The sequence below is a fragment of the Oncorhynchus clarkii genome, chromosome 2 (genome assembly GCF_045791955.1).
Source record: "Oncorhynchus clarkii lewisi isolate Uvic-CL-2024 chromosome 2, UVic_Ocla_1.0, whole genome shotgun sequence".
Taxonomy (NCBI): Eukaryota; Metazoa; Chordata; class Actinopteri; order Salmoniformes; family Salmonidae; genus Oncorhynchus; species Oncorhynchus clarkii.
Window position 1 is genome coordinate 85857717 of NC_092148.1, and position 144179 is coordinate 86001895.

Here is a 144179-nt window from a genome sequence, read left to right on the forward strand (position 1 = left end):
CCTCAACATTTCCCTCACCTCTTTCTTAGCGATGACTCGGCGAGCCTCAGGAATCCTGTAAGGGCGGATATGCACCTTCTTGCCGGGTTCAGTGTGGATATGGTGGAACAGGACATCTGTTTGTCCTGGGAATGGAGAGAATATTCGACCGAAGTTCATAATCAGCTTGTCTAGCTGTCTTGACTGCACCGGTAGGAGAGTTTGGCCACGGCGCACCTGTGGTAGAGCCTCCTCTTTTCCTTTGCCCTCCAGGGCCATCAAAGCCACCTCCTCCTCTCGTCCATGGTACGTCTTCAACAGGTTTATGTGATAGAGTTGGACCTTCTTCCTCCTGTCAGGTTGCTTGATGAGGTAATTGACCGGTGAGACCCTTTTCATTCCCTCATAGGGCCCCCTCCACTGCGCCAGCAAGCGATGTTCGGCCGTGGGCACAAGCACCATCACTTTCTCTCCCACGGTGAACTCACGGGGGGTCGCGGACTTATCATAGGCCCGGCCTTGGGTCCTTTGGGCCTTCTCCATATGCTCCTTGACTATGGGCCACACTGCTGACAGGCGGTCTCTCATCAGGGTAACGTGCTCTATTGTGGATCGAAAGGGGCATGGTTGGGTCTCCCAGGTCTCCTTGGCTAAGTCGAGGATTCCTCGACAGGGTCTGCCATAGAGCAATTCAAACGGAGAGAATCCAGTGGATGCCTCGGGTACTTCTCGCAGGGCAAACATTAAGTGTGGGAGAAGCATGTCCCAGTTTTTCCCGTCTCGGGACACCACTCTTCTCAACATGCTTTTAATTGTTTTGTTCAAGCGTTCACACAACCCGTCTGTTTGAGGGTGGAATATGCTTGTACGTATCTGTTGAACCTGATATAACCGACACAAGTCCTTCATCAACCGGGACATGAACGGGGTTCCTTGATCGGTTAAGATAGTCTTGGGGAGGCCCACACGAGAGAACATCAGGAATAACTCCTTGGCAATTCCCTTTGACGACATGTTACGCAGGGGTATGGCCTCCGGGAACTTGGTAGCGTAATCTATAACCACTAGGATGTACTCGTGTCCTCTGGCGGATTTTGGGAGGGGTCCTACGAGGTCCATAGCTATGCGTTCAAAGGGAGTCTCTATGATGGGGAGAGGAATCAAAGGGTTACGTAGGTGTGGCCGTGGGGCTGTACGTTGACATTGATCACACGTCCTACAATACCTGGCCACATTCCGGGTGACCCGGGGCCAATAGAATCTCTGCATGATTCTGTCAATAGTCTTGTCTCGTGCCAGGTGTCCTCCTAGGACGTGGGAATGGGCTAACTGTAGAACTGTATCCCTGTATGGCCTAGGCACCATTAGTAATTCCTGGTTTTCCCCCCTTCGTCGTACGACCCAGTATAAGAGACCCCGCCTGATTGCATAGTAAGGAAGAGGGGGCTCACCTGATCCGTCGACGTTCCTCCCGTCGATCACCTTCACCTTCCTCATGGCCTCCCTTAGGTCTGGGTCTCTATGCTGCGAGGTGCCGAACTGTCCCTTTAATTCCTGGGGCAGTTCGACCTCGGTAGAGGGATGTGGAGGATGTTCCACATCCCCATCAGGGGTGACCGAGGAGAATCCCTTCCAGGTTCCCTCCTCGGATGGAGCTTCAAATATATCCCTTAGCGCCTGGTTGCTCCTTTCTTCCTGCGTTGTGTATAACCCTTCACATGTGTCTTCATCGGTGGTTTCCTGGAATATCTGCCGTAAACGTTGGGTCGCTATTTCTTCCTCTGCTGCAGAGGACGAGGACGCGGCTATGTCTCCTTGTAGGACTACTACCTCGGGCTTGGATTTTCTCTTCCTTCCTGTCCCCCTTCTTCCCGTGCATAACGTCATCTGCCGAAGCTCCTTATATAGGGGACAGTCTCTCCCGATCAATAATGGCACCTTCAGCTGGGGCACTTTCCCTGCCCTGACTGTACACCTTCCTTTTGGAGTGAGAATAGGCAGATTCACAGTGGGGTAATAGTGGGTGTCTCCATGGATACAGGATACGGCTACTTTGTCTGGTAGCAGTGCTGCGGAGGTCACCATCCGCTCCTCTACTAACGTAACCATACTTCCCGAGTCGAGAATAGCTACCACATCTTGTCCTTCGACTCGCACTGGAATCTCTGAGGCTGGGGCTATCTCTGCTAACCAACAGTGTTGATCCTGCCCCCTCAAAACGGGATGTGTGGGGATAGGCAGTGATGACTCTGTGACCATGGGCTCATCCTTGCTAGGACATTGTGGGGCATAATGGTTGGGAGACTGACATTTATAACACCGACCCTGCTGTGTGGTGGCTGACTTCTCCCACCTCCGGGGGGGGTTTGGACGTTTCGGTGGCGGGCGCGCCGGGGTGAGTCGTGGTACGGGATTGGAAGACTCCTTCCGTTCCTCCTTGTCACTTTTTAACAACTCCCCTGTAGACCGATATGTTTCTACCGCCTGGGCTATGTCGTCGGCTGACAACGGGTTGGCTTGCCCCACAACCCTTTTTAAGTCACTGGGTAATTCTCTCAATATCTTGTCCACTACGAGAGTCTCTATCACATGTCCTACTCCCTTTCCAGGTTCTAGCCACTGTTTCGTCAGTCGTATTAATGCGAAGATCTGGGCACGGACGGGTTGATCAGCTGTATAGGTCCATTGATGGAATTTTACAGCCCTATCTCTGGCAGTCAGCTGGTACCGGGACAGGATCTCGGTTTTTAGTCGCCCATAGTCCGCAGCTTCGCAGGAATCCAGGTCAAAATATGCTTCCTGAGCCACCCCGGTCAAAAGAGGGGCTAATGCGCTCGCCCATTCTGTGGGCGGCCACTCTTCCAAGGTGGCCGTCCTTTCGAAGGTCATGAGAAAGGCCTCAATATCATCCTCCTTGGAGAGACGAGGTAAGATGGCGTGAGCAGCCGCTCTTGGCTTAACTCTAGGTTCTTCTCGTCGGCTCAGCTGTTGTTGCAGGAGTTCTATGGTTGTCTGCTGTGCCGTGATCAATTGTTGTAGTAGGGCGTTATCCATCGTTCTTGAATGGTTCCTCCGAGTCTACTGGAAGAATCTTGATTCACTCACTTATCCTTGTGTCACTCGTCCACCTAATACCTGCATTCTCCACCAATGTGAGCGGACCAACTAATTGGGCGTCACTCTAAAGCGGGAAGGTGGAATAAACGAGTCAGGAGGAAGTTTTCTTGATTGAACACAGTTCTCTATTGAGGGCATTGGGTCAACACAAACACTCCAACATAATCAATGAAAATCTTCCAAGGAAAAACATACATCTTCTTCTCCAGATGAAACAAGAACATAATAGGATTATCTTTAAACTACAACAAAAGTCACGGAATTGTCACCGTCTTAGTGGTTCTTCCTGGATAGCTCCTCTCTCTCGGTGGCCATCTTCCAGAGTTTCCCCCTCTCTGCTGGTTTCATTCTCTCTATTATAGGGGAAGGAGAGTATGTCATTAGTACCGTCAGCTGTGCTTAATTGCCTCTGGTTACCTTGTCTCCCATGCCTTGTTGGGCTACTATCCATGAGCCCAGCCTGCCCTCTGGTGGTCCTTCCACATAACACATATGAAATCATGTAGTAACCAAAAAGTTTGAAACAATCAAAATATATTTTATAATTGAGATTCTTCAAAGTAGCCTCCCTTTGCCTTGATGACAGCTTTGCACACTCTTGGCATTCTCTCAACCAGCTTCATGAGGAATGCTTTACCAACAGTCTTGAAGGTGTTCCCACACATGCTAAGCACTTGTTGGCTGCTTTTCCTTCACTCTGCGGTCCAACTCATCCCAAACCATCTCAAATGCATTGAGGTCGGGTGATTGTGGAGGCCAGGTCATCTGATGCAGCACTCTCCTTCTTGGTCAAATAGCCCTTACACAGACTGGAGGTGTGTTGAGTCATTGTCTTGGTGAAAAACAATTAAGCGCAAACCACTAAGCGCAAACCAGATGGGATGGCAAATCCCTGCAGAATGTGGGATGAGCAAAGCACCCCCATACCATCACACCACCTCCTCCATGCTTCATGACGGGGACCACACATGCAGAGGTCATCCATTCGCCTACTCCGTGTCTCACAAATTTGAAGGTGTTGTTGATTATTGTGATTTGTTTAAAACTTTTTGGATTACTACATGATTCCATATGTGTTATTTCATAGTTTGATGCCTTCACTATTATTTTAAAATGTAGAAAATAGTAAAAATAAAGAAAAACCCTGGAATGAGTAGGTGTCCAAACTTTTGACTGGTACTATACGTCGTCATGTCCACTACCCTTACCGCTTGATCAAAGGTGCAATATACAGCACTGACCCAAAGTCCTGTGACAAAGATATTCAGAGCTCAGACTGGTATAGCGAGGTCAAGCACCTCCTGGTATGTCACAGGGTGGACATTTTACCAGAGGCAACAACCCTAGCAACGAATTAAAAATTGAATGATTTATAGCAAAGGTTCTGCCAGACAAGACTTTCTCTTTTTGAATTATCTCTGGATTACACTATGATGCAATATTGAGCTAGAGTTTGGCAGCAGGTGTGTGTGTGTTTTCTGATATTGCTCAGCTCTATTAGACATGATGGTATATTTGTTGATTTATAGTCATTTTCATTGAACAATAATTACTGTGTGAACACCTAGACAACCATCTGAAAACAGGATTTTAGAAATGTTTGCAAAACAGAAATACCTTATTCATATAAATATTCAGACCCTTTGCTATGAGACTCAATTGAGCTCAGGTGCATCATTTTTTCATTTATCATCCTTGAGATGTTTCGACAACTTGATTGGAGTCCACCTGTGGTAAATTCCATTGTTTGGACATGAGTTGGAAAGGCACACACCTGTCTATATAAGGTCACACAGTAGACAGTGCATGTCAGAGCTAGAAACAAAGCCATGAGGTCAAAGGAATTGTCCATAGAGCTCCAAGACAGGTGTGTGTCAGGGCACAGATTTGGGGAAGGGTACCAAATTATTTCTGCAGCATTGAAGGTACCCAATAACACAATGGCCTCCATTATTCTTTAATGGAATAAGTTTGGAATCACCAAGACACTTCCCAAAGCCAAACTGAGCAATTGGGGAAGAAGCTTATGAGGTGACCAAGGACCCGATGGTCCCTCTGACAGCGCTCTAGAGTTCCTCTGTGGAGATGGGAGAACCTTCTGGAAGGACAACCATCTCTGCAGCACTCTACCAATCAGGCCTTTATGGTAGAATGGCAATTTGGAAGCCACACCTCAGTAAATCGCACATGACAGCCCACTTGGAGTTTGTCAAAAGGCACCTAAAGGTCTCTCAACCATGAGAAACAAGATTCTCTGGTCTGATTAAACTCTTTGACCTGAATGCCAAGCGTCACATCTGGGGGAAACATGGCACCATCCTTACCGTGAAACATGGTGGTGGCAGCATCATGCTGTGGTGATATTTTTCATTGGCAGGAACGGGGAGACTAGTCAGGATCGAGGGAAAGATGAACGGTGCAAAATACAGAGAGATCCTGCTCCAGTGCGCTCAGGACCTCAGACTGGGAGAAAGGTTCACCTTCCAACAGGAAAATCACCCTAAGCACACAGCCAAGACAACGCAGGAGTGGCTTTGGGAAAAGTCTTTGAATGTCCTTGAGTGGCCCAGCTGAGACTGGACTTGAGCATGATCAAACATCTCTGGAGAGACCTGAAAATACCTGTGCAGCGATGCTCCCCATCCAACCTGACAGAGCTTGAGTGGATCTGCAGAGAAAAATGAGAGAATCTCCTCAAATTCAGGTGTACTGAAGAATCTTGTAGCATCATACCCAAGAAGACTCGAGGCTGTAATTGCTGCCAAAGGTGCTTCAACAAAGTACTGAGTAACGGGTCTGAATACTTATGTAAATGTGATATTTCCAATTTTTATTTGTAAGAAATTTGCCAACATTTCTAAAAACCTGTAGATTGATGAGGGGAAAAAACTATTTAATACATTTTAGATTAAGGTTGTAAGGAACAACATTTGGAGAAAGTCAAGGGGTCTGAATACTTTCTGAATGCACTGTATTTGGGGAATGCTGACCTCTACTGGTTATCATGTTTCTGAGCAATGGCTCTAAATGTCCTTTTTACATCATTCAATCTTTGCTCAAAATAGGAGCGATGGACTCACTCCTACCAGAAGATGTCGCCAGTACTGAAGAACTGAAGAATTGGATAATGTATTTATTTAGAAAGGTATTTATTTAGAAAGTACAATCTAGTAAAATAGTAATTACACTGTTATAACCTACAGTATGAATGTATTTGCTTTAGAACATCTTTGGTCATTGGAAGGTTCCGAGAAGGGTTCCGGGCAGGTTCCGGAGTGTCCTTGGTCAGTGGCACTGCCGGCTGCAGGCTCCCGCCCTGTATGCGATGCACACTCACACACATACACACTCTACAGGCCAGGCGTCCCTCAGTGGTCCTCATGCCTCTAAGGACTGCTGCTGCACATCCAGCTGGGGATAATTAAACTGGATGCTCATTGTGAAATGGTGAGAAAGTGCCTTTATATACACGATGGGGTGCACACACACCCACACAAACACACTGCAGATGAGGAAAGGAAACCTATTAGCAAGGCTAATCTGTAATGTGTTTGTACACAAGAGGAGGAAAAACCAATTTGAACCTGCATTACACAGCAGTGGTCCAATTTGTGATTTAAAAGAAGCTACTGATGCAGCCTCCACCTTAAAGCAATGGGTTTAAATTCAGTTAAGACTGTTTTATTGGCATGTTGTACTCCATGAAAGCAAAGTCTGTTTGACTGTAGGATCCAAAGACAGGATAAAAATAGCAAAAAGCATTTAGTTTGTTTTGGTGAGAGAGCTGTAGCCTATCATGTTCTTTGTCCCAAATGTCACCCTGTTCCCTACATATGGGACTCTACATGGCACACTATTCCCTACATATGGCACCCTACATGGCACCCTGTTCCCTACATATGGGACCCTACATGGCACCCTATTCCCTACATATGGGACCCTACATGGCACCCTATTCCCTACATATGGCACCCTACATGGCACCCTGTTCCCTACATATGGCACCCTACATGGTACCCTGTTCCCTACATATGGGACCCTACATGGCACACTATTCCCTACATATGGGACCCTACATGGCACCCTATTCCGCCCATAGAGCCCTGGTCAAAACACAGCCCATGATGTGCGTGAGGACGTGGTCGCAGAGTCATGCTAGCATTGGTCATTCTCAGTGACCTTTGACCAGGCTGGGCCGGCGGTCTCTGGAGGCTGGCTGAACTCTGCCAGATCACTCTGTGTGTTCTTGCATCCACATCCAGCTGCTTCACAGGTCTATCTTAATCACTAACTCATCCTCCCCAGAGGTCCCCTGGGGACAAGGACAGGAACATAGAAGCCTTTAAAAGGCTGTCGGCTGTAAACAGGGAGTTCATTGAGATGTACACTACTTGAGGACTAACATGGCTATATTGATCTATAAGTTAAAAAAAAAGAATATTATCAGGAAAAGTAATGTGACCAGAGCAACTTCCTTATGATTCCATTTCCTGTTTCTTATACCAGCCCCCAAAACTCCCCCATCCCCTCCCTTTGCACAATCCCACCCACCAACCATAAAGTGTGGTGTCCTGTGTGAATTTAAGTATGCTCTCTTTAATTCTCTCTCTTTTTCTCTCTATCTCTCTTTCTTTCTTTCTCTCTCTCGGAGCACCTGAGCCATGCCTCAGGACTACCTGGCCTGATGACACCTTGCTGTCCCCAGTCCACCTGGACGTGCTGCTGCTCCAGTTTCAACTGTTCTGCTTGCGGCTATGGAACACTGACCTGTTCACTGGATGTGCTATCTGTCCCAGATCTGCTGTTTTCAACTCTCTAGAGACAGCAGGAGCAGTAGAGATACTCTGAATGATCGGCTATGAAAAGACATCTGACATTTACTCCTGAGGTGCTGACCTGTTGCACCCTCGACAACCACTGCGATTGTTATTATTTGGCCCTGCTGGTCATCTATGAACATTTTAACATCTTGGCCATGTTCTGTTATAATCTCCACCCGGCACAGCCAGAAGAGGACTGGCCACCCCTCATAGCCTGGTTCCTCTGTAGGTTTCTTCATAGGTTCTGGCCTTTCTAGGGAGTTTTTCCTAGCCACTGTGCTTCTACACCTGCATTGCTTGCTGTTTGGGGTTTTAGGCTGGGTTTCTGTACAGCACTTTGTGACATCAGCTGATGTAAGAAGGGCTTAATAAATAAATGTGATTGATTGATTGTAGATATAAGTTTGGAACAATCAACATTCGGTCTGTATAATTTAAGATCCACAGATTAGGGCCTAATTTATTTATTTTAATTGACTGATTTCTTTATAGGAACTGTAACTCAGTAAAATATTTTAAATTTGTGTATTTTTCGCAGCGCTAGCTATGCCACCAGAGACTCTGGGTTCGCGCCCAGGCTCTGTCGCAGCCGGCCACGACCGGGAGGTCCGTGGGGCGACGCACAATTGGCCTAGCGTCATCCGGGTTAGGGAGGGTTTGGCCGGTAGGAATATCCTTGTCTCATCGCGTACCAGCGACTCAGGTGGAGGGCCGGGCGCAGTGCACGCTAACCAAGGTCGCCAGGTGCACGGTGTTTCCTCCGACACATTGGTGCGGCTGGCTTCCAGGTTGGATGCGGGACTGTGTTAAGAAGCAGTGCGGCTTGGTTGGGTTGTGTTTCAGAGGACGCATGGCGTTCGACCTTCGTCTCTCCCGAGCCAGTATGGGAGTTGTAGCGATGAGACAAGATAGTAGCTACTAAAAAACAATTGGACACCATGAAATTGGGGAGAAAAGGGGGTAAAAAAAAAGTGTTGTATGTTGCATTTATATTTTTGTTCAGTATACTGTACATTGAAATATATGGGTCATATTCACCTATCTCTAAAACAAATAGCTGAACCAAACATACTCTACCAGGGGTAAACGTGATCCCACGCCACAAGTTCAGACAACAGATGTTTTTTATTATCTGTAAAAAAGAAAACGGGTAATTAGTCATTTATGTATAGCATCCTGTGTTTCTATTCCCATGCAGTGAAATAAGGACTGGTGGTAAACAATCAGACAGGATAAATACTCAGTCATGATGCTCCCCTGATTCAGATGACTCATTCAGCCCTTTTCAGTCTATGTTTTACATTTCCCAGGAAACAACATGTATTACAATATCGTGAAGAGAATTGAGGAGAATAATGTGTTGGGTAGTATTTTGGTAAGGTGGAATATTTGATTAATTAAGAAACAATTCCAAAATATACTGCATGAAAGAGCAATGTGTGGTTCTTATACTGTTTTTCCTCAACTAAAATATGAAGGATGATTATGATTAAAGAGAATATCTTCACACACAAGTGCCTGCCTGTTCATCCTAGCTGGTCTAATTTCACATTTTCTTTAAACTTCAAAGACGAACGCAGCATATTTATTATAAGCCTATAGTCTTATTCATAAATCATGTATCTAACTTTGACTACAATGATTGCCTTATTGTCTAATTTCCTTTACACTACCAACATGGATGCAGTGTATCTATCATGTAATTAAGTGCCTTTCTTTTCCATATATCATGTATCTAGCTTCCTTGCGGCCTTGACTAAAATGATCCAATGAGGTGTTGTTGATTAGAAGCAGGAAATGGTCTACAGGCCTACAGGGTCCTTCTGGGAGCTGTTGCTGCTCTGTTGCATGGGGAGCTGTGGTTCTGAACTGCCACAGATATGGATGGGAAACCATCGCCCCGACACCACTTCCCACGATGTCATTCTTCCCTCAGCCTCTGGCCTAGCAGATGCTGCTGTGTGTCTCTTTCTCTCTGTGTGTCAGTGGCGGTCGGTGCCGTTTAAGATGAGGGAGGATGATGATATTTTTAATGAGCATGGCCTTATTTATATTACAGCATATTGGATGACTGTCATTTATATTCCATTCACCCAGCTCAATGTAACATCGATATTAGGCTACTACATGATACAAACATTTCTCTATACCCATTGCTACAGCCTAGCTTACAAATTCAAGTTTATAACGTAGGGGCACATGTTCGTCGAAAGACAAATTGGAGTAATCAAGGTGACAGACAGTGACACATTCAATACCACCTTGCACACTCCCTCTAAGCCAAACCTTCATACCATAACTGCCAACCCCGGGCGCCGATGACGTGGATGTCGATTAAGGCAGGCCCCCGCACCTTTCTTATTCAGAGGGGTTGGGCTAAATGCGGAAGTCATATTTCAGTTGAATGCATTCAGTTGTACAACTGACTAGGTATCCCCTTTACCTTTCCCTTACCGCTACATACAGCCTACATCATTGTCACCATATTAGCTAATGTAATAGTCAACATAGATACTAGAACTACTGTGTTAGTAAACCCGACCCAATCATGCAGTACAGTGTACAGCAAGCAGTTTAGCAGTTACTCCGGTGGGCCCCCGTGGCAATAAATTCATCAAACCCGAAAGCTTACCTTGACTTGGAAGATTTCCAGTGTTGGATTTTCAGTGTTGGATAGATTTCCAGTGTTGGATAGCCAGATAGATAACATAAATACCATTCCTCTGTGTTTGTGCTGGGTGTTTGAGTAGGCTAAATTAGCTAACAGCACTAGCTAGCTAAGTAAGTGAAAGTGAAAAAAATTAAGAAAAATACAGTTAGATCTCTCTCGCTGCTGCTTCTAATTGATTTTGGAAGAAATTAATTTGTCCAACTATTGGCTTTCTCTCTCTGTGAGTCAACTACTCGCCACATGTAATGCACTGCAGTGCTAGCTAGCTGTATCTTGTGATTTCAGTACTCGATTAATTCTCTGATCCATTGATTGGGTGGACAACATGTCAGTTCATGCTGCAAGAGCTCTGATAGTTTGGAGGATGTCTACCGGAAGTTGTCATAGTTGGGGCTGTGGCGGTCACGAAATTCTGTCAGCCGGTGATTGTCAGCCAGTGATTGTCAGTTCATGCTGAGTTCTGGTAGGTTGGAGGACGTCCTCCAGAAGTCGTCCTAATTAATATGTAAGTCTATGGAAGGGGCCTCCTAGGTTTTGTATTGAAGTCAATGTACCCAGAGGAGGATGGAAAATAGCTGTCCTCCGGCTAAACCACGGTGCTACCCCAGAAAGTGTTGTTGTTTGAATATATTTAGTATAGTTTTATCTAAAAAGGATAACTAAGTGTTTCACTATTTTTATTTTTATGAAATTCACTGAGTAGGATGGTCCTCCGAGGAGCTTCCACTGGTGTATGTGTGTGTCTGTCATAACTCACTCATTGGGTTAAAAGAAGAATGAATGTCAGATAGAATGCTGGATGTGGATGAATTGATAGCATTGCTCTTACTTTCAACTGCTGTGAAACAATTTGCAACTGTGCCACTCAGTGTGACGTTTGAGCCTTGCTGTGTGACGTTTAATTGTGCCTTTTGGACCAATGTCAGTTTTTTCAGTGAGTTTGTGAAATTGTATGACAGAGATGTGTGGCATCTCAAAGCTGTATGAGTTCCTATAATATTGCAAGACCATAAATCACGCATCCTTAACAATTACTGAAGAGATCTGCCCTCATAGTTGACTGCTGCTGGTTGTAGAATGTGTGCCATGAAATATTAACCATTTCTGAAAGCCTCTGATATCTGTTTGTATCCAGAACAGACTTGGGTTTAAATGCTATTTGAAATAATTTCAAATACTTTAGCTGTTCCTAACTGAGCTTACCTTCTCTATGGGACCAATAGAGAAGTCCCAAAAGATCCCCAAAATGCAAACCCCACCCACCTGCCATTCCAGGTATGCTAAAGAAAACACTCAAATTTGAAAGATTCTAAATAGTATTTGAACCCAGGTCTGCTCCAGGTTATGTTATCTACAGTAGCACAGCAGACTATTGTGTTGGCTGTCTGTCTGGCTGGCTTCTCTATCTTGCTGGCTGGCTTCTCTATCTGGAAATCAACTCACAAGAAGCTAGATGGTTACATAAAACAACCAACACAAAACGTTTTCTGTAATGGAATGAAATGCTTAAAATTCAAAGTCTTTCTTAGGCTCTTGATTTGATTACCACTTATTTAATATTGCACCAAAGAACAAAAAACAATGGGTTTGTTTCACTCTCAAGAATGAAAGATCCAGGATGGTCTTTAATAATATTGAAGTGGCATGGCCACTGAGTTCTTGTTCTAATGGCTCACTTGGAATATGTTCTGGGATTCAGCTGATAACATTGAGGAGTTTACAACATCAGCCACCAACTTAATTAATAAGTTCATCGACAAAGTTGTCCCCACAGTGACCGTACGTACATACTCCAACCAGAAGCCATGTTGCCGTAGGCAACATCTGTACTGAGCTAAAGGGTAGAGCAACCACTTTCAAGGAACCCTACACCCATCTGGACGCTTATAAGAAATCCCACTATGACCTCCGATGAGACATCAAACAGGCAAAGCGTCAATACCGGACTAAGATGGAATCCTACCACGCCGGCTCTGACGCTAGTTGGATGTGGCATGGCTTGCAAACTATCACGGATTACAAAGGGAAACCCAACCGCAAGCTGCCCAGCCTACCAGATAAGGTAAATGCCTTCTATGCTCGCTTTGAGGCAAGCAACACTGAACCATGCATGAGAGCACCAGCTGTTCCGGATGACTGTGTGATCTCGCTCTCCATAGCCAATGTGAGTAACACCTTTAAACAGGTTAACATTTGCAAAGCCGCGGGGTCAGACAGAATACTAGGACACGTACTGAGAGCTTGCGCTGACTAGCTGGCAAGTTTCATCACTAACATTTTCAAGCTATCCCTGAACCTATCTTTAATACCAACTTGTCTTAGCAGACCACCATAGTCCCCGTGCCCAAGAACGCCAAGGTAGCCTGCCTGCCTAAATGACTATCACCCCGTAGCACTTACATCGGTAGCCATGAAGGGCTTTGAAAGGCTGGTCATGGCTCACATCAACACCATCATCCCAGACACCCTGGACCTACTCCAATTTGCCTACCGCCCCTAACAGATACACAGATGACACAATCTCTATTGCACTCCACACTGCCCTCACCCACCTGGATAAAAGGAATAGCTACAGTACATAGCTACCTCAATTACCTCGTAACCTTGCACATTGACTCGATACTGGTGGTCCCTGCATATAGCCATGTTATTTTTTACTTGATTTTGTTATTCATTATTTAATGTGTATTTATTTCTTATGTCACTATTTCTATTTGAATTATAATTTGTTTTATATTCATCTTCAATTCTGCATTGTTTGAAAAGGACCTGTAAGGAAGCATTTCACTGTTAGTCTACACCTGTTGTTTACTAAGCATGTGACAAATAAAATGTGATTTGATTTGATTTTACTTGTGACTTGAGTTTGTTTGTCTGCTTGAACTGCGTATGTGATGGCAAATCTGATTATTCAATTGGCATTTAATTGTAAGAATGTTGGCCAAATCTTAAGCCTATAATGTCTTGTGCTTCATTCACATTTGGATTACAATTTTGGGAGGAAATCTCCCTTATTTTTCAGCTTGAAGTCATACGAGTTCAACAACAACTCAAATACTCAGGTAGAGTTTTACCTGGTCAGGTAAAGAAAAGCTCTGGCTTAGCATTTGATGTGATCTCGCATAGTAACTAATGTCAAGCAGTAAACAAGCGAGATTCTCTCCAAACAGGACAACCTTAAAGCCATAGCATATGATGATTAGGCTACCATCTGATTGTTATCATTATGCATAACTAAAAGTGTTATTGCAAGTAGTTGATCCCATCACAACAACGGTTGAGGTATCAAAGCCAAATGTGAGGGTTGTAGTATGTCTTGTAGGTTGCACAATGTCTACTACAGATTAAGATATATTTTTACATCTAAAAACCACAGGCACTGCTCATATTTGCTTGCAGTGCACCTTTTTACATTTTACATGGTGTAGTACCTAGCTATTAAGTGGATTGGTTAGGCTATCATTGTTAGTTGCGTTATTTGTAGAACAGAGAATAATTCCCGCCTACACAATCAAAGTGAAGTAGGATGTCTCTTGCATATGGATCAAAACCCAGATGGCCTGCGTAAATATGTAATTATTGAGTTGGGCTTGTTTGGTACCTTAATTAAATTGAATCTACACCATTAGAAATAGGACTGAGACGTCAACCGCGCAGGGACTGCCTCAGACATAGATGTTCATGCATACCTCTGCCTGAAAACTTTCTGCGCGACTCGAGGAAGGAGGGCTCGTGCGCTTGTGCAATTGGTTGACAAGAGCGCAGCGCGCTGACTGTCCTCCGAACAACGAGAGGCTGACTGCTTAGTCGTTATGGATTTAAATTACCTGTAAACAGTATCAGCAGGTTTGACAGGACATCCTTACACTATTTCATCAATTGCAGGTAAAAAAGTGGCTGATACATATCTATATGATGTTGTTCAGTGGACGTGTCTGTGGTTCGGTGGGGATGTTGAAACAATGACTAGCCTTTTCACAGTAAACTATTATTTTGTATGTTTAAATGAATATTTAAAAATGATACATGCCATCTCAATTCCTATCGCAGGACAATAACACCCTTTAATATGCATGCTTAATAACGATGTAAAACATTAAACGAGATGTGTATCTCTTTCTCGAAGGTTTTGTGAATAAATATACGTTTTAAATTAGGATTCTGATATAAAATGCTGTGAACTAGTTCTTCACTTTGTTTCTTGCTTCTTTAACCTAAACTGTAAAGAGAGCATGTTTACATGCTGCAGTGATGTAGACTGGTTGGACTCGGCAAGGTGAGAGGCAATTCAAACAGAGAGAGCTGCTGATAAGGTTATAGTTTTGAGTCTGAGCGAGCGTCAACAAAGTTTTGTTGTACTGTACAGACATGAAACGAGGCTAGACAAATTGTTAAAGTGAATTAGACAGTAGTTTAAGTTTTCAGGCAGCTCGGTGGCAATTATAATTCTGTATTTCATATTACAGTACACCTACTGTAATATAAATACGATATCGAAGCAAGTACTTATGTAATGACACACAGTACAATACCGTTAAATGGACTATTATACTGTAATTACAAGGTATTGGTGCAAGCAGGTTGGCTGCTAGGTAAACTGTTTACTCATTACAGTATATTAATGAATAGTTGGTGTTTTATATCACTTGCACGTCTAGAGGCCATAAGAAAGGCTTCCAAACTGGCAGCGATTACAGGGAAATGCAGACAAAAAGGACATGGCAAGATGCTCAACCAATTAAGGTTTAAGACTTGTAGCCTTGTCCCTATACACTTTAAATCGACGGGGACATAGGAAAATCATTGGTACAGCCTTCTCACTCACAGGTGTAACAAATAAAGCATCTTACGAGGCACACCTCAAAAAAATGGTAATAAGCCAGAAACAACAATAACATGCACACATTAGGGGTCAAAAGGTTTTCGGTGTTCCAAAGATAGGTACTGTATTCTATGGGATGGAATTACAGTCCCATTTGAGAGACAGGATTCTTTCCCTGGCCTCACCATTTTCCCACAAATGCACCATAAATGACAGTATTCTGCAGTAAAACGTTTCAGAGTATTTTACTGTTATTAATACTCCCAAATTACCGTATAATATACAGTTTTCCGTTACAGTGCAACTGTACAAAATGTGAGTATATTATTTGGTAGACAAACATTAAGCTATCCGTTGACAGTTTAAAATAGGGAGCTACAAAGGTCAGTCCTAAATTACACTGACTGACTCCAAGCGCATTGTTTCTGTCCGAAGCTATGCCTGATAGCAGAGTGACCACAACGTCCAGTTTACCTTTCCTATTGTCGGATATGATTTAGTGATGAATGCCGAGCTTGAGGAGGGGAACCCATTCTGATTCTAGGGTGTCATGTATACTAATCCAGGACCGAGTGAAGAGTTTTCCCTGTGGTGGAACCCTCGCCTGTCTTTGTCAGTCAGGTCTGTGTGCACTTTGCAAGGCTGTCAGAAGGTAATTTTGTCAATGCTGCATGCGTTGTGTGTTCGGAGGGTGACGGCAGGGTATTATTATTCCAGTTGAGTCAGGAACCAAAGCCCCTCGGTAGTGACCAGTGAATGCATTCTGTCACATGACGGCTCGCTCAGCTGTTCGATTTCACTTACAGGCATATCGATTTAACCAGGGGCACAGTCAAACGGATTGGGAAGTCGTTCCCAATGTGCTCTTCCAAGTCTTGAAGGTTATCAGTCATCACTCGTATGGGACACTTACAGATGCTGTTTTCTGTTAGAAACATATATTTTTTTCATCACACAGAAAGTCAACCAAGTCTAATTTTTACATCCATTGTGAATGACAGCAGTTCCTCTCTCAATGTGAAAAATATTTCCAACACTCCTCAATAATCACCAATCCTCCGTGTGAAATAGAACATTGTCATTCTCTAATCCCGTGCCTTCACATAGTTTTCCGAACAGGCGGGCGCGCAGTGGATGTGGTTTTATGTAGTTTACAATCAAAGTTACCTGGTGCAGCATATCTCTGACTTCTGTGCTCAGCTCTTTTGAGGACATTTGCTCTCGGTGTAACATAGAATGCGTCTATATGAGAGAGGGAGACATTCATAACTAGAGTGCATATGCCCGCGCTCCGTCCCGCCATAGATGGAGCCCCATCTGTGCAAAACCCCACCATTCAATCCCATGGAAACTGTTTTTGGCCAATATGGCCACGCAGCACACTGAACAGCCCCATGTGCAGTTGCATGCTCGGGAATCGTGAGACAGAAAAATGTCGTGAATAGCATCCCCCGACATGTATAGAGAACAAAATTCAATGCATGGGCATCTCTGTCCTCACATTAATGTCAATTTAGAGAGCATACACTGGGGAGTTTTTGAATCGTTCAGCAGTTAAGAGTTTCGTTATGATTGCTAGCAATAGCATAAATTATTCGTTTAACAGTGTTATCTGACAAAGCTATTGATCTGTGTTTCTGTGCCTCTGCCTCCCCACACATTATTTTCACCACATCAATTGCGTCCGGTAATATCAAAGTCTCTGCAATAGTCTGTGTGGTTTCAAGGCGTAGCGGACCGAACCATTCACGGTGGGGATGATTCAAGTGTAATGGTCAAGTGCAGACTTTTTCCATGATCTAAGGGGCTCTGGTTGAATTGTAAATTTTAGATTGAAATCATTTGAATTTAGAATTTTCAGGTTAACCACATTACAATGATTTTGATACAACGACTATATTATAATATATCTATATATTTTTTTTGTTTGTAGATTTATATTTTTTCCAGATTTTGGTAATTATCCGGCAACCCCATTTTCATATAAGACGACCCCACATGGGGTTGTGACCCTTGGTTTGGGAACGTTGTCTTAATGTAACTGTCCATAGAAAAGATAAATTTTAAAAGTTAATATTCTGTTAACTCATACCTAAATAATGTTGCTGACTCATCCTACGGTATACCCGTATTTGTGGATAAAGCATAAATTGGCAAAAAACATTTAAAAAAAACACCAAAAAGTTGTACCTTAAACACACAGTTTCCACAATTCTTGCTATTTCCTCATAGGTGATGATGTCATACTCCTGCAGAGGATGAGCTGGCAAATCATCAATTTACTCACATTCATGTGTTGTTGGGGCATGCCCACACCATTCCAACACAGAAAAAAACTGCTTTTTAACACTTAATTAAAAAATATGTAAATGAAAACTATTTCACCCATATTGTAAGTAATTATAGGTCATATTTCATAGAAATATTGAAACACTGGACAGTTACTTTAATAATCACTGTGCAGTTCGGCTAATAATGTATTTGCTCACACATTAGACATTTTCTAAAGCTCAAGGGCCCCCTGAAATCTGAAGTGTCATTAGGTCTGGGTCCTACATGCATGTGCTGTCAACGTGCATTTGAAACAATTTGATATGGTTACACTGTGTAAGTTCAGTCAGATTCCTTAAGTCAATATCTGCTATGGAATTACTAGGTGTTTACGCACATCACATACTACTTTACCTGTAGGGCCCCTGAAATCTGCAATGTCATTTGATCTGGGTTCCTAGAAGGACTCACTGCTACACCACTCTTCCCATCTCTGCCCTGGGGGCCATCATGTGATAGATGCTTTTTGGGATGTATAAAGTCAACACAGTGTCAACACATTGGGGTCACATTCACTTGCAAGGTTGTCCTATGACCTATATGCAGTCCCATCGAGTCAATGAATCAAATTTATAATACCCTTTTTCCATCAGCAGTTGTCACAAAGTGCTTTTACAAGTAACCTAGACCCCAAATATTGTGCTTCCTAGAAGGAAGAAACCTAGAGAGGAACCAGGCTCAGAATCACTTTATTCACCAAGTACATTTTCACTTACCTGGAATTATACTTGGTGAATAAGTGCTGCCAGCAATAGTCAATGTACAGACAGAATAATGACACAAGGTCAACATAGTCAGCATACAGCATATACTATATAAATACAGAAAACGTAAAACTCTGAAGTAAAGCTGATTTACAGTGATGATGTCCAATTTACAGAGGGGAAATATTGATACATGAAGAGGAAGGGATGCTGCCATGACAAATACAGCATATACAGATACAGTGATGTCCATAGTGTAAATGCAGTATAGTGCCGTTATTAGAATAAAAGGGAGTTGATGGCAAAGTGCAGAGATATGACAAGGTTCAGTGATAGGACAAGGTTCAGTGATAGGACAAGGTGCAGTGATAGGACAAGGTTCAGTGTCAGGACAAGTTGCAGAGATAGGACAAGGTTCCGTGATAGGACAAGTTGCAGAGATAGGACAAGGTTCAGTGATAGGACAAAGTTCAGTGTCAGGACAAGTTGCAAAGATATGACAAGGTTCAGTGATAGGACAAGGTTCAGTGATAGGACAAGTTGCAGAGATAGGACAAGGTTCAGTGATCGGACAAGGTGTGGAGATAGGACAAGGTGCAGTGATAGGACAATGTGTAGTGATAGGACAAGTGACAGGGCAAGGTGTAGAGATAGGACAAGGTGCAGTGACAGGACAAGGTGCAGTGATAGGACAAGGTGCAGTGATCGGACAAGATGCAGAGACAGGACAAGGTGCAGTGATCGGACAAGGTGCAGTGATCGGACAAGGTGCAGTGATCGGACAAGGTGCAGTGATTGGACAAGGTGCAGAGACAGGACAAGGTGCAGAGACAGGACAAGGTGCAGTGATCGGACAAGGTGCAGTGATCGGACAAGGTGCAGTGATAGGACAAGATGCAGTGATCGGACAAGCTGCAGAGACAGGACAAGGTGCAGTGATCGGACAAGCTGCAGAGACAGGACAAGGTGCAGTGATCGGACAAGGTGCAGTGATCAGACAAGGTGCAGTGATCAGACAAGGTGCAGTGATCAGACAAGGTGCAGTGATAGGACAAGGCGCAGCAATCGGACAAGGTGCAGAGATAGGACAAGGTGCAGTGATAGGACAAGGCGCAGCAATCGGACAAGGTGCAGAGATAGGACAAGGTGCAGTGATAGGACAAGGCGCAGCAATCGGACAAGGTGCAGAGATAGGACAAGGTGCAGTGATAGGACAAGGTGCAGCGATCGGACAAGGTGCAGAGATAGGACAAGGTGCAGTGATAGGACAAGGTGCAGTGATCAGACAAGGTGCAGTGATAGGACAAGGTGCAGTGATAGGACAAGGCGCAGCAATCGGACAAGGTGCAGAGATAGGACAATGTGCAGTGATAGGACAAGGTGCAGAAATAGGACAAGGTGCAGTGATAGGACAAGGCGCAGCGATCGGACAAGGTGCAGAGATAGGACAAGGTGCAGTGATAGGACAAGGTGCAGTGATAGGACAAGGCGCAGCAATCGGACAAGGTGCAGAGATAGGACAAGGCGCAGCGATCGGACAAGGTGCAGAGATAGGACAAGGTGCAGTGATAGGACAAGGTGCAGTGATCAGACAAGGTGCAGTGATAGGACAAGGTGCAGTGATAGGACAAGGTGCAGTGATAGGACAAGGAGCGGTGATATGACACGGTGTTGTGTGGTGGTCTATCAGATTCAGACTGTACTGGATAGAGGTTAACAGTACACTATATCTGACCATCACACATATTTGATGACCCTAAGGGCCACTGAAACATCATCTCTAGTCCGATGTAACTGTTCCTATATCGCCTCCCCTTGTCTTATAGAGACTTATGTAGCCAGTAGCTACTATGAGTAGGACTGAGTTTGTTGTGGGATTACAATTTGGGTTGTGGGAGGAAAGACCTGACTCTGTCCACAAAAATTGTTGTGGTCTGTTGACTTTGCAAGGTAGTTCTAATTTGAGTACCATCGGGTCTGGTCTGGAAGATCTAACAGTGCACCTCTTTTGAGTGTAATACTGATTTCTGCTGAATAAGCATGTTTTGGGTTTAAAGCATTTTTTTTTTTACCTTGTTTTATTTATTTCCATCCTTTTTTCTCTCCCTCTGAGTAAGATTAGTGTCAAACTTTTTCAAAACAGGTAAAACAAAAAAACTGGTGTGGTTTTAGGACTGTGTGAGTTTTAGAACTTTACTTTGGTTTCTCTTATATGCAACAGTTTAGTGGTGTCCTGTATAGATATATTGACCTATAGACAGTTTTGTAGTATCCTGTGTTGATATACTGACCTATAGACAGTTTAGTGGTACCTGTGTATATGTTGACCTATGGACAGTTTTGTAGTATCCTCTGTAGATATATCAAATCTAATTGTATTAGTCACATGCGCCGAATACAACAGTAGACCTTACAGTGAAATGTTTACTTACGAGCCCCTAACCAACAATGCAGTTTTAAAAAATACAAGTAATTAAAATAACAATAAAGAGACTATATACATGGGGGTACCGGTACAGAGTCAATGGCAGGAGCACCAGTTAGATGAGGTAATATGTACATGAAGGTGGGGGGGGGGGGGGGGGGAAATACAAATAGTCTGGGTAGCCATTTGGTTAGGTGTTCAGGAGTCTTAAGGCTTAAGTCTCTTGGACCTAGACTTGGCGCTCCAGTACCGCTTGCCATGCGGGAACAGAGAGAACAGTCTATGACTAGGGTGGCTGGAGTCTTTGACAATATTTAGGGCCTTCCTCTGACACCGCCTGGTATAGAGGTCCTGCATGGCAAGAAGCTTGGCACCTGTGAAGTACTGGGCCGTTCGCACTATCCTCTGTGCCTTGGAGTCGGAGGCCAAGCAGTTGCCATACCAGGCAGTGATGCAACCAGTCAGGATTCTCTCGATATCAGGAATCAAGGTAAGACCCAGATGCAGACTGTCGAAGTAACAGTGTTTATTGTAGCACAGGGGCAGGCAAAGACAGATCAAGGCAGGCAGGGGTCGAAAATCCAGGGTAAGGCAAAGGTACAGGACGGCAGGCGGACTCTGGGTCAGGGACAGGCAGAGTTCAGTAATCCAGAGGTGGAGCAAAGGTACAGGACGGCAAGCAGGCTCAGGGTCAGGCAGAGAGATCAGGCGGGTACAGGGTCAGGACAGGCAAAGGTTGAAAACCAGGAGGACAAGGAAAGAGAGGCTAGGAAACGACAGGAGCTAACAGGAAAAATGCTGGCTAGCTTGAAAGAATAAGATGAACTGGCAGCAAACAGACAGAGAACACAGGTATAAATACACGGGATGATAGGGAAGATGGGTGACACCTGTAGGGGGTGTAGACACACAAGGACAGGTGAAACAGATCAGAGCGTGACACTCGATGATGCAGCTGTAGAACCTTTTCAGGATCTGAGGACCCATGCCAAATCTTTTCAGTCCCCTGAGGGTGGAATAGGTTTTTTCCGTGCGTGCTCAGTCCTCCTTTTCCTGTAGTCCACAATCATCTCCTTTGTCTTGATCCCGTTGAGGGAGAGCTTGTTGTCCTGGCACCACACGGCCAGGTCTCTGACCTCCTCCATATAGGCTGTCTCATCGTTGTCGGTGATCAGGGCTACCATTGTTGTGTCATCGGCAAACTTAATGATGATGTTGGAGTCGTGCCTGGCCGTGCAGTCATGAGTGAACAGGGAGTACAGGAGGTGACTGAGCACTCACCCCTGAGGGGCCCCTGTGTTGAGGATCAGCTTGGCAGATGTGTTGTTACCTACCCTTACCACTTGGGGGTGGCCCGTCAGGAAGTCTGGGAACCAGTTGCAGAGGGAGGTGTTTAGTCCCAGTGTCCTTAGCATATTGATGAGCTTTGAGGGCACTATGGTGTTGAACGCTGTGCTGTAGTCAATGAATTGCATTCTCACATAGGTGTTCCTTTTTACCAGGTGGGAAAGGGCAGTGTGGAGTGGGAAAGGGCAGTGTGGAGTGCAATAGAGATTGCATCATCTGTGGATCTGTTGGGGCGGTATGCAAATTGCAGTGGGTCCAGGGCTTCTGGGATAATGGTGTTGATGTGAGCCATGACCAGCCTTTCAAAGCACTTCATGGCTACGGACGTGAGTGCTACGGGTCGGTAGTAATTTAGGCAGGTTACCTTAGTGTTCTTGGGCACAGACACTATGGTGGTCTGCTTGAACCATGTTGGTATTACAGACTCAGACAGGGAGAGGTTGAAAATGTCAGTAAAGACACTTGCCAGTTGGTCAGCGCAAGCTCGCAGTACACGTCCTGGTAATCCGTCTGACCCTGTGGCCTTGTGAATGTTGACCTGCTTAAAGGTCTTACTCACATCGGCTGTGGAGAGCGTGTTCACACAATCTTCCGGAACAGCTGGTGCTCTCATGCATGTTTCAGTGTTATTTGCCTCGAAGCGAGCATAGATGTAGTTTATCTCGTCTGGTAGGCTCGTGTCACTGGGCAGCTCTCGGCTTTGCTTCCCTTTGTAGTCTGTAATGGTTTAGAAACCCTGCCACATCCGACGAACATCAGAGATGGTGTAGTACGATTCAAACTTAGTCGATTCGATCTTAGTCGATCTTAGATCTTAGTCATGTACGCTTTGCCTGTTTGATGGTTCATCGGAGGGCATAGCGGGATTTTTTTACAAGCTTCTGGGTTAGAGTTCCGCTCCTTGAAAGTGGCAGCTCTAGCCTTTAGCCCAGTGCGGACGTTGCCTGTAATCCATGGCTTTTGGTTGGGCTATGTATGTACGGTCACTGTGGGGACGACGTCATCGATGCACTTATTGATGAAGCCAATGACCGATGTGGTGTACTCCAATGCCATCGGAGGAATCCCGGAACATATTCAGTCTGTGCTAGCAAAACAGTCCTGTAGCTTAGCATCTGTTTCATCTGACCGCTTTTTATTGATCACTGGTCACTGGTGCTTCCTGCTTAAATTTTTTCTTGTAAGCAGGAATGAGGAGGATAGAATTATGGTCAGACTTGCCAAATGGAGGATGAGGGAGATCTTTGTATACTTCTCTGTGTGTGGAGTAGTCCAGAGTTTTTTCCCTCTGGTTGCACATTTAACATGCTTATAGAAATTTGGTTAAGAGGATTTATAGTTTCCCTGCATTAAAGTCTCCGGCTACTAGGAGTGCCACCTCTGGTTGAGTCTTTTCTTGTTTGCTTATGGCGAAATACAGCTCATTCAATGCTGTCTTAGTGCCAGCCTTTGACTGTGGTGGTACGTAAACAGCTACGAAAAATACAGATGAAAACTCTCTAGGTAGATAGTGTGGTCTACAGCTTATCATGAGATACTCTACTTCAGGCGAGCAATAGCTCAAGACTTCCTTAGATATCGTGCACCAGCTGTTATTTACAAAAATACATAGTCTGCAGCCCCTTGTCTTACCAGACGCTGCTGTTCTATCCTGCCGGTGCAGCGTAAAACCAGCCAGCTGTCTGTTGATAGTGTCGTATAGTGTCGTAGTTCAGCCACGACTCCGTGAAGCATAAGATATTACAGTTTTGAATATCCCGTTGGTAGTTTAATCTTCCGCGTAGGTCATCTATTTTATTGTCCAAAGATTGCACATTTTCTTGCAAAATCGAAGGAAGTGGTGGTTTATTCGATTGCCTACAAATTCTCAGAAGGAGGCCCCCTTTTTCTCTTCACGCAAATCATGTAGATCTGGGCCTGCTCCCGAGAAAGCATCGGGCTCGTCAGACTCGTTAGATGAAAAAAAGGATTCTGCCAGTCTGTGGTGAGTAATCGCAGTCATGTGGTCCAGAAGTTATTTTCAGTCATAAGAAACGGTAGCTGCAACATTATGTACAAAATAAGTAAAAAATAAGTTACAAACAATGAAAATAAATGAACAAAAAAGCACAATCGGTTGGGGTCAGGTAAAATGTCTGCCTTCTTCTCCAGCGCCATTTTAGTTTATATTGATATATTGACCCATAGACAGTTTTGTAGTATCCTGTGTAGATACATTGACTGGCAACTTGATATTAATTGAAGTGTAGTGTGTCCAAATTGTGTCCAAATTACACAGACACCATTCTAATATTAGAACAAGAGGAAGTCCATGTTTTTCTTTTTTCTTCTCTTCACTTATCTTCTTTTTTTTTTTACCAATGATTCCCACGGAGACTCCTAATACTTGGGTCTGCTTATTTAAACTGCCAAACACACAACTGGATGGAAGCCCGATGTTTTAAAGCTAACAGGGAATTCAAGTTGCACAGAAGTGAGCCCAGAGTCAGAGATAGTCAGGGACTAGATGGAGACCAGCTGGCCAGTAGCTTATGTTAGTGAAGATGCACGCACATTTTTCCTTTGAGTGGAGGACAAGCACCATCCGGGTTAGGTTCAACAGAGTCCAAGGAGCAATTCACATGCAGTATGTCTAAAAAATAAACAACGCTCAGTTGCAAACTCTCAGATGTCATCTCCCTCAGACCCAGGCATGCCTGGGCAGCTAGCAGGAAGATGAAGAGTGATGATTTCACAGATATAAATATTGCTTTTAGAAGCTTTAGTTGGATGACCATGGAAAACAAACGCAACACTTTTAAACATTCTGTTATTAGATGTGGATTACACAAGTGTAAAGGGGGATCAAATACCTTTCTTGAAGATGAAGATGGTTTTCCAAAATGTGCTCATTTATATTATTTTGCCACTATATCATTATTTGATATTCATGCACATTAATGTACTAAATTATTTATGTGATATGTTGAATAAAGGTATTCTCTAACTCCCTCACACAGTAATAAATTAGGTCACCCTTAACAAAATCCTCAAGATGTACATTTCTGTGATTGTAAATTGTAAATATTAATTATTTAATATTTTCATATACAGTGGCTTGCAAAGTATTCACCCCCCTTGGCATTTGACCTCTTTTGTAGCCTTACAACCTGGATCTTTTGGAGGGTTTGTATAGTTTGATTAACACAACATGCCTACCACTTTGAAGATGCAAAATATGTTTTATTGTGAAACAAACAAGAAATTAGACAAAAAACAGAAAACTTGAGCGTGCATAACTTTTCACCCCCACCAAAGTCAATACTTTGAAGAGCCACCTTTTGCAGCAATTACAGCTGCAAGTCTCTTGGGGTATGTCTCTATAAGCTTGGCACATCTAGCCACTGTGATTTTTACCCATTCTTCAAGGCAAAACTGCTCCAACTCCTTCAAGTCGGATGGGTTCCGCTGGTGTACAGCAATCTTTAAGTCATACCACAGATTCTCAATTGGATTGAGGTCTGGGCTTTGACTAGGCCACTCCAAGACATTTAAATGTTTCCCCTTAAACCACTCAAGTGTTGCTTTAGCAGTATGCTTAGTGTCATTGTCCTGCTGGAAGGTGAACCTCCGTCCCAGTCTCAAATCTCTGGAATACTGAAACAGGTTTCCCTCAAGAAATTCCCTCTATTTAGCACCATCATTCCTTCAATTCTGACCAGTTTCCCAGTCCCTGCCGATGAAAAACATCCTGATGCTGCCACCACCATGCTTCACTGTGTTCTCGGGGTGATGAGAGGTGTTGGGTTTGCACCAGACATAACATTTTCCTTGATGGCCAAAAAGCTAAATTTTATCTCATCTGACCAGAGTACCTTCTTCCATGTATTTGGTGCATCCCCCACATGCCTTTTGGTGAACACAAAATGTGTTTGTTTATTTTTTTCTTTAAGCAATGGCTTTTTTCTGGCCACTCTTCTGTAAAGCCCAGCTCTGTGTAGTGTATGGATTAAAGTGGTCCTATGGACAGATACTCCAATCTCTGCTGTGGAGCTTTGCAGCTACTTCAGGGTTATCTTTTGTCTCTTTGTTGCCTCTCTGATTAATGCCCTCCTTGCCTGGTCTGTGAGTTTTGGTGGGCGGCCCTCTCTTGGCAGGTTTATTGTTGTACCATATTCTTTCCATTTATTTAATAATGGATTTAATGATGCTCTGTGGGATGTTCAAAGTTTCTGATATTTTTTTATAACCCAAACCTGATCTATACTTCTCCACAACTTTGTCCCTGACCTGTTTGTAGAGCTCCTTGGTCTTCATGGTGTCCCTTGCTTGGTGGTGCCTGTTGCTTATTGTTGTTAAAGACTCTGGGGCCTATCAGAACAGGTACTGTATACTGAGACCATGTGACAGATCATGTGACACTTAGATTGCACACAGGTGGACTTTATTTAACTCATTATGTGACTTCTGAAGGTAATTGGTTGCACCAGATCTTATTTAGGGGCTTCATAGCAAAAGGGGTGAATGCATATGCACGCATCACTTTTCCATTTTTATTTTGTTGAATTTTTTGAAACAAGTTATTTTTTCATTTCACTTAAGCATCAGCATCAGTCAGAGCAGCTTACCGATCATTGCACCTGTACATAGCCCATCTGTAAATAGCCCACCCAACTACCTCATCCCCATAGTGTTATTTATTTATTTGCTCCTTTGCACCCCAGTATCTATACTTGCACATTCATCTTCTGCACATCTATCACTCCAGTGTTCAATTGTTAAATTGTAATTATTTTGCCACTATGGCCTATTTATTGCCTTACCTCTCTAATCTTACTACATTTGCACACACTGGATATAGGCTTTTCTATGGTGTTATTGACTGTACATTTGTTTATCCCATGTTTACCTCTGTGTTGTTGTTTGTGTCGCACTGCTTTGCTTTATCTTGGCCATGTTGCAGTTGTAAATGAGAACTGGTTCTCAACTAGCCTACCTGGTTAAATAAAGGTGAAATAAAATGTTGTATGTTTTAAATTAGGGGCTTCATAGCAAATACATATTCACGCACCACTTTTCATTTTGGGGAATTTTTTGAAACAAGTAATTTTTCACTTCACCAATTTGGACTATTTTGTTTATGTCCGTTACATGAAATAAAAATAAAAATCAATTTAAATGACTGGTTGTAATGCAACAAAATAGGAAAAACGTCAAGGGGGATGAATACTTTTGCAAGGCACTGTATTTTATGGGACAATATACAAACGTTTTTGAGAAAAATATTTAGAAAATGACACTTTCATTAAGTAAATGTATTTATTAGTTATCTTATTTTTGTTAAGAGAGATGAAAATGTAATAAATTGAAGGTTATTGGTTGATGTGGAAATTCAAAATGTATAAATTTTTAAGGTTGTGTGTGGGGGGGAGGGGTCGCCAACATTTCTGGAGAATACAATTAGGTCCCCAGAAGTTCTGGTGAAATAAACGGGGTCCCCGCTGAAATAGTTTGATTAGCATTGGTTTACCACAGTCAAGGCAAGTTTAAGATATACAATATATAAAAGATATGCACCGGAAACATTTAATGGACACATACTCTATATTATATGTGCCTATATATTTGAACTCATATAGGCCTATTTCATAGCCTACGGAATAGCTTTTTCATCATCTACGGTACTTTTCAACCAACCCAGAATGGATGTGTTGAGACTTGAGAGGTGTACCTTACTGTTTGTCTTCCCAGGTAGAGCCCACCTGACCCACGACCCAGATCCATCAGAAGACCCTCTCAGAGAGCCTGGTCAGCAGTCTGGAGAAGCCATGGAGAGGAATGAGAGGTCCACCCCCGTCCCTGGCAAAGAGAAAGAGGTGGATATCATCAATATCAAGGGCATCGAGGACATAGGCTATGTTCAGCCGGATTCCATAGTAAGTCGGTCACCTTTAGTTTTCAGCAACTGACAATTCAAAGTCCATAGCACATATCAAACTGTAGCAGCATGCAAAGCATGTGATTTTTGGAATGAACGTAGCAGCACAGTTAAACCAGTGTTGACAGTGGTAAATACCCTCGGTGGTCCTCTGTAGCTCAGTTGGTAGAGCATGGTGCTGGCAGTGGCAATGTCAGCATAGTGGGTTTGATTCCTAGGACAACCATACGTAAAAATTGTATGCATGGTTGGCCTCCTGAGTGGCGCAGCGGTCTAATGCACTGCATTGCAGTGTTGCGGTGTCACTATAGCCTGTGGTTCGATCCCAAGCTGTGTCATTACCTGCTGGGACTGGGAGTACCATAGGGCGGCGCACAATTGGCCCAGCATCGTCTGGGTTAGGGAAGGGTTTCGCCAGTGGGGTTGTACTTGGCTCATCGTGCTCTAGCGTCTCCTTGTGGTGGCCTGGGTGCCTAGGTCGTCAGTTGAACGGTGTTTCCTCCGACACATTGGTGCAGCTGGCTTCTGGGTTAAGCCAGTGAGTGTTAAGTTAGGATTGAGGTCAGGGCTTTGTGATAGCCACTCCAATACCTTGACTTTGCTGTCCTTAAGCCATTTTGCCACAACTTTGGAAGTATGCTTGGGGTCATTGTCCATTTGGAAGACCCATTTCCGTCCAATATTTAACTTTCTGACTGATTTTTTATTTATTTTGTCTTGAGATGTTGCTTATATATCTACGTAATTTTCCTTTCCTCATGATGCCATCTATTTTGTGAAGTGCACCAGTCCATCCTGCAGCAAAGCACCCCCACAACATGATGCTGCCACCCCCGTGCTTCACGATTGGGATGGTGTTCTTCGGCTTGCAAGCCTCCCCCTTTTTCCTCCAAACATAACGATGGTCATTATGGCCAAACAGTTTTATTTTTGTTTCATCAGACCAGAGAACATTTCTCCAAAAAGTACAATCTTCGTCCCCATGTGCAGTTGCAAACTGTATTCTGGCTTTTTTATGGCGGTTTTGGAGCAGTGGCTTCATCCTTGCTGAGCGGCCTTTCAGGTTATGTCCATATAGGACCTGTTTTACTGTGGATATAGATACTTTTGTACCTGTTTCCTCCAGCATCTTCACAAGGTCCTTTGCTGTTGTTCTGGGATTGATTTGCACTTTTCGCACCAAAGTACGTTCATCTCTAGGAGACAGAAGGCATCTCCTTCCTGAGTGATATGACGGCTGCGTGGTCCCATGGTGTATATACATGCATACTATTGCTTGTATAGATGAACGTGGTACCTTCAGGCATTTGGGAAATTGCTCCCAAGGATGAACAAGACTTGTTGAGGTCTACAATTTATTTTCTGAGGTCTTGGCTGATTTCGTTTGATTTTCCCATGATGTCAAGCAAAGAGGCACTGAGTTTGAAGGTAGGCCTTGAAATACATCCGCAGGTACACCTCCAATTGACTCAAATGATGTTAATTAGCCTTCTAAAGCCATTACATAATTTTCTGTAATTCTCCAAGCTGTTTATAGGCACAGTCAACTTCATGTATGTAAACTTCTGACCCACTGGAATTGTGATGAAGTGAATTATAAGTTAAATAATCTGTCTTTAAACAATTGTTGGAAAAATCACTTGTGTCATGCACAAAGTAGATGTCCTAACTGACTTGCCAAAACTATAGTTTGTTAACAAGACATTTGTGGAGTGGTTGAAAAACAAGTTTTAATGACTGACCTAAGTGTATGTAAACTTCCGACTTCAACTGTATATTATAATTGATTAGTGTGCCCGTTCACAAGTTTACATCACAGTGGAGATACCTCATTGTTTGTTTCCTTTTGCTCTGGGGCCGTATGTATCAAGCGTCAGAGTAGGAGTACTGATCTAGGAAATAAATTCTGTCTCAGCTGTCTTAGCTAAAGAACTGTTCCCGTGATCTACATACAGTACCAGTCAAAAGTTTGGACACACCTACTCATTCAAGGGTTTTTCTTTCTTTTTACTATTAAATACATTGTAGAATAATAGTGAAGACATCACAATTCTGTAATAACACATATGGAATCATGTTGTAACCTAAAAGTGTTAAACAAATTTACATTTTTTAAATATTTTATATTCTTTAAAGTAGCCACCCTTTGCCTTGATGACAGCTTTCCACACTCTTGGCATTCTCTCAACCAGCTTCACCTGAAATGCTTTCCCAACAATCTTGACGGAGATCCCACATATGCTGAGTACTTGTTGTCAGCTTTTCCTTCACTCTACGTCCAACTCATCCCAAACCATCTCCATAATGGGTTGTGGTCAGGTGATTGTGGAGGCCAGGTCTTCTGATGCAGCACTCCATCACTCTTCTTCTTGCTTGGTCAAATGCCCCTTACATAGCCTGGAGGTGTGTTGAGTCATTGTCCTGTTGAAAAACAAATGATAGTTCCACTAAGAGTAAACTAGATGGGTTGGCGTATCGCTGCAGAATGCTTTGGTAACCATGCTGGTTCAGTGTGCCTTGAATTCTAAATAAATTACTGACAGTGTCACCAGCAAAGCACCCCCACACCATCACACCTCCTCCTCCATGCTTCACGGTGGGAACCACACATGCATGGATAATCTCAAATCAAATCAAAGTTTATTTGTCTGCAAACTTAATGATGGTGTTGGACTCGTGCCTGGCCATGCAGTCGTGGGTAAACAGGGAGAACAGGAGGGGACTGAGCACGCACCCCTGGGGAGCTCCAGTGTTGAGGATCAGCGTGGCAGATGTGTTGCTACCTACCCTCACCACCTGCGGGCAACCCGTCAGGAAGTCCAGGATCCAATTGAAGAGAGAGGTGTTTAGTCCCAGGTTCCTTAGCTTAGTGATGAGCTTTGAGGGTACTATGGTGTTGAACGCTGAGCTGTAGTCAATGAATAGCATTTTCACATAGGTGTTCCTTTTGTCCAGGTGGGAAAGGGCAGTGTGGAGTGCAATAGAGATTGCATCATCTGTGGATCTGTTTGGGGCGGTAATGAAATTGGAGTGGATCCAGGGTTTCTGGGATAATGGTGTTGATGTGAGCCATTACCAGCCTTTCAAAGCACTTCATGGCTACAAACATGAGTGCTACAGGTCTTTAGTCATTTAGGCAGTTTGCCTTTGTGTTCTTGGGCACAGGGACTATGGTGGTTCGTCGCAGGTCATAGAGGGATTTATTGTAAGCTTCCAGGTTAGAGTCCAGCACCCTGAAAGCGGCAGCTCTACCCTTTAGCTCAGTGCGAATGTTGCCTGTAATCCATGGGTTCTGGTTGGGGTATGTGCGGTCACTGTGGGAACGATGTCCTCAATGCACTTATTGATAAAGACAGTGACTGATGTGGTGTATTCCTCAATGCCATCGGAAGAATCACGGAACATGTTCCAGTCTGTGATAACAAAACTGTCCTGTAGTTTAGCATCTGCTTCATCTGACCATATTTTTTATAGACCAAGTCACTGGTGCTTCCTGCTTTAATTTTTGCTTGTAAGCAGGAATCAGGAAGATAGAGTTGTGGTTGTATTTAACAAATTGAAGGCGAGGGAGAGCTTTGTATGCGTCTCTGTGTTTGGAGTACAGTTGATCTAGAATTTGTTTCCCTCTGGTTGCACATTTAACATGTTGATAGAACTGGTTTAAGTTTCCCTGCATTAAAGTCTCCGGCTACTAGGAGCGCCGCCTCTGGGTGAGTGGTTTCCTGTTTGCTTATGTCCTTATACAGCTGACTGAGTGCGGTCTTAGTGCCCGCATCTGATTGTGGTGGTAAATAAACAGCCACAAAAAGTATAGCTGAGAACTCTCTGGGCAAGTAGTGTGGCCTGCAATTTATCACAATATACTCTACTTCAAGCGAGGAAAATCTAGAGACTTACTTAGATTTCGTGCACCAGCTGTTGTTTACAAATATGCACAGACCGCCCCTTCTCGTCTTACCAGAGTGTGCTGTTCTATCCTACCGGTTTAGCGTGTATCCCGCTAGCTGAATATCCATGTCGTCATTCAGCCACGATTCCGTGAAACATAGGATATTACAGTTTTGGATGTCCCTTTGGTAGGATATTTGTGATCGTACCCCTTCTAATTTATTGTCGAATGATTGCACATTGGCGAGTAATATTGACGGCAATGGCAGCTTTCTACTCGCCTTCTGCAGATCCGGACGAGGCATCCGGCTCTTCTTCCTCTGCATCGCTTCCTTATGTGAATAATTGACATGTCTACCCTGCGGGGTGTTTGGAGAATATCGTGTGGGTCCTGTTTGTTGTTGTTGTTGTTGAAAAAATCTTAGTCTAATCCGAGGTGAGTGATCGGTGTCGTGATATCCAGAAGCTCTTTGTCTAATCCGAGGTGAGTGATCGCTGTCGTGATATCCAGAAGCTCTTAGTCTAATCCGAGGTGAGTGATCGCTGTCGTGATATCCAGAAGCTCTTAGTCTAATCCGAGGTGAGTGATCGCTGTCGTGATATCCAGAAACTCTTAGTCTAATCCGAGGTGAGTGATCGCTGTCGTGATATCCAGAAGCTCTTAGTCTAATCCGAGGTGAGTGATCGCTGTCGTGATATCCAGAAGCTCTCAGTCTAATCCGAGGTGAGGGATTGCTGTCCTGATATCCAGAAGCTCTTCGTCTAATCTGAGGTGAGTGATCGCTGTCCTGATATCCAGAAGCTCTTTGTCTAATCCGAGGTGAGTGATCGCTGTCCTGATATCCAGAAGCTCTTTGTCTAATCCATGGTGTGTGATCGCTGTCCTGATATCCAGAAGCTCTTTGTCTAATCCGAGGTGAGGTATCGCTGTCCTGATATCCAGAAGCCCTTTGTCTAATCCGAGGTGAGTGATCGCTGTCCTGATATCCAGAAGCTCTTTGTCTAATCCGAGGTGAGTGATCGCTGTCGTGATATCCAGAAGCTCTTTGTCTAATCCGAGGTGAGTGATCGCTGTCGTGATATCCAGAAGCTCTTTGTCTAATCCGAGGTGAGTGATCGCTGTCGTGATATCCAGAAGCTCTTTGTCTAATCCGAGGTGAGTGATCGCTGTCGTGATATCCAGAAGCTCTTTGTCTTATCCGAGGTGAGTGATCGCTGTCGTGATATCCAGAAGCTCTTTGTCTTATCCGAGGTGAGTGATCGCTGTCCTGATATCCAGAAGCTCTTAGTCTAATCCGAGGTGAGTGATCTCTGTCCTGATATCCAGAAGCTCTTCGTCCAATCTGAGGTGAGTGATCGCTGTCGTGATATCCAGAAGCTCTTTGTCTAATCTGAGGTGAGTGATCGCTGTCGTGATATCCAGAAGCTCTTAGTCTAATCTGAGGTGAGTGATCGCTGTCCTGATATCCAGAAGCTCTTTGTCTAATCCAAGGTGAGTGATTGCTGTCCTGATATCCAGAAGCTCTTTGTCTAATCCGAGGTGTGTGATCGCTGTCCTGATATCCAGAAACTCTTTGTCTAATCCGAGGTGAGGTATCGCTGTCCTGATATCCAGAAGCCCTTTGTCTAATCCGAGGTGAGTGATCGCTGTCCTGATATCCAGAAGCTCTTTGTTTAATCCGAGGTGAGTGATCGCTGTCCTGATATCCAGAAGCTCTTTGTCTAATCCGAGGTGAGTGATCGCTGTCGTGATATCCAGAAGCTGGGTATCACGAAAATAAAGAAAAACCATTGAATGAGTAGTTGTGTCCAAACTTTTGACTGGTATTTTAAATGTCTAGTGACATGTGATATGGCATGTGCTGGCATATGCCTGTTCGCACATATTAAGGACAGGCAAGAAAAATAGCTGAAGGCCTATATGTTGTTCTGAAGGATTATATGCATCACTACATACAGTATGTCTTCCAATCACAAACTTTTGACTGGTACTCTATTTCTCTACTCTGTCTGCATTCGTAACACACCGCACTGTGACAAGTGTATAACTCTTGACTGACTGATAACATGAAACAATGTCTACTAGGTGTTGGATATTTTGTGTTGATGTAGACATGGGACAGTTCTGTGACAAGCCTATTGGGAAATGCTGGCTAAGTTAATTAGTTGTTTGGCCTACAGGTGGTTTGCTAGACATTTTACGGTCATTATTGAGAAAATGTATTAGCAGGATTGGGGAGTAACTGATTACATGCTACATGTAATCTGATTACAAAAAACGGTCATCAGTTACGTCCTATGATAGCTGTATACAGTAATGTCATAGGCTAGCTGTATACAGTAATGTCCTAGGCTAGCTGTAAGGACTTTCCTAGCTGTATACAGCACTTGGGTCATTGCCAGCAGCATAACACCCTGCCTCCCACTGCTGGCTCGCTTCTGACGCAAAGTAGGGTTGGTCCTGGCCAGTCCATGGATGGGTGACCAGATGCTGTGATGTTGGAGGGCCAGTAGGAGGCACCCTTTCCTCTGGTCTAAAAAAATATCCCAATGCCCCAGGGAAGTGATTGGGGACATTGCCCTGTGTAGGGTGCTGTCTTTTGGATGAGACATTAAACGGGTGTCCTGACTCTCTGTGGTCACTAAAGATCCCATGGCACTTTTCGTAAGAATAGGTGTGTTAACCCTGATGTCCTGGTTAAATTCCTAATCTGGCCTTCATACCATCATGGCCACCGAATCATCCCCAGTTTACAATTGGCTCATTCATCCCCCCCTCCTCTCCACTGTAACTATTCTCCAGGTCGTTGCTGTAAATGAGAATGTGTTCTCAGTCAACGTACCTGGGAAAATAAATAGGAGTGTCCTAGGCTAGCTGTATACAGTAACACTAAGCATTGGGGTGATCTGACCACATCCTTATGTTCCCTAGACCTGTGAGAAGTGAACTTTGCCTCAGCTTCCTGTGTGGAGCAGACTGAGACATGTTTTCCTCTGGGACCACTCGCTGGTTTACAAGGCTGCTCTTGTTATGTTTATTAGTTAGTTGTGTATTTGTTTTACTTTTTTAGTAGCTAAAAATAAACTGTCCCTGGAGACTATTTTTCAGAGTTATGCAATGTCACAACATTTTAAGATTCTGTCCAAGATTTTTTTGTTGTTGTGGCTATTAACTAGTAGTTCACAAATATAGTTTTACATTTGTTGACTATCTTCTATTACTAACCTTAATTGGTTTTTGTAATAACAGGGCTCACCTGTAAAATATTATCGGTCTCAGCATGACTCCCTGTCAAAATAAAGGTTAAATTAGAAACAAACAAAAACATGTTTTGAGTGAGAGGTGGGCATTGGTCTGAAACTGAAAAAGTAAGGACATTCACAAGCATCACATTGACTACTTTACCCATGCTCTACCAAAGATTTCCACCACACAGCTTTGACCTGTTACAGTAGCTGTCTTCATCTATTGTACTTCAAACATTGTGTAGGCAAGTTGCTTAGGATTCAAACCTTCTCAAAAAGCCCAATTCATATTCTTCAGAGCAGTGTCGGTCGGTGCAATTTAAGATGAGGGAGGATTTAAAAAAATTATGAGCATGGCCTATTTTTTCTATATAAAACAAATTCAAAAGACAAAAATAATACAATTCAGCAGCGGGGAAAAGAGCTGGGGAACTGACAAATACTGTATAGGGGAGGAAATAACAGGTGATGAGTGAGTTCAGGTGAGTCCAATAACGCTGAAACGAGTGACAAGGGAGGGCAGGTGTTAGTGATGATTGCAGGAGCTTGTGATGCAGGGTAATCTGGCACCCTCAAGCGCCAGGGGAAGGGAAGAGTGGGAGCAGACATGACAGTACCCTTCCGTCTTGGGACGCCACCCGAAACCGGGGCGAACCGGCCGAGACATGAGCGCTGGGCAAGCCGGTTGGGGCGTGAAAACCCATCGAACCAAATCGGGCGAGCCTGGCGAGCCGGCCAAGGCATGAGAGCCTGACGATCCGGCTGAGGCAATGAGAGCCTGTTGATCCCACAGCAGAAGGGGAGCCCGATGATCCAGTGGAGTGTGACGTGGGATGGGAAAGCGCCGAGCCAGGAAAACCTCTCGAGCCAGCCAGGGTGTGAAAGCCCGATGGGCTGGCTTAGGCAACCCCGGTTCCATCGGCGCAGGATCCACCCCGACGTCACCAACAAAACAAAAAAACAAAACTCCTGGACTGGCTGGGCGTACCTGCTGGAACGTGTGCTACGGCTGAGTGTTGTTATCGTGATCAGTGAATTGAGATAAGGCGGAGCTTTACCTAGCATAGACGTATAAATGACCTAGAGCCAGTGGGTCTGGCGAAGAGTACGTAGCGAGGGCCAACCGACTAGAGCATACAGGTCGCAGTGGTGGGTGGTATAAGGTGATTTGGTGATAAAACGGATGGCACTGTGGTAGACTGCATCCAGTTTGCTGAGTAGAGTATTGGAAGCTATTTTGTAGATGACATGCCCGAAGTCGAGGATCGGTAGGACAGTCAGTTTTACTAGGGTAAGTTTGGCGGGGTGAGTGAAGGAGGCTTTGTTGTGAAATAGAAAGCCGATTCTAGATTTGATTTTGGAGATGTTTAATATGAATCTGGAAGGAGAGTTTACAGTCTAACCAGACACCTAGGTATTTATAGTTGTCCATATATTCTAGGTCGGAACCGTCCAGGGTGGTGATGCTAGCCGGGCGGGCGGGTGCGGGCAGCGAACAGTTGAAAAGCATGCATTTGGTTTTACTAGCGTTTAAGAGCAGTTGAAGGCCACAGAAAGAGTGTTGTATGGCATTGAAGCTCGTTTGGAGGTTAGTTAGCACAGTGTCTAAGGAAGGGCCAGAAGTATACAGAACGGTGTCGTCTGCGTAGAGGTGGATCAGGGAATCGCCCGCAGCAAGAGTGACATCAGTGATATATACAGAGAAAAGAGTCGGCCCGAGAATTTAACCCTGTGGTACCCCCATAGAGACTGCCAGAGGTCCGGACAACATGCCCCCCGATTTGACACACTGAACTCTATCTGTAAAGTAGTTGGTGAACCAGGCGAGGAGTCATTAGAAAAACCAAGGCAATTGAGTCTGCCGATAAGAATACATACGGTGATTGACAGAGTCGAAAGCCTTGGCCAGGTCGATGAAGACGGCTGCACAGTACTGTCTTTTTTCAATGGTGGTTATGATATCGTTTCGTACCTTGAGCTTGGCTGAGGTGCCCCGTGACCGGCTCGGAAGCTGGATTGCACAGTGGTGAAAGTACGATGTGATTCTAAATGGTCAGTGATCTGTTTATTAACTTGGCTTTCGAAGACTTTAGATAGACATGGCAGGATGGATATAGGTCTGCAACAGTTTGGGTCTAGGGTGTCACCCCCTTTGAAGAGGGGGATGACCGCGGCAGCTTTCCAATCTTTAGGGATCTCGGACGATACGAAAGAGAGGTTGAACAGGCTGGTAATAGGGGTTGCAACAATGGCGGTGGATAGTTTTAGAAAGAGAGGGTTCAGATTGTCTAGCCCAGCTGATTTGTACGGGTCCAGGTTTGCAGCTCTTTCAGAACATCTGCTATCTGGATTTGGGTTAAGGAGAAGGTGGAGAGGCTTGGGCGAGTAGCTGCGGGGGGGGGGGGGGGGGGGGGGGGGGGGGGGGGGGGGGGGAGCTGATGGCCGGGGTTGGAGTAGCCAGGATGCTTATTGATAATTTTGATTATCATGGATTTATCGGTGGTGACCGTGTTACGTAGCCTCAGTGCAGTGGGCAGCTGGGAGGAGGTGCTCTTATTCTCCATGGACTTTACAGTGTCCCAAAACCTTTTGGAGTTAGAACTACAGTATGCAAATTTCTGCTTGAAAAAGCTAGCCTTTTCTGACTGCGTGTATTGGTTCCTGACTTCCCTGAACAGTTGCATATCGCAGGGACTATTCGATGCTATTGCAGACCACCACAGGATGTTTTTGTGCTGGTCAAGGGCAGTCACGTCTGGATTGAACCAAGGGCTATATCTGTTCTTAGTTCTGCATTTTTTGAACGGGGCATGCTTATCTAAGATGGTGAGGAAATTACTTTTAAAGAATGACCAGGCATCCTCGACTGATGGGATGATGTCAGTATCCTTCCAGGATACCCGGGCCAGGTCGATTAGAAAAGCCTGCATGCAGAAGTGTTTTAGGGAGCTTTTGACAGTGATGAGGGGTGGTCGTTTGACCGCGGACCCATAGCGGATACAGGCAATGAGGCAGTGATCGCTGAGATCCTGATTGAAAACAGCGGAGGTGTATTTGGAGGGCAAGTTGGTCAGGATAATGTATATGAGGGTGCCCATGTTTACGGATTTAGGGTTGTACCTGTTGGGTTCCTTGATGATTTGTGTGAGATTGAGGGCATCTAGCTTAGAATGTAGAACTGCCGGGTGTTAAGCATTTCCCAGTTTAGGTCACCTAACAGAACGAACTCTGAAGCTAGATGGGGGGCGAACAATTCACAAATGGTGTCCAGGGCACAGCTGGGAGCGGAGGAGGGTCGATAGCAGGCGGCAACAGTGAGAGACTTATTTCTGGAGAGATTAATTTTTAAAATTAGAAGTTTGAACTGTTTGGGTATAGACCTGGAAAGTATGACAGAACTTTGCAGGCTATCGCTGCATTAGATCGCAACTGTTGTTGGGTATGGAAAATGTTGTTGTTGGGTATGGAAATCTCAGAATTTTTGGTGGCCAAGATTCTTGGTGGCCAGGATTTTTCCTAAGCCAGGATTCAGACACGGCAAGGACATTAGGGTTGGCGGAGTGTGCTAAAGCAGTGAGTAAAACAAACTTAGGGAGGAGGCTTCTGATGTTGACATGCATGAAACCAAGGCTTTTTCGGTCACAGAAGTCAACAAATGAGGGTGCGTGGGGACACGCAGGGCCTGGGTTTACCTCCACATCACCCGAGGAACAGAGGAGGAGTTGGATGAGGGTACGGCTAAAGGCTATCAAAACTGGTCGCCTAGAGCGTTGGGGACAAATAATAAAAGGTGCAGATTTCTGGGCGTGGTAGAATAGATTCAGGGCATAATGTGCAGACAGGTGTATGGTGGGGTGCGGGTACAGCGGAGGTGGTTCTTGCTATGAGGTCTAAAAATGTAAAATAATAGCGGTTCCGTATCACATTGGGTGAGGCAGATTACTGGAAGGTATAATTGAATTAATATTGAAATATATACAAGAAAATACAAAAGTACATGAGAGGACGAACAAAACACGTTTGCACTGATACGCCATCTTGGATTGCAAGTGGTTAACAAAGAAATAGCTACTCCTATTTGCTTAATTTAGAGTTATTAATGTAACTTTAGGTGTTCTACAAACATTGGGCTTTCTGTTTTGATTTTTAAAACACTGTAAGGCTGCATGATGCGACTAATGATGATTTGAAAAAGGTTGCTTGACATGAGACATGAGCTCTGCTTTGACACTCCAATAGTCTCTCATTCACAATTTGACAAGCACTTGATAATGCCTCAAATTTCACGATGGCATCCCTTTGTGACCTTAATGCACCCTAAAAAAATCCATGCCTTTTGCGGCCCGAAGTTCTGCATTGTGCCCTTCTTCCTGAGTGTGCTGTGCAATCCGAAGCTTCTCTGACTCACATGGCTCTTTGTCACGTGGCTATAAGTGAAGACAGACACATCGGGGACGCAACTGCTCGCGTCCTTATCCAATTCCGATTCCAATTGCATATTGAAGATAACAAACAGCAACAGCACTAGCCTATGTCAATCTACTATCTCCCATAGTACAAAAGTTCACCTACTCTATTCTGTGTGAGAAATAAATATTCCAGACATAGTCTGGGACAGTTGTGGGATGCAATTGATCCTAAATGAATACAACCACTAGCATCAAAAAACATTTTTTCCCAATGTGGCTGACGCAACAGATCAGAACGTTTAGCTTGAAATATGTTGATAAACTATTAGGCTATTTATTCACATTATAAGCGCAGCAATGCACTCATGGTAGTAGGCTATAAGCCCGAATGTTCCATTAGTGGAAAACACCATTATCAAAAGTGACCGCAAGTGCGATTATGCATGTAATGCTTTTATTATAAAGGTGCACTTGAAACTCATGCGCTGCTTATATGCGCCAGTTAGGCTCTACACCCCTTGTAAAGTTCATCAGCAAGTGTATAGGAGATGTTGTACCCACTGTGACTTGTAAAACCTACCCAAACCAGAAACCGTGGATAGATGGCAGCATTCACGCAAAACTGAAAGCGCAAACCACCTCATTTAACCATGGCAACGTAATTGGGAATATGGCCAAATAGAAACAGTGTAGTTATTCCCTCCGTAAACCAATCAAACAGGCAAAACATCAGTACAGAGACAAAGTGCAATGCAATGGCTCAGACACAAGACATGTGGCAGGGTCTACAGACAAACACAGATTACAAAGGGAAAACCAGACACGTCGCGGACACCAACGTCTTGCTTCCGGACAAGCTAAACAACTTCTTCGCCCACTTTGAGGATAACACAGTGCCACCGACAGGGCCTGCTACCAAGGACTGTGGGTGGCATGCCGGCCCAGACGGCATCCCTAACCATACTCTAAAATATATATATTTTTGTTGGTTGCTTCATGATTCCATATGTGTTATTTCATAGTGTTGATGTCTTCATTATTATTCTACAATGTATTTAATAGTAAAAAATAAAGAAAAACCCTTGAATGAGTAGGTGTGTGCAAACTGTCACATATATTTGTTATTTTCTTTGTTTTTGGGGACATGGGGAGGGTTTTCGGTGTGGCGGGAGGGGGGGGGGGGTAACTGACAATGAGCCCTGGTTGCTAGGGGGGTGGGAAGTGGTGAAAGACGTGGTGGGGCGGGAGTTGGGTGGTTGGATGGAGACATGTTGGATGGGTGGGGTTAGGGGAATGAGGTGGAGGGTTGGGGGTGGAGGCTCACTACTTTTTGTTTATTTTCCTTTGCGTACTATGTTTATTGTTACAGTACGTTTTGATTCTTTAATATGATTAAAATGATCAATAATTTATGTTTACAGTGCATTCAGAAAGTGTTCTTATCCCTTTTGACTTATTCCATATTTTGTTGTGTTACAGCCTGAAATCAAAATAGATTAAATCTATTTTTACCCTCACCCATCTACACACAATAGCCCATAATGACAAAGTGAAAACATGTTTTTAGAATGTTTGCAAATGTATTGAAAATGGAATACAGATATATCTTGTTAACATAAGTATTCACACCCCTGAGTAAATACATGTTATAATCACCTTTGACAGCTGTGAGTCTTTCTGGATACTCTCTAAGAGCTTTGCAGAGCTGGATTGTACAATATTTGCACATTATTATTTTTTAACTTCTTCAAGCTTTGTGAAATTGGTTGTTGATCATTGCTAGACAACCATTTTCAAGTGTTGCCATAGATTTTCAAGCTGATTTGAATCTAAACTGTAACTATGCCACTCAGGAACATTCAATGTCATCTTGGTAAGCAACTCCAGTGTATATTTGGCTTTGTGTTTTAGATTATTGTCCTGCTGAAAGGTGAATTTGTCTCCCGGGGGTCTGTTGGAAAGCAGACTGAAGCAGGTTTTCCTCTAGGATTTTGCCTGTGCTTAGCTCTGTTCCATTTCTTTTTATCCTAAAAAAAACTCCCTTGTCCTTGCCGATGACAATCATACCCATAACATACCCATAACATGATGCAGTATTGTGGAGTAACTACGATGTTGTTGATCCATCCTCAGTTTTCTCCTATCACAGCCATTAAACTGTGTAACTTTTAAAGTCACCATTGGCCTCATGGTGAATTCCCTGTGTGGTTTCCTTCGTCTCCGGCAACTTAGTTAGGAAAGATGCCTGCATCTTTGTAGTGACTGGGTGTATTAATACACCATCCAAAGTGTAATTAATGACTTAACCATGTTCAAAGGAATGTTTAATGTCTGCTTTAAAAAAAAATGAATCTACCAGTACGTGCCCTTCTCTGTGTGGCATTAGAAAACCTCCCTGGTCTTGTGGTTGAATCTGTGTTTGAAATTCATTGCTCGACTGAGGGACCTTATAGATATTTGGTCTGTAAGTGTGGGGTATAGAGATGAGGTAGTCATACAAAAATCATGTTGAACACTATTATTGCACACAGAGTCAGTCCATGAAACTTATTATTTGACTTGTTAGGCAGAGTTTTACTCCTGAACTTATTTAGGCTTGCCATAACAAAGGGGTCGAATACTTTTTGACTCAAGATATTTCAGCTTTTCATGTTTTGTTAATTTATACAAGTTTTTAAAAACATTGTAGTTCACATGGCTGAAAACCTTGGGATAAGACAAAATGCCTTTGGTTGCCTTGGGTTCTTGAGAGTAAGCCTTCTACTAGCTAGCTACCAGATGCGCAGCAACTTAAGTACTTTGGACTGGGTTTAAGAACTCTGAGATTAGGCTGAAAAATATGTTAGCATTGACAGAAATGCTACAAAAAGTTAGCGCAACGCTGATTCTCTATGGGCACATGAGAGCGATAAATTATACATTTAATCAAAACTGTTCTACCTACAAACGTATTCAGTCCGACAAATGGTAAGTCCAATGGTCACCGTATGGATGCTATAATCTCGTTTTAATCATACGCCAAGAATTTGAGCTAGGTGGTTGCAAGACATTGAATTTTTTCCTAACGAAAAATCCTGTATATGGTTCTTGGTACCAGCTGAACGTATCATGACCAGATGCAGGGAGTGTGTTGTGTTACTCCAATAAAGGAGTTATTGGAGTTAAACAATATGACACCATTGACATTGGTGTCATATTGGCTTAGATGTGATGGTAGGAAGATTTGAATTTATCATTGAGCATCAATCAACTCCTACTTATTGTGGGGGCCGTCCCCCCCACCTGTTGGAATTTACTTAAAATGTCACTTGATAACACAAGTGTAAGGATCTGGGTGTAGTGGGTGCGAAGTCAGGCACAGGAAGCAGAGAGTTCAGGGTAGTGCTATTTAATGCACAAAAGGCGAACATAAGCCACCCCACGAAAACACAGGGCGCACACAAAAACAAATGCCCCAAACACGGGGACTAAAACAGTCCAGCAAAAAGATTTTTCCACAAACACGAAAACACGTTAACTTCTAACGTGCACACTAGTCACACAAACAATCCTGCACAAAGAGCAGGCGGGCCGGCTGGCTAATAAAGCCCAACTAATCACCAAATAAACAACAGGTGTAACCAATAAACAGACAAGGAGGGGGAGGAAAGAATCAGTGGCAGCTAGTAGGCCGGTGACGACGACCGCCGAGTGCCACCTGAACGGGAAGGGGAGCCACCTTCGGTAGGAGTCGTGACAACAAGTACCAATTGACATTGTTAATCACTGTAATATTTTGTGTAGATGGTTCTATTACTCTAACTAATCTTGTGAATATACACAGCATTAGAAGTGTTTAATCCCCCTTGTTCAACAGCGCGTATCCAGTGCCACATCTGAAGTGGTACACCTTCGCTGTGTTGCGATGACACAATCTCTCACTGAGGGCCCTCTCAGGGGAATGTTTGTATTGGTTGGGCCAATGTTTACATTCTAATGAAATGTAACGCAGCTTAACCTTGACCTCGGAATGACTAGCAGACCCAGAAGAAGATGGGAATATCTCTTATACCTATGATATGTAATGAGAGATTGGGAAATGAGAGGGCACCTTGTCGCATTCAGATCAAGTCTAATATTAGCTACTTGGCATCTCAGACTCTCAGACTCTTCTCAAGTAACAAGTACTAGGTCTTGTAGCAGGGAGACTTTGGGCTTGTTTCAACGCTGTGGACGGTGACAGAGAGAGCGAGAGAGAGAAAGAGAGAAAGAGCTGTGTTTGATAGCAGTAGTATGTGGCAGCACTCGCCTAGTGATGGGAAGATGGCTGGAGAAACACCAGAGAGCTCAGGGACTTCACTGCTTCATGACGCAGAGGCTACACCTAGGAAGCCCAGGCACTTCTTAAAGGATGTAATTTTTCATGGCAAATTTCAAGTGAGTAGAATGACAAAGATACAGTATGTATGAATTTACATAATGTGTTTACATACTAGGAGACTGAGACTAACTATCTCAGGGGGAAATCTTCATCACATAACAGTTTGCTATATGTTTTTATAGTAAAGATAGGTTTGGCAGTTATTTCACTTGCTTAGCCTTTTGATTTGATTGATTTGTTGGAAAATAACAGGTGAAAGTCAGAATTGTGTTTGTTCAGTGTAAATGTAGTTGAAAAACCTACTTACTCATCAAGTGGGTTGAGTAATAGCCTGAATATGTTTTTCAACTGCATTTACACTATTTTGCCTATTGTTAATCCATTCTTTATAACTTTTTTGTAAGGTTTTTATCTCAAAATAGTTGAGAAATGGCTTGACCTGGTTTGGCAGTTTGTAGAGAGATAATTATCATGTAGGCTAATTACAGAACAAGTATCTACTGTAGACATCTGACACGTTGTACTGTCTTGTTCCCAGGCATGGAGTTAGACTCAGCACAGAGGGGGCGGGGCGTTCTCGAGGGGCCCGTCTGACCAAATGAATTGCTGATCGGGCCTATCATAAATGCAAATTGCAAATTAGGATGTTAGGCATTCAGCCGCTAAAAATAAATGTGACCAGTCATGCTCATCAGTCTATAGGGAATCAAATCGGCTTGTGTGTATTTTCATACAGAGCCCAGTTTGAGCGGAATATCACGTGTTGCGCAGTGACAGATCACTCTCACAGCACATCAAATCAAATCAAATTTTATTTGTGACATGCGCCGAAAACAACAGGTGTAGACTTTACCATGAAATGCTTACTTACAAACACAACACCAACAATGCAGTTCAAGAAAGAGGGTTATAAAATAAACTAAAGTAAAAAAAAATATATAAAAAGTAGAACATTAAAATAACAGTACCGAGGTTATATACAGGGGGTACCGGTACCGAGTTAATATGCGGGGGTACAGGTTAGTCGAGGTAATTTGTACATGTAGGTAGGGGTAAAGTGACTATGCATAGATAATAAACAGCAAGTAGCAGCAGTGTAAAAACAAATGTCAATGTAAATAGTCCAGGTGGCCATTTTGATTAATTTTTCAGCAGTATTATTGCTTGGGGGTAGAAGCTGACTTTTTATGGCTAGGGGTTCCGCTTGCGGAACGTTTCGATAACATCCGGTGAAATGGCATAGCGCAAAATTCAAAAATAATATTTGAAAAATGTAACTTTCATACATTCACAAGTGCAAAACACCAAATTAAAGCTTAACTTCTTGCTAATCTAGCCACTGTGTCAGTTTTCAAAAAGGCTTTACGGCGAAAGCAAACCATGCTATTATCTGAGGACAGCACCCGATCAAACAAACACATGACAATCATAATTCAACCTGCCAGGAGCGACACAAAACTCAGAAATAACGATATAATTCATGCCTTACCTTTGAAGATCTTCTTCTGTTGGCACTCCAATATGTCCCATAAACATCATAAATGGTCCTTTTGTTCGATAAATTCCGCCGTTATAGCTCCAAAATGTATTTGGTGCGTTTGACTCAGTTCCAAACACCAGTTCCAACTCAAGCAACATGACTACAAAATATCTAATAAGTTACCTGTAATCTTGATCCAAACATTTCATACAACTTTCCTAATACAACTTTCGGTATTTTTTAGCGTAAATAATAGATACAATTTAAGATGGGATAAACTGCCTTCAATAGCGGATAAAAACAAAGTGGAGCGAGCTTTCAGGTCATGCGCCCCAACCACAACAGTATACTAGACTCGACCCTCGTTCTGAACAGCCCTACTTCTTCATTTCTCAAAGGAAAAACATCAACCAATTTCTAAAGACTGTTGACATCCAGTGGAAGCGATAGGAACTGCAAGCAAGTGCCTTAGAAATCTAGATCCAAATAGAAACCTCATTGAAAACACTGTCACCTCAAAAAAAAAATCCTGGATGGTTTGCCCTCTGGGTTTTCCCTGCCAAATAAGTTCTGTTATTATCACAGACATCGTTTTAACAGTTTTAGAAACTTTAGAGGGTTTTCTATCGAAATCTACCAATTATATGCATGTCCTATCTTCTGGGCCTGAGTAGCAGGCAGTTTACTTTGGGCGTGCTTTTCATCCGGACGTGAAAATACCACCCCCTATCCCTAAGAGGTTTTAAGGAGCTTTTTGGACCTAGACTTGGCGCTCCGGTACCGCTTTCCATGCGATAGCAGAGAGAACAGTTTATGACTTGGGTGACTGGAGTCTTTGACCATTTTTGGGGCCTTCCTCTGACACCGCCTAGTTTATAGGCTCTGGATAGCAGGAAGCTTGATCCCAGTGATGTACTGGGCGATACACACTATCTTCGGTAGCACCTTACAGTCAGATGCCGAGCAGTTGTCATGGTTGCCATGGTTGCCATGGTGAGGCTGTAAAACCTTTTGAAGATCTGGGGACCCATGACAAATATTTTCAGTCTCCTGAGGGGGAAAGAGTCAGGTCTCTGACCTCCTCCCTATAGGCTCTCATCATTGCCGGTGATCAGGCCTACCACTGTTGTGTTGTCAGCAAACTTCACAATGGTGTTGGAGTCGTGCTTGGCCACGCAGTCGTGGATGAACAGGAAGTACAGGAGGGGACTAAGAACGCACCCTTGAGGGGTCCCCGTGTTGAGGGTCAAACATGTGTTCTGATAAGCCCACTCATTGCGCAACATTTCTACATGCAACATATATCCACTGTTAAAAAGAGGCTATTTATTTCTCAACTCCTCTTAATATTAAGCAACTGCCATTTGAGTGCAGGCATATGGTAGGCTATCATCAGCTACCTTGCAGTCTGAGCAGGAGGCAGTCTGCATGTTGAAAACATATACTGTAGGCCTACTTAATAGTTTGAAACCTGGAAGTTTTACTTCATAGCCTATTACAAGGAAAAAGGGTACATTAAGCCCCCTTGTTTTTAGGAAACCATACACAAAATCTATTATTTTACCAAATATTTAGGCAGAGGTCATCATTTCATGGCAAATGTGAAGGAAGAAACCACATGGAAAAAGTGGTAAGCAGGTTAGGTCCCCAAAAATAATTTTCACCAAGTCAAGAACATTTATTGTGTTAGAGGTTTCGTGATGCTTGTATCTAAACCAAAGTAGAACATTTTAATATTGTTCTATACTTCCGTTGGAGTATCTATAACCTTCAATATGAGGTCCTAAACCTAACATGAAAGTGCATCCTTGTAGCTGTGTGGGCTAATATAGTCAGAATGTTTGCCTTGGGGTAAGTTGAGCCAATGACCACGGAGTAAGTTGAGCCAATGGTTGAGCCAATGTCAAGTTGTACATATTGAAGTGTTTTCTTCCCATGCGTAATGCAAGCCATTATCACTGGGATATTAGGTAACAACAGGGCCTGGCCTATGTTAAAAGTGTTTGTTAGGTGTTTAGCATATGTTAAAATATGCTTAAAATTATTAAAAAACAAAACTGTAATATTTACATGAATTCTGATTATTTCCAGGGACACACAACATCCTGAAATATACACTGGGTGGACAAAACATTAGGAACACCTGCTCATTCAATGACATAGACTGACCAGGTGAAAGCTTTAATCCCTTATTGATGTCACTTGTTTAAATCCACTTCAATCTGTGTAGATGAAGGAGAGGATAGATGTTAATTAAAGAAGGATTTTTAAGCCTTAAGACAATTGAGGCATGGATTGTGTATTTGTACCATTCAGAGAGTGAATGGGCAAGACAAAATATTTAAGTGCCTTTGAATGGGGTATGGCAGTAGGTGCCAAGCACAGCCGTTTGAGTGTGTTAAGAACTGCAACCCTGCTGGGTTTTTCATGCCCAACAGTTTCCGTGTGTATCAAGAATCGTCCACCACCCAAAGGACATCCAGCCAACTTGAAACAGTGGGAAGCATTGGCGTCAACATGGGCCAGCATCCCTGTGGAATGCTTTCAACACCTTGTAGAGTCCATGCCCTGACGACTTGAGGCTGTTCTGAGGGCAAATGGGGGTGCAACGCAATTTGAGGAAGGTGTTCCTAATATTTTCTACTCTCAGTGTATCAAATAAACAACATTTGGTCACATCCATGTGTTTATCAGATGTTATTGCGGGTGTAGCGAAATGCTTGTGAAAAAAATAAGTTTCCTAAGAGCTAGAAGCGAGGCAGCCCTCTCTGTCGCTGCCATTTTTTATTTTTTGTGTAATGTCTTTGTTGAAAGAATACTATATTTCCCTTGACGGATTGATACTGAATATCTCAACTTACTCCACTCTCCCCATAACCTTACATAACCCACATCAGTAGTGAGTGCCTCCTAAAATCTTCCCAGTCAGTGTTACAAATGGAACAGTGTCTTAGATTTTCATCATTTATTTGACCTTTATTTAACGAGGCAAGTCTGTTAAGAACACATTCTTATTTACAATGACGGCCTACCCCGGCCAAACCGCCCTATGGGACTCCCAATCACGGCCGGTTGTGATACAGTCTGGAATCAAACCAAGGTCTGTAGTGATGCCTCTAACACTGAGATGCCATAGACCGCTGCGCAACTCGGGAGCATGTGAGGTAGAGTATGGAATTGGGTGGAATTGTCAAATTAGGTCATTGAATTAAGTGATTGTATTAATGTGGGGCGGGCCACAATGATTAAAAATAGAAAATCAGTTGGGTCAGTCAGTGCTATCAAAATAGTCTGCAGGATTATTGGACAATATTATTACAGCTGATAAGTCATCAAACCAATCCAGATCGCTAAAGATCACAGTCAGTCAGCTTTGCTCACCCAAACACAAGAAACACCCACATGTCTGCACACACACAGGCAATCATCAATCGTTTTGGCACTCTGACCTGAAATAAGCTACTGTAGTTCAGGAAGGCCTTAACAATGCTCCATGTAACTGCCAGTTAGGTAAATAATACTGTATGTTGATAGCATTTATATGCAGTTCTTCATCAGCCTATAACACATCAAATCAAATATTTGTTTCTATAACTTCATAGGTGATGTTCCAGAGATAACCCTGTTAGATGTATCTAATGATAATCGTGACTATTGGACCACCAGGTCAGGAATAAGCAAAGAGTTTTGGTCACACAAACATTAATGGTCAAACAAGCTTGGATTTCAGCATTTGTTATATCCCTCTGAAAACCTGCCATATACTGTACATATCCAAGTGAAACCGGATCAACCATGAGTATGTCATGCATGTTGTTATAATCATGACACAAATATCCAAGTGGATATATAGGAATTTTGATTATTTGTGTAAAAAAATGTAAATGTTATAATGGCCATATAAGACGCCTTCTTTTAAACAAGCCACAGTATAAGATTGCAATTCTATGTGAAGAAGAACTTTCTCTCAATAGTTGAATATTTTCTGGTTTGTAGGGAAACAGTAGATGAGAAATCTGGCATATTACACTATTGTCAAAATCCTACATTTATTTTTTCAATATTTTATTCTCCATTTGTTCTCTGATTGTTATGATTATAAAATATATTTCGACCTTCTCTGCTGTGATATATGTTCAGGAAAATCCTATTGAATTTTGTTGACTAATAGATTTTAACACTATAACTATAGACACCTTTCATATAAATGAATGATATATCATAAAACATAGCAGCAGGAATATTTGTTTAATTGATTGTACACACACAGAGTAGCAACACAAGCCTTTTTTTGGATATAAAAATGTTAAATACATGTTTTTAAGTAAATAGTTAACCAAATAATTATCAATATTGCTTGCCTTGCAAATCAGCATTCGGGTTCTAAGTCACTGAGAGTGATCACTTCAACTCAATTCCTTATCAGCCCTATTGGGACTAGCTTGACCCCACCTTGACCCCTGTAGTCTAACTGGCTCATTAACCATGCTGTGCCTCTCACGACAAATGGCAAAAGCTGCACAGCACACACACATACGCACGTGCACATGATCCAGCTAGGCATCTAGCCCAAGCAGCCCTCTAATGCACAGCCCTCCCCTCTCTCACCAGCTCCTAAACTGCCTGACACCTGAGGAGAACACAGGATGTCAGCATGGCCTGTACTTTCAGGACGGAGAGAGGCGGGTGGACTACATCCTCACCTACCACATCAAAAAGCCCAGCAGCTCGCGCTCCAACCGACAGTCCTCCCGCTTCACTGACAACGCCTTTACACGGAGCCTCCGCCGTGGGACAGCCAGGCTGGGACGAGCGCCACCCCCTCAGCCCAGAGGTGACCCGGAGGTGGCCTCCCAAGACCACAGCATGGACTACCACGTGGACGACAAGCGCCTCCACCGGGAGGAGTTTGAGGGCAACCTGAGGGATATGGGCATTGAGCTGGAGAAGGATGAGGATGTGAGTTGCTTCTCTACGACTTCTCTGTTCTGTTCTTTTTGACCAAACACACGATATTATCAGCAATGTCCAGGTCTAGCGTTAGCTTAGGGCAGAGAGGGGAGTGTATTCCACACAACACAACACCGCTGCACCTCTACAGTCTTTGTTTTCCAGCTGGCTGGTGGATCAGGGGTATTTTTGTCTTTGGGCTTAGGTCAGCCAGTTTGCCTTGAGCCCCCACCATGTAACAGTATACAAAAGATACATTGTACTTTGGTACAGCACCAGCTGAAACCGGCCTATAGAGGGCTAGCAGGACTTGCAGCAGTAACCAGGGTAACTGGGGTAACCCGGGGTAACCTTTTAACCTGCCTGGCTACTGTCATTGGTTTGTTTGTTTGTTGGATTTACAGTGCCTTGCAATAGTTTTCAACCCCCTTGACGTTTTTCATATTTTGTTGCATTACAACCTGTGATTAAAATATATTTTTATTTGGATTTCATGTAATTGACATACACAAAATAGTCCAAATTGGTGAAGTGAAATAAAAAAAAAATTACTTGTTTCAATTTTTAATTTTTTATCAATCAATGGAAAAGTGGTGTGTGCATATGTATTCACCCCCTTTGCTATGAAGCCCCTAACTAAGATCTAATAGGAAAAATGCCAAGGGGGTGAGTACTTTCGCAAGCCACTGTAATTTGGTCCAATTTGGGTCCTGAGGAAAAACCATTTGTGAACCATTGGTTTAGACTCTAGAGACGACCCTTCAAAGTAGGAGGATACATATGCAAATAAAAACTGACTGGTCCTTGGTTACAATAATCAAATCAGATTGTGATGTCATGATCTAGGCCAAAATCTCCATCCCACCTGAACAGGCTGGGAATTCCAGGATTTTTTTTCAAACAGCTCTTACACAAAATGGGCATTATCCAAATGTTCACAGTTTTAGTGTCATTTTGACCTCATAGTGGGAAAATATCATAAAAAAATTGTAAAATCTCGTTTTTAACTGCACTGCCCCTTTAAACATTACATAATTAGTATCAGTGTTATGCTTTATTTTTCATGTTCAAAGCCAATGCATTTTGAATTCAAAATCACTGATCAGGATCAAAAGAAAATATATTTTTTAAGTATGGCAGCCGTTGAATCAACTTGTTGGATTAGATGTCATGAGAGTGAATGAATAAAGGAAACCCCTGTGTAGTTCTAGTAGTAGTCTTGTGGTGCGTTGACCAACAGTAACCTGCCATGGACAGGACCTGAGGATGTCATGAGGGTGAAGTCCAGTAATATGAGACTAAGTCGGTCCAAGTGCTGAGGATGGCAAGATGACAGCTGCCATGGTAGATCTCTTTACCAAGTCAGGGACAGACAGGGCAGGGCTCTGTGGAAGGATCACACCATGCACAGACACACATAAACACACATCCACACACAAGCACAATCATACACACAGCGCCAGGCAACTAATGTGTGGCAATGCCAGCTGGAAGATCACTCAGAATACCTTGACTGTACTCTTTAAGAGCAGTACAAACTCTGAGAAAGAGAGATATAAATTACGTCATATGTCTAGTATTTTTGTGGACTTTTGTTACAAGGCAGTGCGAGATTTGGTTCTGGGTGCCATTCACTCACTGTGTTATAAATCATCTTGGTATAATTTTCCATTTTGTCCCGAAATTGCATTCAAGCCATCATTCTATTACCAAAGTGTTTCCCATGTGGTTATCGTGTCAGACTGTTCACCGTGGAGGAAGACATACAGAATAATCTCTGTCTTATGATCTTAGCGGAGAGAGTGGAGTAATGTTTAGGTATTTTATCATTTCCTCTCATCGTCTGTCCATTGTGGAGTTAGTTGATTAAAATAGGCGCCCTAAGTATTATAGATCATTAAAGTGCTGTTGACTATACTAATCTGTCTATAGAGGACATTTAAGTGGGAGTAATTCACATCTGTATCTAATAGAGGGAGGGACACTGGGACGGGACTGAAGTGGGAAGGAAGGAAGCAGAGGTGGTGATGGGATGTGGATGAGTGTCAATGTTTGGGATTCAAACAGTGATGTGATTAATACAAAATTCTGCTAGGAAACCCATATGAACTAACCTTGACCCTCTATGTTTCTAGAACATTCTAGTTGTCTCTGATTCTCAAACCAGAATGCAATGTGATGTCTGACAGTGCGAGACTACATTATAGTTGTCTCTGATTCTCAAACCAGAATGCAATGTGATGTCTGACAGTGCGAGACTACATTAAAGTTGTCTCTGATTCTCAAACCAGAATGCAATGTGATGTCTGACAGTGCGAGACTACATTAAAGTTGTCTCTGATTCTCAAACCAGAATGCAATGTGATGTCTGACAGTGCGAGACTACATTATAGTTGACTGGATGTCTTTTAGATCTGCACACCTAAATGTAATACTTGTTGCAGCATCACTTGTTATTAAGGTTCGTTGGGCCAAAGAAAACTAGTATAAATGAAGTAGGACCTGCACACACGGTTGCTCCACTGCGTACCTTTAGTTAGGCTAGTTACACAACCACATTTTGATCCAAGACTGCCTCTATCAAAACCTCTAACTGAGGGCTCTGTGTGTTTTACAATGTGATGGTGGGAACAGGATACATGATACAGTCTCACAAACGAGCTGCTGCATTCCTAAATCACTTCTGATTAAATGCTGCTCTGAGTACTCAAACTGATTCAGCCTATAGATAGCGCTGACACCACCGCGTCCTGAGTTGTTGAAAATGTCACTCCTAATGTTTCAGACATGGTGACATTTGTCGCTTGAAATACAGTACACAGCACAGAGGCATGTCAAGTCCAAGGTACTTTTATAAGATGTTATGCAAAGACTGATGATCTGTATCAACAACAAACATGATGCTGGCTGATAGATGATAGAAAGTGACAAAGGCTGTTAAGACAGTCGGTTGTTCAAGGGATTGAGATCAAAGTTAGAGACTGTGTTTTGTTTAAGATTCTGCGTCCCTTGTTACTAATGATGCTTGTCTTAGCTCTATTGAAGACAATACAAACTGAGATAGCCTGTAACAGGTGGTTGTTTAGAATTTGAGATCAAGTTAGAGGCCATCCCCTGCTAGCCATGCTTGTCTTCTCACAGGAGGAGCTGCAGATTGGAACAGATGCTCTGTGCTGTACCATGTCAGTGGGTGAATGAGCATCTCAGTAACCACTGATTCCATGTAAATGATATCATGGGGGTCATATCTGGGTAACTGGGTGACAGCAGCATCAAAGCCTTCACAGTGAATCCCTCCTGTGTTGATGTTGTTCAACATACAGTACTGTGGAATACTATTTGTGTCGGTACTAGTTTGAACTTTTTTGTCATTGTCCTGGGTTCAAATGCTTACGTTATCATTGTAATGATGATGACGTGTTTCTATAGAAGGGTAGCTGATTCTTCTCACGATTTCCCATGGTGTCTCTTTGTCTCTGTGCCATACAGTAAGTAGCCTTCAGTTCCCAGACATTGTTTTGATTGAACTGACTATAGAAGAGGGATTTGTTTGGAGACCGTTGTTTAACCAACTGTCATCCAGATGAATGTATTGCTTTCCTTAAAGACAAGAGATAAACACATGCATTTCTTTCATTCATTTAGTTTGTTGCCTTTATACATACCTATAATGTTGATGCTGTCATGTCATATACTGTTGTTTGTCTAGCATAAAAAGGGACATTATAGCCAAAGGGTTGGGCATTCAGTACTTGCCAACCAAACCTTAAACTTCCATTTTATTGTTAAAAAAATGAAGTTTATTTCATGAAATGAATTGTTTTTTTGTTTATTTCAGACTAAAACTCCAGGTGTGGGCTTTGTGAAGATTCATGCTCCATGGCATGTGCTCTGTCGAGAGGCAGAGTTTATGAAGCTCAAGATGCCCACGAAAAAAGTAAGTTAACTGTTGAATGATATGTAACGGTTACAAGCTTCTCCAATGAGCTTTGAGAGGGAGGTGAGAACCAGAGGAAACAAGGACAAAGAAAGAAAGGACAGAGGAAGCAAGGACAGAGGAAACAAGGACAGAGGAAGCAAGGACAGAGGAATCAAGGTTTTGACAGCTAGTGACGTTTTCAGACACAGACCTGATGCTGGCCATTCTCATTCTCTCTGACCTGTTTGTGCCCTGGTTAACCTCCTGGGCACAAACATGTATGTATAACATGTATGGAATCATGTAGTAGACCTGAATGTATATATTGTAGGTACACTATATATACAAAAGGTTTTGGACACCCCTTCAAATGAGTGAATTCAAATCAAATCAAAGTTTATTTGTCACGTGCGCCGAACACAAGTAGACCTTCCAGTGAAATGCTTACTTACAGGCTCTAACCAATAGTGCAAAAAAAGGTATTAGGTGAACAATAGGTAAGTAAAGAAATCAAAACAACAGTAAAATAACTGTGAAAAATAACAGTAGCGAGGCTATAAAAGTAGTGAGGCTACATACAGACACCGGTTAGTCGGGCTGATTGAGGTGGTATGTACATGCAGATATGGTTAAAGTGACTATGCATATATGATGAACAGAGAGTAGCAGTAGCGTAAAAGAGGGGTTGGCGGTGGTGGGTGGCGGGATACAATGCAGATAGCCTGGTTAGCCAATGTGCGGAAGCACTGATTGGTCGGGCCAATTGAGGTAGTATGTACATATGTACATGAATGTATAGTTAAAGTGACTGCGCATATATGATGAACAGAGAATAGCAGCAGCGTAAAAGAGGGGGGGGGGGGGCACACAGTGAAAATAGTCCAGGTAGCCATTTGATTACCTGTTCAGGAGTCTTATGGATTGGGGGTAAAAACTGTTGAGAAGCCTTCCGGTACCGCTTGCCATGCGGTAGTAGAGAGAACAGCCTATGACTGGGGTGGCTGTGGTCTTTGACGATTTTTAGGGCCTTCCTCTGACACCGCCTGGTGTAGAGATCCTGGATGGCAGGCAGCTTAGCCATAGTGATGTACTGGGTCTTACGCACTACCCTCTGTAGTGCATTACGGAGGCCGAGAAATTGCCGTACCAGGCAGTGATGCAACCGGTCAGGATGATATTGTAGTTCTATAAACTGAAGGTATATCTAGATATTGTAGTTCTATAAACTGAAGGTATATCTAGATATTGTAGTTCTATAAACTGAAGGTATATCTTTATATTGTAGTTATATAAACTGAAGGTATATCTAGATATTGTAGTTCTATAAACTGAAGGTATATCTAGATATTGTAGTTATATAAACTGAAGGTATATCTTTATATTGTAGTTATATAAACTGAAGGTATATCTAGATATTGTAGTTCTATAAACTGAAGGTATATCTTTATATTGTAGGTATATAAACTGAAGGTATATCTAGATATTGTAGTTCTATAAACTGAAGGTATATCTAGATATTGTAGTTCTATAAACTGAAGGTATATCTAGATATTGTAGTTCTATAAACTGAAGGTATATCTAGATATTGTAGTTCTATAAACTGAAGGTATATCTTTATATTGTAGTTATATAAACTGAAGGTATATCTTTATATTGTAGTTATATAAACTGAAGGTAAATCTAGATATTGTAGTTCTATAAACTGAAGGTATATCTTTATATTGTAGTTCTATAAACTGAAGGTATATCTAGATATTGTAGTTCTATAAACTGAAGGTATATCTTTATATTGTAGTTATATAAACTGAAGGTATATCTAGATATTGTAGTTCTATAAACTGAAGGTATATCTTTATATTGTAGGTCTATAAACTGAAGGTATATCTAGATATTGTAGTTCTATAAACTGAAGGTATATCTTTATATTGTAGTTCTATAAACTGAAGGTATATCTTTATATTGTAGTTATATAAACTGAAGGTAAATCTAGATATTGTAGTTCTATAGACTGAAGGTATATCTAGATATTGTAGTTCTATAAACTGAAGGTATATCTAGATATTGTAGTTCTATAAACTGAAGGTATATCTTTATATTGTAGTTCTATAAACTGAAGGTATATCTAGATATTGTAGTTCTATAAACTGAAGGTATATCTAGATATTGTAGTTCTATAAACTGAAGGTATATCTAGATATTGTAGTTCTATAAACTGAAGGTATATCTTTATATTGTAGGTATATGAAATGAAGCAGAGTACGGGTGTTGGGGCGAAGATCAACACATTGGTAAACAAAGTGACAGAACCTCTCTATCCCAACGTGGAGGATAACAGGACACACAATGTTAAGCATCTCTCCTACATGTTCTCCAGGGAAAAACAACACTTGTGAGTATATACTTTATGTCTTATGATAATATAGGGTATACAGGACTGTATAGACTGTATAAATGTACCTTAACATATTGACTTCAATTCCTTCTCCAAACCATCTTGGTTTCAAGGACATTTAATGCACTTTTATTGTACAATACCAGTAAAACATTTGGACACACCTACTCATTCAAGGCTTTTTCTTTATTTTTACTATATTCTACATTGTAGAATAATAGTGAAGACATCAAAACTATGAATTAACATATATAGAATCATGTAGTAACCAAAAAAGTGTTAAACAAATCAAAATAGATTTTAGATTTTAGATTCTTCAAAATAGCCACCCTTTGCCTTGATGACAGCTTTGCAAACTCTTGACATTCTCTCAAACAGCTTCACCTGGAATGCTTTTCCAGCAGTGTTGATGGAGTTCCCACATATGCTGAGGACTTGTTGGCTGCTTTTCCTTCACTCTGCGGTCCAAGTCATCCCAAACCATCTCAATTGGGTTGAGGTTGGGTGATTATGGTGGCCAGGTCATCCGATGCAGCACTCCATAACTCTCTTTCTTGGTCAAATAGCGCTTACGGGTGTGTTGGGTCATTGTCCTGTTGATAAACAATTGATAGACCCACTAAGGGCATCGCTGCATAATGCTGTCGTAGCCATGCTGGTCAAGTGTGCCTTGGATTCTAAATAAATCACAGACAGTATCATCAGCAAAGCACCCCCACACCATCACACCTCCTCCTCCATGCTCACGGTGGCAACCACACATGCAGAGATCATCTGTTCACCTACTCCGCGTCTCACAAAGACACGGCGGTTTGAACCAATAATCTCAAATTTGGACTCATCAGACCAAAGTTCAGATTTCTGCTGGTCTAATGTCCATTGCTCGTGTTTCTTGGCCCACGCAAGTATTTTCTTCTTATTGGTGTCCTTTTAGTAGTGGTGTCTTTGTAGCAATACAACCATGAAGGCCTGATTCACGCAGTCTCATCTGAACAGTTGATGTTGAGATGTGTCTGTTACTTGAACTGAAGCATTTATTTGGGCTGCAATCTGAGGTGCAGTTAACTCTAATGAACTTATCCTCTACAGCAGAGGTAACTCTGGGTCTTCATTTCCTGTGGTGGTCCTCATGAGAGTCAGTTTCATCATAGTGCTTGATGGTTTTTGCGATTGCACTTGAAGAAACGTTCAAAGTCCTTGACTAATCTTTATGTCTTAAAGTAATGGTGGACTGTCATTTCTCTTTGCTTATTTGAGCTGTTCTTGCCATAATATGAACTTGGTCTTTCACCAAATAGGGCTGTCTTCTGTATACCACACCTACCTTGTCACAACACAACTGATTGGTTCAAAAGCATTAAGGAGGAAAGAAATTCCATTAACTTTTAACAAGGCACTCCTGTTAATTGAAATGCATTCCAGGTGACTACCTCATGAAGCTGGTTGAGAGAATGCCAAGAGTGTGCAAAGCTGTCATCAAGGCAAAGGGTGGCTACTTTGAAGAATCTCAAACATTAAATATATTTGGGATTTGTTTAACACTTTTTTGGTTACTACATGATTCCATATGTGTTCTTTCATAGTTTTGATGTCTTCACTATTATTCTATAATGTAGATAATAGTAAAAATAAAGAAAAACCCTTGAATGAGTAGGTGTGTCCAAACTTTTGTCTTGTACTGTAAATGTCAAGTGACATATGATATGGCATGTGGTGGCATATGCCTGTTCGCACATATTAAGGACAGGCAAGAAAAATAGCTGAAGGCCTATATGTTGTTCTGAAGGATTATATGCATCACTATATACAGTATGTCTTCCAATCACATATACAAAATTGTTCTCTGAAATTCCATTCCTGCTCCTATCCATCTTTGTTTACGGGAATTCAATGCACATAATCTAATTGACTACTGTAGTGGTGTACGGTATATTATGTGGCATACCCGTTGACACCCATTGACAACAGAACAGAACAGTAGCTGAAGGTCTGATGGTCTGATGGCTTGTACAACAACAGACTATCAATAATAACTGTGCAACAGTTTAGGGGATGTTAAACCTTTCCTTGAAAATACAGAGGGCCGAACTTGAACCCGTAATCGTGTGTAAAGCTTCCCGCAAAGACTTACATACCAGCTCACATTGCATGATCGAGCCCAGAAGCAGAAGTCAAATAATCATGATGTTGTGTTTAATGTTATAAAAGAAAGGGCCTATCAGCTTTGAATCTTACTCAAACAGCACACGAAAGTATCTGTAAGGGCATGAGCTATAAACAGGGTTATTTCTGCCACAGTTCGTTTTGTTCGTTTATTTGTTGTGGAGATTGGATGGCCGTCTATTCTGAGCTATTGCCCTAACACTGGAAGCTATGCTATTCCAACCCTGCTATCTATTAATCTGGTCTGCTGTAACTATGCCATCCCAACCCTGCCATCTATTAATCTGGTCTGTTGTAACTATGCTATTCCAACCCTGCTATCTATTAATCTGGTCTGCTGTAACTATGCTTACCATAACAATCCCCCATGGGTTATCTATGACAGGTCTGTAAGACGTTTAAGGACCTTTAGGCCCTCTGGTCTCTGGGCGGGTTAGCCTTTTGTCCCAGATCTGTTTGTGCTGTCTTGCCAATTCCACACCACTTGACAGAGACCATTGGAGTTGGCAAGACATCAGGAACTGATCTGGGACCAGGCTTTGTCCGGGCTGCCTAACCACTGACATCCTCTCTATGATGGGTTTCATTACACCTCTGTGTGTTAAGCAGGAAAGTGTTTATTGTATGCTGATGCTTCACTAACAAAGAGTGTCTGTTTATAATGTGGGTAGATGGCTGCAAAAACAACCTGCCCTTATGTATCCAGTTAATTATACCGTCTCTCTCTCTTTCTCTTTCTATCTCTCTCTCTTTCTCTCTCTCTTTCTCTCTCTTTCTCTCTCTCTTTCTCTCTCTCTCGCTCTCTTTCTCTCTCTCTCTCTTTCTCTCTATCTTTCTCTATCTCTCTTTCTCTCTCTCTCTCTCTTTCTCTCTCTCTCTCTTTCTCTCTTTCTCTCTCTCCCTTTCTCTCTCTCTCTCTCTCTCTCTCTTCCTCTCTCTCTCTCTTTCTCTCCCTCTTTCTCTCCCTGTTTTCTCCCTCTCTGTCTCTCTCCGTGTATCTGTGTGTGTGTGTGTGTTTTTTCATAACAGGTTTGATTTATCAGACAGAGACTCCTTCTTTGATAGTAAAACAAGAGCTTCAATAGTAAGTGTCATTGTGTCGTCCAGATCCTCCATGACTGTAGACTGGGGACTGGAGTCTGAGACCATTGAGACCATTAATTACAGTAGATCATCTCAGTTTATTCATGAGAACCATACCAGGAATGTGTTTATTGAAGATTTGTGTGTATTAGGTATATGTGTAATTTGTTTAATATTACTTGTTAGATATTACTGCACTGTCGGAGCTAGAAGCACAAGCATTTCGCTACAGCCGCAATAACATCTGCTAATCACGTGTATGTGACCAATAACATCTGCTAATCACGTGTATGTGACCAATAACATCTGCTAATCACGTGTATGTGACCAATAACATCTGCTAATCACGTGTATGTGACCAATAGAATTTGATTTGATTTGAGGAATGCCCTATTCTGTATGTACGATTGGTTCTTCCCTTCTTATCTTATCAGGTTTTTGAAGTATTGAAACGTACAAAATGCACAAAGGCTAAGTATAGTATGGGTAAGTAAGAGTCTGCTTTGTTTTATATACTCAATGTCTAGGAGGACTTTTCCCTTCTGTGTAGCTCGAGCCTTATGCACTACATGCAGTATGTGTCCTGCACAAGAATGTGGAACGTTATGCAGAGTGTGTGTATTTGTGTGTGTATGTGTCTATTTTATAACCTACAGTATATGCCTGTAAAATGTGTGCTTGTTTGTGTGAAATGGTACAGTAACACATGAATTGTCCCGTAGCCTAAACTCAGATTCTCAAATTGGCCATTAGACTTTTAAAAACGGTTCCTCTGGGTTGACACTAGCACTGCTGGTACCAGCCATTAGTTAATGCAGTAACTAAAGACCAGCAGAATTAGTAGGTATTTCATTTGGATTTTTAAACGCGGTACCACTTCCCGGTGTCTCTGTCTCTAGGGTTCACCAGCCTGCTAGGGAGTGGAGTCTACACAGATGCCTATCCACTACATGATGTGAGTACTCATTGCAATCTGCTTAATTGTGTTTACAATAAAATACATCTTTACATCTTTATTTGTATTTTTTGACTGTCTTATGGTATTCCCAACCCCCCGTGGACACCACACATACATCTGTTTAATGACATATGAGAGATCGGAGTCAATTCCACTGCTGAGTGCTGACTATATAATAAAGTTAACTGCCAATTTGACTGTATATGATTAGTAGAAGTTTTAATGTACGTCGTTGAACGCAGTCAAATACGTCATGACGAGTCACATTGAGTAGACACGCTGAAAACGTATCTGGACCAATAACAAGATCTCTGTTTCATTTGTTTTGCAGGGAGATTTGGATGGTGAAAACGTTGAGCCCAATGATAGGAAGGTGAGTGACATGAATAGGGGCATATGGGCATTCCTAAGGAGACCACACTGATGTTAGACCACACTGATATTAACAGACCACACTGATATTAACAGACCACACTGATATTAACAGACCACACTGATGTTAGACTACACTGATGTTAACAGACCACACTGATATTAACAGACTACACTGATATTAACAGACTACACTGATAGTAACAGACCACACTGATGTTAACAGACCACACTGATGTTAGACCACACTGATGTTAACAGACCACACTGATGTTAGACCACACTGATGTTAACAGACCACACTGATGTTAGACCACACTGATATTAACAGACCACACTGATATTAACAGACCACACTGATATTAACAGACCACACTGATGTTAGACTACACTGATGTTAACAGACCACACTGATATTAACAGACTACACTGATATTAACAGACTACACTGATAGTAACAGACTACACTGATGTTAACAGACCACACTGATATTAACAGACTACACTGATATTAACAGACTACACTGATAGTAACAGACTACACTGATATTAACAGACTACACTGATAGTAACAGACCACACTGATGTTAACAGACCACACTGATGTTAGACCACACTGATGTTAACAGACCACACTGATGTTAGACCACACTGATATTAACAGACTACACTGATAGTAACAGACCACACTGATATTAACAGACCACACTGATGTTAGACCACACTGATGTTAACAGACCACACTGATGTTAGACCACACTGATATTAACAGACCACACTGATGTTAGACCACACTGATATTAACAGACCACACTGATATTAACAGACCACACTGATATTAACAGACCACACTGATATTAACAGACCACACTGATGTTAACAGACCACACTAATATTAACAGACCACACTGATATTAACAGACCACACTGATAATAACAGACCACACTGATATTAACAGACCACACTGATGTTAACAGACCACACTGATGTTAGACCACACTGATATTAACAGACCACACTGATGTTAGACCACACTGATATTAACAGACCACACTGATATTAACAGACCACACTGATATTAACAGACCACACTGATATTAACAGACCACACTGATATTAACAGACCACACTGATAATAACAGACCACACTGATATTAACAGACCACACTGATGTTAGACCACACTGATATTAACAGACCACACTGATATTAACAGACCACACTGATATTAACAGACCACACTGATATTAACAGACCACACTGATATTAACAGACCACACTGATAATAACAGACCACACTGATATTAACAGACCACACTGATGTTAGACCACACTGATGTTAACAGACCACACTGATGTTAGACCACACTGATATTAACAGACTACACTGATATTAACAGACCACACTGATATTAACAGACCACACTGATATTAACAGACTACACTGATAGTAACAGACCACACTGATATTAACAGACCACACTGATATTAACAGACCACACTGATATTAACAGACCACACTGATATTAACAGACCACACTGATGTTAACAGACCACACTGATGTTAGACTACACTGATGTTAACAGACCACACTGATATTAACAGCCATGTTTCTGGAGATGGTTTAATTGATGCGTGTACAGCTGCTTGGTGTGTGTTTAATGACTGTACAGCTGCTTGGTGTGAGAGCAGGGCAGACCCCTCTCCAAGACGATGGGCTGGGCCCATTTGTTATTGCTGAGGATGACAGCTACACAATCTTATCAGCTGACTCTGCTGCATTGGCACAGGGTCCTGTTTGTATTGAGGTCTCTTCAGGCCTCCTCTGCTCTGCCTGCTTGAGAGCTGTTGGTGTGTGTGTGTGCGTGTGTGTGCGTGTGTGCGTGTGCGTGTGCGTGTGTGTGTGTGTGTGTCTCATCTTCACAACAAATTTGTTTTGTTACTTTCTTATAGCTAGCGTAATCCTATTGATAAGATAAATGCAAACATACTATAATTTAGTGAAGATAAGTGTGTCTGTATGACTGGATAAGTGTGTACCTCACTCCACTGAGCCTGAGAAAGACAGTAGTGACTGCAGTAACTGTATCTGGGACTAGTTTAGAGCAGACTCAAGGTTTGTTTGGCTTTTCAACAGACATTCCTGTTAGCTAGCTTATTCAGATGTTCTGGTGCTCTGTTCTTAATGGCTGTTTCCATTAGTTTACACCTCAAATACTGCATGGAATGGAGGTCTGGTGTGGAGACTGTGATGGGTCTTCTGGAATGGTGCTTCTTTTTCACTGACCCAATAGTGTCCTGTAGTTTAGCATTTGTGTGTAGTACCGTTCCTATTGAAGATCATTCCTGAACATCCTGTTAAGGGCATGTTCGGTGCCCTGAAACATTAGAAAGCACAACTGCATAATTTAGCATATGCTTCATAGAGTTGAGTTCAAACAACAAGTAGAAAATACCCACTATCTTTCTGGTTGTGTAGCCAGGTTGCTGTGTGTTAGTGGTGCCATGGTAGAAAATACCCACTATCTTCCTTGTTGTGTAGCCAGGCTGCTGTGTGTTAGTGGTGCCATGGTAGAAAATACCCACTATCTTCCTTGTTGTGTAGCCAGGCTGCTGTGTGTTAGTGGTGCCATGGTAGAAAATACCCATTATCTTCCTTGTTGTGTAGCCAGGTTGCTGTGTGTTAGTGGTGCCATGGTAGAAAATACCCACTATCTTCCTTGTTGTGTAGCCAGGCTGCTGTGTGTTAGTGGTGCCATGGTAGAAAATACCCACTATCTTCCTTGTTGTGTAGCCAGGTTGCTGTGTGTTAGTGGTGCCATGGTAGAAAATACCCACTATCTTCCTTGTTGTGTAGCCAGGCTGCTGTGTGTTAGTGGTGCCATGGTAGAAAATACCCACTATCTTTGTGGTTGTGTAGCCAGGCTGCTGTGTGTTAGTGGTGCCATGGTAGAAAATACCCACTATCTTTCTGGTTGTGTAGCCAGGCTGCTGTGTGTTAGTGGTGCCATGGTAGAAAATACCCACTATCTTCCTTGTTGTGTAGCCAGGCTGCTGTGTGTTAGTGGTGCCATGGTAGAAAATACCCACTATCTTCCTTGTTGTGTAGCCAGGCTGCCTTGTGTTAGTGGTGCCATGGTAGAAAATACCCACTATCTTCCTTGTTGTGTAGCCAGGTTGCTGTGTGTTAGTGGTGCCATGGTAGAAAATACCCACTATCTTCCTTGTTGTGTAGCCAGGTTGCTGTGTGTTAGTGGTGCCATGGTAGAAAATACCCACTATCTTCCTTGTTGTGTAGCCAGGCTGCTGTGTGTTAGTGGTGCCATGGTAGAAAATACCCACTATCTTCCTTGTTGTGTAGCCAGGTTGCTGTGTGTTAGTGGTGCCATGGTAGAAAATACCCACTATCTTCCTTGTTGTGTAGCCAGGCTGCTGTGTGTTAGTGGTGCCATGGTACTGTCTGGAACATCTGTTGAGCATTAGAACGATCCTATTGGCATCCCTATCATTGAAACAGAATAATGGCATGTAATTGAGGAATTCTCTCTGAACAGGGACGTGTCCAAGTGTCTTATCTTCCTCCCGCTGAGAATGATTACAATAAGCTCAGCTTGGCAACAGATGGAATGTACATACTGTAGCGTGTGTGTGTGTGTGTGTGTGTGTGGGTGTGTGTGTGTGTGTGTGTGTGTGTGTGTGGGTGTGTGTGTCTCATCTTCACAACAAATTTGTTTTGTTAAATGATCGGACAGTTTACTTTCTTATAGCTAGCGTAATCCTATTGATAAGATAAATGCAAACATACTATAGTTTAGTGAAGATAAGTATCTCATAAAGAGGGGAGGGGAGGAGAGGAGGAGGGTATCTTTGGGTGGTGACACAACAGGAGAATAAGCTGCCTGTCTGTAGCCTGTTGGTTAGCTAGGCTTTGTGGAGAGAGAAGTCTAGTGGGTTATTATGGTATGACCTGTACAGTATTTCAGTAGGATGGTTGTGGTGGAAACGCTGGCTGTTGGGATTTGACCTGTACATTATTTCAGTAGGATGGTTGTGGTGGAAACGCTGGCTGTTGGGATTTGACCTGTACATTATTTCAGTAGGATGGTTGTGGTGGAAACGCTGACTGTTGAGGTTGGAGGGGAGGGAGAGAGAAAGAGAGACTGTGCCGGTAGAAGAGAGGAAGGGAGAGAAAGAGAGACTGTGCCGGTAGAAGAGAGGAAGGGAGAGAAAGAGAGACTGTGCCGGTAGAAGAGAGGAAGGGAGAGAAAGAGAGACTGTGCTGGCAGAAGAGAGGAAGGGAGAGAAAGAGAGACTGTGCCAGTAGAAGAGAGGAAGGGAGAGAAAGAGAGACCGTGCCGGTAGAAGAGAGGAAGGGAGAGAAAGAGAGACTGTGCCAGTAGAAGAGAGGAAGGGAGAGAAAGAGAGACTGTGCCGGTAGAAGAGAGGAAGGGAGAGAAAGAGAGACCGTGCCGGTAGAAGAGAGGAAGGGAGAGAAAGAGAGACCATGCCGGTAGAAGAGAGGAAGGGAGAGAAAGAGAGACTGTGCCGGTAGAAGAGAGGAAGGGAGAGAAAGAGAGACTGTGCTGGTAGAAGAGAGGAAGGGAGAGAAAGAGAGACCGTGCCGGTAGAAGAGAGGAAGGGAGAGAGAAAGAGAAACTGTGCCGGTAGAAGAGAGGAAGGGAGAGAAAGAGAGACCGTGCTGGCAGAAGAGAGTAAGGGAGAGAAAGAGAGACCGTGCCGGTAGAAGAGAGGAAGGGAGAGAAAGAGAGACCGTGCTGGCTGAAGAGAGGAAGGGAGAGAAAGAGAGACCATGCTGGCTGAAGAGAGGAAGGGAGAGAAAGAGAGACCGTGCTGGTAGAAGAGAGGAAGGGAGAGAAAGAGAGACCGTGCTGGCTGAAGAGAGGAAGGGAGAGAAAGAGAGACCGTGCTGGCTGAAGAGAGGAAGGGAGAGAAAGAGAGACCGTGCTGGTAGAAGAGAGGAAGGGAGAGAAAGAGAGACCGTGCTGGCAGAAGAGAGGAAGGGAGAGAAAGAGAGACTGTGCTGGTAGAAGAGAGGAAGGGAGAGAGAAAGAGAAACTGTGCCGGTAGAAGAGAGGAAGGGAGAGAAAGAGAGACCGTGCTGGCTGAAGAGAGGAAGGGAGAGAAAGAGAGACCGTGCTGGTAGAAGAGAGGAAGGGAGAGAAAGAGAGACCATCCCGGTAGAAGAGAGGAAGGGAGAGAAAGAGAGACCGTGCTGGTAGAAGAGAGGAAGGGAGAGAAAGAGAGACCGTGCTGGCTGAAGAGAGGAAGGGAGAGAAAGAGAGACCGTGCTGGTAGAAGAGAGGAAGGGAGAGAAAGAGAGACCGTGCTGGTAGAAGAGAGGAAGGGAGAGAAAGAGAGACCGTGCTGGTAGAAGAGAGGAAGGGAGAGAAAGAGAGACCGTGCTGGTAGAAGAGAGGAAGGGAGAGAAAGAGAGACCGTGCCGGTAGAAGAGAGGAAGGGAGAGAAAGAGAGACCGTGCTGGTAGAAGAGAGGAAGGGAGAGAAAGAGAGACCGTGCTGGCTGAAGAGAGGAAGGGAGAGAAAGAGAGACCGTGCTGGCAGAAGAGAGGAAGGGAGAGAAAGAGAGACCGTGCTGGCTGAAGAGAGGAAGGGAGAGAAAGAGAGACCGTGCTGGTAGAAGAGAGGAAGGGAGAGAAAGAGAGACCGTGCTGGCAGAAGAGAGGAAGGGAGAGAAAGAGAGACCGTGCTGGCTGAAGAGAGGAAGGGAGAGAAAGAGAGACCGTGCTGGCAGAAGAGAGGAAGGGAGAGAGAAAGAGGGGCTTCACCACCCTTTCTGTCGACTGTATTGGATAGTTGTGTCTCTGGCAGGGCATCAGAGGGGGATCGTTCTAACACTCTGAGCCTGCTGCCTGCTGATGGGGCCCCGGATCCGCCAACCCACACTTCTCTGTCAACACCTGAGCAGCGTAGGTGGGTACTAGCCAGGGTCTTTTGGCCGAGGTTCACTAGGAGAGGGAGGGAGGGAGGGAGGGAGACCACAGCAGCAAGATATGTGACCTGTTGCCACAAGAAAAGGGCAACCAGTGAAAAACAAACACCATTGTAAATAAAACCCATATTTATGTAATTTTTTTTCGCTTTGTACTGTAACTATTTGCACATCGTTGCATCACTGTATATAGACATAATGTGACATTTGAAATGTCTTTATTCTTTTGGAATGTTTTTGTGTAATGTTTACTGTTCATTTGTATTGTTTATTTCACTTTTGTTTATTATCTATTTCACTTGCTTTGGCAATGTAAACATGTTTCCCATGCCAAAAGTAGCCCCTTAAATTTAATTAAGAGAGAGAGGGAGGGAGGGAGAGAGGGAGGGAGAGAGAGAGGTAGGGAGAGAGAGAGGGAGGGAGAGAGAGAGGGAGGGAGAGAGAGAGAGAGGGAGGGAGAGAGAGAGGGAGAGAGGGAGGGAGAGAGGGAGAGAGGGAGGGAGAGAGAGAGAGAGGGAGGGAGAGAGGGAGGGAGAGAGGGAGAGGGAGAAAGAGAGGGAGAGAGAGAGGGAGAGAGAGAGGGAGAGAGAGAGAGAGAGAGAGAGAGAGAGAGAGAGAGAGAGAGAGAGAGAGAGAGAGAGAGAGAGAGAGAGAGAGGAAAAGTACGATCATCACATCAGAAAACAGCTCAGAGGGGTAGGGTGTTTGAATATAGTACCAGTCAAAAGTTTGGTTCTAGATAGCACCTTTTTCTCAAAGAGTGTGGTCTTGTACCAGTGTTGAGAATGGAAGGGTTAGAAGGAATGTGCCTGGAGAGCCCATCCTCAAGCACACAGATCACCCTACAGCTGTCTGCATGGCTGGGAGATACACTATATTACCCACACAGGGACAACCCAATGCCAAGGGGAGGAAGGGGGACATGTACAGTTTGTTACAGTATGTACAAACAATGTACATATATGTTACTGTATGTGTGAATGGTTCTTCAATGGTATTTTCACACTGCAAATGATCTATGATGTTTCAAATGGAGAGAGAGAGAGAGAGAGAGAGAGAGAGAGAGAGAGAGAGAGAGAGAGAGAGAGAGAGAGAGAGAGAGAGAGAGAGAGAGAGAGAGAGAGAGAGAGAGAGAGAGAGAGAGCGCTCTTCTGGGAACAGCATGTGTTCTTCACTCGGAAGACAGCCTCTCAGATTAACTTCAATGGAACAAGAGAACCATTGGTTTTGAAATGATCAAGAACACATAAGAGGCTAGACGAAAGTATGAATGAGACGAGAAAGAAAAAAAACAGAATCTGTCTTTCACTAACAGATAATGATATTGTTGTGCAATAATGTTCAGCTTCACAGTTGTACTCTAGCGTTTGATGAAAGCAGTCAGCCAGTGGAACAACAACATAAAGGGTGTTGATCAGACATACAGGCGGATGGATAGATAGATTAGAAATTAGTGAGTGGTGTCACAGAGAGGGAGGACAGGACAAGGACATAATAGTACTGGATTGAAGGAACACAGCTGTGTCCCCAGATCCCAATACTGTGCACTGTGTTCTACATCCACCAGGCACAACCTTTGTCTCCCCTCTGTTCCTCACCCCCTGACTCCTTCCCCTGTCTGTTTCCCCCCTGCTCTTCAACCTTTCCCCCCTCTCCCTGCACAGCTCTCCGCTGTTCCCCCACCAGTCACAACCTCAACCCCTCCCCCCATCTGTCTCCTCACTTCTGTCTCCCCCTTCTCTTCCCCTCTCCCCTCTCCCCTTCACACCTGCCACCCTTTCATTTACCACAGTTAGCACGCTCTCTCTCTCTCTCTACATTCCACCTGACATCTGTCATCAGATGAGGGAAGAAAAGAGAGCTGACTTCAAATGTATCTGACCTTCTCTGACCCTCTCTGACCTTCTGGCCCTCTCTCACCCTCTGGTCCTCGGTCTCCAACTACAGCTCATATCAGCTTTCAGAGGGCAAAAGACCCATTCACAGCTCTCACACACTCTCTCTCCAGCAATCATGGTTGCAGGAGCTTGACTAAGAGCTGAGACGGATATAATTGTCAGTGAGAGTCATAAGGATGACGTGCTGCAAAATTGGAGTGAACGCATGCTGGTTTGAAAGCAATAGCACTGATGGTGGCCTAACAGTCGAAACATCTGCTCTGTCTTGTTTCCTCTTCAAAGAATAGACAAATCAAAATATGACTTTTAAGCTCTCCTTTTTAAGTGTGGACCCTGTAATGCCTGTTATGTTTTGACATTTTGTTGTTCTGTGTTTCAGCTCTTGTATGAGGAGTGGGCGAGTTACAGTGTATTTTACAAATACCAGCCTATCGGGCTAGTAAGGTGAGGGAAAGTTTCCTATAGTGAATCTGGAACGTTATTTCTGAGATTGCTCTGTTCTTCCTCAATCTCTATCTGGTGAAGGTCTGTTTAGATTGCAATGTCACATTATGTTTTTCATCTTTATATCAAATAAACCTTATTTGTTTCATAATGGAGAAAGTGTTGCGCCTAACCTTCTAATGCAATATGTTCTTCCTAATGCAGGAAATACTTTATACATATTTATAAATACTTTATACATATTCTGTTATTTTATGTATTCTATTATTATCATGACACAAGGCAAGACCCAAATGCAGAAACAGGCGGCAGATTGTTGGAGTTTAAGATGCTTAATAATCCAAAAAGGAGTAGGCAAGAGAATGGTCGTGGACAGGTCAAAGGTCAAAACCAGTTCAGAGTCCAATAGGTACCGAAGGGCAAGCAGATTCAAGGTCAGGGCAGGCAGGATGATCAGGCAGGTGGGAAAGTAGTCCAGAGTCAGGCAGTGGTCAAAACCAGGAAGACTAGCAAAAGAGAATAGAAAAGGAGTAAGGGGAGAAACACCCTGGTTGACTTGACAAAAACATACAAGACGAACTGGCAAAGAGAGACAGGAAAAACAGGGATAAATACACTGGGGAAAACAAGATGAACTGGCACAGAGAGACAGGAAACACAGGGATAAATACACTGGGGAAAACAAGATGAACTGGCACAGAGAGACAGGAAACACCGGGATAAATACACGGGGGAAAACAAGATGAACTGGCACAGAGAGACAGGAAACACAGGGATAAATACACTGGGGAAAACAAGATGAACTGGCAAGGAGAGACAGGAAACACAGGGATAAATACACTGGGGAAAACAAGACAAACTGGCAAAGAGAGACAGGAAACACAGGGATAAATATACTGGGGAAAACAAGATGAACAGGCCCAGAGAGACAGGAAACACAGGGATAAATACACTGGCCCAGAGAGACAGGAAACACAGGGATAAATATACTGGGGAAAACAAGATGAACAGGCAGGGAGAGACAGGAAACAGGGATAAATACACTGGGGAAAACAAGATGAACTGGCAAGGAGAGACAGGAAACACAGGGATAAATACACTGGGGAAAACAAGATGAACTAGCAAAGAGAGACAGGAAACACAGGGATAAATACACTGGGGAAAACAAGATGAACTGGCCCAGAGAGACAGGAAACACAGGGATAAATACACTGGGGAAAACAAGATGAACTGGCCCAGAGAGACAGGAAACACAGGGATAAATACACTGGCCCAGAGAGACAGGAAACACAGGGATAAATACACTGGGGAAAACAAGATGAACTGGCACAGAGAGACAGGAAACACAGGGATAAATACACTGGTACAGAGAGACAGGAAACACAGGGATAAATACACTGGCCCATAGAGACAGGAAACACAGGGATAAATACACTGGGAAAACAAGATGAACTGGCACAGAGAGACAGGAAACACAGGGATAAATACACTGGGGAAAACAAGATGAACTGGCACAGAGAGACAGGAAACACAGGGATAAATACACTGGGGAAAACAAGATGAACTGGCCCAGAGAGACAGGAAACACAGGGATAAATACACTGGCACAGAGAGACAGGAAACACAGGGATAAATACACTGGGGAAAACAAGATGAACTGGCACAGAGAGACAGGAAACACAGTGATAAATACACTGGCACAGAGAGACAGGAAACACAGGGATAAATACACTGGCCCATAGAGACAGGAAACACAGGGATAAATACACTGGGGAAAACAAGATGAACTGGCACAGAGAGACAGGAAACACAGGGATAAATACACTGGGGAAAATAAGTGACACCTGGAGGGGGTGGAGACAATCACAGGGACAGGTGAAACAGATCACAGCGTGACAATTAAATTGTATGATATTCTATTATTTTGTATTCTATTATATTGTATTCCATTCTATTATATTGTATTCCATTCTATTATATTGTATTACATTCTATTATATTGTATTACATTCTATTATATTGTATTACATTCTATTATATTGTATTACATTCTATTATATTGTATTATATTCTATTATATTGTATTACATTCTATTTCTATTCTATTTGAAAGATGAGATTGCTGTATTGTTTCCTATGCAGGAAGTACTTTGGGGAGAAGATAGGGCTGTACTTTGCATGGCTGGGGCTGTACACCCAAATGCTGATCCCTGCTTCTCTAGTGGGAGTCATCGTGTTCCTGTACGGCTGTGCCACCGTAGACGACAACATTCCCAGGTTAGCCCCATACACAGCCAAGGACATAATCATTGGTTATATCCGGCAGTATCATAGGGCATGTCTGCCTGAGGTTATAATTCATACAAGTAATTCACTGTGTTGTAAAGTGTCTAAGACCATTGAAATGATTGAAGAAGACCAAATGGAAAGCCAGAGACATAGCTCAAGTAGATGTATAGACCTCATTATATTCCCACATCCAATTGATTCACTTCAAATATTGTAACATACAGCTTTAGGATGTAGATATTGTAACAGACAGCTTTAGGATGTAGAGTGGTTTACAGTGGGATATTTTTTATTTATATTTGTTTAACCTTTATTTAACTAGGCAAGTCAGTTAAGAACAAATTCTTATTTACAATGACGGCCTACGCCTGCCAAAACCTAATGACGCTGGGCTATTATGAGCCGCCCTATGGGACTCCCAATCATGGGCGGTTGTGATATAGCCTGGAATCGAACCAGGGTATGTAGTGACGCCTCTAGCACTGAGATACAGTGCCTTAGACCGCTGCACCACTCGGGAAGCTTTAGACTGTAGAGTGGTTTACTGTGGGATATTGTGACAGCTTTTGACTGTAGAGTGGTTTACTGTGGGATATTGTGACAACTTTAGACTGTAGTGTGGTTTACTGTGGGATATTGTGACAACTTTAGACTGTAGAGTGGTTTACTGTGGGATATTGTGACAACTTTAGACTGTAAAATAGTTTACAGTGAGATAATAACACACAGTATAAAGAAATGTGCCATGGTAACTAAGAAGTGCAAAACTTGTTGCAAGGCCAAAACTAGAACAAGCAGACATTTCCAGTGGCTTGCGAAAATATTCACCACCCTTGGTATTTTGTTGCCTTACATCCTGGAAATAAAATGGATTTTTGGGGGGGTCGTATCATTTACACAACATGCCTACCACTTTGAAGATGCAAAATATTTTTTCTTGTGAAACAAACAAGAAACAAGACAAAAAACAATACACCCCCCCAAAGTCAGCAATTACAGCTGCAAGTCTCTTGGGATATGTCTCTATAAGCTTGGCACGTCTAGCCACTGGGATTTTTGCCCAATCTTCAAGACAAAACTGCTCCAGCTCCTTCAAGTTGGATGGGTTCCGCTGGCGTACAGCAATCTTTAAGTCATACCACAGATTCTCACTTGGATTGATGTCTGGGCTTTGACTAGGCCATTCCAAGACATTTAAATGTTTCCCCTTAAACCACTCGAGTGTTGCTTTAGCAGTATGCTTAGGGTCATTGTCCTGCTGGAGGGTGAACCTCCGTCCCAGTCTCAAATCTCTGGAATACTGAAACAGGTTTCCGTCAAGAATTTCCCTGTATTTAGCACCATCATTCTTTCAATTCTGACCAGTTTCAAAGTCCCTGCCAAGGAAAAACATCCCCACAGCATGATGCTGCCAGAGTCATGCAGGGATGGTATTCTCGGGGTGATGAGAGGTGTTGGGTTTGCGCCAGACATAGCGTTTTCCTTGATGGCCAAAAAGCTTAATTTTAGTCTCATCCGACCATAGTACCTTCTTCCATATGTTTGGGAAGTCTCCCACATTTCTTTTGGCGAACACCAAACGTGTTTGCTTATTTTTTTCTTCAAGCAAAGGCTTTTTTTCTGGCCACTCTTCCGTACAGTCCAGCTCTGTGTAGTGTACGGCTTAGTGGTCCTATGGACTGATACTCCAATCTCCACTGTGGAGCTTTGCAGCTCCTTCAGGGTTATCTTTGGTCTCTTTGTTGCATCTCTGATGAATGCCTTCCTTGCCTGGTCTGTGAGTTTTGGGCGGCAGCCCTCTCTTGGCAGGTTTATTGTGGTGCCATATTCTTTACATTTTTTAATAATGGATTTAATGGTGCTCTGTGGGATGTTCAAAGTTTCTGATATTTTTTTATAACCCAACCCCGATCTGTACTTCTCCACAACTTTGTCCCTGATCTGTTTGGAGAGCTCAGTCTTCATGGTGTTGCTTGCTTGGTGGTGCCCCTTGCTTAGTGGTGTTGCAGACTCTGTGGCCTCTCAGAACAGGTGTATATATACTGAGATCATGTGACAGATGGTGTGACACTTAGAATGCACACAGGTGGACTTTATTTAACTAATTATGTGACTTCTGAAGGTAATTGGTTGCACCAGATCTTATTTAGGGGCTTCATATAGGGGGTGAATACATATGCATGCACCACTTTTTTTTCTTTTTTTAAACAAGTAATTTTTTTAAATTTCACTTCACCAGTTTGGACTATTTTGTGTATATCCATTACATGAAATCCAAATAAAAATATATTTAAATTACAGGTTGTAATGCAACAAAATAAGAAAAATACCAAGGGGGATGAATACTTTTGCAAGGCACTGTAAACGGTTTATATGCAATACTTATTAGCACCATTTATATCTAATACAGTATTTAATATAGCCATCACCTACATTATTTAATATAGCCATCACCTACAGTATTTAACATAGCCATCACCTACAGTATTTAATATAGCCATCACCTACAGTATTTAATGTAGCCATCACCTACAGTATTTAATATAGCCATCACCTCGTTCCCAGTTCAGAATACCTGCCTTGCGCTGTAGCTCTGTCCTGTCCTGTCACTACTCCCTGGCTCGTGACTAACGTCATCTTCACTTCCTGACAGCATAAATAACGCAGTTTAATGACGTTTTTATGATGTAGTCCAGATCACTCTGCTGCTGCTTGAAGCCTGCTGCCTGAAGCCTGCTGCCTGAAGCCTGAAGCCTGCTGCCTGAAGCCTGAAGCCTGAAGCCTGCTGCCTGAAGCCTGCTGCCTGGAGCCTGAAGCCTGAAGCCTGCTGCCTGAAGCCTGAAGCCTGAAGCCTGAAGCCTGAAGCCTGAAGCCTGAAGCCTGAAGCCTGGCTTGGCTTGGCTTGGCAGTCCACAACTACGAAAAGGAAACATGTTCCTATACAGAGACAGAAGACAGACAGAAGAGGGGATTTGTGATGTCCAACATCTGGTTGATGTAGATGACAAGAGGAAATGAACCTCCCCTGGCTAACATCTCTTATCTCCGTCAGGATAGTTTGACAGACTGTGCTATCTGTGTCCAGATCCTCTGCCATGCTGCTCACAATCCCCCACAGACATGTGATCTTATTACAGTTAGCCTGACTCACCTGTTATATAAAACAAGAACGGAATATACTTTTAAGATCTGACTTAGTCTTGAGCTCCTGCGGTCTACAGTGTGGAGCATCGGACTCGTGAGACTAGACCTAATTAATCTACTTAACCCAGATCCCTGACATTATTGTGTAAATATGTTCATGAATAGTATTTTCAGCGAACGTAGAGATTTCTTTCAAAACACTTGTGGGTTGAGGTGCGGGTGTACATTCACCATATTTACATGAATTCAATAACTTGTATAACATATTAAATCTACAGAAGTCAAAATACACTCTAACTCAGGGGTTCCCAAACTTTTACTGCGTGCAACTCGAAGTTGACACTTGAAAATAGTGGGAACCCCACTTGGAAATAGATTATACTCCTTAGTTAACGCTGTGTGTTCATATTCACCACTTTTTTTGTCCTTCATAATAACGAGATGAAAGCTCATTCCAATACTGTAAGAGGTCATTAGTTGACACTAAAATGTTGTATTCTATTCCCATTTAAAGAGATAAAGTCATTCATTTGTTTGATAAAAGAACAGATTTTCATAGGGGAAATGTCTATTTCAGGGCTCCCGAGTGGAGCAGCGGTCTAAGGCACTACATCTCAGTGCAAGAGTAGTCACTACAGACATCCTGGTTCAATTCCAGGCTGCATCACAACTGGCTGTGATTGGGAGTCGCATAGGGCGGCGCACAATTGGCCCTGCGTCGTCCGGGTTGGGCCGGTGTAGGCTGTCATTGTAAATAATAATTTGTTCTTAACTGACTTGCCTAGTAAAATAAGGATGACATTTTTAAAAAAGGGGACCCCACATGGGGTGCCGACCACAAGTTTGGCAGCCACTGCTCTAGCTTGACAGGCTGGCATAGTAACACCCACTGGTGGTACTCAAATCAAATCAAGCTTTATTTATATAGTCCATTTCAGACATGGAATGCAAGGCAACGTCCTTCACAGGATAAAACAAATAAAAAACAATGAAAATCAAAGCTGAAATATCAACAACAATAAGATTAAAAAAGTAAGAATGACAAAAAAAGCACCCTAATGAAAAGCAAAGCTAAAGAAATGTGTTTTAAGATCTCTTTTAAATTTGTCCACAGTTTCGTCCCCCCCCCTCAGGTTCTCTGGCAGACTATTCCAGAGGCTGGGGGCTTAGTAACTAAAGGCTGCCTCTCCATGCCTCTTGGTCCCAGGCTGGGGGCTTAGAACTAAAGGCTGCCTCTCCATGCCTCTTGGTCCCAGGCTGGGGGCTTAGAACTAAAGGCTGCCTCTCCATGCCTCTTGGTCCCAGGTTGGGGGCTTAGAACTAAAGGCTGCCTCTCCATGCCTCTTGGTCCCAGGCTGGGGGCTTAGAACTAAAGGCTGCCTCTCCATGCCTCTTGGTCCCAGGCTGGGGGCTTAGAACTAAAGGCTGCCTCTCCATGCCTCTTGGTCCCAGGCTGGGGGCTTAGAACTAAAGGCTGCCTCTCCATGCCTCTTGGTCCCAGGCTGGGGGCTTAGAACTAAAGGCTGCCTCTCCATGCCTCTTGGTCCCAGGCTGGGGGCTTAGAAACTAAAGGCTGCCTCTCCATGCCTCTTGGTCCCAGGCTGGGGGCTTAGAACTAAAGGCTGCCTCTGAATGCCTCTTGGTCCCAGGCTTTGGATAGTTAAAAGGCTGCCTCTCCATGCCTCTTGGTCCCAGGCTGGGGGCTTAGAACTAAAGGCTGCCTCTCCATGCCTCTTGGTCCCAGGCTGGGGGCTTAGAAACTAAAGGCTGCCTCTCCATGCCTCTTGGTCCCAGGCTGGGGGCTTAGAACTAAAGGCTGCCTCTGAATGCCTCTTGGTCCCAGGCTTTGGATAGTTAAAAGGCTGCCTCTCCATGCCTCTTGGTCCCAGGCTTTGGATAGTTAAAAGGCTGCCTCTCCATGCCTCTTGGTCCTAGGCTTTGGGATAGTTAAAAGGCTGTCTCTCCATGCCTCTTGGTCCCAGGCTTTGGATAGTTAAAAGGCTGCCGCTCCATGCCTCTTGGTCCTAGGCTTTAGGATAGTTAAAAGGCTGCCTCTCCATGCCTCTTGGTCCTAGGCTTTGGGATAGTTAAAAGGCTGCCTCTCCATGCCTCTTGGTCCTAGGCTGGGGGCATAGTAACTAAAGGCTGCCTCTCCATGCCTCTTGGTCCCAGGCTGGGGGCTTAGTAACTAAAGGCTGCCTCTGAATGCCTCTTGGTCCTAGGCTTTGGGATAGTTAAAAGGCTGTCTCTCCATGCCTCTTGGTCCTAGGCTTTGGGATAGTTAAAAGGCTGCCGCTCCATGCCTCTTGGTCCTAGGCTTTGGGATAGTTAAAAGGCTGCCTCTCCATGCCTCTTGGTCCTAGGCTGGGGGCATAGTAACTAAAGGCTGCCTCTCCATGCCTCTTGGTCCCAGGCTGGGGGCTTAGTAACTAAAGGCTGCCTCTGAATGCCTCTTGGTCCTAGGCTTTGGGATAGTTACAAGGCTGCCTCTCCATGCCTCTTGGTCCTGGGCTTTAGGATAGTTAAAAGGCTGACTCTCCATGCCTCTTGGTCCTAGGCTTTGGGATAGTTAAAAGGCTGCCTCTCCATGCCTCTTGGTCCTAGGCTTTGGGATAGTTAAAAGGCCAGTGCCAGAGGACCTGAGGGACCTACTGGGTACATAACTTAAAAAGCATGTCTGATATCAAATCAAACTGTATTAGTCACATGTGCCGAACACAACCTTAGAATGAAATGCTTACTTACGAGCCCCTAACCAACAATGCAGTTAAAAAAAAATACCGATAAGAATAAGAGATAAAAGTCACAAGTAATTAAAGAGCATGTATTGGGGGGCACAATCATTTTAAAATCAATAAAATAATCGTAAAATGAATTGTGAAACTTACAGTCAGCCAGTTCAGAGACCTTAAAACCGGTGTAATGTGTGCTCTCCGTTTGGTCTTGGTCAGTACACGTGCTGCAGCGTTCTATATGTTTTGTAGTTGACCAATGGCATACTTGGTTAGACCAGACAGGAGAGCATTACAGTAGTCAAGCCTGTTTGAAATAAAACCATGGATGAGTCTCTCTGTATCAGCCTGAGAGAGAAATGGCCATACCTTGGCAATGTTCCTCAGGTGTTAAAAAAAAACTATTTTGGTCACATTCCTAATGTGTGATTTGAAATTTAATTCAGAATCTAAAATAACACCTAGGTTTTTACCCGGTATTTTATCTTTATTGGCTGTGAATAAAAATGTGCGGCCAGATTCTCTCTCTGTGCTTTGGCTCCAACAATAAGTACCTCGATCTTGATTTAGCTGGAGGAAGTTGTAAGCCATCCAAGGATTTAAATCACTAATACAGTCTAATAATTTATCCGTGGAGATAAAATGAGATAAAGAGGGCTAACTGTTGTATCTCTTTCCCCCCCCCCATCCCCCTTTTCTACAGCATGGAGATCTGCCACCCCAAGAACAACATCACCATGTGCCCGTTGTGTGACAGAGCCTGTAGTTACTGGAAACTGAAGGAAGCCTGCGGGACGGCCCGGGCCAGCCACCTCTTTGACAACCCTGCCACCGTCTTCTTCTCCATCTTCATGGCCCTCTGGGGTAAGAGGTTCAGGCTTGTCCACACAACAGAACAAAACAGCACAACTTTATTTATTTGTATCATTTATTTAACAGGGACAGTACTCAATAATCAACCACCTAGATGATACAGTCAGGCCCTGCAATAGACTCACATCCTGTCCAGGTGGTGTACATGTACATCAAGCTACCTCACATTGCTATGCTCAAAGGTCAGATCAATGCCAGTGGGCTGGACAGACCACAATATTGTGACCATAACCATGAACACCAGGATTCCAAATAAACCCCCAATGATTGTGGTCAATAGAAAACAAATAGAAATTTAATCATGTGCAATTTCAAAATGAATTTTCTGCTGTACCCTGGGAGCTGATTTATCTAGAGGATGAAAGAGGCCAGTTGGGGCTCATCCATCTCCATGGATTGATAATGAACTGGGTGAGGTGTTCTCTCAAAGAAATAGGGCAAAAGTCTTAGCAACCAAATCTAAAGTAGAAATCAATTAACAGAATTATAGAACACTATGTAATGATGCAGTTAAATTATATCGTAAGAAAAATAAGTTTATTTTACAAAAATGCTTTTATTGATGGTTTGGAATACAGTGAAGGGCTTATGTGGTACATCTATCCCATAATACCCATCTAGTGTGGAGGTTGACTGGAAAAAAAAAACAGATGACTTTGTCAATAATTTTACAGATTGAAAACACATTTACTGAGAGATAATGTAAACACCCATTCTTCCAAAACAAGCTGTCGTCCAATAGATTGATGATCATATTATGGGCATACATTTTCAATGTGTGTATGTATGTGATCCTGGAAAATGCAGGAAATGAACCCTCAACCTGGGCGCCGCTAGCACTACCCTCTTACCAACTGATACTCATACTGTCTGCTCTTCCTCACTTCCTACTATTTTGCTCTTCCAGATGTTCAGTCTCCCATTTGTCCTCTTTCTTTGTTTCCTTTGTTCATTCATGTGTCCACTATTCTTTCTTTATTTCTTTCCCTCTTTCCGGCTCCTTAATATATTATATTAATATATATATATATATACTCTTTCTCTCTTTCCGGCTCCTTAATATATTATATTAATATATATATATATATACTCTTTCTCTCTTTCCGGCTCCTTAATATATTATATTAATATATATATATATATACTCTTTCTCTCTTTCCGGCTCCTTAATATACTCTTCCTCTCTTTCTGGCTCTTTAATATACTCTTTCTCTCTTTCCGGCACTCTCTCCTCTATGACAGTCCAGTGGGCCACTCAGCCTTGTGGACTATACTGTACAGAGTCTTACTATGTGGATTAAACATGCATGTTTTCCCTTTAAAAAGTGTCTCTTTGCTGGTGCGTTCCTGTTCTGTTCATTGTCACAGTGAGGCTGGGCCTGCGAGGCCTGAGACTGAAGGCAGGAAGCAATAGACTGGAGCACTGTATGAGGGCACAGGTTCAGCCCCAGGATTTATTTGCGGTTTAATTTGCCTGTGTGTGTGTGTGTGTGTGTGTGTGTGTGTGTGTGTGTGTGTGTGTGTGTGTGTGTGTGTGTGTGTGTGTGTGTGTGTGTGTGTGTGTGACATGATAGGTTTGGATGAGACGTTAACATCAGTTCAAGTGTTACAGTATGTTGTGTCTTTGTTATGAAAGAATGATGCAACTGCCGTCCCTCACTATTGGAGGTAGGAATTAGTGTTTTACTGCATCTCAACTGGAATACAATATGTTATTCTCAAAGGGCATGGACAAACCTTAACAATTAGCCAAAACATTTATTCCAAATAAATGTTTACAGCATCCTCAGGCATTCCATTAATATACTGGGTCACATTCAAGTCTGATGATTACTTTTTTGCAAACTCACAAAAATGCAAACTCCCCATTTAGTTTTAATAGAACAACTTTAGTGTGTGAAATATAGAGAATTGAAAGGCCATTTTCAGACCAATTGGAGTAAATATATGAGACGTATTTTTGGATAATTGTCTGTCTGCCCTCCCTGTCTCTCCTGTCAGAGTCAATGTTATGACCAGAATGCTGTTTTTGTTATCCACAAATGTATATATCAGTATCCCTAATGTAGGCTGGATACATGCTAAAATGTTTACTCTACATGAGTGTTCTCTTTCATTTAATCACTCAATGTTGAGGAGACTAAACTGCTTGGTGTAACCATAGGTTGTAAACTGACATGGTCAAAACGTATTGATGCAACAGTAGTTAAGATGTCGAGAGGTCTGTCCATGTTAAAGCGCTGCTCAGCTTTCTTAACATCACAATCAACTTAACAAGTTGACCAGGTCTTAGTTTTATCCCGCCTGGACTACTGCCCAGTTATATGGTCAAGTGCCACCAAGAACATAGGCAAATTACAGTTTGCCCAGGACAGAGCAGCACGGCTGGTCTTTAAATGTACGCAGAGCGCTATAATTTCAATAACATGCATCTCAATTTCTCCTGGCTGAAAGTAGAGGAGAGATTGACTGCATCACACGTCTTTGTGAGAGGGATTGACATTTTGAAATCACCAAACTGTCTGTTCAAACAGCTAACACACAGCTCGGACACTCATACATTCCCACAAGACATGCCACCAGAGGTCTCTTCACAGTCCAGAACAGACTTTGGGAAACGCACAGTACTACACAGAGCCATCACTATATGGAACTCTCTTCCACATCAAGTAACTCAAGCCAGCAGTATAATCTGATAAAAAACATTGTAATGTTGTGGTATTTTTTATGTAACCTTTATTTAACTAGGCAAGTCAGTTAAGAACAAATTCTGATTTACAATGACGGCCTACCGCGGCCAAACCCTAACCCTAACCCGGACGACACTGAGCCAATTGTGCGCCGCCCTATGGGGCTCCCAATCACGGCCGGTTGTGATACAGCCTGGAATCGAACCAGGGACTGTAATGACGCCTCTAGCACTGAGATGCAGTACCTTTGACTTCCGGCGCCGACAGAGATGGCCGCCTCGCTTCGCGTTCCTAGGAAACTATGCAGTTTTTTGTTTTTTTACGTGTTATTTCTTACATTAGTACCCCAGGTCATCTTAGGTTTCATTACATACAGTCGAGAAGAACTACTGAATATAAGATCAGCATCAACTCACCATCAGTACGACCAAGAATATGTTTTTCGCGACGCGGATCCTGTGTTCTGCCTTACAAACAGGACAAAGGAGTGGATCCTATGCAGCGACCCAAAAAAACGACTCCGAAAGAGAGGGAAACGAGGCGGTCTACTGGTCAGACTCCGGAGACGGGCACAGCGCGCACCACTCCCTAGCATTCTTCTTGCCAATGTCCAGTCTCTTGACAACAAGGTTGATGAAATCCGAGCAAGGGTAGCATTCCAGAGGGACATCAGAGACTGTAACGTTCTTTGCTTCACGGAAACGTGGCTTACTGGAGAGACGCAATCCGAAGCGGTGCAGCCAACAGGTTTCTCCACGCATCGCGCAGACAGGAAAAAACATCTTTCTGGTAAAAAGAGGGGCGGGGGCGTATGCCTTATGACTAACGTGACATGGTGCGATGAAAGAAACATACAGGAACTCAAATCCTTCTGTTCACCTGATTTAGAATTCCTCACAATCAAATGTAGACCGCATTATCTACCAAGAGAATTCTCTTCGATCATAATCACAGCCGTATATATCCCCCCCCAAGCAGACACATCGATGGCTCTGAACGAACTTTATTTAACTCTCTGCAAACTGGAAACAATTTATCCGGAGGCTGCATTCATTGTAGCTGGGGATTTTAACAAGGCTAATCTGAAAACAAGACTCCCCAAATTTTATCAGCATATCGATTGCGCAACCAGGGGAGGAAAGACCTTGGACCATTGTTACTCTAACTTCCGCGACGCATATAAGGCCCTGCCCCGCCCCCCTTTCGGAAAAGCTGACCACGACTCCATTTTGTTGATCCCTGCCTACAGACAGAAACTAAAACAAGAGGCTCCCACGCTGAGGTCTGTCCAACGCTGGTCCGACCAAGCTGACTCCACACTCCAAGACTGCTTCCATCACGTGGACTGGGAGATGTTTCGTATTGCGTCAGATAACAACATTGACGAATACGCTGATTCGGTGTGCGAGTTCATTAGAACGTGCGTTGAAGATGTCGTTCCCATAGCAACGATTAAAACATTCCCTAACCAGAAACCGTGGATTGATGGCAGCATTCGTGTGAAACTGAAAGCGCGAACCACTGCTTTTAATCAGGGCAAGGTGTCTGGTAACATGACCGAATACAAACAGTGCAGCTATTCCCTCCGCAAGGCTATCAAACAAGCTAAGCGCCAGTACAGAGACAAAGTAGAATCTCAATTCAACGGCTCAGACACAAGAGGCATGTGGCAGGGTCTACAGTCAATCACGGACTACAGGAAGAAACCCAGCCCAGTCACGGACCAGGATGTCTTGCTCCCAGGCAGACTAAATAACTTTTTTGCCCGCTTTGAGGACAATACAGTGCCACTGACACGGCCTGCAACGAAAACATGCGGTCTCTCCTTCACTGCAGCCGAGGTGAGTAAGACATTTAAACGTGTTAACCCTCGCAAGGCTGCAGGCCCAGATGGCATCCCCAGCCGCGCCCTCAGAGCATGCGCAGACCAGCTGGCCGGTGTGTTTACGGACATATTCAATCAATCCCTATACCAGTCTGCTGTTCCCACATGCTTCAAGAGGGCCACCATTGTTCCTGTTCCCAAGAAAGCTAAGGTAACTGAGCTAAATGACTACCGCCCCGTAGCACTCACATCCGTCATCATGAAGTGCTTTGAGAGACTAGTCAAGGACCATATCACCTCCACCCTACCTGACACCCTAGACCCACTCCAATTTGCTTACCGCCCAAATAGGTCCACAGACGATGCAATCTCAACCACACTGCACACTGCCCTAACCCATCTGGACAAGAGGAATACCTATGTGAGAATGCTGTTCATCGACTACAGCTCGGCATTCAACACCATAGTACCCTCCAAGCTCGTCATCAAGCTCGAGACCCTGGGTCTCGACCCCGCCCTGTGCAACTGGGTACTGGACTTCCTGACGGGCCGCCCCCAGGTGGTGAGGGTAGGCAACAACATCTCCTCCCCGCTGATCCTCAACACTGGGGCCCCACAAGGTTGCGTTCTGAGCCCTCTCCTGTACTCCCTGTTCACCCACGACTGCGTGGCCACGCACGCCTCCAACTCAATCATCAAGTTTGCGGACGACACAACAGTGGTAGGCTTGATTACCAACAACGATGAGACGGCCTACAGGGAGGAGGTGAGGGCCCTCGGAGTGTGGTGTCAGGAAAACAACCTCACACTCAACGTCAACAAAACTAAGGAGATGATTGTGGACTTCAGGAAACAGCAGAGGGAACACCCCCCTATCCACATCGATGGAACAGTAGTGGAGAGGGTAGCAAGTTTTAAGTTCCTCGGCATACACATCACAGACAAACTGAATTGGTCCACTCACACAGACAGCATCGTGAAGAAGGCGCAGCAGCGCCTCTTCAACCTCAGGAGGCTGAAGAAATTCGGCTTGTCACCAAAAGCACTCACAAACTTCTACAGATGCACAATCGAGAGCATCCTGGCGGGCTGTATCACCGCCTGGTATGGCAACTGCACCGCCCTCAACCGTAAGGCTCTCCAGAGGGTAGTGAGGTCTGCACAACGCATCACCGGGGGCAAACTACCTGCCCTCCAGGACACCTACACCACCCGATGTCACAGGAAGGCCATAAAGATCATCAAGGACATCAACCACCCGAGCCACTGCCTGTTCACCCCGCTATCATCCAGAAGGCGAGGTCAGTACAGGTGCATCAAAGCTGGGACCGAGAGACTGAAAAACAGCTTCTATCTCAAGGCCATCAGACTGTTAAACAGCCACCACTAACACTGAGTGGCTGCTGCCAACACACTGACACTGACTCAACTCCAGCCACTTTAATAATGGGAATTGATGGGAAATGATGTAAATATATCACTAGCCACTTTAAACAATGCTACCTTATATAAATGTTACTTACCCTACATTATTCATCTCATACGCATACGTATATACTGTACTCTATATCATCGACGGTATCCTTATGTAATACATGTATCACTAGCCACTTTATACTATACTATGCCACTTTGTACTCTATATCATCGACGGTATCCTTATGTAATACATGTATCACTAGCCACTTTATACTATACTATGCCACTTTGTTTACATACTCATCTCATTTGTACATACTGTACCCGATACCATCTACTGTATCTTGCCTATGCTGCTCTGTACCATCACTCATTCATATATCCTTATGTACATATTCTTTATCCCCTTACACTGTGTACAAGACAGTAGTTTGGAATTGTTAGTTAGATTACTTGTTATTACTGCATTGTCGGAACTAGAAGCACAAGCATTTCGCTACACTCGCATTAACATCTGCTAACCATGTGTATGTGACAAATAAAATTTGATTTGATTTGATTTGATTTTGATTTGATTTTTAGACCGCTGCGCCACTTTTTTATATTGTACACTTGTAATATTAGAGTAATGATGTCATAATGTCTTGAATGATATAATAATGTCTTGTATGATGTAATAATGTCTTGTATGATGTAATAATGTCTTGTATGATGTAATATTTTATTTATGATGTTGTGTTTTGTTGTGATGTAACCGTTTTAACCCTGTTTGGACCCCAAGAAGAGTAGTAAGGGGTATACTAATAAAATACCCCAAAATACTAATGTCACCACTATAGGAAACTATCTCCCATGTCCCATAGTGGTGATAACGTCTCATTCAGAGAACCAAGGTTAGTTTATTTTTCACAGCAGCTTGTGGAGCGTCCCGTAGAGAGACTACTCATCAAGTAACCCGAGACACTTTGATGGATGAGCATTAAATGGATGAAAAATAGAACATGTAGTCGCCCCAGGTGCCTGTCTGCATATAGACTGTCCCTGCCACCGTCCCTGCTGTCCCACAAGACTAAAACATACCTGGAATCCAATTCATGTCATCTCTACACAAGCATTGAATTATCCCCAAATTTAGCTCCTCATCCCTCACACGTGGCAATTGATCATTTTTTTTCTCATTATACATTTAATAATTGATAGCTGCAATCCTAATTTTAGCACGTTTATTACGCCACACGCACATAATCATCATGGTCGGGGGAACCATAATTGGACTGCCAAGGTAACTGATAAGTCATTTCCACATGCACCTCTCTCGATAATAATAACTTTCTACATAATCTGCCCAATGTTGAAATTGAAAGAACTGAATGAAAACAAATGCTTTATGGAGATACATGTCATGTAAATGGTTACCAAACTGTAATATCTTCACTGCTACAATCTTGGATTTGAAAAACAACAAAACAGCAGCTCCATCACTTGTTTTGGTATACAGCTGAGGGATTCAATTCGTACTAGTCACTCTCGATCCAAGGACTGACAATCTTGTTGATATTGAGAATGATGTTGTTCGTGCGTTCAAGGGGCTCTTAACAGAACTCGTAACTGTGTTGGGTTGTGCAGCTGCCATGTTCATGGAGCACTGGAAGAGAAGACAGATGCGTCTCAACTATGAATGGGATCTGACAGGCTTCGAGGAGGAGGAGGTGAGTGCTCTCCTGTTAGAGTCTTGAATTCCACTTCTATTTGTTTGTAAATGGGAGCACCATACTGTGGACTGTCCCAAATAATGCTGAGAGATGATGAGTTCATGTTTTACAATGCTGTTCTTCCTGCCCACTAACATTTCCTCCACACAATAGTTTATTATTCATAATTCCATCACTAGCCATGGGAAACTGAATAGAAGAGAAAATGGTGTTTAACTAGATTCCAGTTCTCCTCAGCGTTGTCTTGTTTGGTGACACAACAATAACTGGTACAGTAGATGGAAATAAATATTATATGTTTTACTTCAAGTCCATTTTCCCCAAAAATATTTAAAGGTTGAGGTATTTTGTAACTATCTTGTCCTCCTCTTTCCCCCGTGGGTATCTACAGGAAGAGCTGAAGGTTTGAAACATTTCATTTTACACAAAATCTATATATTTTTTCCCCTCAATCACCGTCTGGCTTTGCTACCCCCACACTGGCTCTTCTTCCTCAGACTGTCCACGGACACCACCTCGCCCTCCTAAAGCACCACAAACCACCACTACCCACAAACCACCACTACTCATTGAACCACCACTCTTTCTCTGAATGCCCACTAGCGTTGCACAATTCTGAAACTTCCAACCAGGATTGCTGGAAAACCTGGGAATTTTGCAACCCTAATGCTCACTGCTTCTGCTTGCTCACAGCACCTGTACCATCCTGTCTCCTGTGAGTCGGATGTCAGGTTCAGCTCCCCCGCCCACGATCTCCTGGCCTAGCCAGCCCTTTCTCTGTCTCTTTCTGTCTCCCTGACCTATCTCCTCTACAAAGATTCATGCTGCAGGAGACCAGCAGCCACTGCAGCCCTCTAACCATCTCAGTAGAAATAGGGGACCAGCGATTGTAGTCAACTGTAGTCTTTGAAAATATTCTACCCACTCTGTACTGTAGAACTTGACTGGGCTATATAACCTTCTCACCTCAACACCAAGTCTGTTGTCACAAGGACTCTCCACTTGGGTGGACAGTGACAGCTATATTAAACCCTGCACCTGATGGGAGTATTTTATGAGTGTACCAGTCAGTGTCCATACATTTTTAAGAGCCTCTGTCTCTATTCGCTCCTCAGGACCACCCACGAGCTGAGTACGAGCTCCGAGTCATGCAGAAGTCCCTGAAGAAAGAACACAAGACACAGAAGGTACTGATTGGTTATTCCGGATTTTTACCATAGCCATTTAGATTTTCTGTTGCTGGTTTAGTTCTTGTGATTTAATTTGCAGTCTCTTCTTTAGTCCGGATGTTTGGAAAGTGTGTGTCTCTTACAAAATGATGAATCCTTTACAGTGGTAGATGGATTGTATGGTATGATACATATATGATATGGGTGTTAGACTAAAGACTACAGTCTGGTGACAGTCCTTTACATGACTAGTGGGGTTCCCCTTCTTGTGATCTTTTTGTTTTGCGGTTCTCCTGGGTTACTGTGTTTACGTCTTCTGGCTGTCAGAACCCTACAGAGATAGCAGAAGAAACCACAAACAAATGGAAGCAAACAGTTCAATCTGCCATGGCTGGGCTAAAACTGGTACTTTCAGTGTCCTCACCTCCCATCCACACCTATCCCACACACACTGCACTACGGAAGTCTGCCAAGACAAGCCCTAATCATCCCTCTCACCCCGTCGGGTCTAATTTAATGAGTAGAGAAGACAGTGCTCTTTTTTTCTGTGAAGTACATGATTGATTATGCACACAGCATTTCCACAAATATAGTATTTTGGAATAAGCCTGGGACTTGACACATCAGTCCATTTCACATACTGTAGATAGCACTCTTCCTGAGATCCACCCACACACCTCTGCTCGCCGTCACCTTTTACAGAGCTGATGTTACAACCTCCTCTTCCATTTCTTCTTGACAGTTGTTTGATTGGTTGTTTTTTCTCTCTGTGATTAGATTCTTCAGATCTGATTTTTTCGTAGTGCTAGTGCTTGGTGCATGTTGTAATGTTTTGGCAGTGAGATTGAGCCAGTGTCGTTTGTTTTCTTGTAGTTCCATAGACCAGGGGTCTTCAACCTTTTCCAGTCTGTGGACCACCCTCCTGGAAGAGGAAGTGTAAACTCTAACATTTTCACTAAGAGCAGCTGTTTAACTGTTTAAACAAAGGTTAGACATGTAAAAAATAATGCCCAAATCAAAAAAGCTTACCAGTAGCCAGCGGCACAAAGCCTATGAGAGACACTCGAGTGAGTGTAAATAGCTCCAATGTGCGAGAGAACATTGGATGATTTTCTCCTCTTTTCTACTCTAGGTAATTAAAAGTTAGTTTATTCTGTTTTTGCTACATTGAAATGCTACTTAAAATAAAATACAAATATTTTTTAGACTTTTTTATTTTATTTCTTTTAACAGAAAGTAATGCGTTAATGCGGACCCCCTGCATTACCTCTATGGACCCCTAGGGGGCTGCGGACCCAGGTTGAATACCCCTGCCATAGACAGCATGTTCCCCTGTTCTGTTCCAAATGGTTTCTGGAAGATTATTGACATGGCAGTGTCTACAATGACACCATATTCCCTATATAGTGCACTAGTTTTGACCAGGGCTCTGGTCAAAAGTAGCTCACTATTTAGGGAATAGGGTGCTGTTTCAGAGGCAACCATGTTCTGACTGAGATTTGCTGCATAAAGAATGCTGAGAATGACTTAATGAATGCCTGAAAGATAGTGAATGAACTATGAGAACACTACAACTGTCAGTGTATGAAATGTTTATATCTGTGTTGTGGTCGTGTCAGCATCAAAACACCAGCTTTTCCCCTGTCCGTCCATCGCTGTTTGGATTCTTCTTCTGTTCATTTTCACATACAAACAGTTACAATACACTTGTTTGTAACTCGACAGGTCTGAATATTTTTGCCCCTCTTTTAGACAGAAAAAGAAAAGCTGACGTGCAAAGACCGGTTACCAGCGTACATGACCAACGTAGTCATGATGCTTTTGATGGTGAGTTCAACACATATTAAGATGTAAGCTGCTCAGAAGTATTTTAGATACTTTATTCAACTGGATTAGAAAAGTGTAGTTTAAACTATCAGTTTAAGATGTACTGTAGCAAGACTTTTGGGTTGTAATTCAGGAGAAAAAACTCTGTCAATGCCTCAGATTGTTCTCTTGAAATTGAGAAGGCTTCTTAAGAGTGTTACAGATGATTCCTAAACAATTGAAGTGACCTTGAAAAAAGACTCCAACCCGAATAAATGAATTACCATTACCATTGCTCCCCGTCTCCTCTCTCCGTTTCAGATCGGGGTAACGTTTGCCATAGTGTTCGGAGTCATCCTTTACCGGATATCCACCAAGACAGCGCTGCACATGAGCAACAACCCCACCACGCGGTCCAACGTCCGTCTGACGGTCAAAACCACCGCTGCCATCATCAACCTGGTGGTCATTCTGATCCTAGATGAGGTGTACGGAGCTGTCGCCCGCTGGCTCACTGTCCTCGGTACGTTAGTCTGACAATATAACACACACACACACACACACACACACATAGTCTGACAACTTACACACAGACACGGAAGACGGTTCCTATATGTAGCTATCAGCAAGAGGCTTTTTGTGTTCCTTTAATCACTGGCCTAGATCAGTCTGACAACTTGTGTGAACTCCTAGCGCAACAGCAGCCTAACCCTGACCCATTACAGTTTTTTTCAATTGCTAACAAGCATCGGTCAATACTGAAGCCACTTTTTCAAAACTCTTCACACAGTCTGCATTACCCAACATGCATCTTGGCCAAACAGTTAATCTCACCTCCAAAACTCACTCAAACCACTTCATAGATGTCTCAAAATAAGCTTGTTCGACCATAACATTGGCAACAATTCTCACTCAGAAAGCACACAGTGTCACTCATAACACATTGACCTAAAAAACATATTACATAAATGGAATTGCTGCATTACATAAATGATGAACTTCTCTTTGAAGTTTGAAAGATTTCACATTAATCAGTATTTCATTATAGAATAAGAATAACACCTTTTCACTCTATTGACTGTAGTAAAGTATACGTAACAAGAATGAATCAGGAATGCAGCAATTCACTTCAATAGCCTTTGTTTTTTTCAATATCTTTTTTCATATAGTAATTTACTTGTGAAAAATAAAGTTGAAACAAAAAACTCATCCCTGAAATTCCAGGGCTGCAATAATAATTACAACAAAAACATGTCTAGTATAATCACTCATACTGTACAGTACTGTGAGGGTTCTAGTTCTCATCAACATGTATAGTATAATCACTCATACTGTACAGTACTGTGAGGGTTCTAGTTCTCATCAACATGTGTAGTATAATCACTCATACTGTACAGTACTGTGAGGGTTCTAGTTCTCATCAACATGTATAGTATAATCACTCATACTGTACAGTACTGTGAGGGTTCTAGTTCTCATCAACATGTATAGTATAATCACTCATACTGTACAGTACTGTGAGGATTCTAGTTCTCATCAACATGTGTAGTATAATCACTCATACTGTACAGTACTGTGAGGGTTCTAGTTCTCATCAACATGTGTAGTATAATCACTCATACTGTACAGTACTGTGAGGGTTCTAGTTCTCATCAACATGTGTAGTATAATCACTCATACTGTACAGTACTGTGAGGGTTCTAGTTCTCATCAACATGTGTAGTATAATCACTCATACTGTACAGTACTGTGAGGGTTCTAGTTCTCATCAACATGTGTAGTATAATCACTCATACTGTACAGAACTGTGAGGGTTCTAGTTCTCATCAACATGTGTAGTATAATCACTCATACTGTACAGTACTGTGAGGGTTCTAGTTCTCATCAACATGTGTAGTATAATCACTCATACTGTACAGTACTGTGAGGGTTCTAGTTCTCATCAACATGTGTAGTATAATCACTCATACTGTACAGTACTGTGAGGGTTCTAGTTCTCATCAACATGTGTAGTATAATCACTCATACTGTACAGTACTGTGAGGGTTCTAGTTCTCATCAACATGTGTAGTATAATCACTCATACTGTACAGTACTGTGAGGGTTCTAGTTCTCATCAACATGTGTAGTATAATCACTCATACTGTACAGTACTGTGAGGGTTCTAGTTCTCATCAACATGTGTAGTATAATCACTCATACTGTACAGTACTGTGAGGGTTCTAGTTCTCATCAACATGTATAGTATAATCACTCATACTGTACAGTACTGTGAGGGTTGTAGTTCTCATCAACATGTATTGTATAATCACTCATACTGTACAGTACTGTGAGGGTTCTAGTTCTCATCAACATGAGTAGTATAATCACTCATACTGTACAGTACTGTGAGGGTTCTAGTTCTCATCAACATGTGTAGTATAATCACTCATACTGTACAGTACTGTGAGGGTTCTAGTTCTCACCAACATGTGTAGTATAATCACTCATACTGTACAGTACTGTGAGGGTTCTAGTTCTCATCAACATGAGTAGTATAATCACTCATACTGTACAGTACTGTGAGGGTTCTAGTTCTCATCAACATGAGTAGTATAATCACTCATACTGTACAGTACTGTGAGGGTTCTAGTTCTCATCAACATGAGTAGTATAATCACTCATACTGTACAGTACTGTGAGGGTTGTAGTTCTCATCAACATGAGTAGTATAATCACTCATACTGTACAGTACTGTGAGGGTTCTAGTTCTCATCAACATGAGTAGTATAATCACTCATACTGTACAGTACTGTGAGGGTTGTAGTTCTCATCAACATGAGTAGTATAATCACTCATACTGTACAGTACTGTGAGGATTCTAGTTCTCATCAACATGTCTAGTATAATCACTCATACTGTACAGTACTGTGAGGGTTCTAGTTCTCATCAACATGTGTAGTATAATCACTCATACTGTACAGTACTGTGAGGGTTCTAGTTCTCATCAACATGTATAGTATAATCACTCATACTGTACAGTACTGTGAGGGTTCTAGTTCTCATCAACATGTGTAGTATAATCACTCATACTGTACAGTACTGTGAGGGTTCTAGTTCTCATCAACATGTGTAGTATAATCACTCATACTGTACAGTACTGTGAGGGTTCTAGTTCTCATCAACATGTATAGTATAATCACTCATACTGTACAGTACTGTGAGGGTTCTAGTTCTCATCAGCATGTATAGTATAATCACTCATACTGTACAGTACTGTGAGGGTTCTAGTTCTCATCAACATGTGTAGTATAATCACTCATACTGTACAGTACTGTGAGGGTTCTAGTTCTCATCAACATGAGTAGTATAATCACTCATACTGTACAGTACTGTGAGGGTTCTAGTTCTCATCAACATGTGTAGTATAATCACTCATACTGTACAGTACTGTGAGGGTTCTAGTTCTCATCAACATGTGTAGTATAATCACTCATACTGTACAGTACTGTGAGGGTTCTAGTTCTCATCAACATGTGTAGTATAATCACTCATACTGTACAGTACTGTGAGGGTTCTAGTTCTCATCAACATGTGTAGTATAATCACTCATACTGTACAGTACTGTGAGGGTTCTAGTTCTCATCAACATGTGTAGTATAATCACTCATACTGTACAGTACTGTGAGGGTTCTAGTTCTCATCAACATGTATAGTATAATCACTCATACTGTACAGTACTGTGAGGGTTCTAGTTCTCATCAACATGTATAGTATTATTTTTTTTAACCTTTATTCAATAGGAAAGTCAATTAAGAACTAATTCTTATTTTCAATGACGGCCTAGGAACAGTGGATTAACTGCCTGTTCAGGGGCAGAACTACAGATTTGTACCTTGTCAGCTCTGGGATTTGAACTTGCAACCTTCCGGTTACTAGTCCAACGCTCTAACCACTAGGCATGTATAGTACAGTATAATCACTCATACTGTACAGTACTGTGAGGGTTCTAGTTCTCATCAACATGTGTAGTATAATCACTCATACTGTACAGTACTGTGAGGGTTCTAGTTCTCATCAGCATGTATAGTATAATCACTCATACTGTTCAGTACTGTGAGGGTTCTAGTTCTCATCAACATGTATAGTATAATCACTCATACTGTACAGTACTGTGAGGGTTATAGTTCTCATCAACATGTATAGTATTATTTTTTTTAACCTTTATTCAATAGGAAAGTCAATTAAGAACTAATTCTTATTTTCAATGACGGCCTAGGAACAGTGGATTAACTGCCTGTTCAGGGGCAGAACGACAGATTTGTACCTTGTCAGCTCTGGGATTTGAACTTGCAACCTTCCGGTTACTAGTCCAACGCTATAACCACTAGGCATGTATAGTACAGTATAATCACTCATACTGTACAGTACTGTGAGGGTTCTAGTTCTCATCAACATGTGTAGTATAATCACTCATACTGTACAGTACTGTGAGGGTTCTAGTTCTCATCAACATGTATAGTATAATCACTCATACTGTACAGTACTGTGAGGGTTCTAGTTCTCATCAACATGTGTAGTATAATCACTCATACTGTACAGTACTGTGAGGGTTCTAGTTCTCATCAGCATGTATAGTATAATCACTCATACTGTTCAGTACTGTGAGGGTTCTAGTTCTCATCAACATGTATAGTATAATCACTCATACTGTACAGTACTGTGAGGGTTCTAGTTCTCATCAACATGTATAGTATTATTTTTTTTAACCTTTATTCAATAGGAAAGTCAATTAAGAACTAATTCTTATTTTCAATGACGGCCTAGGAACAGTGGATTAACTGCCTGTTCAGGGGCAGAACGACAGATTTGTACCTTGTCAGCTCTGGGATTTGAACTTGCAACCTTCCGGTTACTAGTCCAACGCTCTAACCACTAGGCATGTATAGTACAGTATAATCACTCATACTGTACAGTACTGTGAGGGTTCTAGTTCTCATCAACATGTGTAGTATAATCACTCATACTGTACAGTACTGTGAGGGTTCTAGTTCTCATCAACATGTATTGTATAATCACTCATACTGTACAGTACTGTGAGGGTTCTAGTTCTCATCAACATGTGTAGTATAATCACTCATACTGTACAGTACTGTGAGGATTCTAGTTCTCATCAACATGTATTGTATAATCACTCATACTGTACAGTACTGTGAGGGTTCTAGTTCTCATCAACATGAATAGTATAATCACTCATACTCTACAGTACTGTGAGGGTTCTAGTTCTCCCTCTCTCCTGCATTTGGCCACAAGTTCTTATCAACATCACATATTATGTCTTCTCTGGCGATACATCTTGGGAAGGATCTTCTGGAATGTCTAATCCAACCCTGTCAGTCTTCAGGAGAAGTGTCTCCACACCCTGCCAGTCTTCAGGAGAAGTGTCTCCACACCCTGTCAGTCTTCAGGAGAAGTGTCTCCACACCCTGCCAGTCTTCAGAAGAAGTGTCTCCACACCCTGGCAGTCTTCAGGAGAAGTGTCTCCACACCCTGGCAGTCTTCAGGAGAAGTGTCTCCACACCCTGCCAGTCTTCAGAAGAAGTGTCTCCACACCCTGGCAGTCTTCAGGATAAGTGTCTCCACACCCTGGCAGTCTTCATGAGAAGTGTCTCCACACCCTGTCAGTCTTCAGGAGAAGTGTCTCCACACCCTGCCAGTCTTCAGGAGAAGTGTCTCCACACCCTGCCAGTCTTCAGGAGAAGTGTCTCCACACCCTGGCAGTCTTCAGGAGAAGTGTCTCCACACCCTGGCAGTCTTCAGGAGAAGTGTCTCCACACCCTGGCAGTCTTCAGGAGAAGTGTCTCCACACCCTGTCAGTCTTCAGGAGAAGTGTCTCCACACCCTGCCAGTCTTCAGGAGAAGTGTCTCCACACCCTGCCAGTCTTCAGGAGAAGTGTCTCCACACCCTGGCAGTCTTCAGGAGAAGTGTCTCCACACCCTTGCAGTCTTCAGGAGAAGTGTCTCCACACCCTGGCAGTCTTCAGGAGAAGTGTCTCCACACCCTGTCAGTCTTCAGGAGAAGTGTCTCCACACCCTGGCAGTCTTCAGGAGAAGTGTCTCCACACCCTGGCAGTCTTCAGGAGAAGTGTCTCCACACCCTGCATTCATGCCTGGACATATTGATACCTGAGTTCATTCTCACGTTCACCGTTTCTCGAAGGGTACAGTGTACAACTGCTTCCTCCGTATTTTATGTTTCTCTAGGACTCTGGCCATTGTCGTTGTGCTGACCGGATTCACATTCCCAAAAGTGATATTGTCTGCCAGCACTCTGTCCCGAATTTCCCACCATTTTATTACATTGTGGCCAATTACCATGTCAACAATGGCAATTTCTTGCCATCTGATAATATTCTGCCTCTCGCTCCTGTGGGAGGCAACCTTTGGATCCTACTGAAAAACACAAAACAATCAATATATTTCAAAATGTCAGTACATGTAACAATGTGAACATACTGTATTGTACTGTAATATGTAGTTCAATTATCATTGAAGGATACACATCTCAACTTTTGTTTTGACTGAAAATTCATACTACTATTAATGCAGATTTGGTTGCACCCTTAAACCGGCCTCTCTCAAAGAGAGACCATGGTTTACAACATGGTCAATAATTGTGTCCCTTATCTCATTAGAGACCACCGCTCTTGGTCTTCCTCTCCTTTGTCCTCCACGCGTTCTCCCTCTCCCTGCCACTCTTCTTTCCCCATCAACCTGTCTTCTTTGATCCATGTTTCCAAACTAAATCATTACGAAGCCGTTCTCTTTTGTCTGTTTGGTAACGAGACTAAAAACAGGACACTTGGGTAGGCTTTCAGCTGAAATTGCAATCAGCTGTGTTTGGAATGAATAAATATTCTGTTGAGATGTTCTATGTTTCAATCTGGTTACAGTAGAAATGCACAGAATTTGCCATCATTCTGTTTTGAATGTGTTTTTAACAGTTTTGGAAACAGTGTGTTAGCATTTGTGCTGCAAGTATATAGTTTAGCAGGTGGTGGAGCAGGTGGTGGAGTATGAATGAGAAAAGAGTTTATGGATTTCTGAGGAATGTGGTCATTGAATGCATTTTGTGTGAAAGCAATGAAAAATGATTCACAGTTTGGTTCACATAGAGTTCTGTTTTGCTGACTGTGTGAAGCGTTTTGACCATGTGACTTCAGTTTTGACCAACGCATGTTAGCAATTTAAAAAAACAAAGTGGATCTTGCATTGACAGTGTGCCAACTTCCCTATTAGCTGTAAGTTAGATGGGTTCCATTTCTAACAATGTACCAATGTACTGTCTCATCGTGCTACCTACCTTTCAAACTGAAAATATCTCCAAAATTGATTTCCTTCTATAACTGATATTTGGTGTACTAAATGCAGTGTAACTTTCTAACACTCCCCTTGCTTTTGTAGGGATTCCACTATTCTCTTTCAAGTCAACTCTCAAGCAGGAAATGGCCTTATAAGTTATTTAATAACATATCTACATCTACTGTCTGTTTTCTCAGAGGTTCCAAAGACAGACAAGAGCTTTGAGGAGAGATTGATATTCAAAACGTTCATCCTGAAGTTTGTGAATGCCTTTACCCCCATCATATACATAGCATTTTTCAGAGGCAGGTGAGTCCCCACAGTCTGTCTTTAACTACTGATCTGTATGAACTTGTTATGTTATGCTATGCTATGTTATGTTAAGCTATTTTGTTATGTTATGCTATGTTAGATTATATCTTGTTAATATGCTATGTTATGCTATGCTATGCTCTGTTGTGCTATGTTATGATATTTTATGTTGTGTTATGCTATGTTATGTTAAATTATATTATGTTAATATGTTATGCTATGTTATGTTATGCTATGTTAATCACACAATCTATGTCAGTGAGATGTAGTAGAGTTGTCCTTGGGTATGACCTCTCCTAACCCTTCATTTTCTTCCTGTGCTCCTACAGGCTTGTTGGTCGACCTGGAAGTTATCTTTATGTGTTTGAGTCGTATCGAATGGAAGAGGTAAACAAACTGTTTGATAGAAGACTCTGCATCATGAACAGTCATTTGGATATGTATTCAATATTAGTTATCTGACAGTAAAGGAAGAAAAACAATAATTCATTATTTGTAATTGTATAAATATTCAATTTTCATTCATTTCATCACATTGCCTATTGAACACAATATTTTATAAATGTTGAAGTGCAGATGGCTATGAATTAAACACTGTTAGTTAACCTAGAAACATACATTAGGAGTTCACATATTCAAAATAAATCTGTATTCAAGTCCTGCAATTCAAACAAAAACAGAAAAACAACCTGTGCACTACGGTGAACTTTTAAAGAAGATGTCCCTCTTGAGCCGATGACCAACGTTTACAGTGAACTTGGATCTCTGTGAACGTCAGGGAAATTACCTTTAAAAGTCTATTGCTGTGAGGAAGTCTGGGTTGGGTTAAATCCCATCCTTAGATGTGTATTTTGTCATGTTAGTTTGTCTTTAATGGAAGTGTGCTGCAGTACAGAAGGCCTTTTAACTGGGGTTTTTCCCCCGGCAGTGTGCTCATGGAGGATGTCTGATGGAGTTGTGTATTCAGCTCAGTATCACCATGTTGGGAAAGCAACTCATCCAGAACAATTTATTTGAGATTGGCATTCCGTGAGTACACATACGCACAAGCGTGCACACACATGCACGCACACACACAAAAACACACACACACACGTCAATAGTCAAATCAAATCAAATTTTATTTGTCACATACACATGGTTAGCAGATGTTAATGCGAGTGTAGTGAAATGCTTGTGCTTCTAGTTCCGACAATGCAGTAATAACAAGTAATCTAACTAACAATTCCAAAACTACTGTCTTGTACACAGTGTAAGGGGATAAAGAATATGTACATAAGGATATATGAATGAGTGATGGTACAGAGCAGCATAGGCAAGATACAGTAGATGGTATCGAGTACAGTATGTACAAATGAGATGAGTATGTAAACAAAGTGGCATAGTTTAAAGTGGCTAGTGATACATGTATTACATAAGGATACAGTCGATGATATAGAGTACAGTATATACGTATGCATATGAGATGAATAATGTAGGGTAAGTAACATTATATAAGGTAGCATTGTTTAAAGTGGCTAGTGATATATTTACATCATTTCCCATCAATTCCCATTATTAAAGTGGCTGGAGTTGAGTTAGTGTCAGTGTGTTGCAGCAGCCACTCAGTGTTAGTGGTGGCTGTTTAACAGTCTGATGGCCTTGAGATAGAAGCTGTTTTTCAGTCTCTCGGTCCCAGCTTTGATGCACCTGTACTGACCTCGCCTTCTGGATGATAGCGGGGTGAACAGGCAGTGGCTCGGGTGGTTGATGTCCTTGATGATCTTTATGGCCTTCGTGTGACATCGAGTGGTGTAGGTGTCCTGGAGGGCAGGTAGTTTGCCCCCGGTGATGCGTTGTGCAGACCTCACTACCCTCTGGAGAGCCTTACGGTTGAGGGCGGTGCAGTTGCCATACCAGGCGGTGATACAGCCCGCCAGGATGCTCTCGATTGTGCATCTGTAGAAGTTTGTGAGTGCTTTTGGTGACAAGCCGAATTTCTTCAGCCTCCTGAGGTTGAAGAGGCGCTGCTGCGCCTTCTTCACGATGCTGTCTGTGTGAGTGGACCAATTCAGTTTGTCTGTGATGTGTATGCCGAGGAACTTAAAACTTGCTACCCTCTCCACTACTGTTCCATCGATGTGGATAGGGGGGTGTTCCCTCTGCTGTTTCCTGAAGTCCACAATCATCTCCTTAGTTTTGTTGACGTTGAGTGTGAGGTTATTTTCCTGACACCACACTCCGAGGGCCCTCACCTCCTCCCTGTAGGCCGTCTCGTCGTTGTTGGTAATCAAGCCTACCACTGTTGTGTCGTCCGCAAACTTGATGATTGAGTTGGAGGCGTGCGTGGCCACGCAGTCGTGGGTGAACAGGGAGTACAGGAGAGGGCTCAGAACGCACCCTTGTGGGGCCCCAGTGTTGAGGATCAGCGGGGAGGAGATGTTGTTGCCTACCCTCACCACCTGGGGGCGGCCCGTCAGGAAGTCCAGTACCCAGTTGAACAGGGCGGGGTCGAGACCCAGGGTCTCGAGCTTGATGACGAGCTTGGAGGGTACTATGGTGTTGAATGCCGAGCTGTAGTCGATGAACAGCATTCTCACATAGGTATTCCTCTTGTCCAGATGGGTCAGGGCAGTGTGCAGTGTGGTTGAGATTGCATCGTCTGTGGACCTATTTGGGCGGTAAGCAAATTGGAGTGGGTCTAGGGTGTCAGGTAGGGTGGAGGTGATATGGTCCTTGACTAGTCTCTCAAAGCACTTCATGATGACGGATGTGAGTGCTAGTGTCTGTATATCAAGGATTCACATTAGCCTGTAACATCCACAGACCAATACTTCTCTGTGGTTCTTATCCCTGTCCGACTGTGCCATTGTTTCTGACTATCTCCCTGCACCTACAGGAAGCTGAAGAAGCTGATAAGGTACATCAAGTCCAAGAGAAGGTCCTTCCAGGAAGAGGAGAGAGAGAAGAAGTTACAGCGCTATGAGACGGACCACTTCCTAGAGCCCTTCGCAGGCCTCACGCCAGAGTACATGGAGATGAGTGAGTCTGTTTGTCTGTTTATGTGTGTGTGTGTGTGTGTGTGTGTGTGTGTGTGTGTGTGTGTGTGTGTGTGTGTGTGTGTGTGTGTGTGTGTGTGTGTGTGTGTGGTGAACCGTATGACACTGCTACGGCTCCCTGTGAGACCTTTGGTATACAGCCTCCCCCAATCAGTCAGACTGACCCTTCTCTCTATAGAATGTGATCTTCAACTATGTCACTGTCCAAAAGTCAATATCATGTGAACCTTCATCTGGATATGCATGTCCTGTCCACGTTGTCCAGTTGATTTTAAAAGCATCTTTCTCTGCTTTGTATGTTCAGCTTGGTTTGACAGCGAGGTAGCAACAGCATTTGTTTCCGTCCTTCACTTTCCTATCAACATATGTGGTGATGGTTGCCTCACTTGCCTCTAGATTCTCCACCCATCTCCAAAAAGAGTGTGTACTTGGACTTGCGCACTAACCCTCATGGATTTCAAGTAATTAGACGGGTTACTCACACATATCTGCTTGTCCGGGACAAGAAGGAAAAAATGGTCCGACAAGAAGAATATAGATTTGCGTTGTCCGGGTGGTCAAACAAAGAAAATCACACAAAAATCGCAATATCAAACAATTACTCTGATCACAATTAGATCAGAGTGATCCCCTGGATGCGATGTGTTGCTGTTGTGTATTGCATTAACAGGCAGGGCGGTCTTTCAATCCTCCCCGGTTGTGAGATAAGATATTGAGATCAAAGAGCATGTGCACATTTGCTGATATTACTGGCTCATCATTGAGTTATTTGCACAGTTATAGCACATTTTTGGTCAGCAAATAAGCTTTGTACTGTCATTAAAATCCTGGAAAATGCACGCTGTGCGCATCAGCTGCATGTGTGCCAGAGGAGCGATAGGGAGACATGACAGCAGGTAGGCCTATAAAATAATAACAACAGACTAACTAGATAGCCAGTTCAAACCACATTGTGTACCCTGACTAGTTATCTAGTCTCGCTATTATCATGTCTTAATGTAATTGTCATGTCCGATGTCCTAAAATCTTTCCACTGACACGCAGTTGATGAATGGGTGCGTTATTAATAAACTAAAGTGTACTCTAGTGTAAAGTTGATGAATGGGTGCGTTATTACTCTAGTGTAAAGTTGATGAATGGGTGCGTTATTACTCCAGTGTAAAGTTGATGAATGGGTGCGTTATTAATAAACTAAAGTGTACTCTAGTGTAAAGTTGATGAATGGGTGCGTTATTACTCCAGTGTAAAGTTGATGAATGGGTGCGTTATTACTCCAGTGTAAAGTTGATGAATGGGTGCGTTATTAATAAACTAAAGCGTACTTCCAGTGTAAAGTTGATGAATGGGTGCGTTATTACTCCAGTGTAAAGTTGATGAATGGGTGCGTTATTAATAAACTAAAGCATACTCCAGTGTAAAATTGATGAATGGGTGCGTTATTACTCCGGTGTAAAGTTGATGAATGGGTGCGTTATTACTCCAGTGTAAAATTGATGAATGGGTGTGTTATGAATAAACTAAAAGGGTACTCCAGTGTAAAGTTGATGAATGGGTGCGTTATTACTCCAGTGTAAAGTTGATGAATGGGTGCGGTATTACTCCAGTGTAAAGTTGATGAATGGGTGCGTTATTAATAAACTAAAGCGTCTTTTGTGTAAAGTTGATGAATGGGTGCGTTATTACTCCAGTGTAAAGTTGATGAATGGGTGCGTTATTACTCCAGTGTAAAGTTGATGAATGGGTGCGTTATTAATAAACTAAAGCATACTCCAGTGTAAAGTTGATGAATGGGTGCGTTATTAATAATCTAAAGCGTCTCCAGTGTAAAGTTGATGAATGGGTGCGTTATTAATAAACTAAAGCGTACTCCAGTGTAAAGTTGATGAATGGGTGCGTTATTAATAATCTAAAGCGTCTCCAGTGTAAAGTTGATGAATGGGTGCGTTATTACTCCAGTGTAAAGTTGATGAATGGGTGTGTTATTAATAAACTAAAGCGTCTCCAATGTAAAGTTGATGAATGGGTGCGTTATTAATAAACTAAAGCGTACTCCAGTGTAAAGTTGATGAATGGGTGCGTTATTACTCCAGTGTAAAGTTGATTAATGGGTGCGTTATTAATAAACTAAAGCGTACTTCCAGTGTAAAGTTGATGAATGGGTGCGTTATTACTCCAGTGTAAAGTTGATGAATGGGTGCGTTATTAATAATCTAAAGCATACTCCAGTGTAAAATTGATGAATGGGTGCGTTATTACTCCGGTGTAAAGTTGATTAATGGGTGCGTTATTACTCCAGTGTAAAGTTGATGAATGGGTGCGTTATTAATAAACTAAAGCGTACTCCAGTGTAAAGTTGATGAATGGGTGCGTTATTAATAAACTAAAGTGTCTTTTGTGTAAAGTTGATGAATGGGTGCGTTATTACTCCAGTGTAAAGTTGATGAATAGGTGCGTTATTACTCCAGTGTAAAGTTGATGAATGGGTGCGTTATTAATAAACTAAAGCCTACTCCAGTGTAAAGTTGATGAATGGGTGCGTTATTAATAATCTAAAGCGTCTCCAGTGTAAAGTTGATGAATGGGTGCGTTATTAATAAACTAAAGCGTACTCCAGTGTAAAGTTCATGAATGGGTGTGTTATTAATAAACTAAAGCGTCTCCAATGTAAAGTTGATGAATGGGTGCGTTATTAATAAACTAAAGCGTACTCCAGTGTAAAGTTGATGAATGGGTGCGTTATTAGTCCAGTGTAAAGTTGATGAATGGGTGCGTTATTAATAAACTAAAGCGTACTTCCAGTGTAAAGTTGATGAATGGGTGCGTTATTACTCCAGTGTAAAGTTGATGAATGGGTGCGTTATTAATAATCTAAAGCATACTCCAGTGTAAAATTGATGAATGGGTGCGTTATTATTCCGGTGTAAAGTTGATGAATGGGTGCGTTATTACTCCAGTGTAAAGTTGATGAATGGGTGCGTTATTAATAAACTAAAGCATACTCCAGTGTAAAGTTGATGAATGGGTGCGTTATTAATAAACTAAAGCATACTCTAGTGTAAAGTTGATGAATGGGTGCGTTATTACTCCAGTGTAAAGTTGATGAATGGGTGCGTTATTAATAAACTAAAGCATACTCCAGTGTAAAGTTGATGAATGGGTGCGTTATTACTCCAGTGTAAAGTTCATGAATGGGTGTGTTATTAATAATCTAAAGCATACTCCAGTGTAAAGTTGATGAATGGGTGCATTATTAATAAACTAAAGCATACTCCAGTGTAAAGTTGATGAATGGGTGCGTTATTACTCCAGTGTAAAGTTGATGAATGGGTGCATTATTAATAAACTAAAGCATACTCCAGTGTAAAGTTGATGAATGGGTGCGTTATTGCTCCAGTGTAAAGTTGATGAATGGGTGCGTTATTACTCCAGTGTAAAGTTGATGAATGGGTGCATTATTAATAAACTAAAGCGTACTCCAGTGTAAAGTTGATGAATGGGTGCGTTATTAATAAACTAAAGCGTACTCCATTGTAAAGTTGATGAATGGGTGCGTTATTACTCCAGTGTAAAGTTGATGAATGGGTGCGTTATTAATAAACTAAAGCGTACTCCAGTGTAAAATAAATCTGACACTGTTTGAAAGCTGGGATTCCCCTCCATTCAACATTGGTCGTGTCAGTCTGAAATATATTCTTATAATAGCCTAATTGAGAAATATCTCCCATGCTGTCAATAGATCTCCCCTGAAACCTGAATATATTGCAAGGTTATAGACATGTCTTAGTTAGTTACCTTTTACTTTGAAGTAGCCTGCTTTAGCCCTGATTCATTGAAAAATACATTATTTTATTAAGACAAAAAGTATTTGGTTGTAATTGTAACATTTATATATTTTAAAGTCTATGAAGAGTGGCTAACCATCTGCCAAGAGAGCCTTCAAGAGGCAGTGTTGTATTTTGAGAAAGGCTTGAATATGCAAAGAAACAAATAGGCAGAGAGTATAGTATTTTTTTTGACGGATTCTCTGTAGTAACAGGCCTAATAATGATAATAATTACTTTAATTTAGTGTTTTCTAGCATCATACAATTTACAGCTATTTCACCTTTTTGGCCCATAGTGTTAAATCACTTCTTTTTTTTGTGACTTGAGCTTTCGGACAAGTAAAAAATCTGTCCCAGTGGCTAAAAAAGTTTGTGTCAATCCTTGCCTCTTGCACACTACCTTACACACAGACTTTGTCAACAGAGTGGCAAAGCAGAAGTTGTGGAATCAATAAGGACTGTGGTCCCCACTGAATAATCTCAGAGTTTATTTCTGTTGGCCAGAGAACCAATGAGATGCTGTCATGAACAAAACAAACAGTCTTGTACATGTTGTTATGGAAATCTTAAATCTTTAAACCACATGATCACAATTGCACATGTACAACCTCTTGGTTCACTGCATTCCAATCTTCCTGCTGCGTCACCATGTCTGTGTCAATGACGGATTTCACCTGTATTCCTACACTTAGGACTTCAAAGTATATCTTAGCTTTGTATAATACACTCAAAACATCTATTATATTTATCATTGTGATTCAGGATATGATATGTCCCACCAACATTCGTCAAATATACAGAAAACCCTAAAATTGCAGAAATAAGTACATGTAAATCAATTATGAGAGAATTGTCAGATTAAAATAGCAGTGCAGATGACACTCTTTTGCTAAGTGCAGAGATGTATTGTAAATCAATTTGTAGGGGAATTTGTGGCGCAGCAGAAACTTCAGCGTACCCCAAATCCAGAGGTTGTGAGTTCAAATCCCAGGTGTGGTCACAGTGATATTGTCATTGATGAAAGATTTGTACACTGTTTTATCTGAACAGCGTATCACTTACCTTAAAACCCCCATACCATTAAAAAAAAAAAACGTGAAATTTGCAGTTTCACATTTGAAAACCACATTTTCACATGAAATCGCATTTTCACATGAGAAATAACAGTTTTCAAATGTTGAGCTGAAATTTCCACAAAACAAAATAGACAAGTGATGTCAGTTGTTCACATATGAAACCATACAGGATGTTCATATGTATTCAATATAGAGTTCACATGTAAATTAACACCACCTTTTCACATGTGAGGAGAATAACATGTTTTCACCACACATGTGAATTTCAGATTCACATGTGGAATTTGTAGTTTCACATGTGAACATTTTATTTGCCTTTCCATATTTTCAAACCTAACTCTCACATGTGGAATTGCCTTTTCACATGTGGAAAAACTCAGATGTTGTCATGTGTAGTTACATGGTATCACAACAGTGGTGAACCAACTTTACATGTTTCCACCTTTAAGGTTATATAATATCTCAAAGCATCACAGTGATATTTTCTAGTACGTGATACAATTCAACATGAAACTTTAATCTAAGTGCAGGGAACAAGGAAGCACATGTATGACATTTTGCATCCCCATGTTGTCACATTTATTTAACATAAGATCATGTTTTCACACTCACATGTAGTTTTGTGTAGTTTCATGTTATCACATTACCTTACGTTACCACATAAGATCACGTGATCTTACTGAAGTGAACCTATGTCGTGAGAGAATTGTGATAGGCTTTCATGTTAGTTGAGTAACTAGAATCAATCAATTGAGTCAAACAAGAAAATATTTTTAGACTGTCTCTCCAGCTGGCTCCAGCTTCAACCCTACAGGTGTGTTAGATAGATTGAAGGATTAGATAGAGATGGATTTTTATTTAGTATTGACTTTAATCTTGATGAAATCTCAGGTGGCTGGCTTTAGCAAATGTCAGAGGTAGAAGTCATTAATGGATGTGTGCGAGCCGAAGGCCATTTTCCTCGGCTAGCTAATTAGAACCCATGTCTTTTGATGACCTAGTAGAAGATATTAATGATTCCTGAAATATTTAACAGGGTATTGAATAGCGTTTCAAAGGCTGTATGGGGGGGAAAAAAAGATTTTTGCGGGGTAAGAACTCCAGTTTTTAGACGAAGATAATTTAGTTGGGTTTATTACTATTGTGAAGCAACATTGATTGAGTAGAATGTAGCTTACTGCCATTTCGGTCTTGGACAGTTTCATGCTGTTGAAGGGTAAAACTTCTGGCTGGCTTCATGTGATTCATGTGCTCAGCACATACTTTTTATGGAGGGAAACAAAATGTAAAGCAGAACCATATCAAATGAAACACACTGAGTGTACAAAACATTAATATTAATATCCTGATATTGAGTTGCACCCCCTTTTGTATTCAGAACAGCCTCAATTCATCAGGGCACGGTCTCTACAAGGTGTTGCTTTCCACAGGGATGCTGGCCCATGTTGCTTCCAATGCTTCCTACAGTTGTGTCAAGTTGGCTGGTCCACCACCCAAAGGACACCCATTCTTTATACACACAGGAAACTGTTGAGCGTGAAAAACCCTTGACACACTCACACTGGTGCTCCTGGCACCTACTACCATACCCCATTCAAAGGTACTTTGAATGTACTCTTTTGTCTTGACCATTCACCCTCTGAATGACAGAAATGCACAATCCATGTCTCAATTGTCTCAAGGTTTAAAAATACTTATTTAATTAACCTGTCTTCTCCCGTTCGTCTACACTGATTTAAGTGGATTTAACAAGTGACATCAACAAGGGATCATAGCTTTCACCTGGATTCACCTGGTCAGTCTATGTCATGGAAAGAGCAGGTGTTCCTAATGTTTTGTCCAAGCAGTGTACTTCCTCCCTGTGTAGGAATTGGCCAGAAATCATTTTGGAATTATTCCGGGAACCCATTCCTCTTTTTTACTTGAGAAATGCGCCCTAAGCCAAGCACAATGAGAAGGGGATGTAGCTAATTGAATGAATGACTTCCTTCCTCCATACCAAACCTACACCCTGGGCCTTCTTCATTACAGACAGCAGTGTTTTTACTCAGCAGATCTTCCTGTTGGCACACACCTCTGCCAGATTCTCCATCAGGCTCTATTTACTTTGACTTGCTGTTTGGTCCATGGCCCACATCTCTCTTTTCCTGCCTTCTTCTTCTTCTTCTTCTTCTTCTTCTTCATTTTCTTCTCTCTCTCTCTCTCTCTCTCTCTCTCTCTCTCTCTCTCTCTCTCTCTCTTGCCCAACATCCACCTATCTTTGGAGCTGGCATTGGCAGGCATATACCTCAACTCTCAAGTGAAAAGAGCAGCAGTGTTTTAATCTATTACATCAGGAGACTTATACACAATTAGTACTTAGGTTAGCATATATTTGCAGTGTAAGATGGCTGTTAAGACAGCTCTAAAGGAAGACATTGTTTGTTCTCTGTCTGAACTTTGTACTCTTGAGAAAGTCTTAAACAACTGAAGAGTCCAGTCACAGGGCTTTTAACTTACTTCACTTTCTCAAGAGGCAGTGTCTCTCAGTTAATGCCTGGTAAGTAGGCCTATTCTCAGGACACAGAGAGTTTTAGGCTTAACTTAAATGTTCATGGCATCGCGAAGATACTGTAGGCTAATTTCACCCTACCGCATTATGGTGTCATGGATATTATGATATCATTAAGGAAATGTTCTTATGTTCCCAACGGACTATTTGTCCAAACCTTCACCAGTCACAGCCAAGATCCACATATTTATTATAGCAGTTGTACATTTTTCACAGAATCCTGCACCTTGTAGTGGTGTTGGATTTCCCCTCGAGGGGCTCTTGAAGAGCACCTGCTTCTCGAACACAACTGAGCAATTAGAGTGACATTAGAGAGTACTGGAGTTGTGAGGAGGGAGTGCATTAGAGAGTGCATTAGAGAGTACTGGAGAGTGACATTAGAGAGTACTGGAGAGTGACATTAGAGAGTACTGGAGTTGTGAGGAGGGAGTGACATTAGAGAGTACTGGAGAGTGACATTAGATAATACTGGAGTTGTGAGGAGGGAGTGCATTAGAGAGTACTGGAGAGTGACATTAGAGGAGGGACATTAGAGGAGGGAATGACATTATATAATACTGGAGTTGTGGGGAGGGAATGACATTATATAATACTGGAGTTGTGGGGAGGGAGTGACATTAGAGAATACTGGAGTTGTGGAGAGGGAGTGACATTATATAATACTGGGGTTGTGGGGAGGGTGTGACATTAGAGAATACTGGGGTTGTGGGGAGGGAGTGACATTAGAGAATACTGGGGTTGTGGGGAGGGAGTGACATTATATAATACTGGGGTTGTGGGGAGGGTGTGACATTAGAGAATACTGGGGTTGTGGGGAGGGAGTGACATTAGAGAATACTGGGGTTGTGGGGAGGGAGTGACATTATATAATACTGGGGTTGTGGGGAGGGAGTGACATTAGAGAATACTGGGGTTGTGGGGAGGGAGTGACATTATATAATACTGGGGTTGTGGGGAGGGAGTGACATTAGAGAGTACTGAGGTTGTGGGGAGGGAGTGACATTAGAGAATACTGGGGTTGTGGGGAGGGAGTGACATTAGAGAGTACTGGGGTTGTGGGGAGGGAGTGACATTAGAGAGTACTGGGGTTGTGGGGAGGGAGTGACATTAGAGAATACTGGGGTTGTGGGGAGGGAGTGACATTAGAGAATACTGGGGTTGTGGGGAGGGAATGACATTAGAGAATACTGGGGTTGTGAGGAGGGAGTGACATTAGAGAGTACTGGGGTTGTGGGGAGGGAGTGACATTATATAATACTGGGGTTGTGGGGAGGGAGTGACATTATATAATACTGGGTTGTGGGGAGGGAGTGACATTAGAGAGTACTGGGGTTGTGGGGAGGGAGTGACATTAGAGAATACTGGGGTTGTGGGGAGGGAGTGACATTAGAGAATACTGGGGTTGTGGGGAGGGAGTGACATTAGAGAATACTGGGGTTTGCACACTCTTGGTATTCTCTCAACTAGCTTCATGAGATTGTCACCTGGAATGCATTTCAATTAACTGGTGTGCCGTCTTAACAGTTAATTTGTTGAATTTCTTTCCTTCTTAATGTGTTTGAGCCAATCAGTTGTGTTGTGACAAGGTAGGAGGGGTATACAGAAGATAGTCCTATTTGGTAAAAGACCAAGTCCATATTATGAAAAGCTCAAATAGGCAAAGAGAAACAACAGTCCATCATTACTTTAAGACATGAAGGTCAGTCAATCCGGAATATGTCAAGAACTTTGAACATTTCTTCAAGTGCAGTTCAAAAACCATCTGGCGCTATGATGAAACTGACTCTCATGAGGACCACCACAGGAAAGGAAGACCCAGAGTTATCTCTTCTGCAGAGGATACGTTCAATGGAGTTACTAGCCTCAGAAATGTCAGCAAAAATAAATGCTTCACAGAGTTCAAATAACAGACACATCTCAACATCAACTGTTCAGAGCAGACTGTGGGGATCAGATCTTCATGTCGAATTACTGCAACGAAACCACTACTAAAGGACACCAGTAAGAAGAAGAGATTTTCTTGGGCCAAGAAACACGAGCAATGGATACTAAACAGGTGGAAATTTGTCATTTGGTCTGATGAGTCCAAATTGGAGATTTTTGCTTCCAACCGCCGTGTCTTTGTGAGACATGGTGTGGGTGAACGGATGATCTCTGCATGTGTGGTTCCCACCGTAAAGCATCGAGGAGGGGTTGTGATGGTGTGGGGGTGCTTTACTGGTGACACTGTCTGTGATTTATTTAGAATTCAAGGCACACTTAACCAGCTTGGCTACCACAGCATTCTGCAGCAATATGCCATCCCATCTGGTTTGAGCTTAGTGGGACTATAATTTATTTTTCAACAGTACAATGACCCAACACACCTCCAGGCTGTATAAGGCCTATTTGACCAAGAAGGAGAGTGATGGAGTGCTGCATCAGATGACCTGGCCTCCACAATCACCCAACCTGACACCAAATTGAGATTGTTTGGGATGAGTTGGACCGCAGAGTGAAGGAAAAGCAGCCAACAAGTGCTCAGCATTATGGTGGAACTCTTTCAAGACTGTTGGAAAAGCATTCCAGGTGAAGGCAGTTGAGAGAATACCAAGAGTGTGCAAAGCTGTCATCAAGGCAAAGGGTGTCTATTTGAAGAATCTCAAATAATAAATATATTTTGATTTGTTAAACACTTTTTTGGCTACTACATGATTCCATATGTGTTATTTCATGGTTTTGATGTCTTCACTATTATTCTACAATGTAGAAAATAGTAAAATAAAGAAAACCCTTGAATGAGTAGGTGTTCTAAAACTTTTGACCAGTAGTGTATATGTGTATACATATATATATATTTTTTAAATATACATTTACATGGGTCATTCAATGGTGTCTTGTTATCCTAAATGTGATGAGCACATTGGCATGTTTTAGAGCTAGCTATAGTATGTGATGTGAGGTTCAGATCATCTCTCCTGATTGGTTTGTTAGGTCTTGTCAAGTGATTAGGGCATGCATTCATAAAGCATCTTAGAATTTAAGTGCTTATCTAGGATCAAGTTGCACCTGTCCATTAATTGTGTTCATTATGATCTAAAAGGCTAAACTGATCCTATATCAGTACTCCTACTATGAGAGGCTCTTTCCTACAGCAGGCCCTGGTGAACAGACCGATCAGGCTGAAAGACATACTGTATACCCTACGTGTATTCCGTGCGATGATGTAAAGCTGATGGATGTCTCTCTATCTCTGTGTCCTTGCAGTAATCCAGTTTGGGTTTGTGACCCTGTTCGTGGCATCGTTCCCGCTGGCCCCACTTTTCGCCCTCCTTAACAACATCATCGAGATACGCCTGGATGCCAAGAAGTTTGTGGCCGAGCTCAGGAGGCCAGTCGCTGCAAGGGCAAAAGACATTGGTGGGTTCAAAGTTCAGCCTCTGACTGTTCACTCTTTAAGCACACAGGTTATATTTTTTAATTAGACTTTGATGTATTCCTTTCACAATAATAAACCTCATATTGAATTCAGTCCAATACAAGTGATTTACAGAGAGAAAAAAACATTCTGGTTATTTCTGAGTTCTTCCTGACCGTGTGACTAGATGACCAGGAAGTCACTTTTGCTTATCGAAAGTGTTCCACAGGGATGCTGGCCCTTGTTGGCTCCACTGCTTCCAACAGTTGTGTCAAATTGGCTGAATGTGATACACACAGGAAACTGTTGAGTGTGAAAAACCCAGCAGTTTTGCAGTTCTTGACACAAACCGGTGCGCCTGGCATCTACTACCATACTTTAACCCGTTCAAAGGCACTTAAATATTTCATTTTGCCAATTCATCCTCCCGAATGGCACACATCCATGTCTCAATTGACTCAAGGCTTAAAAATCCTTCTTTAACCTGTCTCAACCCTTTCGTCTATAATGATTGAAGTGGATTTAACAAGTGACATCAATAAAGAATCATAGCTTTCACCTGGATTCACCTGGTCAGTCTGTGTCAGGGAAAGAGCAGGTGTTCTAAATGTTTTGTACACTCAGTGTATATACAGGTTAAAATGAAAATGAACTCATGTGGTTAGGTAAAAACATAGGAATGCAAATGTGATCTAGTGGTTTCTATTCTATATTCATTCAAACCTACAAACGTAAATAGAGGGGGAATTTGTCCTGCTGATGTATTATGGGAATTGTTATGCTTGTGTTTTTATAATATTTAGCACTTTTGTTTTCTTAACTAAACGTCAGATTGACATAGATCCAGGCATAAAACTCATACCATCCCACAACAGTATTGTAGAGGCATTAATCCCAAGACAATGACTGTAGAGGAAGGGAACAAAAGGGGGGTTCACTACAGTATGTGATTTGCTGCTCTAAGTAATCTATAGATTTATTATAAGGCTCCAAGTGGCACAACGGTCTAAGGCACTGCATCTCAATGCTAGAGGCATCACCACAGACACCCTGGTTTGAATCCAGGCTGCATCACAACCGGCCATGATTGGGAGTCCAATAGGGCAGCGCACAATTGGCCCAGCGTCGTCCGGTTTTGGCCGGTGTAGGCCGTCATTGTAAATAAGAATTTGTTCTTAACTGACTTGCCTAGTTAAATGAAGGTTAAATAATTAAAATATAAGATTGTAATAACACAGACCATCAAGAGTTCTGACTCTCATGTTTTTCTTTCTTCTCTGATTCTAGGAATATGGTACAACCTTCTCCGAGCTGTGGCTAAAGTGGCCGTCATCATAAATGTAAGTCATTCTGGTCATCCCAGCAAAATATAATGGTGGAAGTTGACCAAATGATGAAAACCCCCCCACAATTCCGGCACTTTAACATATACTGTTTTGATTTAGATAGGGGAGTCATTGAAATGTTCTGCAGAAGTTTTTTTTTTATCCATCTTATTCATTCCTCAACCCCCTCAACAATAACAAGTCTGCACTAGAACGGGTTTTCATTGAAGCTAAGCCTGGTCCACATTTAAGAGCCAGTCCTTTACTGTGAATATATGTCAACACTCTTGGGGGGGTTGCTTGTAAAACCTCATAATTAGGCTTTTACATGGTTTCACCTCTAAAACTACTAACCCTTGATGCAGAAAAGACCATACTTGGTCAGAAGGAGAGTTAACGTGGTCATAAATCCTGCAGACTCTCATTTCACTTCCAAAGGGTTCACCATTGTCATGGTGATGTTGAAGTGAGATCCAGATCTGGGTTATTTATGACAATGGAGGCTTTCGATCAAAATGGAAGGGAGGGAATTCCTCACCTCCATCCTCCACTTATTCAGAGTGTTACCGATGGAACAGGATGCCAATGTTTCTTAACTTTAATGCCTTTAATACCTTCTATGTTTATGTGCTGGCAAATCTCTGAACACAGAACAAAATCTCACATGGGCACTGGCCAGCTTCTCGGGTTAGGGTTAGGGCTAACATTTACGTTGACAGTCATATATGTTGACTGACAGATAGCTGCCGATGTACAGTGCCTTGCAAAAGTATTCATCCCCTTTGGAATTTTTCCTATTATTTTTGCATTACAACCTGTAATTTAAATGGATTTTTATTTGGATTTCATGTACTGGACATACACAAAATAGTCCAAATTGGTGGATATGTATACACCCCCTTTGCGATGAAGCCACTAAATAAGATCTGGTGCAACCAATTACATAATTAGTTAAATAAAGTCCACCTGTGTGCAATCTAAGTGTCACATGATCTGTCACATGATCCCAGTATACAGTGCCTTGCGAAAGTATTCGGCCCCCTTGAACTTTGCGACCTTTTGCCACATTTCAGGCTTCAAACATAAAGATATAAAACTGTATTTTTTTGTGAAGAATCAACAACAAGTGGGACACAATCATGAAGTGGAACGACATTTATTGGATATTTCAAACTTTTTTAACAAAGCAAAAACTGAAGAATTGGGCGGGCAAAATTATTCAGCCCCTTTACTTTCAGTGCAGCAAAATCTCTCCGGAAGTTCAGTGAGGATCTCTGAATGATCCAATGTTGACCTAAATGACTAATGATGATAAATACAATCCACCTGTGTGTAATCAAGTCTCCGTATAAATGCACCTGCACTGTGATAGTCTCAGAGGTCCGTTAAAAGCGCAGAGAGCATCATAAAGAACAAGGAACACACCAGGCAGGTCCGAGATACTGTTGTGAAGAAGTTTAAAGCCGGATTTGGATACAAAAAGATTTCCCAAGCTTTAAACATCCCAAGGAGCACTGTGCAAGCGATAATATTGAAATGGAAGGAGTATCAGACCACTGAAAATCTACCAAGACCTTGCCGTCCCTCTAAACTTTCAGCTCATACAAGGAGAAGACTGATCAGAGATGCAGCCAAGAGGCCCATGATCACTCTGGATGAACTGCAAAGATCTACAGCTGAGGTGGGAGACTCTGTCCATAGGACAACAATCAGTCGTATATTGCACAAATCTGGCCTTTATGGAAGAGTGGCAAGAAGAAAGCCATTTCTTAAAGATATCCATAAAAAGTGTTGTTTAAAGTTTGCCACAAGCCACCTGGGAGACACACCAAACATGTGGAAGAAGGTGCTCTGGTCAGATGAAACCAAAATTGAACTTTTTGGCAACAATGCAAAACGTTATGTTTGGTGTAAAAGCAACACAGCTGAACACACCATCCCCACTGTCAAACATGGTGGTGGCAGCATCATGGTTTGGGCCTGCTTTTCTTCAGCAGGGACAGGGAAGATGGTTAAAATTGATGGGAAGATGGATGGAGCCAAATACAGGACCATTCTGGAAGAAAACCTGATGGAGTCTGCAAAAGACCTGAGACTGGGACGGAGATTTGTCTTCCAACAAGACAATGATCCAAAACATAAAGCAAAATATACAATGGAATGGTTCAAAAATAAACATATCCAGGTGTTAGAATGGCCAAGTCAAAGTCCAGACCTGAATCCAATCGAGAATCTGTGGAAAGAACTGAAAACTGCTGTTCACAAATTCTCTCCATCCAACCTCACTGAGCTCGAGCTGTTTTGCAAGGAGGAATGGGAAAAAATGTCAGTCTCTCGATGTGCAAAACTGATAGAGACATACCCCAAGCGACTTACAGCTGTAATCGCAGCAAAAGGTGGCGCTACAAAGTATTAACTTAAGGGGGCTGAATAATTTTGCACGCCCAATTTTTCAGTTTTTGATTTGTTAAAAAGCTTGAAATATCCAATAAATGTCGTTCCACTTCATGATTGTGTCCCACTTGTTGTTGATTCTTCACAAAAAAATACAGTTTTATATCTTTATGTTTGAAGCCTGAAATGTGGCAAAAGGTCGCAAAGTTCAAGGGGGCCGAATACTTTCGCAAGGCACTGTATATACACCTGTTCTGAAAGGCCCCAGAGTCTGCAACACCACTAAGCAAGGGGCACCACCAAGCAAGCAGCACCATGAAGACCAAGGAGCTCTCCAAACAGGTCAGGGGCAATGTTGTGGAGAAGTACAGATCAGGGTTTGGTTATAAAAAAGTATCCGAAACTTTGAACATCCCACGAAGCACCATTAAATCCATTATTTAAAAAATGGAAAGAATATGGCTCAACAAACCTGCCAAAACTCAAGGACCAGGCAAGAAGGGCTTTAATCAGAGCGGCAACAAAGAGACCAAAGATAACCCTGAAGGAGCTGCAAAGCTCCACAGCGGAGATTGGAGTATCCATCCATGGGACCACTTTAAGCCGTACACTCCACAGAGCTGGGCTTTACTGACGTGTGCCCAGAAAAAAGCCATTGTTCACCAAAAGACATGTGGGAGACTTCTCAAACATGTGGAGCACGGTACTCTGGTCAGATGAGACTAAAATTGAGTTTTTTGGCTATCAAGGAAAATACTATGTCTGGCGCAAACCCAACACCTCACATCACCCCGAGAACACCATCCCCACAGTGAAGCATGGTGGTGGCAGCATCATGCATCAATCCAATTGAGAATCTGTGGTATGACTTAAAGATTGCTGTACACCAGCGGAACCCATCCAACTTGAAGTAGCTGGAGCAGTTTTGCCTTGAAGAATGGGCAAAAATCCCAGTGGCTAGATGTGCCAAGCTTATAGAGACATATCCCACGAGACTTGCAGATGTAATTGCTGCAAAAGGTGGCTCTACAAATTATTGAATTTGGGGGGGGGGGGGGGGTGAATTGTTTTGCATGCTCAAGTTTTGGTGTTTTTTTGTCTTATTTCTTGTTTCTTTCACAATAAAAAATATTTTGCATCTTCAAAGTGGTAGGCATGTTGTGTTAATCAAATTATACAAACCCCCCCAAAATCCATTTTAATTCCATGTTGTAAGGCAACAAAATAGGAAAAATGCCAAGGGGGGTGAATACTTTCGCAAGCCACTGTAGAGGGTATGCAAGTACATTAAAGACAGCGCTCCTTTTATTGAAGTTGACCATTATATTCAACCTAAAGCATATATCATTAGGGCGGGTTTCCACCTGGTATTACCATGTGACTTTCGTTCACCGAACAAGATGATCCAATCCCTGTCTGTTGATGCCAGGTGTAAACACGTGTCTTCAGGTGCTTTGGCATTGATCACTGTCTGCCTCTCTCCAGGCGTTTGTGATCTCCTTCACGTCAGACTTCATCCCGAGGCTGGTCTACCAGTACATGTACAGCCCAGACGGCTCCATGCACGGCTTCGTCAACCACACCCTGTCCTACTTCAACGTGAGCAACTTCCAGGACGGTAAAGAACCTATGGACCCACAGCATCAGGTGGAGATGTGTAGGTGAGTTTACACACAACACTGACTGACTGTGTGAAGTTTTTATGTGATACGTGTTTCATTGATTGTTATAAACTGGGTGGGTCAAGCCCAGAATGCTGATTGGTTGACAGCTCTTGTATATCAGACCGTATACCACGGGTATGACAAAACATAAATTTTTACTGCTATAGTTACGTTGATAACCAGTTTATGATAGCAATAAGGTTAGTGGTATATCGTCAATATAACACGGCTAAGGGCTGTATCCAGGCACTCCACGTTGCGTCGTGCTTAAGAACAGTCCTTAACCGTTGTACAGTATATTGGCCATATACCACACCCCTTCAGGTATAATTGCTTAAATATAGAAGAAGCCTATTACCTGCTGTGGTGCATGATCTGGTTGTATTGGACGAAGCTATCAATAACTGAGGAGCCAGCAAACAGCCTCAGCCTCCTCATAGAAAAGACTGTGTGTGTGTGTGTATGTGTGTGTGTGTGTGTGTGTGTGTGTGTGTGTGTGTGTGTGTGTGTGTGTGTGTGTGTGTGTGTGTGTGTGTGTGTGTGTGTGTGTGTGTGTGTGTGTGTGTGTTTCTTATTGCTTAATTGTACATACTGTAAGCAAATAAACAGATGCCTTAAGTTACAAAAACATATCATGTGCAATAAATATTACAGCCATACTACAGCCAAGAAATATTACAGCAATACTACAGCCAAGAAATATTACAGCCATACTACAGCCAATAAATATTACAGCCATACTACAGCCAATAAATATTACAGCCATACTACAGCCAATAAATATTACAGCCATACTACAGCCAATAAATATTACAGCCATAATACAGCCAATAAATATTACAGCCATACTACAGCCAATACATATTACAGCCATACTACAGCCAATAAATATTACAGCCATAATACAGCCAATAAATATTACAGCCATACTACAGCCAATAAATATTACAGCCATACTACAGCCAATAAATATTACAGCCATAATACAGCCAATAAATATTACAGCCATACTACAGCCAATAAATATTACAGCCATAATACAGCCAATAAATATTACAGCCATACTACAGCCATACTACAGCCAATAAATATTACAGCCATAATACAGCCAATAAATATTACAGCCATACTTAAAGTTACTGTGGCGTTTATTTACCGTACCTTTACAGTAAATATTTTGCTATCTGTTGTAATGTTTTCTGGTTTAGTCACTGTAATCAGCTGACTCTTGACTCCAGGTATAAAGACTACAGGGAGCCCCCATGGTCCAACACACCCTACGTCATCTCTAAAGAGTTCTGGGCGGTCCTGGCTGCCAGACTGGCCTTCGTCATCGTCTTCCAGGTGAGACGAGGAGTCCCTTTATAGTTTAAAAGACTGCATATGCCGAAAAGGATTGGGGATCTTTATTATGGGCCTATGTTCCTCCAGGAATGAAAAGGGTTAAACAAAAGCAAACAGTTGCAGTTCTATTGTACAGTTCATCTGTCATGCCAGACTTCAGCTAATTTGCAATATTCTGAGACACACTCGTTTGGCTCTCCGAGATACTGTATGTTAACTGTTTCCTGCTTGTTCACCATGCTGTCGCTCACTTCCCTGTGTTTGTGTTTGTTCGTGTTTGTTTGTGTGTGTGTGTGTGTGTGCGTGCCTGATTCCTGCTGTGTGCGTGCCTGTTTCTCCCTTCCCCGTAGAATGTGGTGATGCTGATGAGTGACATCGTGGACTGGCTGATCCCAGACATCCCTAAAGACATCAGCCTTCAGATCCACAAGGAGAAGATCCTGATGGTGGAGCTGTTCATGAAGGAGGAACAGGGCAAGATTCAGTTCATAGACAGCATGATGCCTTGTGGTGGCAAGGAGAAGCGCAACAACCATGCCCCTATAGCCCGCTCACGCTCCATCCCACACACACACAGTCACACACACGCCAACAACTTCTAGCAGCTACTGTAAGGTGTAGCCTAGCTAGCCAGGCAAAGGGTTACTACTGTCTGTATCCTTTTCCTTGTGCAGACATTCCATAGAAAGGGAGAGGTGCTCCCTGCAAGATGTTGTTGAGGCCCAACGAGGAGAAACAGAAACTGTCCCAGTTCTCAATGCCTATCTGTCAAACCTCTCAGTGAATAACTAGCTAACTAGCTAACTGCCAACAAGTTAACTAACTGCCAACTACTGGGGTCATGGGCTTAGAGGTCGCAAATATGCCATTTAGCTAACGCTTTTATCCAAAGCGACTTACAGTAGTGCAAATTATAGCGGACCATGTTCAATGAGAGAAAAAAGTATTTACATTTTTTTTTCTCCTTTGCATAATGCTGTCAAGAAAATGTATTTTGTAACATGCTTTACAGTACTGTATGTCTGGCATACAAGGTATTTCTATGTTTGCCTCTTTTTAAAAGGATGTAGATGATACGTTATCCTTTACTGTTATGACTCAACCATGTTCATGGTGCAAACAATCACTCTCGGAATACGCTACATGTTTTATTCAATTACAACATATTTTCTTTCTTCATGTGCTTTGTTCTCAAAATTAATATTTTTTATTTACATATTTTATTGATTATATTTTCATCGATTAAACATTTAAAAAGTCATTGGATATTATGAAATGTATGTGTGTAGAGCAGATAATATAATCTTATTCTTAAATGGGTGACATGTTTTTTATGTCTTTGATACAAAGATCTCAAATGGTATTAGCTACCAAGCTCATTATTAGTTAACAAGCTGACAGTTGAGGGCTGTTTGTGGGCTCCCATGCTACCATAGAGTTAAAGCAGTTATTACATGGACTGTATTATAGCATAAGAGTCAAAAGGCTCTGTTTAACAGATACTTCTAAACATAGTAAAATAGGTTGAATTACTTTACTTCAGAACATAATAAACTCAGCAGTGTTACAAATATCCCCTGTTATAAAATGCACAGTTCAGGCCAGTCTATCCCTGCCATAATACAGACTGATCCTCTATGGCTTCTTTTCTGCTTCAAAGCCAGGCAGGATATTATTTTTTAAACTGTACTTAAAACTGTATATTGTTTACACTTACTTCTGTCTACTGGATATACTAAGAAATATAATATTTCTCGTTCTTTACTTGCCGTTCTTCAGAAGACAAGGACACTTTGATCCTTTTATATGTCAAACTAATGTATTCATACAAAAGTGAACAACATTTCATAGCAGCATATTTGACTGTATTGATACCGACTATGTTGTAAATGTTTAGGAGAATCTGCCTATTCTTATTTGATGTGACGTTGAATAAATAATGCATTAAATTGAATGTAAACAATAAATATATGTTGCTGTGGGTATTGAGTGACTTTGTTTTCTTAGGGAAGGAAGAGCAACACACACGGAACAGGATTGTGGCCTTTGCAGTAACTCAGAATTTTAAAATAGAGTATCCGTATCAAATTCAATAGAATCTCTTAAAAAATTTTTTTTTTTTACAATCAGATATTATTACCTTCAGTTATTACCTTATTACCTTATTACCTTCAGTGTTTAGTACCATGAAATGTTAATGTGAATCATGACTTTTGAATTTCAAAATAACGTTGTACTTTATTTTGATAACATCACCCATAACCGTGTTTACCAAGTCATATAACTTCCTATAACTTCCTATAACTTCCTATCCTTCCTATCCTTCCTATCCTTACCTTGCAGTGATCTGGAAGCGGTGTTATTTGAGATAGGCCAGACCTGACCCAGGACAGGACAGACGCTTTAAACTTCAGGAGATGGAACTTACTCAGACAAAGCACTTCATGATAATAAAGGGAAATGTTCCATCTCTGCTTGACAACCCAACATCCTCTCCTTGATAGCACTTATGACATTTTTTTAAGAGTAGCTAAATTTACTGGAAATCGTGCCTAAAGATTTTTAAAAAAATGAACCCTGAAGGTTTTATTTTTACAATGTGAACACATTCATCTTTTTTATTTAGTCTATATAGATCTGTGTATGTAGTTTGAGAGGAAAATACCACATTTTCACTGAAGTAAAACAAACTCATGGAATTCTGGATCTTGCCCAGGATTATTTTTTTTTCGATCACTAGCTAGGTTTCAATCCAGTCGGAAACAAATTTCCATTCAAATATTCTACAATCTGCATTAAGAAAATATGTGCATTTTCGCACAAATCAAATCAAATCAAATGTATTTATAAATCCCTTCTTACATCAGCTGATATCTCAAAGTGCTGTACAGAAACCCAGCCTAAAACTCCAAACAGCAAGCAATGCAGATGTAGAAGCACGGTGGCTAGGAACAACTCCCTAGAAAGGCCAGAACCTAGGAAGAATCCAAGAGAGGAACAAGGCTATGTGGGGTGGCCAGTCCTCTTCTGGCTGTCCCGGGTGGAGATTATAACAGAATATGGCCAAGATGTTCAAATGTTCATAGATGACCAACAGGGTCAAATAATAATACCAGCCTGTGAAGTTCATCATAATTAATTTAATCTGTAGCATAATAAACTGCATGGTTTCTCAAGTCATAGTGGGAGGACCACACACCATGTCATCGCATGACTCCAAGTTTTCTTCGATATGATGGTTATTATATCAATATTTGCACCGAAAGGCGTTTCCACCACCATTTCTCGCGTAATTAATTTTAGCGACACAAAAAGATCCCATCATGTCGAACAAAAAATTATCTGTCTGCATTTATAACATCGTAGCTGAAACTTCCTGTTTCCATCACAGCTGTCTTGGTATGACTTTACTCTCATGAAAACTGTGGATGGAAACGTGGTTATTAATACTACTTTAGCTCCAAAATATTAAGGCTAACATACCACCATCATGTGGTATGTTAGTGTGGCTCTTCTGTCTCACCTGTTCTCAGGTAAGTATTAGTAGTGGTGTAGTGAGGAAAGGCGCCCTGTGTGAAAAATTCTATGAGAAACAATGACAAACACTCTAAATGACCTAAAATGATAAATCCCTTATTGGTCCTTCACAGTCAGACCAACCCAAGCTGAACTGTACAAGTAGGCTACCTGTAGGCCTACTATTGAAACAGATAAATGAGTCAGAAAGTGAGTCAGAAATTCACAGGCTACTTTGTAGCTAGTTAACATTAAATTGAGGTTTTTGGGAAAGCCTTTATGTATACAGGTTTTTCTCATTGAGATAAAAATCTATTTTTCAAGAGAGACCTGGTTTGATTACCATCTCCTTATTTTCCCTGTTCCTTAATTGTTTGAAATTTGAAAATTCCTTAACACAGGAATTAATTGATGTGGGGTATACCTCCACACTACTTTCATATTGTGAGGCATGTCTTACCTTATTTCAAAGCAGCCTATAGCCAAAATCCCACCAGAGAAACATGGAGGCAATTATTTTATAAAGACTTCCTCGTATGCGTTCTGTTCTGTTGGTTTTCTGTAAATGTTATTTAATTGTTTAGCAGCCAAAGGCATTATCCTAGTCATGCTAGCAACCCATGATAGTTGTTGCACCTTTAGATCTCCCCTCTTTCTAAATTGCATTTTGGAACATTCCCACATAGGTGCACACTGCTGCGCCTAAAATGTGAAGAAATAATAGTTTATCAACATTTTAAGCTAAGCATTCTCATCTGTTCCATCAGCCTTATTCATTGATGTGGCGTATACCTCCACACTACTTTGATGCGCATCATGGGGATTAAGAAGAGTCACAATGCAAATACTGTACCCTGCATGTATTTCTTTATTCTTTATAGCCACTAGATGGTAGCAGTGATTGGTGTACTGTAATCTCTTCATCAGTGCCAGTGGGTATTTTTTATTTTAATTTTATTTTTATTTAATCTTTGTTTAACTATATGGCTATGTGTTGGAATCTGAGGCATGGTTTTGCATACTGCACAGGTATATCTGTAGTTCTGGTGAGGATTCAAACATAATTTTCGATTCAAATACTTTCTTAGAACCCCCCCAACCCACCTGTTCCCAATACTTCATCCAGCGTCCACGGAGAGAGAAGGCCCTTCTAAAGATAGGCCAATGGTGAAAGACGTGGCCTGAATGACAGACCCGATGGGGCCTGTTCAGATCAGGGGTGACAGACTGCCATGGTGGGGAGAATCCCCCAGTGCTGGCCTCCTTAGTGGTCATCTGCATCTCATAGTGAGGCGCACCCCTTGCCTCTGCCTCAGCTCCGTTGAGGACACAGAGGGAGTCCTGATAAAGAGCCCATAGGAAGACCTGTGCATGACAACATAGGAATCCCCCTGTACGAGCATGTGGTGTCCTGTGTAGAAGCAAGTAGGGAGTCCTGAGACGGAGCACGTAGGTAGCGAGCCCTCGGTGTGTGCAAGTAGGGAGTCCTCAGAAAGGGAGTCCTTTGACTGAGCACGTAGGGAGAATAGTGTAGCACGTAGGGAGAATAGTGTGTAGCACGTAGGGAGTATAGAGTGTAGCACAAAGGGAGAATAGTGTGTAGCACGTAGGGAGTATAGAGTGTAACACGTAGGGAGTATAGAGTGTAACACAAAGGGAGAATAGTGAGTAGCACGTAGGGAGTATAGAGTGTAACACATAGGCAGGGAGTCCTGTGTATGACAGCATATAGGGAGTTCTCTGTGTATTCAGGGAGTTCTGTGTATGACAGCATATAGGGAGTTATCTGTGTATTCAGGGAGTCCTGTGTTTGACAGCATATAGGGAGTTATCTGTGTATTCAGGGAGTTCTGTGTATGACAGCATATAGCGAGTTCTCTGTGTGATCAGGGAGTTCTGTGTATGACAGCATTTAGGGAGTTATCTGTGTGATCAGGGAGTTCTGTGTATGACAGCATTTAGGGAGTTATCTGTGTGATCAGGGAGTCCTGTGTATGACAGCATATAGGGAGTTCTCTGTGTATTCAGGGAGTCCTGTGCATGACAGCATATAGGGAGTTCTCTGTGTGATCAGGGAGTCCTGTGTATGATAATGTAGAAGCCCTGCCTAAGTAGGACAACTTACTGGAGAAGACCTTGGAGTCCTGTGTGGGAAACCGTAGGCCCGGGTGTCTAGGGAGTCATTGGAGGCTTGCGTTCATATCCCACCACTGCCACCAATTGTTGTAAGTAGGCATGTGGGGTAGTGGGTTAGTTTTGGATCTGGTCCGGCCAGTTTTGCATTCAGGAGTTATTCATAGATTTCCTCTGTGCCATGGTAAGCAATGTGAATAGCAGGATTGCTTTCAATCCATTGAGTGCAATGCGTTACCCAAAGCACTGGTATCCTCTGTCCATGATGTCGTAAGACACCAATATTCCACATGAGGGCGGTATTGAATATATTTTATTTTGCAACATGACCCAAAGATCTACTCTTCTGTGCATACATTATGGCATTGGCTGGAATAGTACTCACACATAACTATTTAATGTTTTTAAAAATAATCTTTATTCTGACGAAGGGTACTGCTATGGGATCCTATGGCTCCAAACTATGTTCATTTGTATGTGGGTTACATGGAGAAACAGTCCATTCTCAATCCTCTCAAAAATGTTTTTGTGCCCAACATTACTATTTTGAAATTGTACTTTGATTATATATTTTTTTCTTCTGGAGGGACAATGCAAAACAGCTCCAGGCATTCCATGCTTTTCTAAACTCTTGTTCTGAGCACCTAAGATTTGCTATGCAGTCTGACACATGTCAAAACAGTTTCATTGATCTTATTCAAATCAGTTTCATAGATGTTCTAATTTTGTGTAAGGATAATATTCTAATGTTCTATATATCTTTAAAGGAAACCTATTGATTGTTTTTTGAGGGCAGAAAGTTGTCACCCGATTGCCTTGAAAAACAGTTTGCCCTACAGCCAATTATGTAGAATCAAAATAATTAGCAAAAAACAATCAAGATTTTGATTAGAAACATTTCTGAGATGGGGAAAAAAAATGAAATAAAATGATGACAGTGTCTGTAATGTGTTTTCGGACTGTCCCTTGGTCGTATTCTCGTGGGGCATACATTATCAGAAAGCAAGCATATAATATGTAACAGGGTGAGTACCATGAATACTGCTGCAGCTATTGCTTTTATTCATGTATTATCAGGGACTGGTTATGACCTGGGGTACTAGGTGAGTGCAATTAACTACCAAGTATAGAAAATGAAAGTGTTGTGGGCCTCCAGGACCATCACTGAATAGCCTTACTGTGTACACTATATCAATATCTAAAACTTAGCATCTTAATCCTTCTCAACTATTTTCAGTTCTTTGAAACCTGATGTGTATGTGACTAACTCTGTCCTTCGCATGGGGCCCCTGGCTGTATTGAGTCTGTTTGAGCAAACGTATTTCCACCAACAAATTGAGTCAGATGTATAAATATATGCACCAGGAGGAGGGAGAGGCTGATTCTCCCAGACACGGGCTGCGTCAGAGAGGGGTGAAAAGCAGCGGCAGGTCCTCACATCTCCCTGGGACTTCCAGGCTGAGGCTGACATGGGAGGCCTGGTCCTCCTGAGCGCGTCAACAGCATCAGAATGGGAACTTTGCTATGACATCAAACAAATCAGGCCTTCCACTGTAAATAAGAATGTTTCTTTAAAGGTTCAGTACAGTCAAAATCTTGATTTCCTATGTTTTATATATATTTCCACACTATAAGGTTGGAATTATACTGTGAAATTGTGAAAATTATGATAATACCCTTTTAGTGTTAGAGCTGTTTGAAATGCGCCTGGAATTTCAGCCTGTTTTGTTGGGATGGAGTTTTGGCCTTCCTGGTGACATCGTCAGACGGTAAATTAGTTAATAGACCAATAAGAGACTTCCAAACCTCTCTGCCAATGACAGCATGTTTTTAGTTTCCCCTTTCCCACTCAGACCACAGACAGTCCTAGCAAAATTCTTGCTTGAGAAATTGCTTTTTGCTAAGAATCTATTTTTTTATTGTTTTAATTTTTAATTTTTACAATTTTAAATTAAAACCACAGTAGCTAGGTTTCCATCTAATTTGCAACAGATTTTTATGTGAATATTCTATAATCTGGTGTGTTTCTGTCACGCCCTGACCATAGAGAGCCTTTTTATTCTCTATTTTGGTTAGGTCGGGGTGTGACTAGGGGGAGGTGTTCCTATCTAGGTGTTTTATTTCTATGTTGGCCTGGTATGGTTCCCGATCAGAGGCAGCTGTTTATCGTTGTCTCTGATTGGGGATCATATTTAGGCAGCCATTTCCCCACTGTGTTTTGTGGGATCGTGTTTTTGTGTAGTTGCCTGTGAGCACTCCAGAACGGCACGTTTCGTTTCATCTTTATTGTTTGTTGTGCGGTTCTCTTAAAATAAAATATGTTGAACCCAGATCACGCTGCACATTCGTCCGAGTTTACGACGATAGTGACAGTTTCCACCAAATGGACTTGTTGCTGATACAAATCTGTGAGTGACGAAATAATGCACACCAAATTGACTTTTTTGATTTTGAGATAAAAACTGCTGCATTGGAACTTTAATAACTGACTAAATAAAGGTTAAATAAAGGTTAAATAAATAAAATAAAGAGAAGAGAAGGACAGACACCAGCAGGGGAAGAACCTGCTGACACAGATGCTGTCCTAACATGGACACCGTAGACAAGGCTCTGAGACTGTCCTAACATGGACGCCGTAGACAAGGCTCTGAGACTGTCCTAACATGGACACCGTAGACAAGGCTCTGAGACTGAGACTGTCCTAATATGGACAATCTTAGAAACAATTTTGAGACTGAGGATGTCCTAATAGGGACACCGTAGATTGATGATGAACAATGCTAGGGCTTTCAAACGCTTTCACCCTACAGACTCGCATCACACCAAGGTAACCTAGCCACTGGTCTTACCTAATAGGTCATCATGTTGTACCCACTGACTAACCATCTGCATATGAACTTTTATAGATCCTTCATTACCATCTCGAAGCACTTTAAGCCAGGAGAAAAAATCATACAAATTTGAAAATCAAAAACCAATAGTTCAATAACTGGACATGTTAGGTTTGATAAAAATTCAAGAAATTAAGTAAAAGATCATATTGATCAACTGCAGATATTTTAACAAATGTCATGGTCATAAGGCATTTAAAAAAATACTTGAATATTTGTTTGCATGAATGCACACAACAGCACATGCCACTGAAATATGAATATACTGTAATTAGCTGGTCTTAGTACAGGGGGCGAGACATACTATCACCTAAAACGTACTTCTCTTCATTCACTCTTCATTTGCTTATACACACACGCACCTACAGAAGTGTTGACACAGGCACAGTAGACAGAGTATCTGGGCACATTGGGCACATGTTCAGAGCACACGGATGGTGACTAACGCATTGATGAGTCACTTTTCTCACAGCATATATTTACGTTGTCCTCTCCTCACATAGTACGTACACCATGGCAGCACAGCACAGCCACCGTCAGCCACCGTCAGCCACCCCTGGTTCACTGACCTGTACAAAATGGTGGCAGATCAGAGCGTCTTGGCCAACCGACCAGTCCTAATGCCAGAGTGGACATGGAGCGCCCTGAGGCTCTCTGTTTCCCACTGAGGTCACTTCCTCCCTGGCTGACTCCAGTGTAGCGCTGCAGCCTCAGCTGCCCAGGGTTTCAGACATGATTTCAAAAGTAGTATTTGTATTCTTTCAAATACATTTGAGTGTTTGGTTAAACCTCTCCTGGAGCCAGATTGAACATTTGGGACTATTCCATTGGTTCAATTGTGTCAAGCAAGCTAAATGAATCGCAACTGAAGGGTTTGAAAGAAAACAAATACTATTGAACCAAGGTCTGAAGGGTTCACTCCCCTTTCACAGTGTATCTTTCCCCCAGGTGATACCAGCTCATACTGAGACAGGGCTAAAGGTGTTAAGATGATTCATTGCTGACATTTAAAAAATATCAGTGACCAAATTGATGTGCCGCAACATTCTCATCAGACTGATTTCAAATGATGTTTGACGTCATGCGATTTGTGACTCTTGCGCTCGTCCAACCAGCACATTCTGTATAATTACACTTTGTAAAAGTACTACGCATAGCATGGAAACGACTGCAGTAAAAGATGAGGTGCCACAATACCAGGTTGTCATTGTAAATAAGAACTTAACTGACTTAAATAAATAAATAAAACGAATTTAGGTCCACTTCAAGACACATACAGCCAATGGCTCATGACTCATAAGCGCTCCATCTTTAGACTGCATTGACCAATTACGTTACAAGAGGGAATGTGTTAGAATAACATTCTTCACTAGACTGACGTTTTTATTTTTATTTCACCTTTATTTAACCAGGTAGGCTAGTTGAGAACACCTTTATTTAACCAGGTAGGCTAGTTGAGAACAAGTTCTCATTTGTAACTGCGACCTGGCCAAGATAAAGCATTGCAGTGTGAACAGACAACGCAGAGTTACACATGGAGTAAACAATTAACAAGTCAATAACACAGTAGAAGAAAAAGTCTATATACTTTGTGTGCAAAAGGCATGAGGAGGTAGGGGAATAATTACAATTTTGCAGATTAACACTGGAGTGATAAATGATCAGATGGTCATGTACAGTTAGAGATATTGGTGTGCAAAAGAGCAGAAAAGTAAATAAATAAAAACAGTATGGGAATGAGGTAGGTAAAATTGGGTGGGCTATTTACCGATAGACTATGTATAGCTGCAGCGATCGGTTAGCTGCTCAGATAGCAGATGTTTGAAGTTGGTGAGGGAGATAAAAGTCTCAAACTGCATAAAGACTTCAAACTATTATAAAACTTGACCTTCTAAGGTTCTCTGCTTTTTCCGGTGTGGAATATGGACCCTGTCTTCAGTTTCATATATCGCGTTTTACAGTCACATGTTTATGTTTCATAAACTTACCACATAGAGAGAACTTCATAATGGTGTAACAAAGGTATTTCTCTTGTATATCAGTAGTCCTCAGCACATGAGGGAAGTAGGAACGAAACATAGTGAGGCAATCAAAACTTCCACACTAGATGGCATTGTTTTTACTTAAAGGCAGGTATACACACTGCCGATATGAAAAGACTAGGAGAGAAAGAGAACCGCTGTACATCAGGAGAACAGACTGCCCAGAGTGTAGCCTGTGTGCTGTCAGTGTCCAAGGCAAATAATAAAGTGTTCCTGTAAGTCGCTCTGTATAAGAGCGTGTGCTAAATTACTAAAACGTAAACTTAACTGAGGCAACAGACTAAAGAACCCAGTCATCAACATAGGATGATTAATAAGCAATAATGCCCGAGGGGGTATGGAATATATACCATGACTAAGGGCTGTTCTTATGCAAGATGCAACACAGAGTGCCTGGATACAGCCCTTAGCTGTGCAATATTGGCCATATACCACAAACCCCCAAGGTGCCTTATTGCTATTATAAACAGGTTAATAATGTAATTAGAGTAGTAAAAATAAATGTTATGTCATACCCATGCTATACGGTCTGATTTAACACGGCTTTCAGCCAATCAGCATTCAGGGCTCGAACTACCCAGTTTATCATTTAGAAAAATCTGTATTCATTCCCAGAGCGAGAGGTGAGTTGGGTACATAAAGGGGTGTTCAGTCCAAAACAAAATAGGCCTTGAAGTCGTTAATGCTAGTCCCACAAATAAAGATCATTCCAAATAGTCAACAAGAAAGGGCTATAATTGTCAAACTAATAAAAGGGCACAAGGCAAGACCCAAATGCTGGCACAGGAGGCAGATGGTTCAGCTCCAATATTTATTATAACAAAAGGACTAGGCAAAAGGCAGGTTGGGTACAGAGTTCAGTAACCAGGTCAGAGTCAAAACGGTACAAGACGATAGGCATGCTCGAGGTCAGGGGCGGGCAGAGTGGTCAGGCAGGTGGGCTCAGAGTCAGGACAGGACAGGCAAGGGTCAAAACCAGGAGGGCGAGAAAAAAAAGAGACTGGGAAAAGCAAGAGCTGAGACACAAAAACGCTGGTTGACTTGACAAACTGGCACAGAGAGACATTAAAGTAGAGGGATAAATACACCAGGGATAATAAGCGACACCTGGAGGGGGTGGAGACAAGCACAAGGACAGGTGAAACCAGGGAGTAGAGGTGGGCCTGGAGACAGAAGACAAAGGGCTGTGAGACACGGGCTTAATCCTAGACACATGGAAAGTAGGGTGATACGGAGGGTACGGGGTAACAAGAGACGGACAGCAGTGGAACTAAGGACTCTAGAGACGGGAAAAGGACCAATGAAAATGGGGGAGAACGGTTTGTGGGACTCCACCTGAAGGGACAGGTCCCGTGTGGAAAGCCATACCCTCTGCCCAATGCAGTAGCGGGGAGTTGGAGCCCGGCATCGATCCGCTTGTTGATGATACCTGGAGTTGGTCTTGAGAAGTGTCTTGTCTCCATGAAGTAAAAAACCCTGCGCCGGCAGGAGATGCAGACAGACTTCAGTAGCCAGATAATCTTCAATGTATTCCTCCATGGCCTTGGTCTCCGGGCCGGATAGAGAATATAGCCGACCACGAGGTGGTGTGGTGCCGGGGAGGAGATCAATGGCACAATCATAAGGACGGTGCGGGGGAAGAGAAGTAGGCCGTGCCTTACTGAAGACCTCCAGGAGGTCACGGCAGAGACGTCCGAGGCTTTGCTTACCCCTTGAAGAGGACGTCTCGGGGACGGCTGTGCCGCTTTAAGACAGTGGGAAAGAAAAAACGGGTTCCAACCCAGGATGGAGCTCGTGGTCCAGTCAATAACAGGGTTGTGTTTGTGGAGCCAAGAAAATCCCAGAACAGGAATATGGGGTGAATCGATGAGGAAGAACTGTATGGTCTCATTGTGGTTTCGTGAAACCTGTATCTGAACGGGCACTGTGCTATGGGTGACTCTTCCAATTGAGCGGCCGTCCAGTGCCCTTGCATCCATGGGGACAGAGAGAGGTTAATGGGAATACCGAATTCAGAAACCATGGTAGCATCCATAAAACCTTTATCAGCCCCAGAATTAATGAGCACTCGGAGAGACTTAGACTGGTCTCCCCACAGCAGAATCACAAAAGGTGTACGGTGATGGGAATTCATCTACCTTGTAGTCTGCCACACTATGGGAGTTCTGACATATCTGCAGTAGTTTGAGCAGCCTCCCTCCCGGGCACCGGAGAATCAAAAACCTTCCTCACCTCTGCCATAAATTCCTCCAGGCTATGACACAAAGTGGATTGTTGCTCCCACACATCTGTTGCCAAGGAGAGTGCCCTTCCGGACACTAGACCCTTTGCTTTGAGCTCAGGTGCATCCTGTTTCCTTTGATCATCCTTGAGATGTTTGTACAACTTGATTGGAGTCCATCTGTGGTAAATTCAATTGATTGGACATGATTTGGAAAGGCACACACCTGTCTATATAAGGTCCCACAGTTGAGAGTGCATGTCAGAGCAAAAACCAAGCCATGAGGTTGAAGGAATAGCGCTCTAAGACAAGATTGTGTCGAAGCACACATCTGGGGAATTGTACCAAAATAATGCTGCAGCATTGAAGGTCCCCAAGAACACAGTGGCCTCCATCATTCTTAAATTGAAAAATGTTGGAACTACCAACACTCTTTCTAGAGCTGGCCACCCGGCCAAACTGAGCAATCTGGGGAGAAGGGCCTTGGTCAGGGAGGTGACCAAGAACCCAATGGTCACTCTGACAGAGCTCCAAATTTCCTCTGTGGAGATGGGAGAACCTTCCAGAAGGAAAACCATTTCTGCAACACTACACCAATCAGGCAGACAGAGGCCACTCCTCAATAAAAGGCACATGGCAGCCCGCTTGGAGTTTGCCAAAGGCACCCAAAGGACTCAGACCATTAGAAACAAGATTCTCTGGTCTGATGAAACCAAGATTGAACTCTTTGGCCTGAATGCCAAGCATCACGTCTGGAGTGAACCTGGCACCATCCCTACGGTGAAGCTAGGTGGTGGCAGCATGCTGCTGTAGGAATTTTTTTCCATGGCAGGGACTGGGAGACTAGTCAGGATTGAGGGAAAGATGAATGGAGCAAAGTACAGAGAGATCCTTGATGGAAACCTGCTCCAGAGTGCTATGGACCTCAGACTGGGGCAAAGATTCGCCTTCCAACAGGACAACAACACTAAGCACACAGCCAAGGCAATGCAGGAGTGCCTTCGGAACAAGTCTTTGAATGTCTTTGAGTGGCCCAGCCAGAGCCTGGACTTGAACCCTGATCAAGCATGTCTGGAGAGACCTGAAAATAGCTGTGCAGCGACGCTCCCCCATCCAACCTGACAGAGCTTGAGAGGATTTGCAGAGAAGAATGGGGAAACTCCCCAAATACAGGTGTGCCAAGCTTGTAGCTCCACACCCAAGAAGACGTGAGGCTGTAATCACTGCCTAAGGTGCTTCAACAAAGTACTGAGTAAAGGGTCTGAATACTTATGTAAATGTGATATTTCATTTTTGAAATTGTTTTATACATTTGCAACAACTTCTAAGAACCTATTTTTGCTTTGTCATTGTGGGGTATTGTGTGTAGATTGATGATGGGGGTAAAACGATTGAATCTATTTTAGCATAAGGTTGTAACGTAACAAGGTGGAACAAGTCAAGGACTCTGAATACTTTCCAAATGCAGCGAACATTTTAAATGAAATAATATTTTGTCTGAAATAGCCAAATTGATCAATTTGACCAATCCAAAGTTTAGTATCTTGCTATTAATTAAAAACATATATTTTTAAAGGATAAACTATTTTGAGGATTTTCTTTGTATAGAGAACATTCTACTTATTTTTTGTTATATTTGGTTGTCCTTTCTGGCTTCATTTGGAGAGGTAACCTTCTATCTTACTTCTTTATCATAAAATGAATGGAAAGGTAAAGGGGACACCTAGTCAGTTGCACAACTGAATACATTTAACCTAAATGTGTCTTCTGCATTTAACCCAACCCTTTATCAATGACAGTATTCTGACCTCATAAATCACACATAAAAAATGTTTTTAAAGTTGTTATTTTGATGTGTAGAGAGGGCATCAAAGTTACCCTTGAAGTATTTGGTTGTCTATATTTGCAGAATTTCAAAGAGAAACAACCTCACCAACTTGTCTATCAATGTATGAATGTGGCCCTACGTCTCCGTTTGACAACTCTTTACAGACAATGTCTGGGTTTTGCAACACTTACAAAACTACCTCTTGCTCTGACACAGAATGTTAGTAGAATGTTGGTTCTCACAGGGTTAACATGATTCTGTGAGTGTGGAATGAGATCAAGATGTGAGAATAAGACAACAGTCTGACTGCAGGACATGGAGGGAAGCCATACTTCCACTCACAGTTCTGGCTCTCCCATTCCCAAAGCCCAGGGCAAGGCAGCATCTGGACAGGGCTACATCAGGACAGGACTTCACCAGGATAGGGCTTCACCAGGACAGGGCTTCACAAGGACAGGGCTGCATCAGGGCAGGACTTCACCAGGACAGGGCTGCATCAGGGCAGGACTTCACCAGGATAGGGCTTCACCAGGACAAGGGTTCACAAGGACAGGGCTTCACCAGGATAGGGCTTCACCAGGACAGGGCTTCACAAGGACAGGGCTTCACCAGGATAGGGCTGCATCAGGACAGGGCTTCACAAGGACAGGGCTTCACCAGGATAGGGCTTCACCAGGACAGGGCTTCACAAGGACAAGGCTTCACCAGGACAGGGCTGCATCAGGACAGGGCTGCATCAGGACAACACTATCAGACCTCAATAAAGACCAGACCTTGGTTCAGATACTATATAAAATCTTTAAAATAACTTGAGTGTTTGCTTGAGTCTACCTGGAGTGGCAGTTGAATGGGGTTTGCAGTTCTAGGACCTTTCTATTGGTTCATTAAGTCAGGCAAGGTCAATCAAGCCAAGATAAAGCAGTTCAATTATTTCATATAGTTATTTGAAGTCTGCACTGGAATAAGGATGAAAGGTTTTGCCTCCTTTTCCTGTTTACACACGATGAATCAGCTTGACACATATTACAATGTTAATAGATTTACAAAATAAAGAGTGCCTTAGATGTGAATTTAACATCATATAGTCAAACATTTAATTAAAACACAACCTCTGATGCCCAACTGAATATCCCTATGAAGATATCAAGTACACCATAGATGGTGTTCTTCATAATAACTTTCAATAGAATTGCAGGGATGTCCTTGTTGTGAGGGATTTCAAATGTGTGTGTTGTTAGTGTAATGAGTAATAAATAACACCAGTGGATAAACATCTGTCAGTGGATACAGGGAGCCTGGGGCTTCCTGCAAACTCTATCACACACAGACATAAAGAGAGAAAGAGAGGGTTTATCTGCCTCTGAAGATGTGGCTAAGAATCAAAGCAATAACACATTAAGACTGTGCTTACAGGGACGTCTCTGTTTCTCCCTCCCTCCCTCCCTCCCTCCCTCCCTCCCTCCCTCCCTCCCTCCCTCCCTCCCTCCCTCCCTCCCTCCCTCCCTCCCTCCCTCCCTCCCTCCCTCTGTGTGTCTCTCTCTCTCTGTCTCTCTCTCCCTCCTTCTCACCCTCCCTCCCTCCCTCCCTGCCTCTCTCTCTCTCTCTGTCTCTCTCTCCCTCCTTCTCACCCTCCTTCTCTCCCCCTCCCTCCCTCCCTCCCTCCCTCCCTCCCTCCCTCCCTCCCTCCCTCCCTCCCTCCCTCCCTCCCTCCCTCCCTCCCTCCCTCCCTCCCTGTCTCTCTGTCTCACTGTCTCTCTGTCTCTCTGTCTCTCTGTCTCTCTGTAGCTGTCTCTCTCTCTCTCTCCCTCCCTCTGTGTCTCCCTCCCTCCCTCCCTCTCTCTCTCTCTGTCTCTGTCTCCGTCTCTCTCTGTCTCTGTCTCTCTCTGTCTGTCTCTTTCTGTCTCTCTCCCTGTCTCCCTCCCCCCCTCTCTGTCACTCTCTCTCTATACCTCCCTCCCTCCCTTTGTGTGTGTGTCTCTCTCTTCCTTCTTCTCACCCCTCCCTCCCTCTCTCGGTCTCTCTCTGTCTCCCTCCCCCCTCTCTGTCTCTCTCTCTCTCTCACTCTCTGTCTCCATCAATCCCTCCCACCCTCTTTCTCCATCTCTCTCTCTCTCTCCCTCCATCTCTCTCTTTCTCTCTCTTTCTCTCTCTCTCTCTCCCTCCATCTCTCTCTCTCTGTCTCTCTAAATAGTAATGACAGACACTGGACAGCAGTTCTACAATATTTGTGATTCTATTGGTGTTAAAAGGGTTAGCTAAACCAATGTATAAACGTGCCTCGTCTTAGGAATACCTAGAAAGTAGTCTTCCCAAAGACTCAGCAATCCAATACTCTAGTTTTTATTTTGTTGCTAAGCCACATGTTAGCATGAGAATAATTGAATGCAAATCAATGGAAGTAGGGAAATCACTGTTACACTCCAAATATCAAGTCTAATGTTCAGATTGAATTGAGCAGCTGGGAGAATCTTGAGTCATTGAATTGAAACCACACAATAAGTAATGAGGTCGAACAACAAGTAATGAGGTCGAACAACAAGTAATGAGGTCGAAGATCAAACATGATGATAGAGCATAAGCTGCAGTCTGTGAGAATGACGCAGCATGTTGAACATGGAATCTGACTTCTCAAAAGAGAGCTTTTACATTTGAGTAGTTTAGCAGACACTCTTATCTAGAGCGACTTACAATAGTGAGTACATACATCTTTAGTACTGGTCCCCTTGGGAACCCACAACCCTGCAAGCGTCATGCTCTTTAACCCACGTCAGATGCTTCAGAAAAGGTGGATTCATACCATCCAAGACTGCTAGGCCTATTGAGGGACCCTCTTGTTGACTATAATGTTAACTAAACATTGTAAAACTATTCCACTGCATACAAGCTCATATTGCCCTGTTAATGTTCTGTCCTTTAGTGGAGGTTGAGTTTTAAACAGAGCTACATGTTATAGGTCTCTGAGCCCTGGATGATGCAGGCTAGAAAGAGTACTGTCTTTATTATCGTGACAGGAGAGGGCACAGGTCCAACAGACTCCCTACGATGTTGTTGACATTTTCAAAAGATGACCCGTATTATTCTCTATCGTTGGTTTTGTTTGTTTTCGTGGAGGGCAACCATTTGTGGAATCAAAGGCAGAGTGAAATAAAACACAAAATACTTTAAACCACAGAATGGTAGACCTTAGCACACTGTTGCGAAATGTGGTTTCCTTTGAAAGCTAAGCACACTTTAGGACATGCGTACTTGTATTCAACCTCCTCTTCTTTCAGTCAAGCCAAGAGGGGCGTTCTCTCACTCGCAGCTTCTGATGAGTAGAGACTGTATGAGACGTATTGATCAAATGATGAATAATGTGGCTGTTCTAAACCAAACAGAAACCAACAAAGGTGGCTCACTATTTAGAGTAGACTGAAAGCGCATAGTCTTCAAATACTGTTACAGACCACCACATTTGTATTATTGAAACGTACAGTCTTTAATAGTCTGTAGTAGGCTGTAGTAGGCTGTAGTAGGCTGTAGTAGGCTGTAGTAGGCTGTAGTTGCCTGTAGTAGTCTGTAGTAGTCTGTAGTAGTCTGTAGTTATCTGTAGTAGTCTGTAGTAGGCTGTAGTTGTCTGTAGTAGTCTGTAGTAGTCTGTAGTAGGCTGTAGTATGCTGTAGTAGTATGTAGTTGCCTGTAGTAGGCTGTAGTAGTCTGGAGTAGGATGTAGTTGTCTGTAGTAGTCTGTAGTAGGCTGTAGTTGTCTGTAGCAGGCTGTAGTAGTCTGTAGTAGGCTGTAGTTGTCTGTAGTAGTCTGTAGTAGGCTGTAGTTGTCTGTAGTAGTCTGTAGTTGTCTGTAGTAGGCTGTAGTAGTCTGGAGTAGGCTGTAGTTGTCTGTAGTAGTTTGTAGTAGGCTGTAGTTGTCTGTAGTAGGCTGTAGTTGTCTGTAGTAGTTTGTAGTAGGCTGTAGTTGTCTGTAGTAGTCTGTAGTTGTCTGTAGTAGGCTGTAGTAGTCTGGAGTAGGCTGTAGTTGTCTGTAGTAGTTTGTAGTAGGCTGTAGTTGTCTGTAGTAGTCTGTAGTTGTCTGTAGTAGGCTGTAGTAGTCTGGAGTAGGCTGTAGTTGTCTGTAGTAGTTTGTAGTAGGCTGTAGTTGTCTGTAGTAGGCTGTAGTTGTCTGTAGTAGTTTGTAGTAGGCTGTAGATGTCTGTAGTAGTCTGTAGTTGTCTGTAGTAGGCTGTAGTAGTCTGGAGTAGGCTGTAGTTGTCTGTAGTAGTTTGTAGTAGGCTGTAGTTGTCTGTAGTAGTTTGTAGTAGGCTGTAGTTGTATGTAGTAGTCTGTAGTTGTCTGTAGTAGGCTGTAGTTGTCTGTAATAGGCTGTAGTTGTCTGTAGTAGTCTGTAGTTGTCTGTAGTAGTCTGTAGTAGGCTGTAGTTGTCTGTAGTAGTCTGTAGTTGTCTGTAGTAGGCTGTAGTAGTCTGGAGTAGGCTGTAGTTGTCTGTAGTAGTTTGTAGTAGGCTGTAGTTGTCTGTAGTAGTCTGTAGTAGTCTGTAGTTGCCTGTAGTAGGCTGTAGTAGTCTGTAGTAGTCTGTAGTTGTCTGTAGTAGGCTGTAGTTGTCTGTAGTAGTCTGTAGTTGTCTGTAGTAGTCTGTAGTAGGCTGTAGTTGTCTGTAGTAGTCTGTAGTTGTCTGTAGTAGTCTGTAGTAGGCTGTAGTTGTCTGTAGTAGGCTGTAGTAGTCTGGAGTAGGCTGTAGTTGTCTGTAGTAGTCTGTAGTTGTCTGTAGTAGTCTGGAGTAGGCTGTAGTTGTCTGTAGTAGTCTGTAGTTGTCTGTAGTAGTCTGTAGTAGGCTGTAGTTGTCTGTAGTAGTCTGTAGTTGTCTGTAGTAGTCTGTAGTAGGCTGTAGTTGTCTGTAGTAGGCTGTAGTAGTCTGGAGTAGGCTGTAGTTGTCTGTAGTAGTCTGTAGGGGAGTGGGGGGCACACAATATAAATAGTCCAGGTAGCCATTTGATTACCTGTTCAGGAGTCTTGTGGATTGGGGGTAAAAACTGTTGAGAAGCCTTTTTGTCCAAGACTTGGCACTCCGGTACCGCTTGCATTCAGTAGTAGCGAGAACAGTCTATGACTGGGGTGGCTAGGGTCTTTGACAATTTCTAGGGCCTTCCTCTGACACCGCCTGGTGTAGAGGTCCTGGATGGCAGGCAGCTTAGTCCCAGTGATGTACTGGGCTGGACGCACTCCCCTCTGTAGTGCCTTGCGGTCGGAGGCCGAGCAATTGCTGTACCAGGCAGTGATGCAACCAGTCAGGATGCTCTTGATGTTGCAGCTGTAGAACCTTTTGAGCATCTCAGGACCACTACAGTAGTGTGTAGTAGTATGTAGCTGTAGTAGTCCGTAGTAGTCTGTAGTGGGCTGTAGTAGTCTGTAGTAGTCTATAGTTGCCTGTAGCAGGCTGTAGTAGTCTGTAGTAGAGTATAGTATTCTGTAGTAGGCTGCAGTAGGCTGTAGTTGTCTGTAGTAGTCTGTAGTAGTCTGTAGTAGACTGTAGTAGTCTGTAGTAGGCTGTAGTAGGCTGTAGTAGTCTGTAGTTGTCTGTAGTAGTATGTAGTAGGTTATTTGAGAGAACTATCACAACTCTGTGATTCCTTCATTCAGGTTTGTCTTCTTGAAAATTGTCTATCATATCATATGTCAGACTGTCATTTGTGTGTTCAGTTAATGTCATATTTACAACTATGATTAACAACTGTAACCTAAGCTTTTGTATTAGACTTTTATTCTAAAACTATATTTAGTCCTTATTTCTGACGATACTGCTATTGGGAAGCATTTAGTAATTATTCCCAGAAGGCGTGTGTCCAGAGTGAAAAAGAAGAGCTTAAATGTTGATGTGATTCCTACTTGGCTGTGGTCTTGGGATCAGAGAACTAATACAAGATCAAGTATTAGTATTTTTTTCATGGCTCCCCATTCCCCCGGAAGAGAATGAATATAACACACACTATCATCAGAATTAAAACATAGAAAAGGCAAGCTATAAAACGCTATAAAAATGATCAGTGAATGTGGTCATCAAGATTGGACAGCGCCAGCGTCTGTAGTAGTTATGAACACAGGATCTCTGTTGTGCTGATAAGTAGAGCCTCTCCATACTTAGGATACCTCCTAAATTGGCACCCTATTCCCTATATTGTGCACTACCTTTGACCAAGACCCATAAGGATCTGGTCAAAAGTAGTGTACTGCGTAGGGAATAGGGTGCCATTTGGGACACACCGTGTCTTTGTGAAGCTGAAGTGGATGATAATGTAGTGTACACCGTACTTAAGCCTGGTTGGTTGGGATTTGAATGAATTAACACTCTCTGAACATCGAGTGATCTTAATTGCATTGAGAATGAAGGGGCTGGGTGCACCGCCTACCAATTGGTAGGATGCTCTTCTATGGGGGGCACCGGGTGGGGAGGTACTTTGACACTGCATCATGGCTATGCCATGTTTACTGATAAACTCAAGAGACAAATATCAACAATGCCTAATGCCATGTACTGTATGAGCAGCGACACTGAGGACAACCCCCTCAGATTTCAGTCATATTCATATCGGTGATACCAAAGATGCCTCGCAAAGTAATTAATATTGCATACATACAGCATTGTTGTGATTTGTGGGAGAATCTGTTATAATTCTCACTTCCAAAACCATTATAATGTAACACTTTACTTGGATAGTCCGTCTGTAGATGCTCAGTAACATTTAATGTCAACTCTCTTCTAACCCTTGCCCTAACCCTAGGCCTTACCCTTATCCTAAACCTAAACTTAACCATTACCCTAACTCTTACTGTATTTTAGCAAGCAGTGGCTTATCAACAGATAGTTTGTTGATAGTATGACCATCGGTTGAGCACCTCGAGCATCTACAGAAAAACTATCCCTACTATCCAAATGAAGTGTGACGTAATGTTCTGATAATACTGTCGGGATATCATTATTTGTGTCATCAAATCACTTTCCAGTTCTTCAGAGAGAGAGGAGTCAGTGGATGTTCAGAGAAAGAGAGGAGTCAGTGGATGTTCAGAGAGTGAGAGAGGAGTCAGTGGATGTTCAGAGAGAGAGAGAGAGAGGAGTCAGTGGATGTTCAGAGTGAGAGAGGAGTCAGTGGATGTTCAGAGAGAGAGAGTAGTCAGTGGATGTTCAGAGAGAGAGAGGAGTCAGTGGATGTTCAGAGTGAGAGAGGAGTCAGTGGATGTTCAGAGAGAGAGAGGAGTCAGTGGATGTTCAGAGAGTGAGAGAGGAGTCAGTGGATGTTCAGAGAGAGAGAGGAGTCAGTGGATGTTCAGAGAGAGAGAGGAGTCAGTGGATGTTCAGAGAGAGGAGTCAGTGGATGTTCAGAGTGAGAGAGGAGTCAGTGGATGTTCAGAGAGAGAGGAGTCAGTGGATGTTCAGAGAGAGAGAGAGGAGTCAGTGGATGTTCAGAGAGAGGAGTCAGTGGATGTTCAGAGTAAGAGAGAGGAGTCAGTGGATGTTCAGAGAGAGAGAGGAGTCAGTGGATGTTCAGAGTGAGAGAGGAGTCAGTGGATGTTCAGAGAGAGAGAGAGGAGTCAGTGGATGTTCAGAGAGAGGAGTCAGTGGATGTTCAGAGTGAGAGAGAGGAGTCAGTGGATTTTCAAAGAGAGTGAGAGAGGAGTCAGTGGATGTTCAGAGAGAAAGAGGAGTCAGTGGATGTTCAGAGAGAGAGAGGAGTCAGTGGATGTTCAGAGAGAGAGAGAGGAGTCAGTGGATGTTCAGAGAGAGGAGTCAGTGGATGTTCAGAATGAGAGAGAGGAGTCAGTGGATGTTCAGAGAGAGAGGAGTCAGTGGATGTTCAGAGTGAGAGAGGAGTCAGTGGATGTTCAGAGAGAGAGAGAGAGGAGTCAGTGGATGTTCAGAGTGAGAGAGAGGAGTCAGTGGATTTTCAAAGAGAGTGAGAGAGGAGTCAGTGGATGTTCAGAGAGAAAGAGGAGTCAGTGGATGTTCAGAGAGAGAGATGAGTCAGTGGATGTTCAGAGAGAGAGAGACGAGTCAGTGGATGTTCAGAGAGAGGAGTCAGTGGATGTTCAGAATGAGAGAGAGGAGTCAGTGGATGTTCAGAGAGAGAGAGGAGTCAGTGGATGTTCAGAGTGAGAGAGGAGTCAGTGGATGTTCAGAGAGAGAGAGAGGAGTCAGTGGATGTTCAGAGAGAGGAGTCAGTGGATGTTCAGAGTGAGAGAGAGGAGTCAGTGGATTTTCAAAGAGAGTGAGAGAGGAGTCAGTGGATGTTCAGAGAGAAAGAGGAGTCAGTGGATGTTCAGAGAGAGAGAGGAGTCAGTGGATGTTCAGAGAGAGAGAGGAGTCAGTGGATGTTCAGAGTGAGAGAGGAGTCAGTGGATGTTCAGAGTGAGAGAGGAGTCAGTGGATGTTCAGAGAGAGAGAGGAGTCAGTGGATGTTCAGAGAGAGAGAGGAGTCAGTGGATGTTCAGAGAGAGAGAGGAGTCAGTGGATGTTCAGAGAGAGAGAGGAGTCAGTGGATGTTCAGAGAGTGAGAGAGGAGTCAGTGGATGTTCAGAGAGAGAGAGGAGTCAGTGGATGTTCAGAGAGAGGAGTCAGTGGATGTTCAGAGTGAGAGAGAGGAGTCAGTGGATGTTCAGAGAGAGAGAGAGGAGTCAGTGGATGTTCAGAGAGAGAGAGGAGTCAGTGGATGTTCAGAGTGAGAGAGGAGTCAGTGGATGTTCAGAGTGAGAGAGGAGTCAGTGGATGTTCAGAGAGAGAGAGGAGTCAGTGGATGTTCAGAGTGAGAGAGGAGTCAGTGGATTTTCAAATAGAGTGAGAGAGGAGTCAGTGGATTTTCAAAGAGAGTGAGAGAGGAGTCAGTGGATTTTCAGAGTGAGAGAGAGAGGAGTCAGTGGATTTTCAAAGAGAGTGAGAGAGGAGTCAGTGGATTTTCAGAGTGAGAGAGGAGTCAGTGGATGTTCAGAGAGAGAGAGAGGAGTCAGTGGATGTTCAGAGAGAGAGAGGAGTCAGTGGATGTTCAGAGAGAGAGAGGAGTCAGTGGATGTTCAGAGAGTGAGAGAGGAGTCAGTGGATGTTCAGAGAGAGAGAGGAGTCAGTGGATGTTCAGAGAGAGGAGTCAGTGGATGTTCAGAGTGAGAGAGAGGAGTCAGTGGATGTTCAGAGAGAGAGAGAGAGGAGTCAGTGGATGTTCAGAGAGAGAGAGGAGTCAGTGGATGTTCAGAGTGAGAGAGGAGTCAGTGGATGTTCAGAGTGAGAGATGAGTCAGTGGATGTTCAGAGTGAGAGAGGAGTCAGTGGATGTTCAGAGTGAGAGAGGAGTCAGTGGATTTTCAAAGAGGGTGAGAGAGGAGTCAGTGGATGTTCAGAGCGAGAGAGGAGTCAGTGGATGTTCAGAGAGAGAGAGGAGTCAGTGGATGTTCAGTTTAGAGGAGTCAGTGGATGTTCAGAGTGAGAGAGAGAGGAGTCAGTGGATTTTCAAAGAGAGTGAGAGAGGAGTCAGTGGATTTTCAGAGTGAGAGAGAGAGGAGTCAGTGGATTTTCAAAGAGAGTGAGAGAGGAGTCAGTGGATTTTCAGAGAGAGAGAGAGAGGAGTCAGTGGATGTTCAGAGAGAAAGAGGAGTCAGTGGATGTACAGAGAGAGGAGTCAGTGGATGTTCAGAGTGAGAGAGAGAGGAGTCAGTGGATTTTCAAAGAGAGTAAGAGAGGAGTCAGTGGATTTTCAGAGTGAGAGAGAGAGGAGTCAGTGGATTTTCAAAGAGAGTGAGAGAGGAGTCAGTGGATGTTCAGAGCGAGAGAGGAGTCAGTGGATGTTCAGAGAGAGAGAGGAGTCAGTGGATGTTCAGTTTAGAGGAGTCAGTGGATGTTCAGAGTGAGAGAGAGAGGAGTCAGTGGATTTTCAAAGAGAGTGAGAGAGGAGTCAGTGGATTTTTAGAGTGAGAGAGAGAGGAGTCAGTGGATTTTCAAAGAGAGTGAGAGAGGAGTCAGTGGATTTTCAGAGAGAGAGAGAGAGGAGTCAGTGGATGTTCAGAGAGAAAGAGGAGTCAGTGGATGTACAGAGAGAGGAGTCAGTGGATGTTCAGAGTGAGAGAGATAGGAGTCAGTGGATTTTCAAAGAGAGTAAGAGAGGAGTCAGTGGATTTTCAAAGAGAGTGAGAGAGGAGTCAGTGGATTTTCAGAGTGAGAGAGAGAGGAGTCAGTGGATTTTCAAAGAGAGTGAGAGAGGAGTCAGTGGATTTTCAGAGAGAGAGAGAGAGGAGTCAGTGGATGTTCAGAGAGAAAGAGGAGTCAGTGGATGTACAGAGAGAGGAGTCAGTGGATGTTCAGAGTGAGAGAGAGAGGAGTCAGTGGATTTTCAAAGAGAGTAAGAGAGGAGTCAGTGGATTTTCAGAGTGAGAGAGAGAGGAGTCAGTGGATTTTCAAAGAGAGTGAGAGAGGAGTCAGTGGATGTTCAGAGCGAGAGAGGAGTCAGTGGATGTTCAGAGAGAGAGAGGAGTCAGTGGATGTTCAGTTTAGAGGAGTCAGTGGATGTTCAGAGTGAGAGAGAGAGGAGTCAGTGGATTTTCAAAGAGAGTGAGAGAGGAGTCAGTGGATTTTTAGAGTGAGAGAGAGAGGAGTCAGTGGATTTTCAAAGAGAGTGAGAGAGGAGTCAGTGGATTTTCAGAGAGAGAGAGAGAGGAGTCAGTGGATGTTCAGAGAGAAAGAGGAGTCAGTGGATGTACAGAGAGAGGAGTCAGTGGATGTTCAGAGTGAGAGAGAGAGGAGTCAGTGGATTTTCAAAGAGAGTAAGAGAGGAGTCAGTGGATTTTCAGAGTGAGAGAGAGAGGAGTCAGTGGATTTTCAAAGAGAGTGAGAGAGGAGTCAGTGGATGTTCAGAGCGAGAGAGGAGTCAGTGGATGTTCAGAGAGAGAGAGGAGTCAGTGGATGTTCAGTTTAGAGGAGTCAGTGGATGTTCAGAGTGAGAGAGAGAGGAGTCAGTGGATTTTCAAAGAGAGTGAGAGAGGAGTCAGTGGATTTTTAGAGTGAGAGAGAGAGGAGTCAGTGGATTTTCAAAGAGAGTGAGAGAGGAGTCAGTGGATTTTCAGAGAGAGAGAGAGAGGAGTCAGTGGATGTTCAGAGAGAAAGAGGAGTCAGTGGATGTACAGAGAGAGGAGTCAGTGGATGTTCAGAGTGAGAGAGAGAGGAGTCAGTGGATTTTCAAAGAGAGTAAGAGAGGAGTCAGTGGATTTTCAGAGTGAGAGAGAGAGGAGTCAGTGGATTTTCAAAGAGAGTGAGAGAGGAGTCAGTGGATGTTCAGAGAGAGGAGTCAGCCAACTGGTTGAGGGAAAGCAGAGCATCAATATATCACACTTCCTAAATTACAGATTAAAAAGCATCTGGTTCATCGAACAGCGTTCTGCTTCTCATTTAGAGTCCGTCCTCCCCATGTTAATCATCCCTGTATTCTCCCTATAGCTCCAATCAGCCCAGATCAGTCTGAAGGAGAAGACCAGATGGCTATGATAATTTACCAAGTTCAAATCAGACCACTGCCTTTGTGTGTGTTGCATGGGTTTATTATTGAGTCATTAGACTACTATTTTTCAAAGCAGTGGTTTTGTTCTAATGTGAAAATATATATTTTAGATAATCTTTTTACAGATTTGGATCCTCTCTGTTTTAGACTGAAGTTCATGACTGTGTTATAATAGTCACCGCTGGAAAATGGAGGGACTTTATGCAAGATGTATACTAATCATTAGATCCAGGCAGGGTCAAAGGCCAAAGCTCCATAATAAGCTAACAACATTCAACCCTTTAACCCTTGAAGTGTTGTGTTTCCACAGCCTGCCTGCAGCCCATAGTCATCTAGACCCTGTCAAAACCATTTATCTCAGGTGATTTCCTGCTCCTAGTGATAATTGCAGCTGTGCCCTGAGGGTGGTAGGTATTTTCAGCTAGCTAATCTGTGAGGTT

General features: G+C 42.7%; 1 protein-coding gene across 6 annotated transcripts; it reads left to right on the top strand.

Moving 5' to 3' along the window:
• Nucleotides 1-14245: 14245 nt before the first annotated feature.
• LOC139375378 (anoctamin-1-like) lies at nt 14246-119573 on the top strand. Of its 6 annotated transcripts, none has more exons than XM_071117114.1 (26): nt 14300-14472; nt 27947-28131; nt 50128-50475; nt 54305-54403; nt 56623-56774; nt 59970-60024; nt 60458-60509; nt 60923-60978; nt 61313-61354; nt 69602-69666; nt 71809-71943; nt 78535-78695; nt 86265-86347; nt 87466-87537; nt 87847-87924; nt 89272-89346; nt 89647-89848; nt 96864-96975; nt 97308-97365; nt 97907-98007; nt 99857-99999; nt 110713-110865; nt 112151-112203; nt 116068-116243; nt 117485-117590; nt 117941-119573. In XM_071117114.1, the coding sequence occupies exons 2-26, from the start codon at nt 28024-28026 to the stop codon at nt 118190-118192; spliced, it is 2937 nt and encodes a 978-aa protein (XP_070973215.1). In that variant the 5' UTR covers nt 14300-14472; nt 27947-28023; the 3' UTR covers nt 118193-119573. The 6 variants fall into 6 exon arrangements, with proteins under 6 accessions (XP_070973240.1, XP_070973215.1, XP_070973224.1 ...); XM_071117123.1 differs by lacking the exon at nt 14300-14472 and adding an exon at nt 15846-16061; XM_071117139.1 differs by lacking the exon at nt 87847-87924 and having other exon boundaries at nt 14246-14472.
• The last annotated feature ends 24606 nt before the right edge of the window (nt 119574-144179 follow it).

What these genes read in the sequence shown, in the direction of transcription:
- LOC139375378 (XM_071117105.1), top strand. Translation starts at nt 43,949, where the DNA reads ATGTGGCAGCACTCGCCTAGTGATGGGAAGATGGCTGGAGAAACACCA. An exon ending in TGCAAGGGCAAAAGACATTG is followed by an intron (nt 110,866 to 112,150) that starts GTGGGTTCAAAG and finishes CTCTGATTCTAG; the next exon opens with GAATATGGTACAACCTTCTC. An exon ending in CATCAGGTGGAGATGTGTAG is followed by an intron (nt 116,244 to 117,484) that starts GTGAGTTTACAC and finishes TCTTGACTCCAG; the next exon opens with GTATAAAGACTACAGGGAGC.